At 42.5% G+C, this 143,692-nt stretch overlaps 7 protein-coding genes and 1 long non-coding RNA gene across 11 annotated transcripts in view; 2 read left to right on the plus strand and 6 right to left on the minus strand.

Annotated features, from left to right (window-relative positions):
* LOC139389455 (excision repair cross-complementation group 8) overlaps positions 1–4,536 on the plus strand; it is an 18,020-nt gene extending 13,484 nt beyond the window's left edge. Inside the window, exon 12 of one of the 3 annotated variants that reach the window (XM_071136225.1) lies at positions 1,960–4,536. In XM_071136225.1, coding sequence (XP_070992326.1) covers positions 1,960–2,022 — 63 coding nt within the window. In that variant the 3' untranslated portion in view covers positions 2,023–4,536. The remainder of the gene's footprint in view (positions 1–1,959) is intronic. The other 2 variants (XM_071136224.1, XM_071136223.1) reach the window with 2 other exon arrangements.
* A 16,356-nt stretch (positions 4,537–20,892) lies between these two features.
* On the plus strand, positions 20,893–35,950 carry LOC139389978 (very long chain fatty acid elongase 7-like). Its single transcript, XM_071137042.1, has 8 exons — positions 20,893–20,992; positions 30,409–30,497; positions 31,013–31,203; positions 32,238–32,318; positions 32,787–32,843; positions 33,032–33,137; positions 33,371–33,507; positions 33,673–35,950. The coding sequence occupies exons 2-8, from the start codon at positions 30,434–30,436 to the stop codon at positions 33,946–33,948; spliced, it is 912 nt and encodes a 303-aa protein (XP_070993143.1). The 5' UTR covers positions 20,893–20,992; positions 30,409–30,433; the 3' UTR covers positions 33,949–35,950.
* A 9,606-nt stretch (positions 35,951–45,556) lies between these two features.
* Positions 45,557–61,599, minus strand: LOC139390085 (uncharacterized). The gene is made up of 5 exons (XR_011629462.1): positions 61,527–61,599; positions 61,359–61,443; positions 57,777–57,874; positions 47,902–48,037; positions 45,557–47,184 (listed from the first exon to the last, which is right to left on the minus strand). It is a non-coding gene; the product is annotated as an uncharacterized lncRNA (long non-coding RNA).
* Positions 61,600–62,411: 812 nt separating this feature from the next.
* LOC139390117 (FYN-binding protein 1-like) lies at positions 62,412–74,251 on the minus strand. Its single transcript, XM_071137278.1, has 18 exons — positions 74,209–74,251; positions 72,120–73,002; positions 71,754–71,862; positions 69,860–69,933; positions 69,602–69,624; positions 69,172–69,218; positions 68,447–68,600; positions 68,208–68,367; positions 67,970–68,105; positions 67,828–67,847; positions 67,597–67,645; positions 67,249–67,277; positions 67,000–67,063; positions 66,782–66,881; positions 66,343–66,505; positions 66,229–66,259; positions 66,061–66,095; positions 62,412–62,589 (listed from the first exon to the last, which is right to left on the minus strand). Exons 2-18 carry the CDS (start codon positions 72,973–72,975, stop codon positions 62,567–62,569), a joined length of 2,073 nt encoding a protein of 690 aa, XP_070993379.1. The 5' UTR covers positions 72,976–73,002; positions 74,209–74,251; the 3' UTR covers positions 62,412–62,566.
* A 1,557-nt stretch (positions 74,252–75,808) lies between these two features.
* On the minus strand, positions 75,809–90,160 carry c30h5orf34 (chromosome 30 C5orf34 homolog). Of its 2 annotated transcripts, none has more exons than XM_071136497.1 (11): positions 89,832–90,160; positions 89,663–89,752; positions 89,134–89,430; positions 88,727–89,004; positions 88,491–88,592; positions 88,149–88,269; positions 85,365–85,456; positions 84,982–85,051; positions 84,224–84,306; positions 84,011–84,057; positions 75,809–77,448 (listed from the first exon to the last, which is right to left on the minus strand). In XM_071136497.1, exons 1-11 carry the CDS (start codon positions 90,039–90,041, stop codon positions 77,243–77,245), a joined length of 1,596 nt encoding a protein of 531 aa, XP_070992598.1. In that variant the 5' UTR covers positions 90,042–90,160; the 3' UTR covers positions 75,809–77,242. The 2 variants fall into 2 exon arrangements, with proteins under 2 accessions (XP_070992598.1, XP_070992599.1); XM_071136498.1 differs by having other exon boundaries at positions 76,191–77,448; positions 89,134–89,427; positions 89,832–90,118.
* A 385-nt stretch (positions 90,161–90,545) lies between these two features.
* Positions 90,546–101,352, minus strand: LOC139389611 (polyadenylate-binding protein-interacting protein 1-like). The gene is made up of 11 exons (XM_071136458.1): positions 100,956–101,352; positions 96,092–96,240; positions 95,544–95,741; positions 95,308–95,420; positions 95,093–95,204; positions 94,646–94,771; positions 94,308–94,414; positions 93,989–94,103; positions 93,726–93,780; positions 93,562–93,643; positions 90,546–92,418 (listed from the first exon to the last, which is right to left on the minus strand). The coding sequence occupies exons 1-11, from the start codon at positions 101,143–101,145 to the stop codon at positions 92,331–92,333; spliced, it is 1,335 nt and encodes a 444-aa protein (XP_070992559.1). The 5' UTR covers positions 101,146–101,352; the 3' UTR covers positions 90,546–92,330.
* A 3,817-nt stretch (positions 101,353–105,169) lies between these two features.
* Positions 105,170–119,874, minus strand: LOC139389859 (fibroblast growth factor 10-like). Its single transcript, XM_071136848.1, has 3 exons — positions 118,536–119,874; positions 107,964–108,067; positions 105,170–106,207 (listed from the first exon to the last, which is right to left on the minus strand). Exons 1-3 carry the CDS (start codon positions 119,143–119,145, stop codon positions 106,016–106,018), a joined length of 906 nt encoding a protein of 301 aa, XP_070992949.1. The 5' UTR covers positions 119,146–119,874; the 3' UTR covers positions 105,170–106,015.
* Positions 119,875–128,442: 8,568 nt separating this feature from the next.
* The window catches only part of LOC139389803 (A disintegrin and metalloproteinase with thrombospondin motifs 12-like), a 49,107-nt gene continuing 33,857 nt past the window's right edge, over positions 128,443–143,692 (minus strand). Inside the window, exons 16-25 of the mRNA XM_071136764.1 lie at positions 140,699–140,943; positions 138,760–138,901; positions 138,276–138,402; positions 137,515–137,725; positions 136,038–137,330; positions 135,624–135,776; positions 133,911–134,087; positions 133,678–133,824; positions 133,007–133,157; positions 128,443–130,360 (exon numbers count right to left, since the gene is read on the minus strand). Of these exons, the coding sequence (XP_070992865.1) occupies positions 130,245–130,360; positions 133,007–133,157; positions 133,678–133,824; positions 133,911–134,087; positions 135,624–135,776; positions 136,038–137,330; positions 137,515–137,725; positions 138,276–138,402; positions 138,760–138,901; positions 140,699–140,943 (2,762 nt within the window). The 3' untranslated portion in view covers positions 128,443–130,244. The remainder of the gene's footprint in view (positions 130,361–133,006; positions 133,158–133,677; positions 133,825–133,910; positions 134,088–135,623; positions 135,777–136,037; positions 137,331–137,514; positions 137,726–138,275; positions 138,403–138,759; positions 138,902–140,698; positions 140,944–143,692) is intronic.

The raw sequence follows: 143,692 nt of genomic DNA on the forward strand, positions 1-143,692 counted from the left end.
AGCACAGCCCGCAGACCACTAGAGGGATATCTTCAACCACCAACTTACTACCTTGAGACGAGGCCGAGTATAGCCCACGAAGATCTCCCCCACGGCACGAATCCGAGGGGGTGCCAACCCAGACAGGAAGATCACATCAGAGACTCAACCCACTCAAGTGACGCGCCCCTCCTATGGACGGCATGGAAGAGCACCAGTAAGCCAGTGACTCAGCCCCCATAATAGGGTTAGAGGCAGAGAATCCCAGTGGAGAGAGGGGAACCGGCCAGGCAGAGACGGATGGTTCGTCGCTCCAGTGCCTTTCCATTCACCTTCACACCACTGGGCCAGACTACACTCAATCATAGGACCTACTGAAGAGATGTCTTCAATAAAGACTTAAAGTTCGAGTCCGAGTCTGCGTTTCTCACATGGGTAGGCAGACCATTTCATAAAAATGGAGCTCTATAGGAGAAAGCCCTGCCTCCAGCTGTTTGCTTAAAAATTATAGGGACAATAAGGAGGCCTGCATCTTGTGACCGTAGCGTACGTGTAGGTATGTACGGCAGGACCAAATCGGAAATGTAGATAGGAGCAAGCCCATGTAATGCTTTGTAGGTTAGCAGTAAAACCTTAATCAGCCCTAGCCTTAACAGGAAGCCAGTGTAGAGAGGCTAGTACTGGAGTAATATGATCACAGTTTTGGGTTCTAGTCAAGATTCTAGCAGCCGTGTTTAGCACTAATTGAAGTTTATTTAGTGCTTTATCTGGGTAGTCAGAAAGTAGAGCATTGCAATAGTCTAATCTAGAAGTGACAAAAGCATGGATTAATGTTTCTGCATAATTTTTGGACAGAAAGTTTCTGATTTTTACAATGTTACGTAGATGGAAAAAATCTTGATATGTTCGTCAAAAGAGAGATCAGGGTCCAGAGTAACACAGAGGTCCTTTAGTTTTATTTGAGACGACTGTACAACCATCAAGATTAATTGTCAGATCCAACAGAATATCTCTTTGTTTCTTGGGACCAAGAACAAGCATCTCTGTTTTGTCCAAGTTTAAAAGTAAAACATTTGCCACCATCCACTTCCTAATGTCTGAAACACAGACTTCCAAGGAGGGCAATTTTGGGGCTTCACCACGTTTCGTAAAAATGTACAGCTGTGTATCGTCCGCATAGCAGTGAAAGGTAACATTATGTTTCTGAATGACATCACCAAGAGGTAAAATATATAGTGAAAAGAATAGTGGTCCTAAAACGGAACCTTGAGGAACACCGAAATTTACAGTTGATTTGTCAGAGGACAAACCATCCACAGAGACAAACTAATATATTTCCGACAGATAAGATCTAAACCAGGTCAGAACTTGTCCGTGTGGACCAATTTGGGTTTCCAATATCTCCAAAAGAATGTGGTGATCGATGGCATCAAAAGCAGCACTAAGGTCTAGGAGCACGAGGACAGATACAGAGCCATTGTCTGCCATTAAAGGGTAATTTACCACCTTCACGATTGCAGTCTCAGTGCGATGATGGGGTCTAAAACCTGACTGAAGCATTTTGTATACAATGTTAGTTTTTAGGAAGGCAGTGAGTTGCTGCGCAACAGCTTTTTCTACAGTTTTTTAGAGGAATGGCAGACAGACTTTGCTTTTGTGCACACAAATTAGATCATAGGGGTTGTGGCTTGTGCTGCACTTTGCTAGGGTAACTCGGTACACACACTGTCAGGCTGGCTCAGCTTGGCTACATTCCCTAGGTGCTGATGAAATTATGTCTATAGGCATCTTCAGCCAGCTCCAAAAGCAGCTTCACCAGTTCTATTTAGTTTGGGAAACGGAATAATAATTGCTTGCTTGCACTTGGGAAATGTTTTTAATGCTTTCCTGATTACTCAATCGCTTTAACTCAAAACAACATGACAGCGAGAGAGTAGAGTGAGTTGAGAGTATTTTACTGAATGTATTTCTCCATCCCAGGGTGGGAGCCAGGCTACGGTGAATCCTGCTTTTGAAGACGCATGGAGCAGTGATGAGGACTGATGCATTAGCACAACTGTACAGCCCTACTCCATCGGACATTATGCATCTGTACAGCCCTACTCCTTCGGACATTATGCATCTGTACAGCCCTACTCCTTCGGACATTATGCATCTGTACAGCCCTACTCCTTCGGACATTATGCATCTGTACAGCCCTACTCCTTCGGACATTATGCATCTGTACAGCCCTACTCCTTCGGACATAGCTTTAGGAATCTCATCATGGTGCTTGCTTTAGGAATCTCATCATAGTGCTAGCTTTAGGAATCTCATCATGGTGCTAGCTTTAGGAATCTCATCATGGTGCTAGCTTCATGAGTCTCAACATGGTGCTAGCTTCAGGAATCTCAACATGGTGCTAGCTTCAGGAATCTCATGTTGCATCTGAAGACATAAACTGCATTTGTAGTTTTTTTTTTAACATCTACTGTGGAGTTGGAGAATTAACCTTAATAGACTTTGAATCTCTGTTGTGATATCTGATTTATCTTTTATTTTATATACAAAATGGAAATCTACGCTGAGTGTATGAAACATTAGGGACACCTTCCTAATATTCAGTTGCATCCCCTTTTGCCCTCAGAACAGCCTCAATTTGTCGGGGCACCTCTACAGGTGTCAAAAGTGTTTCACAGGGATGCTGGCTCATGTTGACTCCAACCCACAGTTGTGTTAATTTAGCTGGATGTCCTTTGGGTGTTGGACCATTCTTGATACACACGTGAAAACCCATCTGCGTTGCAGTTATTGACACACTCAAACCGGTGTGCCTGGCACCTACTACCAGCAGCATACTGTCAGCAGCATACTGTCAGCAGCATATTGCCAGCAGCATACCACCCTGCATCCCACTGCTGACTTGCCTCTGAAGCTAAGCAGGGTCGGTCCTGGTCAGTCCCTGGATGGGAGATCAGATGCTGCTGGAAGTGGTGTTGGAGGGCCAGTAGGGGGCACTTCCCTCTGGTCTATCTATCCCAATACCACAGGGGAGATTGGGGACATTGCCCTGTGTAGTGTGCTGTCTTTCGGATGGGACTTTAAATGGGTGTCCTGACTCTTTGTGGTCATTAAAAATCCCATGCACTTATCGTAAGAGTAGGGGTGTTAACCCTGTTGTCCTGACTAAATTCCAAACCTGGCCCCACCTAATCATCCCCCTCATTCCTAATTGGCAGATATCACTCCTCACCTCTCCAGCTGATGTGTGGTGCGCGTTCTGGCACAAAAATAGCCGCCGTGCATCACCCAGGTGGGTTCTACACGTTGGTGGTAAATGAGGTGAGTTTCCCCGTACTATGTGAAGAGCTTTGAGTAACTCTGTTTGTAGAAAAGTGCTATATAATTCCAATCAATTATTCATTACCATACCCCGTTCAAAGGCACTTAAATCATTTGTCTCCCCCATTCACCCTCTGAATGGCAAACATACACAACCTATGTCTCAATTGTCTCAAGGCTTAAAAATCATTCTTTAACCTGTCTCCTCCACTTCATCTACACTGATTGAAGTGGATTTAACAGGTGACATCCATAAGGGCTCTTAGCTTTCAACTGAATTTACCTGGTTAGTCTATGACATGGAAAGAGCAGGTGTCCCTAATGTTTTGTACACTCAGTGTATGGTGTTGATGATTCGTGCATTAAAACCTATGGATGGGTATCTGCACTGTACATTGAGCTGTATAATCTGTTTCTATTGGCTGCCTTTGACGCAACATGTACATTGTACTTTACATGGTGTTAAAATCAGCTTTCCATTATTCCAATGATGACCAGAGTAAAACCAGCTGAACTGGAGCCAAACCTTTCCTCATAGCGTCTTTGAACATGACGTTCAAGAGACCCACCTTTCCGTCATCAATTCACATATAAATATTTGTTAGCCATGTCTCTCTGTTTCTCCCCTACATTTGCATTATTTATTCTGTTGTCATTGCTAAAACCAGCTCTGTATTGTTGTTAGACGTGATACTGAAATCAGACTCACTTTCTCTCCTACTGGCAGCCTCATGTTTACATATGATTGGCTTGAAGGGCATTATTTCCCTATAACTCACGGCATATTTGCATGGTAGAATGTTCATGGTTCAATGGCCATAGTTCATTCTATGGCAAAAGTTGAATTGAAAACATTGATTTTGTTGTATTCCAAATGGCAAGCTAGGACTGATGATTTGGTTAGCTATAGTAAACTTGCCAGCTACTTCAGTGGCTGTTGTACACATTTCTACCTGCAAATTAACACATTTCTAGCGACAAATATGTTAAATTATAGCCTTGGTATAATGGAGATAATCAACTCGGGGCTCTATGCGTTCTCTGGAAAATAACACAACTCTGTGGAAGGTCAGTTCCACTCTGCATGGAACACACCTTCCACGTCATTCATTATTTTCCATAGAACGCATAAAAAATCAACTTTTCATTTATCTGACGTTTTTAAATGAATTGATATGAATGCTGTAAGTACTGAAATTGTTTGCTCACTGATAAATTCATATAAATATCCAACCAGTCAGTGACAACTGTGTGGCGTTTGTGACAGCAATTATGTAAGCTTATTATAGTATTATAAACACTATGTCCAAGGATTTGGTATGCTTTTCTATGTAGAACATTTGACACTTTTTCCTCATGCATGTATAATATAATTTCACTGCTTGAGACACCCAGAGGTGTTGGTTGTACACTATATATACAAAAGTTTGTGGAGCCCTTCAAATGAGTGGATTCAGCTATTTCAGCCCCACACGTTACTGACAGTTGTTTGCATTGCTGTGTGCCCAATTTTAATCTCCATAGACAAACATTTGCAGTAGACTGGCCTTACTGAAGAGCTCAGTAACTTTCAATTTCAAAGTGGCACCATCATAGGATGCCACCTTTCCAACAAGTCAGTTCATAACATTTCTGCCCCGGTCAACTGTAAGTGCTGTTATTGGGAAGTGGAAACATCTAGGAGCAACAACGGCTCAGCCATAAAGTGGAAGGCCACACAACAGGACCGGCGAGTGCTGAAACGTGTCCTCGGTTACAACACTACCCAGGCCCTGTGTGTCCCCAGGCACCCTCATTTGTTGACTTCTGTGATCAAAAAAGCCTTGGTTTCATGCATGTTAACATCAGAAGCCTCCTCCCTAAGTTTGTTTTACTCACTGTTTTAGCACACTCTGCCAACCCTGATGTCCTTGCCGTGTCTGAATCCTGGCTTAGGAATGCCACCAAAAATTCTGAATTTCCATACCCAACTACAACATTTTCCGTCAAGATAGAACTGCCAAAGGGGGAGGAGTTGCAATCTACTGCAGAGATAGAACTTTGCAGGCTGTCATACTTTCCAGGTCTATGCCCAAACAGTTCGAACTTCTAATTGTAAAAATTAATCTCTCCAGAAATAAGTCTCTCACTGTTGCCGCCTGTTATCGACCCCCCCAGCTCCCAGCTGTGCCCTGGACACCATATGTGAATTCCTCGCCCCCCCCATCTAGCTTCAGAGCTCGTTCTGTTGGGTGACCTAAACTGGGACATGCTTAACACCCCGGCAGTCCTACAATCTAAGCTAGATGCCCATAATCTCACACAAATCATCAAGGAACCCACCAGGTACAACCCTAAATCCGTAAACATGGCCACATTATCCTGACCAACTTGCCCTCCAAATATACCTCTGCTGTTTTCAATCAGGATCTGCGATCACTGCCTCATTGCCTGTATCCGCTATGGGTCTGCGGTCAAACGACCACCCCTCATCACTGTCAAACGCTCCCTAAAACACTTCAGCGAGCAGGCCTTTCTAATCGACCTGGCCCGGGTATCCTGGAAGAATATTGACCTCATCCCGGCAGTCGAGGATGCCTGGTCGTTCTTTAAAAGTAATTTCCTCACCATCTTAGATAAGCATGCCCCTTTCAAAAAAAATGCAGAACTAAGAACAGATATAGCCCTTGGTTCACTCCAGACCTGACGGCCCTTGACCAGCACAAAAACATCCTGTGGCGGACTGCAATGGCATCAAATGGTCCCCGCGATATGCAACTGTTCAGGGAAGTCAGGAACCAATACACACAGTCAGTCAGGAAAGCAAAGGCTAGCTTTTTTAAGCAGAAATTTGCATCCTGTAGCCCTAACTCCAAAACATTTTGGGACACTGCAAAGTCCATGGAGAACAAGAGCACCTCCTCCCAGCTGCCCACTGCACAGAGGCTAGGTAACACGGTCACCACCGATAAATCCACGATAATCGAAAACTTCAACAAGCATTTCTCAACGGCTGGCCATGCCTTCCTCCTTGCTACTCCAACCCCGGCCAACAGCTCCACCCTCCCCCCGCAGCTACTCGCCCGAGCCTCTACGCAGACGACACCATTCTGTATACTTCTGGCTTTCCTTGGACACTGTGCTAACTAACCTCCAAACAAGCTTCAATGCCAACCCACACTCCTTCTGTGGTCTCCAACTATAAATACCTAGGTGTCTGGCTAGACTGTAAACTCTCCTTCCAGACTCATATTAAACATCTCCAATCCAAAATCAAATCTAGAATCGGCTTTCTATTTCGCAACAAAGCCTCCTTCACTCATGCTGCCAAACTTACCCTCGTAAAACTGACTATCCTACCGATCCTCGACTTCGGCGATGTCATGTACAAAATAACTTCCAATACTCTACTCCGCAAACTGGATGCAGTCTATCGCCATCCGTTTTGCTACCAAAGCCCCTTATACCACCCACTACTGCGGCCTGTATGCTCTGGAGACTTATATTTCCCTCACTAACTTTAAACATCAGCTATCTGAGCAGCTAACCGATCGCTGCAGCTGTACATAGTCCATCTGTAAATAGCCCACCCAATCTACCTACCTCATCCCCAGACTGTTTTTATTTACTTCTCTGCTCTTTTGCACACCAGTATCTCTACTTGCACATCATCATCTGCTCATTTATCACTCCAGTGTTAATCTGCTAAATTGTAATTCTTCGCTACTATGTTCTATTTATTGCCTACCTCCTCATGCCTTTTGCACACACTGTATTTAGACTTTATTTTTTTCTACTGTGTCATTGACTTGTTTATTGTGTTATTGGCTTGTTTATTGTTTATTCCATGTGTAACTCTGTGTTGTCTGTATCACACTACTCTGCTTTATCTTGGCCAGGTCACAGGTGTAAATGAGAACTTGTTCTCAACTAGCCTACCTGGTTAAATAAAGGTGAAATATATATATTTTTTTTAAAGAATGAAAAAAAAAACTACCGAGTTCCAATCTGCCCCTGGAAGCAACGTCAGCACAATAACTGTTAGTTGGGAGTGCCACGTCTTGACATTAGTTCCTTTTTTATGTCTATTTTAGTGTGGTCAGGGCATGAGTTGGGGTGGGCTTTTGATGTTTTTGTTGTATGTTTTGTATTTGTGCTTTTGGCCTGGTATTGTTCCCAATCAGAGGTACAGTGCCTTGCGAAAGTATTCGGCCCCCTTGAACTTTGCAACCTTTTGCCACATTTCAGGCTTCAAACATAAAGATATAAAACTGTATTTTTTTGTGAAGAATCAACAACAAGTGGGACACAATCATGAAGTGGAACGACATTTATTGGATATTTCAAACTTTTTTAACAAATCAAAAACTGAAAAATTGGGCGTGCAAAATTATTCAGCCCCCTTAAGTTAATACTTTGTAGCGCCACCTTTTGCTGCGATTACAGCTGTAAGTCGCTTGGGGTATGTCTCTATCAGTTTTGCACATCGAGAGACTGAAATTTTTTCCCATTCCTCCTCGCAAAACAGCTCGAGCTCAGTGAGGTTGGATGGAGAGCATTTGTGAACAGCAGTTTTCACTTCTTTCCACAGATTCTCGATTGGATTCGGGTCTGGACTTTGACTTGGCCATTCTAACACCTGGATATGTTTATTTTTGAACCATTCCATTGTAGATTTTGCTTTATGTTTTGGATCATTGTCTTGTTGGAAGACAAATCTCCGTCCAAGCCTCAGGTCTTTTGCAGACTCCATCAGGTTTTCTTCCAGAATGATCCTGTATTTGCCTCCATCCATCTTCCCATCAATTTTAACCATCTTCCCTGTCCCTGCTGAAGAAAAGCAGGCCCAAACCATGATGCTGCCACCACCATGTTTGACAGTGGGGATGGTGTGTTCAGCTGTGTTGCTTTTACACCAAACATAACGTTTTCCATTGTTGCCAAAAAAGTTCAATTTTGGTTTCATCTGACCAGAGCACCTTCTTCCACATGTTTGGTGTGTCTCCCAGGTGGCTTGTGGCAAACTTTAAACTACACTTTTTATGGATATCTTTAAGAAATGGATTTCTTGCCACTCTTCCATAAAGGCCAGATTTGTGCAATATACGACTGATTGTTGTCCTATGGACAGAGTCTCCCACCTCAGCTGTAGATCTCTGCAGTTCATCCAGAGTGATCATGGGCCTCTTGGCTGCATCTCTGATCAGTCTTCTCCTTGTATGAGCTGAAAGTTTAGAGGGACGGCCAGGTCTTGGTAGATTTGCAGTGGTCTGATACTCCTTCCATTTCAATATTATCGCTTGCACAGTGCTCCTTGGGATGTTTAAAGCTTGGGAAATCTTTTTGTATCCAAATCCGGCTTTAAACTTCTTCACAACAGTATCTCGGACCTGCCTGGTGTGTTCCTTGTTCTTCATGACGCTCTCTGCGCTTTTAACAGACCTCTGAGACTATCACAGTGCAGGTGCATTTATACGGAGACTTGATTACACACAGGTGGATTGTATTTATCATCATTAGTCATTTAGGTCAACATTGGATCATTCAGAGATGCTCACTGAACTTCTGGAGAGAGTTTGCTGCACTGAAAGTAAAGGGGCTGAATAATTTTGCACGCCCAATTTTTCAGTTTTTGATTTGTTAAAAAAGTTTGAAATATCCAATAAATGTCGTTCCACTTCATGATTGTGTCCCACTTGTTGTTGATTCTTCACAAAAAAATACAGTTTTATATCTTTATGTTTGAAGCCTGAAATGTGGCAAAAGGTCGCAAAGTTCAAGGGGGCCGAATACTTTCTCAAGGCACTGTAGCTGTCAATCGTTGTCTCTGATTGAGAGCCATACTTAGGTAGTCTGTGTTCCCACTATGATTTGTGGGTAGTTGTTTTCTGTTTTGTGTATTCACCTGACAGAACTGTTTCGTTTCTTCCTTTCACTTTGTTATTTTGTTTCGTGTGTTCAGTTTAATAAATTAACATGGACACTTACCACGCTGCATATTGGTCCGATCCTTCCTACTCCTCCTCAGACGACGAAGAGATTTGTTACAGGGAGCTTCATGAAATGGGTTTTCATGGCCGAGCAGCCTCCCACAAGCCTAAGATCAAAATGCCGAGCATCGGCTGGAGTGGTGTAAAGCTCGCCACCATTGGAAATGCGTTCTAATCTGGGTTTGGCGGATGCCAGGAGAATGCTACCTGCCCGAATGCATAGTGCCAACTGTGAAGTTTGGTGGAAGAGGAATACTGGTCTGGGGCTGTTTTTCATGGTTTGGGCTAGGCCTCTTAGTTGCAGTGAAGGGAAATCTTAACACTACAGCATACAATTACATTCTAGACGATTCTGTGCTTCAAACTTTGTGGCAACAGTTTGGGGAAGGCCCTAATGAGATTTTTGACGAGCAGGTGTCCACATACTTTTGGTCATGGGGGCTATGTATGACTGGGATGTAAGTATGTCTGATTGCAAAATATGATCATCATGCTTCAGCATCAAAACTCACATGATGATACAGTCCATACGCTGACGTTGTGACATATTGGTAAGGTAAAGTGAAGACAAAGTAGTGTAATTGTGTGTGTGTGCGTGCTTACGTACAGTACCAGTCAAAAGTTAAGACACCTACTCATTCCAGGGTTTTTCTTTATTTTCACTATTTTCTACATTGTAGAATAATTGTGACGGCAAAACTATGGAATCATGTAGTAACCAAAAAAGTGTTCAACAAATCAAAATATGTTATTTGAGATTATTTAAAGTAGCCACCCTTTTGTCTTGATGACAGCTTTGCACACTCTTGGCATTCTAAATCAAATCAAATCAAATTTATTTATATAGCCCTTCGTACATCAACTGATATCTCAAAGTGCTGTACAGAAACCCAGCTTAAAACCCCAAACAGCAAGCAATGCAGGTGAAGAAGCACGGTGGCTAGGAAAAACTCCCTAGAAAGGCCAAAACCTAGGAAGAAACCTAGAGAGGAACCAGGCTATGTGGGGTGGCCAGTCCTCTTCTGGCTGTGCCGGGTGGAGATTATAACAGAACATGGCCAAGATGTTCAAATGTTCATAAATGACCAGCATGGTCCAATAATAATAAGGCAGAACAGTTGAAACTGGAGCAGCAGCACGGCCAGGTGGACTGGGGACAGCAAGGAGTCATCATGTCAGGTAGTCCTGAGGCATGGTCCTAAGGCTCAGGTCCTCCGAGAGAGAGAAAGAAAGAGAGAATTAGAGAGAGCACACTTAAATTCACACAGGACACCGAATAGGACAGGAGAAGTACTCCAGATATAACAAACTGACCCTAGCCCCCCGACACATAAATTACTGCAGCATAAATCCTGGAGGCTGAGACAGGAGGGGTCAGGGGACACTGTGGCCCCATCCGAGGACACCCCCGGACAGGGCCAAACAGGAAGGATATAACCCCACCCACTTTGCCAAAGCACAGCCCCCACACCACTAGAGGGATATCTTCAACCACCAACTTACCATCCTGAGACAAGGCTGAGTATAGCCCACAAATATCTCCGCCACGGCACAACCCAAGGGGGGGTGCCAACCCAGACAGGATGATCACATCAGTGACTCAACCCACTCAGGTGACGTACCCCTCCCAGGGACGGTATGAGAGAGCCCCAGTAAGCCAGTGACTCAGCCCCTGTAATAGGGTTAGAGGCAGAGAATCCCAGTGGAAAGAGGGGAACTGGCCAGGCAGAGACAGCAAGGGCGGTTTGTTGCTCCAGAGCCTTTCCATTCACCTTCCCACTCCTGGACCAGACTACACTCAATCATATGACCCACTGAAGAGATGAGTCTTCAGTAAAGACTTAAAGGTTGAGACCGAGTTTGCGTCTCTGACATGGGTAGGCAGACCGTTCCATAAAAATGGAGCTCTATAGGAGAAAGCCCTGCCTCCAGCTGTTTGCTTAGAAATTCTAGGGACAATTAGGAGGCCTGTGTCTTGTGACCGTAGCGTATGTGTAGGTATGTACGGCAGGACCAAATCAGAGAGATAGGTAGTTGCAAGCCCATGTAATGCTTTGTAGGTTAGCAGTAAAACCTTGAAATCAGCCCTTGCTTTGACAGGAAGCCAGTGTAGGGAGGCTAGCACTGGAGTAATATGATCAATTTTTTTTGGTTCTAGTCAGGATTCTAGCAGCCGTATTTAGCACTAACTGAAGTTTATTTAGTGCTTTAACCGGGTAGCCAGAAAGTAGAGCATTGCAGTAGTCTAACCTAGAAGTGACAAAAGCATGGATTCATTTTTCTGCATCATTTTTGGACAGAAAGTTTCTGATTTTTGCAATGTTACGTAGATGGAAAAAAGCTGTCCTTGAAATGGTCTTGATATGTTCTTCAAAAGAGAGATCAGGGTCCAGAGTAACGCCGTGGTCCTTCACAGTTTTATTTGAGACGACTGTACAACCATTAAGATTAATTGTCAGATTCAACAGAAGGTCTCTTTGTTTCTTGGGACCTAGAACAAGCATCTCTGTTTTGTCCGAGTTTAAAATTAGAAAGTTTGCAGCCATCCACTTCCTTATGTCTGAAACACATGCTTCTAGCGAGGGCAATTTTGGGGCTTCACCATGTTTCATTGAAATGTACAGCTGTGTGTCATCCGCATAGCAGTGAAAGTTAACATTATGTTTTCGAATGACATCCCCAAGAGGTAAAATATATAGTGAAAACAATAGTGGTCCTAAAACGGAACCATGAGGAACACAGAAATTTACAGTTGATTTGTCAGAGGACAAACCATTCACAGAGACAAACGTATATCTTTCCGATTCTATCAACCACCTTCACCTGGAATGCTTTTCCAACAATCTTGAAGGAGTTCCATAAATATATGTTCGAATTTTCAAACTAATTTTCATTGCCAAGGCAGATAAAGCGTTTTTATCAAAGGCAATCACTGCATTTGAATACAGAGTCCTATTCTACTAATTACTCCACATCTTTGACCTATGTCAATTTTGTTTTGAGACTATTTTGCCGTCGGCCAGAACGAGACAGCCAGCTCATGCGTAGGACGCAGCCCGGTTCCAAAACAAATGCAATCACTTTTCAACTAATTGCAAACTACTCCTACCCGGGAGGCCAGGACCGATTTAAGAATCTTTGATAACTTCTGGTTTTAATGTATTCTTCCTTTTTCTTGAACCTTCTTGTGATAAATTAGAAAATGGCCAATCTGTTTCGTCGATGTTTCCAGAATAAACCAAAAGTCAGGCACAGTCTCTGCCCTCCTTTCCCATCAATGAAGGGATTTGATTATCTGGCTGAGGTTACCCCGATGAGGGGAGTTTATAACACGTGAAGAGCGATTGCATTTGTTTTGGAACTGGGCTGCCTTCCGGGCATGAGCTGGCTGTCTCCTTCGGGTCAATGTCAAAGTCGGCTCAAAACAAAAGTGATGTAGTCTAGGCTAGATTATTAAACACCTGGAGTAATGAGTAAGATTATGTTTCCAATCAGAGAGAGGCATACTGTTGTGGCACTGGTGGCACAAAATAATCAAATGTCTGACTGCATAGAGATGCTTGGGAAAATGGTCACAACGAGGGACCAGTGTGTGTGTGTTTCAGGAGATTGGGGTGGATCTGATCTCCATCACCTAGGACTTGACAATGGTTAATCAAATCTCACATTTTTGCTCAGTCTTGCATGCTTTCTCAAAAAACATTTTTTTCTGAGGTCTTGGATGATTTATTTTAATTTTCCCATGATGTCAAGCAAAGAGGCACTGAGTTTGAAGGTAGACCTTGAAATACATCCAGAGGTACACATCCAATTGACTCAAATGATGTCAATTGGCCTACCCGAAACACAAGTTAAACAATTTAAAGGCAATGCCACCAAATACTAATTGAGTGTATATAAACTTATGACCCACTGGGTATGTGATGAAGGAAATAAAAGCTGAAAAAAATAATTCTCTACTATTATTCTGACATTTCACATTCTTAAAATAAAGTGGTGATCCTAACTCACCTAAGACAGGGAATGTTTACTAGAATTAAAATTGAGTTTAAATGTATTTGGCTAAGGTGTATGTAAACTTCCGACTTCAACTATAATATATATATATATATATATACTACCGTTCAAAAGTTTGGGGTTACTAAGAAATAAATTGTACCCACAAAACACCAGTCTCAACGTCAACAGTGAAGACGCTACTCCGGGATCCTGGCCTTTTAGGCAGAGTTGCAAAGAAATAGCCATATCTCAGACTGGCCAATAAAAAGAAAAGATTAAGATAGGCAAAAGAACACAGACATTGGACAGAGGAACTCTGACTAGAAGGCCGGCATCCCAGAGTTGCCTCTTCACTGTTGATGTTGAGATTGGTGTTTTTTGCGGATACTGTTTAATGAAGCTGCCAGTTAAGGACTTGTGAGGTGTCTGTTTCTCAAACTAGACACACTAAGGTACTTGTCCTCTTGCTCAGGTGTGCACCGGGGCCTACCACTCCTCTTTCTATTCTGGTTAGAGCCAGTTTGCGCTGTTCTGTGAAGGGAGTAGTACACAGCGTTGTACGAGATCTTCAGTTTCTTGGTAATTTTTTGCATGGAATAGCCTTCATTTCGCAGAACAAGAATAGACTGACGAGTTTCAGAAGAAAGTTATTTGTTTCTGGCCATTTTGAACCTGTAATCGAACCCACAAATGCGGATGTTCCAGATACTCAACTAGTCTAAAGAAGGACAGATTTATTGCCTCTTTAATCAGGACAACAGTTTTCAGCTGTGCTAACATAATTGCTAAAGGGTTTTCTAATGATCAATTAGCCTTTTAAAATTATAAACTTGGATTAGCTAACACAATGTGCTATTAGAACACAGGAGTGATGGTTGCTGATAATGGGCCTCTGTACGTCTATGTAGATAATCCATTAATAATAATCAGTTTCCAGCTACAATAGTCAGTTACAACATTAACAATGTCTACACTGTATTTCTGATCAATGTGATGTTAATGGACAAAAAATTTACTGTTCTTTCAAAAACAAGGACATTTCTAAGTGACCCCGAACTTTTGAACAGTTGTGTATATATTTTTCTAATAGCAATATATAAAGCAAATTGATGTGAGGTCATTGGAAATACTTTTTGCGGTTGATCAGCTTCTGTTCTGTGGGTGACACAGTGTGCTCTTATCGAAGGATGGGTCCTGGCCTTTTGAGGGCCTAGGGATCTGGGGGGACGTGTAGTCTGCTGGTCACTGGGATGACAACCCAACTTGGGAGGGGCTTTGGTGGGTGGAGTAGAGGAGAACATTTGGAGGGTTACTTAGTATCATTGCAAATATCATTGTACAGCTATATGGATACTCAATCACTATGGTACTTTTTAATGATACATTTACAAACATATATTATGATGAATAGATTTGAATCTTATATCTCATTATGGTGAAATAAGTCTAGCCAGTTATAATAGTAATGGCTTAGCAGATAGTAAGAAAATAAAATCAATATTTACCTCAAAGAGAAAGAATATAATATATATTGTTTACAGGAAACTCATTCAACAATTTTAGATGGTGAGTGGAAAATGGACTGGGGGGGTGAAATATACTTCTCCCATGGGCAAAGAAACTCAAAAGGTGTGATGAAAATAATTAACAGTAAATTTGATCTGAATGTGCAAATAGTCCAAACAGATCCGCAAGGTAGATGGATGATTTTAAATATGTTATTGGACCATAAACAGATATGGCTCATTAACCTTTACAGACCAAACAATGATGATCCACACTTATTTGAAAATATATATAATAATATATATAATAAATGATCAACCCTGCAAGCAATACAAGACTATTATTATGGTGGGAGATTATAATACTGTTTTAAATACCTCAATGGACCGTAAAGGAAATCACACTACAAACTATCACCCTCATGCTCTTAAGGAAATCATTAAAATATGGCATGGATATATTGGAACTAGTGGATATTTGGAGGCTTAAATATCCTGACCAAGTGAGATATACAGTACATGGCTGAGGCTCAATCAAGCTAGTCGTCTTGACTTCTTTCTTATGTCATTCTCGTTGGCACCAAAAGTGAAAAAAGTGTTGATAGGGGATAAAATGCGGTCGGACCATCAGATAATTGGCATATACATTACTCTACCTGAATTTCCATGTGGGCAGGGATATTGGAAATATCATCAAAGCCTATTGGATGATTACTTGTTTTTAACTAGGACATAGGAATTTATAACTGAATTTTTCTAACATAGGTACAGCAAATCTGCTTATTGTATGGGACACTTTTAAATGTCCATTTGGAGGTCATGCAATTCAGTACTCATCTCTAAACCAAAAGCAATTTAGGTCAAAGGAGTCCATACCAACAAAGGAAATAGGTCTAATAGAACAGATAGATAGCAATAACAACTGTACCATAGAGGCAAATAATAAGTTAGAGGAAAAACAAAAAAATGGAGGATAATAATAAATCAAACTGGATGGGATATGGGGGAAAATGCACCAAATTATTTAAAAAAATCTTTAACATAGAAATGCTACCAAAAATAATTTACTGAAACTTGTTACAAATGACGGATCACCTATGATTCACCAAATTATATTTTGAAAGTGGAAGCAAAGTACTTTAACCATATGTTTTCATTTCAGTCTCCTCCATCTCCTCTAACTTTCTATTAAATATGTAAAATTAACAGCCGTACAGAAAGACTCATGTGAAGGTGAAATTATAGAGGATGAACTTCTTGATGCAATTAAAGCCTTTAAGTCTGGGAAAACTCCAGGGCTGGATGGCATATCAGTTGAGGTGTGAGAACCGTTTTAACCACTCCTTTGTAAATGGTAGATTATCAGACACCCAAGAAGGTCTGATTTTCATTATTATTGAAACAGGATACAAGTGGGATATATAAAGAATCAGTCCACTTAAAAAATTGGAGTCCCCTTACACTTCAGTGTTGCGATGCAAAATGTACGTTTTTGTTTAACATGGACATACATTGTAGATAATATAAGGCAAGTACTAGAAACAATAGATCACTATGAAAAATCTGGGAAACCAGGCCTGCTATTCATAGCAGACTTTGAAAAGGCTTTTGATAAAGTATGACTGGAGTTAATATATAAATGCCTGGAACATTTCAATTTTGGAGAATCTCTTATTAAATGGGTTAAAATCATATATAGTAACCCTAGGTATAAAATAGTAAATAATGGCTACTTCTCAGAAAGTATTAAACTGTCAAGAGGAGTAAAACAAGGTTGTCCACTATCGGCTTATCTATTTATTATGGCCATTGAAATGTTAGCTATTAAAATCAGATCCAACAATAATATCAAGGGATTAGAAATACAGGGCTTAAAAACAAAGGTGTCATTGAAAACTGATGATTCGTGTTCTTTTAAATCCACAATTTGGATCATTCCACAGCCTCATAGAGGATCGACAGTGAGGGGGGAAAAGTATTTGATCCCCTGCCGATTTTGTACGTTTGCCCACTGACAAAGAAATGGTAGGTTTATTTGAACAGTGAGAGACAGAATAACAAACAATCCAGAAAAAAACACGTCAAAAATGTTATAAATTGATTAGCATTTTAATGAGGGAAATAAGTATTTGACCCCTCTGCAAAACATGACTTAGTACTTGGTGGCAAAACCCTTGTTGGCAATCACAGAGGTCAGATGTTTCTTGTAGTTGGCCACCAGGTTTGCACATCTCAGGAGGGATTTTGTCCCACTCCTCTTTGCAGATCTTCTCCAAGTCATTAAGGTTTTGAGGCTGACGTTTGGCAACTCGAACCTTCAGCTCCCTCCACAGATTCTCTATGGGATTAAGGTCTGGAGACTGGCTAGGCCACTCCAGGACCTTAATGTGCTTCTTCTTGAGCCACTCCTTTGTTGCCTTGGCCCTGTGTTTTGGGTCATTGTCATGCTGGAAAACCCATCCACGACCCATTTTCAATGCCCTGGCTGAGGGAAGGAGGTTCTCACCCAAGATTTGACGGTACATGGCCCCGTCCATCGTCCCTTTGATGCGGTGAAGTTGTCCTGTCCCCTTAGCAGAAAAACACCCCCAAAGCATGTTTCCACCTCCATGTTTGACGGAGGGGATGGTGTTCTTGGGGTCATAGGCAGCATTCCTCCTCCTCCAAACACGGTGAGTTGAATTGATGCCAAAGAGCTCCATTTTGGTCTCATCTGACCACAACACTTTCACTCAGTTGTCCTCTGAATCATTCAGGTGTTCATTGGCAAACTTCAGAAGGGCATGTATATGTGCTGTCTTGAGCAGGGGGACCTTGCGGGCGCTGCAGAATTTCAGTCCTTCACGGCGTAGTGTGTTACCAATTGTTTTCTTGGTGACTATGGTCCCAGCTGCCTTGAGATCATTGACAAGATCCTCCCGTGTAGTTCTGGGCTGATTCCTCACCGTTCTCATGATCATTGCAACTCCACGAGGTGAGATCTTGCATGGAGCCCCAGGCCGAGGGAGATTGACAATTATTTTGTGTTTCCTCCATTCGTGAATAATCGCACCAACTGTTGTCACCTTCTCACCAAGCTGCTTGGCGATGGTCTTGAAGCCCATTCCATCCCTGTGTAGGTCTACAATATTGTCCCTGACATCCTTGGAGAGCTCTTTGGTCTTGGCCATGGTGGAGAGTTTGGAATCTGATTGATTGATTGCTTCTGTGGCCAGGTGTCTTTTAAACAGGTAACAAACTGAGATTAGGAGCACTTCCTTTAAGAGTGTGCTCCTAATCTCAGCTCGTTACCTGTATAAAAGACACCTGGGAGCCAGAAATCTTTCTGATTGAGAGGGGGTCAAATACTTATTTCCCTCATTAAAATGCAAATCAATTTATAACATTTTTGACATGCGTTTTTCTGGATTTTTTTGTTATTCTGTATCTCACTGTTCAAATAAACCTACCATTAAAATTATAGCTTGATCATTTCTTTGTCAGTGGGCAAACGTACAAAATCGGCAGGGGATCAAATACTTTTTTCCCTCACTAGATAATGTTTCTACTACTTTTACTTTACCATGTAGTTTACCAATAAAATTATCTGATGGTGATGTGGATATACTCGGTATACATATCCTGAAATAAATAAATGATCTCACTCCAATACATTTTAATAGAAAGTTAGCAAAAATAGATAAGATCTTGCTACCATGGAAAGGTGAATACCCAGTTTACCTATTTGCTTATGGTCTTGCCTACACCTGTTGTCACGTTCTGACCTTAGTTCCTTTGTTTTGTCTTTGTTTTAGTATGGCCAGGGCGTGAGTTGGGTGGGTTGTCTTTGTTAGTTTTTCTATGATTTTCTATTTCTGTGTTTGGCCTGGTATGGTTCTCAATCAGAGGCAGCTGTCAATCGTTGTCGCTGATTGAGAACCATATTTAGGTAGCCTGTTTTCAATTGTGTTTTGTGGGTGGTTGTTTTCAGTCTTTGTGTGTTTGCACCAGACAGAACTGTTTCGGTTGTTTCTTTGTTTTTGTTATTCAGTGTTCAGTTTTGATTATATTAAAAACCATGAACACTTACCACGCTGCACCTTGGTCCTCACCTTCTTCCACCGACGACAGCCGTTACACCTGTGAACTGTTTTTTTATTCATTATATAAGAAAAAAAGATTACATTTTATTTGGAATGGCAAGCCAGACAAAATTAAATGGGCCTGTTCATAATAAATATGAATTCGGAGGGCAGAAATTATTAAAGCATTAGACCTCTCACTAAAGGGTTCAGTCATACAAAAGTGGTACTTCAATCCGAACAGGTTCTCTAGCAAATTAGTAAGAATGTTTCATCCTATGTTCAAGAAATGCATTTTTCCTTTTATTCAGATTATTTCCTTTTCAAATAACTGAAAGTGAGTAGGTGTAATCTCCCAAATATCGCTATTTTTAAAACAAGCCATAGAAAGTTGATTGCAATTTCAATTTAATCCACTAGAAAAACAAATAATACAAGAAATATTGTGGTTAAACTCAAATATACTAATTGATAAAAATAAAAATAAACTTTTTAAAAATTTTTTTCAAAAAACAATTTTCGTAATTGATGTTATAAATACGACTGGTGTCGTCCATGCAGTTATGTCATCCATGCAGCTAACTTAAACATGGAAATGTCTGCCCTTCTCACTATTACAACCAACTAACTACTAACAACCAAATTACCGCAAAAAATGGAAGAGGAAAGTGGAAGGGGGAACAAGTCTGTCGGCCCTGTATTAAAGGCCATAATTGGTTAAAGAAAATTGTGATAAATAAAAAAGTATACCAGTTTCATTGAAGGACCAAAAAATGGACAGCAGTGCCATATAGATTGCAAAATAGTTGGGAAGAGATTTTTGACGTACCGATTCCATGGTACATGGTTTATGAACTGATAAGCAAAACGACGGCAAATTCCAAACGTGGACTTTTTTCATTTAAATTATTATACAAATCAAATGTACTCATCAAGCCCTTCTTACATCAGCTGATATCTCAAAGAGCTGTACAGAAACCCAGCCTACAATCCCAAACAGCAAGCAATGCAGGTGTAGAAGCACGGTAATATAGAGAATTCTTGCAACCAAAATAATGTTATTTATATGGGGGATACAACCTTCCCAGCTCTGCAGTATTTGCTGCGAAGAGGCAGAATCATTAGATTGTTTGTTTTGGTACTGTCCATATGTAGCTTGTTTTTGGTCACAAGTCCAGGAAGGGCTGAAGAATTGCAATATTTATCTGGTGCTAACCCTTAAGATAGCATTACTGGGCGATCTGAATAGTTATAGTCAATCGATCAATAATAAAATAATACTTTTAGCAAAAATGTTTATTTTCAATTTACAATCTTTAGAAACAATGAGAATGGAAAGGTTCAGAGCTTTTGTGAAACAGCACAGTTGAAAAATATATGGCAAATAGAAATCCAATATGGATGGTGTTAAGAGATAGATGGGAGGGGCTGATGGAGCTGAAGGTTGAGACTAATAACAAGATAACTAATATAAAACATACGGTGCCTGTAAAACGTATATAGGTTAGGAACTTTTTAGAAAGAGTACAGTTTGAAAGATGTGGCAAATGGAACTCAAATCGGATGGACATCATACATACATACATATATACATATGCATATACATCTCCCATACATATATGGGAGAGGTTGAGGGTAGAGGAAGGACAATAGTTAAAATAAAACTCATTTAAAAAACTATTGTAAAATAGACTGTGACCATAAAAATGTATGTATAAACTGGAAATACAGGCCTAAGTGTTGTTGTTCACTAGTTTGTTCCAATTGGGGGAGGCGTTGTAGGGTAATAAAGGAAATATATATATTTTTAAATGTGTATGTGTGTGTGTGTGTTTTCACATACAACAGTGATTGCTTTTGATGAACACGCTTTATCTGCCTCCCAATGAAAACGAATTAGAAAATATATGTTTTATGTTTCTGGACGATATGTACTACGCTGCCATCTTGACAACATGACCGAGCGGCGCTCCTCCCTCGCCGATTTTGCCCGTTCATGTCAAGGGCCAAAGACCGGTGCCCCACGCTTCAAGTTAATATAACTCACTCATTGGACGCCAGTTGCACAGTAGGGAAGCGACTCCCTGGAAATTACATTTGACACACCTGTCGTCAATTGCTTACAGCTGAGCCGGATACTGCTCTCACAATATTGGAGGTTTGTGAATTATGTTCCGGTAGCTTATACCATATTGTGTTTTCTACATTATTCATACACTGAATAATAACTTCTGCCTTGTGTACGCAGTCTCAGCAGGATGAAGGTGTCATATTAACGTAGGCTATATACAGTAGGCTAAACGCCTCACTTATTTTTTTGCCTTTGTCACACATTGTCCGGCATTTTCTCTTAAGTGTAAACTGAGGTTGAAGGGATTTGCTTGAAGTCCGTGTTATGCGGCATCCATCTTTGCACCTGTTTCGATGCCTGGTCTGTGCTGCTGCAGCCCTGATCGATTCCTGTTTTTATCAGGTATCGTGCCTTTGAATCGGCTGTTGAATCTAACCTGGTCTTCAGGGGTGGCGATAAGGGAGGAAACATTTATTTTACTAAATTAAATACTTTGGTAATCTTGCTTCCCTAATTTATTTGAGATGTAATGTCGAGAGTGTGGCGCATAATTCATCACAACCCATTGCTGTGGTAAATTAGGAGTTTGGTAAACGTTGAGCAATATTCCAAATGATCAGCGGTGGTTTTATTGGTATTTTCTCCTCAAGCCTTCAGGTACATTTTATAATTCAGGTGTTGCGCATGCTGTTAGTTTTACCTTGCTGTCTAGCTGCGAATTTCTTGTCTAGAAAGACTAGGCCTATGATACAAATACTGATCTATATTGTTTTCTCCAAACAATGATAATCATTATTTTAGACTTACTAATACAATTGTTCAGAAATATATTTACGTAATACTTTTCTCCCAAAAAGATGAGGGTCAATTCTTTGTGCACCCTCTCCTTGCAAGGAAAATGGCACTATATAAATATTGGATAACACATTTGGGTGGGTCATAATGCCATTCCTCCATACAGAATCTTCCCAGATTATTGACATCCTTCAGTCAATGTTTATGGATTAGATTACCCCCAAAGACCTCTATTTTAGTTTCATAAAATTATGTCCATAGCGCCTGGTTCCAGTCTAAGTGCCAATACTGTTTAACAAGCTACAGGTGTTTACCTTTGTTGGTTCCTCTCAATAATGTTTTTCTTTCTGGCAACTGTTCCAAAGAGCCTATTGGCAGGTGGCATCTAATTATGGCTTAGCAAACTTGGTGACCCCAAGATGTGACCAAGTACTGTGATTCCCTAACTAGTCAATATACCGCGGAGTGTCTGGATACAGCATGGCCAAAAGTATGTGGGCACCCTTTCAAATTAGTGGATTTGGCTAATTCAACCACACCCATGCTGACATGTATATTAAATCTAGCACACAGCCATGCAATCACCACAGACAGACATTGGCAGTAGAATGGCCTGTACTGAAGAGCTCAGTGACTCAACGTGGTACCGTCATAGCATGCCACCTTTCCAACAAGTCAGTTGGTCAAATGTCTGCCCTGCTAGAGCTGCCCCACTCAACTGTTAGTGCTGTTATTGTGAAGGGGAAATGTCTAGAAGCAACAACGGCTCGGCTATGAAGTGGTAGGCCACACAAGCTCACAGAACGGGACCGCCAAGTACTGAATCGCTTGGTTGTAACACTAACTAGTTCCAAACTGCCTCCGGATGTAACGTCAGCACAATAAATGTTGGCCGGGAGCTTTGTGAAATGGGTTTCCATGGCCGAGCAGCCACACAAGCCTAAGATCACCATGCACAATGCCAAGCGTCGGCTAGAGGTGTAAAGCTCGCCGCCATTAGACTTAGGAGCAGTGGAAACGCTTTCTCTGAAGTGATAAATCACACTTCACCATCTGACAGACAAGTCTGGGGTTAGCGGATGCCAGGAGAATGCTACCTGTCCCAATGTGTAGTGCCAACTGTAAAGATTGGTGGAGGAGGAATAATGGTCTGGGGCTGTTCTTCATGGTTTGGGCTAGAACCCCTAGCTCCAGTAAAGGAAAACCTTAATGCTACAGCATACATTCTAGACGATTCCGTGCTTCCAACTTTGTGGCAACAGTTTGGGAAGGCATGACAATACCCCTGTGCACAAAGCGAGGTACAGAAATTGTTTGTAGAGATCGGTGTGGAAGAACTTGACTGGCCTGCACAGAGCCCTGACCTCAACCCCATCAAACACCTTTGGGATGAATTGGAACGCAGACTGCGAGACAGCCTTAATCAACACTAATGCTCTTGTGGCTGAAAAGAAGCAAGTCCCCACATAAATGTTCCAACAGCTAACGTAAACTCACCCCATTCCGTACAAATGTGCTCAACCACGACATTCAAACGAGGCTGCAAAGAAAACTAATTGGACTGTAGCGACTGTGTTGACTTCAAAATCTGGGGTGTGAACTACGTTTCTATTCAAGCGTTGATCGACATGGTAATGGCTCTATAGTATTGGAGAAAGGTTGAAAAAACGGACAAGTTGGACAGATCGAGTGGGGAAAAAAAGTTTTCCCACACACCTCTCCTCACTATCACTCATTAGTTTCGCTTCCCCACCCACCATTTTTAAAAAGACCCAACGGAGCTCATTGCCTTCTTGAATCATACAGAAATGGGCAGCGTAGAGGTCATGTAATTGATTATGTTGGAAAGGGGAGAAACTGCTTTACAATGGTATTGACATTACAGTTGATCTGGAAGTATTACGTTTTTAGGGCGCTAAAATAAGGTAAATTGTACGGACCAAGGCGATGTCCAAAAGTGAGTGAGTTTACGTTAGTAGAAAGCCTTCCCAGAATAGTGGAGGCAAACAGCAAAGGAGTGGACCAACTCCATATTAATTCTCATGATGTTGGAATGAGATGTTCGACGAGCAGGTATCTACATACTTTTGTTCGTGTAGTTTGAGTGGTATTTTCCTATAAGCTGAGAAGAACAAGTGTGGGGGGGGGGGGGGGGTGATGAGATTTGACTGATGAGTTACTTCCGGGATGACTGACTGAAATCCTCTCTGTGTAGCCTGATTGATGGGGTCTTCAAGGCCCATTGGAATACTTTTAAAAATGCATTCCCCCTTGAGGTAATCACTTATTTTACATGTCTGGAGAGTTGAACGTAAGGCTTCCTCCTTTCACCAACCCAGTCCTGTATTTAAACTGTAGTCAGAGCTCTCACTCATGGTCAATCTGTTCTGAGTAGTCTTCAACTTCTTCCCTCAGTAGAACTCAAGGTGTTTCCTCTGGTGTTCTTCGGCCATGACGTAGTCATTTGTGTATTTGGAGTACTGTAGTTTAATTGGGTATGTTTGATGTCTTCATCAGTGTGGGAGCTGTCAGACAGGAAAGGTGTGTCAGAGTTGCATAAACTGAAACAAACATGTCAAAGCGTGCGTAAGTGCGTCTAATGGGGTCACCATGTCACCCACATTTATGAATGACTCCGACTAGAGTGCTATCCTCTTGTGTGTAGTCAAGACACAGTGCCTTATTGGTCAAAAGAGAAACTTGCATGATCTGACCTTTTAAAGTGCCATGTGTAGATCCATGTAGTGTATTATCTCAAGTAATCACCTACTACACTATACACTGCATCCGGAAAGTATTCAGACCCCTTGACTTTTCCACATTTTGTTACGTTACAGCCTTATTCTAAAACTGATTGAATAAAACATTTTCAATCCACACACAAACCATAATGACTAAGTCAAAACTGTTGTTTACAAAAAAAAGAAGTTGTAACTGTATAAAAATAAGTATTCAGACCCTTTGCTTTGAGACCTGAAGTTGCGCCTGTTTCCATTGATCATCCTTGATGTTTCTACAATTTGGTTGGACATGATTTGGAAAGGCACACACGTCCTATATAAGTTCACACAGTTGACAGTGCATGTCAGAGCAAAAACCAAGCCATGAGGTCAAAGGAATTGGCCGTAGAGCTCTGAGACAGGATTGTGTTGAGACACAGATCTGAGGAAGGGTACCAAAACATTTCTGCAGCATTGAAGGTCCCCAAGAACACAGTGGCCTCCATCATTCTTAAATGGATCAAGTTTGGAACCAGCAAGACTCTTCCTAGAGCTGGCCTCCTGGCCAAACTGAGCAATCGGTGGAGAAAGGGCCCTGGTCAGGGAGGTGACCAAGAACTCAATGGTAAATCTGACAGCGCTCCTCAGTGGAGATGGGAGAACTTTCCAGAAGGACAACCATCTCTGCAGTACTCCACCAATCAGGCCTTTATGGTAGAGTGGCCAGACAGAAGCCACTCCTCAGTAAAAGGCACATGACAATCCACTTGGTGTTTGCCAAAAGTCACCTAAAGCACTCAGACCCTGAGAAACAAGATTCTCTGGTCTAATGAAACCAAGATTGAACTCTTTAGCCTGAATGCCAAGCGTCACATCTGGAGGAAACCAGGCACCATCCCTACGGTGAAGCATGGTGGTAGCAGCATCATGCCGTGGAGATGTTATTCAGTGGCAGGGACTGGGAGACTAGTCAGGATTGAGGGAAAGATGAATGGAGTCAAGTACAGAGTGATCCTTGCTCCAGAGTGTTCAGGACCTCTGACTGGGGGCAAACGTTCACCTTCCAACAGGACAACAACCCTAACCACACAGCCAAGACAACGCTAGGGTTGCATTTCTGAATGTCCTTGAGTGGCCCAGCCTGAGCCCAGACTTGAACCCTATCGAACATCTCAGGAGAGACCTGACAATAGCTGTGTAGTGACGCTCCCCATCCAACCTGACAGAGCTTGAGAGGATCTGCAGAGAAGAATGGGAGAAACTCCCCCTCAAGAAGACTTGAGGCTGTAATCGCAGCCAAAGGTTCTTCTGCAAAGTATTGAGTAAAGCGTCTGAATACTTTAGCAAATGTGATTTGATTTTATTGTCATGGGGCTATTGTGTGTTATGGCAGCAAAGGGGGGACCAATTCCATATTAATGCCCATGATTTTGAAATTAGATGTTCGACAAGGAGGTGTCCACATGTCTATTTGATTATGTTATGATCTTTTGCCATTAGGTAATGATGATGTGTTCAGCGTTTGGATCTATTGCTTGCGGTAGTTTAAATAAAATAAAATGTATTTTTTCTTTTTAATCCCAGCCCCCGTCCCCTTAGGAGGCCTTTTGGTAGGCCGGTATTGTAAATAAGAATTTGTTATTAACTGACTTGCCTAGTTAAATAAAAAATAAACATTATTTGCCCTCGGCTCAACTCATATGATTTGAGTTTTATACAGGGCAACTCTGTGCTTGTACACTTAATGCCAGTTCAGGCATATCCTGTAGACTTACTAGTACTCTGATCTATGTTTTATATAGGGAAATATAGTTTTGAATGTTCCATGCATCCCCTTGCTTGGGTGAGAAGGCCCTGGATAGGGTTGAGGTTTGTGCTGAAATGGGAGCTGCTCCCTTTCTCCTCTTACTGTATACTGTTCCCTTAAACCAGTCAGACAGCATTTGATTGTTAAAGCTTACGTTCTTATCTTAAGGTAGTTTCACGCGGTAGGCTTTGTCAGATAACACTGTGTATCCAATACTCTGGAACTTTACACGGGTCTGTTAGATTTCATAACCACCTTGTATACTGTGATGTTGATTTACACGTTTGAGTCTCTTCTGTACACAATACTGTATTCAGTAAATGTATTGGGTGTTTTTTTGTGTGTTTTGGAATACTTTAAAGTCAAATACTTCCAAAGGACAATGTGTAGTTTTCAGGCAGATTTGATCTGTGTGGATCTTTAGAATTGTTAAGTTTCTTGGTGTCCTCAGTGATGGGTTCCGTTTGTCTTCTCTTATTGATGCCCCTCACAAATCAGACCTTTAACTCAATTATTCAGTTAATTTGAATGGCCTGGGAGGAATTTTGCGTACTTGTGAATATCAAGAAAACTGAAGTTCCTATTCAAAAAGCCCTACCCCTCTAGGAATTTTAAAGCGACTGCTTCACGTGGTTTGTCTAAATGCAGGCTTGTTGTACTAGCCATTACTTGGGCTACATGTTATGCTGAATCTTGAAGAGCATTTATAAAATTAACCATCCTCTCCTGCTTGAGATGTATGGCATGATGGCTTAGATATCTACTGGTTTAGTATGCAGGAAACAGTTTGAAAGGAAATATGACTTGGACATGGTGAACATGTCAGACAGCAATCCAGTTGTGTTGAGTGTTGGCCTAATTGTTATACAATGCAGCTTTCTTCCATGGCTTGGCATTCTGTGTCTTCGGGCTGTGGTATTATTGAATAGAGAGATGATGACAGGATAGTAATGCTCGCCGCATGTAGCTGTTCTCTCTGTAAATGCATGGCATTTATCCTTACCCATTAACAGGGAGGGAGCTATCCTTGATTTACCCACTTCATATGTATATACTGTATTCTAGTCTAGGCTCATCCTATATAACTACTGCTGTATACACATTTTACTATTACAATACTGTCTATACAGACCATTTGTGTGTATTATTGCACTGTTGGAGCTAGGAACATAAGCATTTTTCGTTACACCCGCGTAGGGCTAGGCGATATGGCCAAAATATCATGTATGGTATTTTTCAAGTTTGACAGTATTTTATGTTTTTGATTTAATAAAAGTTCTACGTGTGACCCTAGGGTGGCAACACATATATTCTAAATTATTTCCATGGGTCTTTCTCCATTTTGATTGTTTTATACTGTTCAATTCAATTTCAACCTAAAATAATTTCCTGCACTCATTTGAGATCATTAACACACAGCCACGATATGGGCAAAACAACGAGGCATTATTTTTAACCAAATGTTGCAATTGCGATGTAGATCAAAACACTTGGGTGAACTTTTGGAAGCATGGAAATAGAACGTTTATTACAATTCTATAGTTAGAATATAAATAATAGTGGGCACGTTGAATACAGTGTTTGACATGACAATTAATGAAAATGCCATGAATGCGTTACTGTGACAGGGTAGGAACCAAATTGATGTTCAGTGTTTCCTAGGGAACCCTATAATCTTTGGCTACATTAAATATTTATTCATATAGCCAACATATGCATGCTTCGCCTATTTCTCTTTGACTTAGAAGATACTGTTGCAAAAACAACATGCTGATTTAAGCCTCCACCACTACTGGTATCAGGCTGTATTAGCTAGCTACGTTTGCTCTGACTCAGTACTTTTATTAGCCAGTTAGCTTGTCAGCGATTAGCAGTAGTGGCTAACACGATTTAGCGTAACTTGCTAAGAAAATACAAATTAGCGGTTTGCAGATGTAAGAAACACAAACTAATATTTGTAATTATACAACGCTGGGGATTTATATTAAAATCAAAGTGGAAACATCGGTGTCATCAAGATGGTTGCATGTGCTGCATTTACCTTGCAGACTGAACGAAAGTGTATCGTGGTCAAGCAACAACAACATGCGCTCCTTGAGTGACGGGTGGGACTGGGTCTGTGTGGAAAGCCGCATGGAGAGAGCGGAGAGGGATGACTCAAGTAGCGGAGTAAACTATAAAAATTGACGTTACACACGGCGTATCACATTTACCCAACGTTCAAATACCGTTATAGAAGCTAAAGTAAAAACAAACCTGTCCGTGCATAAATACCGGTGTGTATAGCCCTACACCCGCAATAATATCTGCAAAATATTTTTACGCAACCAATACAATTTTCTTTGACCGATTCAGTTGTGGTCTTTATCGTCTGTAGCCTAGTGGTTAAGAGCAAGGAGCCAGTAGCCAAAAATAATCCCCTAGCCGACTGCGTGAAAAATCGGTCTGTACCCAAGAGCAAGGCAATTAACCCTAATTGCTTCTGTAAATCGCTCTGGATGAGAGCAACTGCTAAATTACTCAAATGAAATGTGTGTAACCTTCCCCCCTGCCTAGCAACAGGTATGTTGTCTTGGGAATGGTATACTTGAGCAATAAGGCCAGAGGAGGTGAAGGGAGATGGCCAATATACCACAGCTAAGGGCTGTTCTTAGGCACAACGCATAGTGGTATATTGGCCATATACTACAAACCCCCAAGGAGCCTTATTGCTATTATAAATTGGTTACCAATGTAATTAGAGCAGTATAACTAAATGTTTTGTCATACCCGTGGTATACGGTCTGATATACCATGGCCTTCAGCCAATAAGAATTCATGGCTCAAACATGGCTCAAAGTTTTATAATGATATTTAGAAAACAGGCCATCTTAAATAAGAGAAAAATGTTGCGTAGAATACATGGGTGATACTGATACTCAACTGAGTATAAAATAATTATTATATTGTCTTAATTGAGTGACGCTTGCGTGTGTGAAACTGACTTTGTCCCAATGTGAACGTGTGCCACACACTCCAGTCAATGAGTGTTTTGCTGCTCCCTGCATGCTGACCATGTCTGCGTTTCTAAAATGGCACCCTATTTAGTGCACTACTTTTGACCAGAGCCCTATGTGTGCGGAACCCTGACTGATGGCCATTGTACTATCAACACTCCTTCCCTAGTCTCCCTCTGAGCTACTGACAGAAGCAGAGAAATGCTGATCCGATTCTTTTCACTTCAACAATAGTCTTTCGCGCATGGCTGGTATATTGTGTTATATGACCCGTCCACTTTGGGTCACCATATTTGAATATGTATATTTATAAGAGGCAAATGGGTTATCTAGGACACGATGGCAGTTTTCAAGGGATCCTTCGGTATTTTGGCAATCGGGCCCTTTATCTACTTCCCCAGAGTCAGATGAACTCGTGGATACCATTTTTATGTATACATGTGGTTTGAAGGAAGTTACTGATTAGCATTAGCACAATGACTGGAGGTCTATGGACTTATAGTCATTGTGCTAACGCTAGTTAGCCTTGGCTCTCAAAACTACCTCCAAGTGATATCCACAAGTTAATCTGACTCAGGGGAAGTAGATAAAAGCCTCGGTGTCAAAATCCCGAAGTATCCCTTTAAGAAAAGGGTGTAAGATTGAGATTAAGGGATGTTACTTAATGTGGATCATCCCTGTAGGACTGCCTAAAATGTGTAGCTCTGTATTACCTCTGTCGAAAATGTGATTTCCCCCCCCCCCAGTGTTTTATATCTATTTCCACAATTGTGTTGGAATAATACTGTGAAATGGTGAAAATTCTGGTCTTTTTAGTGTAAGAATGGTTTGAAAAGACTGCCTGAAACTTCAGCCTGTTTGGTGTGATGGAGTTTTGGCCTGCCTGCTTGACACCAGGCAGTAAATAGACCAATAAGAACTCTCTGCCAATAACAGCTAATTTTTGGTTTTCCCCTCCCCGCTCAAACCACTCCCAGACAATCCAAGCAAAACAATTCTTGCTTGAGAAATTGCCCTTTGCTAAGAAGCCATTTTTGTTTATTTTTGACAATTTTAATTGAAAACACAGTAAGGTAACGGTTTACCTTAATGTATTTTCTGTTAGCCATAAATTATTTGATTATTGAGATATAAAAAAAACAGCTGTATTGGGCCTTTAACCTATGACCCCAGTGTTTCCTCCAGGACAGCTAAAGGAGCTCCGGGAGACATGGAGTTCAGGGATCTAACGACCAGGGTCGGACTCTGGTATGGGAACTTCATGAATAATGCAGGTGAGGATCCATCACTAACTGCTGTCCAACAACAATGAATAGATTGAGTTTTGGTATTAAAAAGGCAAATGGGTTTTAGGCTACACGTTTCAGGCAATGGGTCTCCTGAGTGCCGCTGCGGTCCAAGGCACTGCATCTCAGTGCAAGAGGTGTCACTACAGTCCCTGGTTGGAATCCAGGCTGTATCACATCCGGCCATGATTGGGAGTCCCATAGGGCTCTTTGTATGTTTTCAGTAGAAGCCAGAGTATAACGAATGAAAGCATTATGCAACATTCTCTTCCTATGTTTTCCTTGGTGGAAGTAGACAGATATTGGCTGTGTATCTAGCCGAGGTTGGTCTTCTGGGGTTGATGAAATAGCGCTGATCATCATCATTACAAGCCATGAGAATCAACTGTAACCTACCCTCTTAAACATATTGTTGGTGCATCACAGTTGAATGCTTGGCTAGATGGCATGATGTACTGATTTATTTTATTGAATCATATACTCAACCCTTCTCTGCTGTCAAGACCCCAGGACAGAAGGCTGGTTTCTCATGTCATCGCCGCTCCCCCAGACCGTAGTAATCGTGGCGTACATCTACTTTGTGACGCGGCTGGGGCCCAGGCTCATGGAGAAACGCAAGGCCTTCCACCTCAAAGAAGTTCTCATCATCTACAACTTCAGCGTCGTTGCCTTGTCCCTCTACATGTGCTATGAGGTGGGTCTCTTTCTCAATGGACTTCTGACAGGCTGTAGTGTTTTATACTGCCTCGTCAAGCAGGACAGTCTGAGGCGAGCGGCAAAAAAATGAAGCAGTTGAGATTTCTCAAGTTTAATATGAAGAAGGCTATGCTTCAGGATCACAATGATGCATCATTTCATACTTAATTACTTTCTTCTGATCGTTACATTGTCAGCGGCAAGACAAACTTAATCTCAAAATAGTTGGAGCCTTTTTTATTTGCAAGGTGTTTTTATACCAATGGTTCAAAATCAAATCACATACGGTACACATATTTAGCAGTCGTTATTGCGGGTGTAGCGAAATGCTTTTGTTCAAATATAATGTTATTTGTCACATACACATGGTTAGCAGATGTTAATACGAGTGTAGCGAAATGCTTGTGCTTCTAGTTCCGACAATGCAGTAATAACCAACGAGTGATCTAACCTAACATTTTCACAACAGCTACCTTATACACACAAGTGTAAAGGGATGAAGAATATGTACATAAAGATATGTGTCCTGGAGGGCAGGTAGTTTGCCCCCGGTGATGCGTTGGGCAGACTGCACCACCCTCTGGGTTCATATAACACATGCGTGAAACGGAAGTAGATTGAGGGTTTTCCATTGACACTAGTTCATTGTAGGGGCACAGATCAGTGATTTACCTCAAGGAAACAGGAAAGGATGCCTTTTGGGGACAAATTCCTCCCTGTTGACTGGTGTGCAGAACCTGTCTTGAGCAGGAAATGCAGGTCATGATCCATAGGCCATATAGTGAAATTTATTTTTTGTTCCACTCTTTTGTCAGACTGTCAAGGTTTAATGGTTGTCACCAAACACCAACTTGTACTTGGTATTAAGAAACGTGTGTGGGGGAGGGGGGTGTCGTCATACTTTCTTTAGTTTCAGTGTGAAGACGATACATTTTTATTGATGTCTAATCTTTGCATAAAGGAGAGCCATGCAACAACTAGTGTGTTGTGATTTGGAGTATGTTTTTAATTCATTGCTTCTTCTTCCTGTAGTATGTGATGTCGGGCTGGGGGACGGGCTACACGTTCCACTGTGACCTAGTGGACTACTCGGACTCGCCGCAGGCAGTGAGGGTAAGAGCTGTGGAATGTGACTCTACCTGCAACAGACAGGCAGAGAACTACTACTGGTCGTTCCTCTCTTCTTATGAGCACCCATTCACCTGTGGAATCCCCCACTGACTCTAGCATGCCAACAAGCTGTTGGAACAAAGAAGCATTGAGAGCAGGTCATTCCATAGGAGTGATTCACACCACGTTTCCTGTGTTGCATAATATCATTAGTTGTGTGGTGAGGCCTGTTAGGCCACCACCATCCTACCAAAGCAGGCTGACTATTCCGGCAGTCTTTTCAAACAGCTCTTACACTGAAAGGGCATTGTCATTTTCACAGTATTATTCTAACCTCATATTGTGTAAATGCATATAAAACAGGAAACTCATATTATTTACTTTAAAAGTTCAGTGCTGTGAGAGGTACACGCTTTGCTTATCTGTAAGTAACGTAGTTATACTTGTCACTAATAACCTCTCTCTTCTTAGATGGCAAGGACATGTTGGCTCTACTACTTCTCAAAGTTCATAGAGATGTTGGATACGGTAAGTTGGTTCTTTTTAGTACAGCTTTCTGACTATCTGTGTCTCGCTTGTTCAGATGGGTTTGGGTTAAATGCGGAAGACATATTTTGGTTGACTGCATTGTTGTACAACTGATTAGGTTTCCCCTTTCCCTTCTGTCATTTTCACTCTTGTTCTGTTCTAAATGGCTGAATTCTCCCTCCTGTCAGATCTTTTTTGTTCTGAGGAAGAAGAACAGCCAGATTACGTTCCTCCATGTCTACCATCACTCCATAATGCCCTTTACCTGGTGGTTTGGTGTCCGCTTCGCTGCAGGTACAGTAGACAAGAACTTGAGTTACTCCCATGACTGTATTAAACTACTACAAATGGGCATACTACCAGATGTATATAGTGATGGACTGTCCCAGAAAAATGTCAGTATTCAGCAGGTCAACTTCCTTAGGAGCTGTTGTAGGAAGTGGAACCTGGAAACCTGTCCATCTAGGGTTAGCATTGCCCAATAGAACAGCAAACCATGACTGATAATTGCTTGTGTCGTCCTCCAGGTGGCCAGGGGACGTTCCATGCCCTGTTGAACTGTGTGGTCCATGTCATCATGTACTCTTACTACGGCCTGTCTGCCCTGGGCCCCGCCTACCAGAAGTACCTCTGGTGGAAGAAGTATCTCACCACCATTCAGCTGGTTCGTACTGCACTTCACTACTACACTAGTGGGGAGTTGAATTTGAACCAATACGAGAGAGCCACCCATAAGTTTTTATGGACAAGGATATTCTGTTGGGCCTCTTGGGATGGTCTTCTTATATGTTCAAAACAAGTAATATATAACCTTCCTGTCTGTCCTCAGATCCAGTTTGTGATCGTGACCACCCACATCTGGCAGTATTTCTTCATGAAGGACTGTCCCTACCAGTTCCCCATCTTCATCTACATAATAGGCCTCTACGGCCTGGTCTTTCTCCTCCTCTTCCTCAACTTCTGGTACCACGCCTACACCAAGGGCAAGAGGCTGCCCAAAGTCCTTCAAGCCAAAACTTGGGCCCACCCCTACAATAAAACTAATGGCCAATACAATAGTGAAATAACCAACGGGAATGGTTTCCATCACGACAAGAATGAGTGACACGGTGTCCAGCAAATCAGGCTAAGGATTTGGGGTTGAATGCATTTGAATATCAGCCTATTCAGCAACTGAAATTAGACATGGATTTCCAATATAAAAGTCAGCGCACCTTTGAATTCAAAGATAATTGACACCAACCCTCTGGACCTTCTGATCTCTTCTGTTCTCTCTGCCAAGGCAATCTCTTCTGTTCTCTCTGCCAAGGCAATCTCTTCTGTTCTCTCTGCCAAGGCAATCTCTTCTGTTCTCTCTGCCAAGGCAATCTCTTCTGTTCTCTCTGCCAAGGCAATCTCTTCTGTTCTCTCTGCCAAGGCAATCTCTTCTGTTCTCTCTGCCAAGGCAATCTCTTCTGTTCTCTCTGCTAAGGCAATCTCTTCTGTTCTCTCTGCCAAGGCAATCTCTTCTGTTCTCTCTGCCAAGGCAATCTCTTCTGTTCTCTCTGCTAAGGCAATCTCTTCTGTTCTCTCTGCCAAGGCAATCTCTTCTGTTCTCTCTGCCAAGGCAATCTCTTCTGTTCTCTCTGCCAAGGCAATATCTTCTGTTCTCTCTGCCAAGGCAATATCTTCTGTTCTCTCTGCCAAGGCAATCTCTTCTGTTCTCTCTGCCAAGGCAATCTCTTCTGTTCTCTCTGCTAAGGCAATCTCTTCTGTTCTCTCTGCTAAGGCAATCTCTTCTGTTCTCTCTGCTAAGGCAATCTCTTCTGTTCTCTCTGCCAAGGTAATCTCTCAAAGCTTTGACCCAAAGCTGTACTGTACTTTTGTATTACATATTTTCCATTTTTATACCTGTGTTTTCCTTTCCTGTTCAGGGTGAGTCTGTGTTTTTAATAAACAGATTTTGAATGTTAGATAAGTGTTCGGTTAGCCAATGGTGAGACCGTTCAGTAGCTTTGTCTAGTTCTGTCAAACCAGCCTGAATAACCCACACTTCCTATGACCTGCTGTTTAGAATTGGTGCTGAAGCTCTCTAGTTTTGGCTGCAGGATTCAGCTTTGTGACCTTGCTTTCAGCTGTTTTTTATTTTTCAATACCTGTAGTTTTTATACATTTGTTTGTACATTTAATTATAAACATTTCTGTATTATGTTATTGAGTCTAGCCTTGAGGATGATTTTGTCTATCGGCCATCTCCCAGTAAGGGCCTGAATTATTTCCTGGGCCTGTTCTCATGGCTGGGAAAAACTCTGGGCCCTACCCATAGTACACCTGTAATGGTGGAGGGGTACAGGAAAACCATTGTGCCAGTAAGAACTGATGTTTACATGTATACTGAGTGGAGCATATTCGTGGTGACCCCCTCTTTTGTAAATTCCTCACCCACCTCTCTGGTTTGAGCCACAGCCTCTACTGGTGCTGAGAAATGTTCAACGCCAACCTGCTCCTGATGACAGTTGTTGGCCTACTTTAAAAACGGTATTTATGTCCAACAGAAATGATGGTGTGAATTTGAAGCCAGATAGGAAGGAGGTGGTGCAGTACTGTTCTTGCAGGATCCGGAGTAGAGCACAAGTTTAGCTTTAGCTCTGTCACAAGCATGGCACAATATTTGAAAAACAGTAGCCGTTGTTTACCACTACATGCATATTCGTTAAATCTTCTGTTCCAAATTGAGTTCAGTTCAGTTATGACTTGCTATGCCATGCTTATGACAGTTTAAAGTGGACTTTCTCATTGAGTGTGTTCATATTTGGTGCTCCCCTGGTGATTGAGGACACAGCCTTAGCTGAGTGTAGGATGGGCCTCCACAGGTGTAGTGAAACCCCAGTGCCTTGGGTGCAGGCTGAATCCAATAAGCAACAGCGATCTAGCTGATCTGCAAATGATTTGCTGATGTTACCCATGTGGGTTACGTACCATTCAGTGCCTTTGTCAGAGCCCCTCCAGCTCCTTGATGTAGTTATGAGTGTCCTCCAGACATGATGCCACAATAATTCTGTATAAAAAGTCATTTGTAAATGTAATATTTGTATTTATGATAAAAATAAATGCTCTTTATACTGTTATTTTACATCACCTGTGTGATTTTTCTATTCCTGGGGCTTAATTCCTAGGAAGGATAGAAATTCCCTTCAAGGCTTTGCTTGAGCATATTTAACTGTCTATTAAGCGGGACAGATATTAGTGGTAGTAAGAACTCTTTAAAATGGGTGAATCTTGACCTTTTACAAGGCAGCATTGAGCATTAAACCTTGGCGATCCTTGAGTTTGGACGCTGTCATTGGACGTGACGCAATGCGGGCAGTATTGCAGCTTTTCACTGATTTCAAAAGGAGTGTTCCCTCAATGGCTGAAGCACAGAACAATGAGACCGATAATTCACCGGATGTATAAAGTTGGCGTTTCCACTCACTACCAAAGATGGTGGTGAGAGGAAGCTGGTGGCCTGCAGTGGGAGAATGAATGACATTCTGCTAATCTTCTCATCGATGAAACATTTGATCTCAATACAGTTTTGTTTCTAAAATGAAAATCTGTTACGAACAGAGTGGACACATTTTTGTAGACTTTACCCTTTGCACTTCCCAGAGTAGGTGTTCCCTAATGCAAATACATGCTAGAATGCTCCAATAGGCTCGTGTTTGTCTCTGCCCACAACAGGAGGTTGGTGGCAACTTAATTGGAGAGGTCTGGTTGTAATGGCTGTTACGGAATGGTATCAAATACACCAAACACATGGTTTCATGCCATTCCATTACCTCCCTTGCAGCATGAACTAACATGTTGTCCACCCAATCAAAGGACCAGAGAATTAATATAGTACTGAAAGCATTAAGGTACTGCATGAAAAGTGGTGAGTAGTTGACATGGCGAGAGAAGACAATATTTGAACAGTTTTGAACAAAAAATGAAGAGCGAGAGCTATATTTAGTTGTATTTTTTTTTAAACTTTCAATTACCTAGCTTCGCCTACTCAAACAAAATCAAATCAAATTGTATTCGTCACATGCACCGAATACAACCGGTGTAGTAGACCTTACAGTGAAATGCTTACTTACAACCGGTGTAGACCTTACAGTGAAATGCTTACTTACAACCGGTGTAGACCTTACAGTGAAATGCTTACTTACAACCGGTGTAGACCTTACAGTGAAATGCTTACTTACAACCGGTGTAGACCTTACAGTGAAATGCTTACTTACAACCGGTGTAGACCTTACAGTGAAATGCTTACTTACAAGCCCCTAACCAACACTCCAGTTTAAAAAAATACAGATAAGAATAAGAAATAAAAGCAACAAGTAATTAAAGAGCAGCAGTAAAATAACAATAGCAAGACTATATACAGGGGGTACCGGTACAGAGTCAATGTGCTTCCGGTTAGTTGAGGTAATATGTACATGTAGGTAGAGTTATTAAAGTGACTATTGCATAGATGATAACAGAGTAGCAGCGGCGTAAAAGGGGGGAGGGCAATGCAAATAGTCTGGGTAGTCATTTGAGTAGGTGTTCAGCCTCTTGGACCTAGACTTGGAGCTCCGGTACCACTTGCCATGCGATAGCAGAGAGAACAGTCTATGACTAGAGTCTTTGACAATTATTAGGGCCTTCTTCTGACACTGCTAAGTATAGAGGTCCTGGATGGCAGGAATATTGGTCCCAGTGATGTACTGGGCCATATGCACTACCCTCTGTAGTGCCTTGCGGTCGGAGGCCGAGCAGTTGCCATACCAGGCAGTGATGCAACCAGTTAGGATGCTCTTGATGGTGCAGCTGTAGAACCTTTTGATGATCTGAGGACCCATGTCAAATCTTTTCAGTCTCCTGAGGGGGAATAGGTTTTGTCGTGCCCTCTTCACGACTGTCTTGGCTACAACTGTAGCCTTTTGTTATGACTTTTATTTTGGCGTAATGTATTGAAACACTTATTTTGTACCTTGCAGGCTTTTATTTTGAAAGCAATAGTATTCCCAGGGCCACCTGCACCTGTCGGGTGAGGGTGGGAAAAAAGAAAGAAACAAAAGGCGCAGAGTGAGGGATGGTATGTTACCTAGCTGGCTATAGCTATCCAACACTGGAACTCTTGCTGACTGTACTGCATGATTGTAGCGGGTTTACTAACGTGTCAGTTCTAGCAGCTATTTTAACCCTTATTTCTTGTTGTAGGTATTTAACACTATCTCCACCGGAGGACTTGTGGGTTCGACAGAAACAAATAAAACGCGTTTAAAAAAAATGTGTCCACAGGGAAAACTATTACTTGTGGTTGAATTTCTCCTGGACCAAGAGATACAGCCAAGCAGTTATGAAGATTCACTCTGCGCCTTTTGTTTGTTTCTTTCTTTTTTCCCACCCTCACCCGACAGGTGCAGGTGGCCCTGGGAATAATATTGCTTTCAAAATAAAAGTCTGGAAGGTACAAAATAAGTGCCTCAATACATTACACCAAAATAAAAGTCATAACAAAAGGCTACAGTTGTCCCCCCTAGAAAAGGACATGTCCCCATTTCAAGGACAACTTGAGAACACCCTGTCAACCTAATCATTTGAAGTAGCAAAGTCCTAAAAACTGGACTTGGATTCAGCGTCATATGCACGGTTAGGGTGACCCTTGGAGGGTGGAGGTATTGCCTGATACCCAGAGGGCAAGTGAGGGGGGGCAGGTGGAGGGACAGGGGCTGGAGCATACACTAGCACACGGAAAGGGATAGAGTCTGGCGCCCGGGCTGGAGGGCAGTAAGGCCAGAGTCCCAGACAATGAGGTGGGAGTGGGTGTATGTCTAACTTGAGCACTATCCTTATCAGCGGCCTGAGGTAACGCTGGGGTGGGGTTCAGGCAGGTCAGACAAATCACTGTTGCATGGTTTAGGCGATTGTGAAGAACCACCAATCTCTTGGGCTCTGTGATTTCATATGTCACCCCTGTGCTCCCATCCTTATCCATCCTCTTCAGCACCTGGCATGGACCCTTCCATCTTTGTGCAAGTTTGTTCATGTGCTCCTTCCTTGTACAAGCAAGAACACCAACTTTCCATCGTAATGATGTTTCTGTTGCAGTTTTGCCATTGTAGACTGCTGGTCCGCCTCCATATGAGGGCCTGTGTGAGTCGTGTGGTCAGGTCCTGGGCATAAGCAGCAGGTGTGGTGAGGGCTGTTGGTTATGAAAGAGGAGTTACAGTTTTAAAAAAAAGACACTGGCAGACGAGGATCTCTGCCACGAGCTAGAAAGTAAGGGGTGAAGCATGTACTTGAGTGCACACTTGAATTGTAGGCCAGCTCCACCTGAGGGATATACTTGTCCCATTCCCCACCGTATTGACTAATGTACTTGCAAGGTGGTCCTTCAGAGTCCTGTTCTGCCTCTCTACATGCCATCACATGTAGAGATACGTGATACGGGGATGTGCATGTTTTGTCAATGCCCAGTTGTTTGCATAATAGTTTTACGAGATCAGTATGAATGGACGCAAAAATTCCATGCTGGCGTATATGTAGTCTTGAAATATGCAATAAGCTACACTAGTGGCATGCTTTAAGGGGGTAAAGATTAACAAAGCGTGTGAAAGTCTGTTACAACTAACACATACCTATTGCCTTGGGAGGTGATGGGCAGGTCAGTGATGTCAGCTGCGACCTTCTGGAATGTCCGCCCAGCATTGATGGACTGCAGCGGGGCCCTCGAAGTGGGAGTTGGGGAGCTGCGGGTCTGACATGGGAGACAGTTCGCACAATATTTGTGAATGTCACGAGACATGTAGGGCCGCCAATAACACAGTGTACGAGCTCTCGGCAAAGTACGCTCCACTGAACACGTTGCCATGCAGGAAAGTCCGAGCTTTTGGGATGAGTGCCTCTGGAAGCAGAACCTGGTAGATGACTGTTTTCTGAGTGAGAGCTGTGACTTTCCTACATAAAAGACTCCACTCTGTATTGTTAAGCATGAGTTTCCTCATTGCTGCAGAGGAATGTTTGAGGTACCCCAGTGATGGTCTATGTCCCCCTGCGTCTTTCAATTACATTACTGTGCTGAGGCACGCATTTGTTTGCTGTTGTCGCTGTAGCTCCTCCAAGTCAATGGCTAGTGTCTCAGAAGTGTCTGAAATAGGAGCAGGGTGTGCAGCGTTGTATAGGGCCTCAGATGGAGGGAAGAGGAGGCTCAGTCCCAGGGCTGAGGTGAGTGATTTAACACTGTACCTCTTTGCTGATTTGTGTGTGTTCAGGTCTCCGTGACTTGGTGTCTGCGCGTCATTTTCCTTCCCTGTGTACCATGACATAGTGATACACATCCATTTCCAAGATCCAATGTCCTGTCCTTCCTGTGGGGTCACTATCCACTGGACATTTCTTGAGGCTGAGTAAAGGCTTGTGGTCTGTTATAACTGAATGAACTGCCGGACAGGAAATGCATAACATTTCAGACAGTCCACACAACAGCCCATAACTCACGGTCATAGGTGGCCAAATTTCTGATGATGAGAGGGTGTGACTGGCGTATGCTATGACACACTCCCGGTTGTCTTGGCAATGTGCAAGCACTGCCCCAACGGCAGCCTGTGATGTGTCAGCGTAGAGTAGGAATGGCTCTGTAAACACTGGGTGTGCCACAATGGGGGGGTTAGTGAGAGTGTTTTTAAGTGTGTGAAATGCTTCCTCACACTCAGAGCTACAGTGGAATCTAACCCCTTTCTGTGTCAGAGCATTCGATGGAGGCACAACAGAAAGCAAAGTTCTTAACAAACCTTGTGTAGTAGGCTGTGAAGGCTTGCACTTCAGAAGACATTCTGGGTGTGGGCCAGTCTTTGAACTTGTCCAGGTTCTTTCAGTCAGGCTTCAAGCCATGTCCAAGGAATGTGACTTAGGTGTAAGCAAGATGACACTTGCTTGTCTTGAGCTTCAAGCCAGCCTTTTGGAACCGGATCAACACGGATCAACACTTCTTCCAGAGTCCTGTAGGTGTGCCATGAAGGTCCTGTTGAAAACAAACATATATTTTTTTTTTACCTTTATTTAACTAGGCAAGTCAGTTAAGGACAAATTCTTATTTTCAATGATGGCCTAGGAACAGTGGGTTAACTGCCTGTTCAGAATGACAGATTTGTACCTTGTCAGCTCGGGGATATGAACTTGCAAGCTTTCGGTTACTAGTCCAACGCTCTAACCACTAGGCTACCCTGCTGCCCGCACATCAAGGTAGATGAGACACATGTTCCAATGTAGGCCACGGAGTACAAGCTCCATTAATCTCTGAAAAGTGGGAGGAGCAACCGTGAAGCCCACCGGCATGACCTTAAAATGGTACAAGGAGATGCCAGTCGTAAAGGCAGTCTTCTGTCTTCCTTAGCTAGTTCAACTTGCCAGTTACCACTAGATAAGTCCATTATACTGAACCAGCATGCACCTGATAAGCTGTCCAAAGCATCTGATGTCCGTGGCAGGGGATGATGTCCGTGGCAGCTTCCTGAAATCAAGGCATTTGCACAACCCAAGAAGCCCAGAGGCTGTTGCTCTCCTAAATAAGGTCTGGAACTAACAGCTTTCAGTTTGCCTGTCCAGTTCTTTTCTCACTTTGGGCGACGTCCTGTATGCACAGTGAAGGATGGGCGGGGAGTCTCCTGTGTTGATAGTGTGTTTGATGAGATCTTTGTGTCCATGGTCTTGATCATGAGCACTGAAGACAGAGTATTTGTGCACCAAGCTGTCCAGCTGCTCGCGCTGCTAACTGTCCACTGGTGAGTGCTGGAGGTCAAGTTTAAGAAGAACCTGTGGCTTTGCCTGCACATTGTTAAAGGCGGTCTCAACTACAATGTATTCCTAGCAAGGTGTCACTTGGGATATGACGTTCCTCATTGGTGGGGTTTATTACACAGATGAATGTGACACCTTTTTTGACTTGGGACAAAGTATGTGCCACATACAGATCTGGGAAGCTGCTAAGTTCAGGTTCAAGTAGACCAACGTAGTTGGAGGACATTGACTGATGCTCAGTTGGGGGTCGTACTTTAGCTAAAATGTTCATCTGGAACATGGTGGGGATGCACAGGGGAGCTAAAGTATGCATTGCATCTGAGTGGGGCATTGTGTCTAGAACACAGCAAGGGACCAGTCCAATTCCACAGCCGTAACTGTTTCTCTCCCAGATCTATTACAGTGTGATGTGAGCAAAAAGTCCCATCCCAGGATGAATGACTGACTAGTTTCTGACTACTTGTACATTATGGGTGAACATTTCTTCTCCTATTCTGACAGCAATGGAGAGGGTACCTAGGGTATCAAGACACTCGCCAGTCACTGACTGTGCTAACACATGGGATTTTTGGAGTGGATTCTTCCCAAGTGAGGGGATTGACATGCGGAGGCTCTCACTAATAAGGGAGATTTCTGAGCCTGTATCAAGGAATGCTCGTACTGCAGCGTCCTCAATAACAGCAAAAACATAGGATGTAAGCTTGTCAGGCCCATTTTCTTCAACAGCAGACTCGATGCTCCTGCTCCCTGGTGGGTCGTCACTGGTGTGAAGTCTCCTCTGCGTTGAAGCAGACTCGATGCTCCTGCTCCCTGGTGGGTCGTCACTGGTGTGAAGTCTCCTCTGCGTTGAAGCAGACTCGATGCTCCTGCTCCCTGGTGGGTCGTCACTGGTGTGAAGTCTCCTCTGCGTTGAAGCAGACTCGATGCTCCTGCTCCCTGGTGGGTCGTCACTGGTGTGAAGTCTCCTCTGCGTTGAAGCAGACTCGATGCTCCTGCTCCCTGGTGGGTCGTCACTGGTGTGAAGTCTCCTCTGCGTTGAAGCAGACTCGATGCTCCTGCTCCCTGGTGGGTCGTCACTGGTGTGAAGTCTCCTCTGCGTTGAAGCAGACTCGATGCTCCTGCTCCCTGGTGGGTCGTCACTGGTGTGAAGTCTCCTCTGCGTTGAAGCAGACTCGATGCTCCTGCTCCCTGGTGGGTCGTCACTGGTGTGAAGTCTCCTCTGCGTTGAAGCAGACTCGATGCTCCTGCTCCCTGGTGGGTCGTCACTGGTGTGAAGTCTCCTCTGCGTTGAAGCAGACTCGATGCTCCTGCTCCCTGGTGGGTCGTCACTGGTGTGAAGTCTCCTCTGCGTTGAAGCAGACTCGATGCTCCTGCTCCCTGGTGGGTCGTCACTGGTGTGAAGTCTCCTCTGCGTTGAAGAAGACTCGATGCTCCTGCTCCCTGGTGGGTCGTCACTGGTGTGAAGTCTCCTCTGCGTTGAAGCAGACTCGATGCTCCTGCTCCCTGGTGGGTCGTCACTGGTGTGAAGTCTCCTCTGCGTTGAAGCAGACTCGATGCTCCTGCTCTTGTGGGTCGTCACTGCCTGGAGGAGGGGCTGGATGATCGGTGAGTGTACTCAGCTGATTGAGAGTATCCGGCACATTCACATACAGTGGTCAGGACTGTAATGTCTACAGTCATTATAGTTGGAAGAACTTCTCCCCTCCCTCGGTCTCTTGAAGTGTAGCGGCTGTGAGGAGAGCCGTCCTGGCGAGGGGACCAGTACTGGGTCCTGGAGGCCCGACTCTGCCCCTCTCTGAACGGAACCAGTCAGGAGAGTGACGTCTGTCTCTGTCTCTGACGTCTGACTCGTTCTGGTGACTGGGTGCAAAGGGCAGTCGTTACTGTGTTTGTTTCAGATGACTCACATCAAGTCAGTGCTTTAACGTCAGCTGTGAGATCCTGAATGGCCTGCATTGTTCCAGGGGATTGGTCAGTGTGAGCTGTGGAGGACACCAGGGTAAACAGCGGTTGTGAATAGTCAGGCAATGTCTCTAGTGTGAGTAGTGTTGTGGGGCTGGCTTGATTGACTGGGGCCATTTTCAGTGGCTCTTGAGCACGTTCACACTTACATGCCACAGCCAAGGCCAGCTCTAAGGTAGCAGCTCTAAGGTAGCAGCTCCACGTTCATAACATTTTGATTGCGGTCAATTCACGGTTGTTGTATTCCGCACATGTAACAAATATAATTTGATTTGATTACCCGTGTGGTATTATCAAGTGGAGCCAGAGGCACATGTCCCTCCACATGCAGATCGCCATCCCCACCTTGTGGTTGATTGTCATTGTCGGCTTCTTCCATGGTTAAAATAGTGCTGGTGTTCACTAGACAACTAAATTCTTGTCTCGAAACAAACACTCTGGGTGATTTATTTCCAATGTCCACTCACCACTAGCTAACGGAGTCGGTCAGATAATGCAATCAGTGTTGATGCTGCCTTGGTTGGAGAGAATGCTAACTTAGCCTAGCCAAGTACCGCTGTCACCAATCTGTAAACCTTATTTCTTGTTGAAGGTATTTAACACGATCTCCACCCGAGGAATTGTGGCTTCGAAGGAAACAAATAAAACACGAGTTACAACGGAAAACTATTACTTGTGGTTGTATTTCTCCTGGACAAAAGTTACAGCCAAGCAGTCTCGGTGATAGTCTTTTGTTTTGTTCCCACCCTCTCTGGACAGGCGCAGGTGGCCCTGTGAATAGCCCCCAGGTACAAAAGAAGTGCCTCAATACATTACGCCAAAATAAGTCATAACAAAAGGCTACACAATGATGTAGGCTGTATGCAGCGGTTAGCGTTTATGATATGAACTTTTGACTTGGAAAGATTTTTTTCGACTGGTCACAAAAAGCTGATCCACAAGCGAAGGGAAAATGTGCGTGGAGGAGAGCCTGTAAATGTGTGAAGGAATACAACGATCAAAGGGGTCATGCTTTTATGTGGCTGCTGTGAAAGTGAACTTTTGGCATGTGATCAGGGGTGGATTCATTCCGACTTTTCTGTTAACGGAAGAAAAAACGGAAGCAAACAGAACGAAACGGGGTTAAACATACCTGCATTTTTCCAATAGAAACTCTAGTTTGCAACTGTGGGACTAATGATTACACCCTAGATCAGCTAGATGCAGGCAAAGCAGAATTGAATGTGTCAATGTCTCTTACCTTGATTACTCTAATTTCTCTCGACCTGTGCACCTACTTTGTAGCAACCTCATGATGGGTACAGGGAAAATTCAAGTGTCATGTTGTAGCATAAAGCTATCGACGTTACATTGAACTGGGTGAATGGAATATGAGTCATCCAATATGTTGCCAATATGCTGTAATAGACATACGGCCATGTTCATAAAAATAACGATCATCCTCCCTCATCACCTACCGCCACTGATTTATATCTGCAACGTTCAGCGTGCTACGGATTTGAAGTGTGTGACGTTAACTCATATAGGGTCTACTCAAACAACAAAATCATTCCTGAAAATAAGTAGACCTAGGACATCAACTTTGAATATATTCTCAATTTTCCTTAGTAGTCTATCAGCTAGGCTACTTTAAGTGTGCATTGAGGATATATTTATAACCCATCATAAGTGAGTATCAGTAAGATCTCTAGAATTGGCTGAATGTTGGAGCTGTCCTTCAGCACCAATAAGTTCACCATGACAACTGCCAAACATGTCGTTTAGCGGCGCTGTCCTTTCAGCACCCCACATACTCATACTGAGGATACACACGATATGAACAAAACTGTTTGAGAAAAATGTGTATGTAAAAGCTGATTCAAATGTATAATATCTTTCAACATTTACAACGTGTTCCTCACATCTTAAATGACAGTCCAAACCAAGACTGTTACAGACAACAAATAAAACACACCACCACTCCATTTGGATTGTTCATGATTTTAGTTTTTATGAACAATGCATCCCTTTGATAGAGTGTATGCTTCTATAGAAATACCCCAAAACACACAACCCACATTACACAAGGGAAACCACGATTCAGGCAACAAAAACATTTGAAATTATTAATACAGTATCAAGGAAAAAATACATTTTTTCTTCTCTCATCTCTCTCCGCTACTGTACAAATATATAATAAATTATTCTCACATCACTCAGCCAATCTATAAATCATCCATATGAGTCCACATGTGTAGCAGCATAATAGCAAAACAAACTAATAGAAAATGAAACTTTTCCCCATGAAAATCTTATGCCAATCCATAAATGATCACATCTACCTGTCCCTCTCATCTCAGCCAATGATAGACAGCAATGTTGCATTGTGAAAATAACTTAGGGACCGTTACTTTCCCCAGTTTGTAAAGCAGTGATGACAACCTATTATGATTGAAGACAATCAAAGTATTAGAAGCATTTGGAAGAAATACATTTATAATTTCCAGAAGAAAAGTAACAATGATGATGTAATATTTCAATATGCTGTTTGCACATGCAGTGAGAACAAAGCACAGAGGTAGGGTTTGGGAAGGGCAACTAGGTACTGTAGCTTCTCTCTCTTTGAATATGTACAATCAATGAAACAATAAACTACACATCACGTACCAGCATATTTCATGGCAGTTTAACATAAAAAATAGCCAAGGAAAGGTGAGAGAAAACAGCTGTTGGCATTGTCAACAACAGTGTGTTTCCAGACCAGGGTCAGAGACAGAGGAAGGCTTGACAGACAGCAAGGCACAGAAGTGATGTTTTATGTGTCCGGATGCGAAGAGAGTGACGGTTAAATAATTTTAAAAAACACTACTGATGTTTGATTGTCTGTAGAAATGAATAGAAAAACAGTTGTTTGAACTAGAATGAGTCTTGAGTAGAGTTGAAATTGATAAACTCATGGTGACACAGCAGAAACAGGCTGAGGGTATGACTATGAGGGAGGCTCCTGGAACCTTCTGTAGTGTTTCCATATGGAGGGAGAAGAGGATGGGACCAGCACTGACTGGGATGGACTAAACATCCCCTTTTCATTTCATATCAGCATGCACCAGAGCAAAGGTACACTGAAAACACAGAAAGACTTCGTCATGATTCATCCAATGTGTGTTTAAGTCAATGGGATGTGATAAGTAGTCTGTTGCTCAGGGTTGTGTGTCACCGGGTTGAGCGTCGTCAGGTTGAGCTTCTGAAAATACTATTTTGGGAAAACTGCTCCCCCTGTTGGAGATGGGCAGGAACAGGACTAGGTGTGTCAGGTTTCATTTGTTCTCAGACAGTCCATCTCCTCTTTGTCAAGCGATGGGAGGGAGACAACCCTTTTCTTCTTTCTCGTTCTTTAACATCCATGATCCTCTCATCCGTGCTCCCTCCATCCTAAACATCAGCAACATACTCTGGGTATCCCATCCTGTTTTAGCCCCGTCCCCCAAACTCTTCATCCCTTTTTTCTGGGGAAAGAGGATGGGGACAATGATCAGGATACTGTGGGACGGTCTATATCCACTCCGACAGGCTTTGATGGCATCGACAGGATCGCTTCTGCTTCCTCGTACATCTAAGGGGGCAGGATGTGACATCAATCAGCATGAGGTCGGTCAGAGGTGATATGAGATACATATTTCTGATGTAATCACAAGTGTGGCAGAGGGGAGACAGTTGCTCCTCGACCCTTACGCTTCGAACACACCGACAGCGTCATTGCATTTCGGTACACCAGAATTACATTCATTTCCAATGAAACACTGCGTTTGCCTTGCAGCATTGTGTTGCAGAGGCAGTTGCAGTACGTTCTGTGTGGTTCATACGTTGGATTTATCAAACTTATGCATCAAACTGTATGCGTAGACGGCTTGACAAATGGTAGCAGAACGTAAATGTTGAACTTCTGTTGCATACATATCCAGATGATGCTGCGTACTATTTTGCTCAATGACGCTTTAGGTGTGTTCAAAGCGTTAATCGACGTATACACTATGAAAGTCCCGCCTACTTCCTGGTTCAAGTCCTGTACTGTTTTAGAATGGCTTCAAGCTTATATCAAATTCATGAAAACATAGCCATTTGAGATATACGTAAAATTATATTTGTATTTGTGAATTAATTTACTTTTACCTGATGCCTTTGATTGCATAATGTTTTTTTCATAATTGAAAACCTTGGATAAAGATAAATTAATCCACACATACAAATATAGTTTAACATATCTTAAATCACCCAATTTTCATTCATTTGATGATATAAGTGTAGAGAGAGCGAGTATAGAGGACCTTACTGGTATGAAGTGTACATCCTGAAAGAGTTCCTGTATGAAGCGTCGAGATGGCAGGCGGAACATACAGTGGGCCAGCAAGTGAGACACCTCAGAGTACAAACACATATCAAACGCATAGGGAAACTTCTCCTTTATCCTAGAGAGAAAGGGAGAGAGAGAGAGAGAAGGCAGAATGAGTAAAGACAGACACCATAAAACACAGAGTAAGGCCGGGTGTTGCCAGGGACATTACGATACAATCACGACACTTACAGTAGGTGCCGATAATACAGTGCCTTCTGAAAGTATTCAGACCCCTTTAATTTTCCACATTTTTTTATGTTACAGCCTTAGTCTAAAATTGATTCGTTTTTTCCCCTTCATCAATACACACACAATACCTCATAATCACAAAGCAAAAACAGTTTAGATTTTTGCAAAATAAAAAAATACAAAACGGAAATATGACATTTACATAAGTATTCAGACCCTTTAATCAGTGCCTTGTTGAAGAACCTTCAGCAGCGATTACAGCCTTGAGTCTTCTTGGATATGACGCTACAAGCTTGGCACACCTATATTTGGGGAGTTCCTCTCATTCTTTTCAGCAGATCCTCTCAAGCTCTGTCAGATTGGATGGGGCGCGTCGCTGCACAGCTATTTTCAGGTCTCTCCAGAGATTTTAGATCGGGTTCAAGTCTGGGTTATGGCTGGGCATTCAATCAATCAAATGTATTTATAAAGCCTTTTTACAGCAGCATAGACTTGACATTCAGAGACTTGTCCCGAAGCCACTCCTGGGTTGCCTGGCTGTTTGCTTAGGGTCGTTAATCCTGTTGGAAGGTGAACCTTTGCCCCAGTCTGAGGTTCTGAGCGCTCTGGATCAAGGAACTCTGTACTTTGCGCCGTTCATCTTTCCCTCGATCCTGACTAGTCTCCCAGTCCCTGCCACTGAAAAACATTCCCACCGCATGCTGCTGCCACCACGCTTCACCGTAGGGATGGTGCCAGGTTTCCTCCAGACGCCTGACGTTCAGGCCGAAGAGTTCCATCTTGGTTTCATCAGACCAGAGAATCTTGTTTCTCATGGTCTGAGAGTCCTTTAGGTGCCTTTTGGCAAACTCCAAGCGGGCCGTCATGTGCCTTTTACTGAAGAGTGGCTTCAGTTTGGCTACTCTACCATAAAGGCTTGATCGGTGGAGTACTGCAGAGATGGTTGTCCTTCTGGAAGGTTCTCCCATCACCACAGAGTTACTCTGGAGCTCTGTCAGAGTGACCATTGGGTTCTTGGTCACCTCCCTGACCAAGGCCCTTCTCCCCGGTTGCTCAGTTTGGCCGGGCGGCCAGTTCTAGGAAGAGTCTTGGTGGTTCCAAACTTCTTCCATTTAAGAATGATGGAAGCCAGTGTGTTCTTTGGGACCTTCAATGCTGCAGACATTTTTTGGTACCCTTCCCCAAATCTGTGCCTTGACACAATCCTGTCTCTGAGCTTTTATCAATGGAAATCAAATTTATCAACCCATGGAGGTCTGGATTTGGAGTCACTCAAAATTAAAGTGGAAAACCACACTACAGGCTGATCCAACTTTGATGTAATGTCCTTAAAACAAGTCAAAATGAGGCTCAGTAGTGTGTGTGGCCTCCACGTGCCTGTATGACATCCCTACAACGCCTGGGCATGCTCCTGATGAGGTGGCGGATGGTCTCCTGAGGGATCTCCTCCCAGACCTGGACTAAAGCATCCGCCAACTCCTGGACAGTCTGTGGTGCAACATGGCGTTGGTGGATGGAGCGAGACATGATGTTCCAGTTGTGCTCAATTGGATTCAGGTCTGGGGAACGGGTGGGCCAGTCCATAGCATCAATGCCTTCCTCTTGCAGGAACTACTGACACACTCCAGCCACATGAGGTCTAGCATTGTCTTGCATTAGGAGGAACCCAGGGCCAACCGCACCAGCATATGGTCTCACAAGGGGTCTGAGGATCTCATCTCGGGTACCTAATGGCAGTCAGGCTATCTCTGGCGAGCACATGGAGGGCTGTGCGGCCCCCCAAAGAAATGCCACCCCACACCATGACTGACCCACCGCCAAACCGGTCATGCTGGAGGATGTTGCAGGCAGCAGAACGTTCTCCACGGCGTCTCCAGACTGTCACGTCTGTCACATGTGCTCAGTGTGAACCTGCTTTCATCTGTGAAGAGCACAGGGCACCAGTGGCGAATTTGCTAATCTTGGTGTTCTCTGGCAAATGCCAAACGTCCTGCACGGTGTTGGGCTGCAAGCACAACCCCCACCTGTGGACGTCGGGCCCTCATACCACCCTCATGGAGTCTGTTTCTAACCGTTTGAGCAGACACATGCACATTTGTGGCCTGCTGGAGGTCATTTTGCAGGGCTTTGGCAGTGCTCCTCCTGCTCCTCCTTGCACAAAGGCGGAGGTAGCAGTCCCTGCTGCTGGGTTGTTGCCCTCCTACGGCCTCCTCCACGTCTCCTGATGTACTGGCCTGTCTCCTGGTAGCGCCTCCATGCTCTGGACACTACGCTGACAGACACAGCAAACTTGTTCCATCCTGGATGAGCTGCATTACCTGAGCCACTTGTGTGGGTTGTAGACTTCGTCTCATGCTACCACTAGAGTGAAAGCACCGCCAGCATTCAAAAGTGACCAAAACATCAGCCAGGAAGCATAGGAACTGAGAAGTGGTCTATGGTCCCCACCTGCAGAACCACTCCTTTATTGGGGGTGTCTTGCTAATTGCCTATAATTTCCACCTGTTGTCTATTCCATTTGCACAACAGCATGTGAAATGTATTGTCAATCAGTGTTGCTTCCTAAGTGGACAGTTTGATTTCACAGAAGTGTGATTGACTTGGAGTTACATTGTGTTGTTTAAGTGCTCCCTTAAGTGATATTCAATTGATAGTTAGTCTTGTCCCATCGCTGCAACTCTGATGGACTCAGGAGAGGCGAAGGTTGAGAGCCATGCGTCCTCTAAAATACGACCCTGCCAAGCCGTACTGCTTCTTGACACACTGCTTGCTTAACCTGGAAGCCAGCCGCACCAACGTGTCGGAGGAAACACCGTCCAGCTGGCTACCGAAGTAGGCGCCCGGCCCCCCACAAGGAGTCGCCAGAGCGCAATGGGACAAGGAATTCCCAGCCAGCCAAACCCTCCCCTAACCCGGATGATGCTGGGCCAATTGTGTGCCGCCTCATGGGTCTCCCGGTTACGGCCGCCTGTAACACAGCCTGGGATCGAACCCTGAGCTGTAGTTACGCCTCAAGCACTGAGATGCATTGTGCCTTAGACCGCTGCCTGTTAGGACTGATATGTTACTGGAGTGGCCCTGCTACAGGTATGAAGGAAGGGGGAGGAGTATCAGTTTGCACAGACAGGATGTGTTGGAGAGAGAGGCTTTAGAGAGCTGATGAAACTGATCACTGTAATCTGCCTGGGAAAGAGAAAGACAACCCAAGGGTGAATCTTGACTGGCATGGCTCACAGCCTATTGGCTGTCTCTCAATGGTCTACACCGACCTCCTCTCCTTTCCTCAGCCTGCACTCTTGGGAAAAAAATGGACAGGTGAAAGCCAATTCCCCAAGAGGTATCACGGTAACTAGGCTTCTCCAAAACTGTGCTCTCATGCCAAATGGTCATCAGTAACCTACCAAACATTCTAACTGCCTGATGCTCAGCACTCCATTGTCCCTCTAATCACTCTGACATCAATGCAAATGTAATCAAAAATCATATCCAACACTTCATGAGAACCCATGAGCTCATGTTGCGTAACCTTTCTATGGGCTATGCAATTGCATGAAAAAGAGTATTGATGGCCTCTATTAAAAATAGTAGGATCCCATCAGCTTTCTATAGGCTAGGCATAGTATATTTATTTTTCAACTTTCCTAAATATTAAGCACATTGCTTTGCTTTACAACAGGAGTATAGCCTACCTGGCTGGCATTAAAATGAACCACGGAAAAAGCGTCCTCCATTCGCTATTTAAGTGCATAGATCACATGTATTTTCCCCAGCCCCTGATCCGAGACAGGTGCATGATAATGGTCCATTCTAAATCAAAACTAATTTCACAAATTTATTATTTAGAATATGTAAAGACAAAATAAAATTAAGACTGAAAATTATAATTCACAAGTGATAATGAAGACATCATTCACAAGTGATAATGAAGACATCATTCACAAGTGATAATGAAGACATCCTTCACACTTGTGAATGATGTCTTCATTATCACTTGTGAATGATGTCTTCATTATCACTTGTGAATGATGTCTTCATTATCACTTGTGAATGATGTCTTCATTATCACTTGTGAATGATGTCTTCATTATCACTTGTGAATGATGCCCAGGGTGTGCATGAAGTCAAGAAACAGCGCATGCCTTTTTTTAAGCAACTTATCAAAACATGTGCGACTATGATTTGAAAAGGTTTGCATCACAACTGAAGTGGTCAAATAACTTCTTAAAAATAAACAAATTAATCTTCTTTACAACAGGTGTAGCGCCTAACTGGCATTCATAGGCTGCAAGTGTGTTTTAAGTTTGGGGAAGAAGTTTGGGGAATGCACCTTTATAATAAAACATGACATGCATGACTGCATTTCTGATCACTTTTGAGAACTGTGTTTTTTCCGCTAATTGATTTCATTTTGCAAAATTAGTGTTTATAGCCTACTGCGATGTGCGGTTTGCTGCACTTATGTGAATAGCCTAATATTTTATCAACATTTTAAGCTAAATGTTCTGATCTGTTGCATCAGCTTCATTGCTTTTAAATAATGTGAGTTGTATTCATTTGAGATCTTTCACATCCCACAACTGTCCCAGACTATGTTTGGAATATTTCTCTCACACAGAAGGACAAGTTGACCAATAGAATGTCAACTTTTGTACTATGGGGGATAGTAGGTTGACATAGGCTAGTGGTTTTGCTGTTTGTTAGGCCTACTCATCTTGTTGGCTGACGAAAACTAAAATATGGACAGTTCTTCTAACATCTTCAATATATCGTCCCTGTTGTGTCAGTCTTCACTTGTAGCCTACTTTGGAGCCGAGATGCCGGTGATAAGGACCCGATCACGTGACGGGCATTGGCTAATAAGAATTGAGATATCTGAGAGAGCCATGTGAGTGAGAGGTGCTTCAGAGCATGACGAGTGGCAGCTGGGAGAAGGGCATTATAATTATTATATTCAGCCCAAGGGCACAACGCAAAGCATGGATTTGTTTAGGGGGCATTACGGCCACACAAGGCGGATGCCACCGGGTAATTTGAGGACTGGTGAGAATATTATCAAGTGCTTGTCAAATTGTGAAAGAGATACCGATGAAGTGTGTGCAGCCTGCGCAAGAAACAAAGCATAGCTCATGCCTTTAATGACTTTTTTCAAATCATTATTAGAGTCCCATCACGCTGCCTCAGAATGTATTAAAAATCAAAACAGTCAAACGTTTGTATCACAACCAAAGTTGCAGAAATAACTCTAAGTTAAGCATATAGGAGGACCTGTTTCTTTGTTAACCATTTTACACAGAATAGCCTAATTTGCGCAGTCCCTCGAAAATTGTTTGGAGAAAATATCCTTTCTATTTTCTTCAGAATTTTAAGCAAATCTTGTCGGCTAAACTAGTGTAGCCCACAGCCATAGCTAGATCAGGGCCTAACATCAAATCAAATGTTATTTGTCACATATGCTGAATACAATAGGTGTAGACCTCACTGTGAAATGCTTACTTACAAGCCCTTAACCAACAATGCAGTTCAATAAATGGAGTTAAGAAAATATTTACAAAATAAAAGTTAAAAAAAATAATAAAAAGTAACAGGTAGTGTTACTATGCATAGATTATAGGTAGTCTGGGTGGCCATTTGATTAGATGTTCAGGAGTCTTATGGTTTGGAGGTAGATGCTGTTTAGAAGCCTTTTGGACCTAGACTTACAGCTTGCTGTGTGGTAGCAGAGAGAACAGTCTGACTCGGGTGGCTGGAGTCGTTGTCAGAGGAAGGCCCAAAAAATTGTCAATGCCTGGATGGCAGGAAGCTTGGTCCCAGTGATGTACTGGGTTGATCGCACTACCCTCTGTAGTGCCTTGCAGTCGGAGGCCGAGCAGTTGCCGTACCAGGCAGAAATGTGCTCTCGATGGCGCAGCTGTAGAAACTTTTGAGGATCTGAGGACCCCATGCCAAATCTTTTCAGTCTCCTGAGGGGGATTAGATTTTGTTGTGCCCTCTTCACGACTGTCTTGGTGTGCTTGGATTTATAGTTCATAAAAAGAAGTCAGTCAATTGAAATAAATTAATTTGGCCCTAATCTATGGATTTCACATGACTGGGCAGGGGTGCAGCCATGGGTGGGCATTGGAGGACATAGGCACACCCACTAGGGAGCCAGGCCCAGTCAATGATAATTAGTTTATCCCCACAAAATGGCTTTATTACAAACAGAAATACTCCTCAACAGCCCACCCCCCCTCAAACGATCCCACTGGTGAAGAAGCCGGTCCTGGGTTGGCGTGGTTACACGTTGTTTGCGTTTGTGAGGTCGGTTGGACATACTATCTAAAACGATGTTGGAGGCAGATAACGGTAGAGAAATTAACCTTAAATTATCTGGCAACAGCTCTAGTGGACACTCTTGCAGTCAGCAAGACAATTGCAAGTCCCCTCAAAACCTGAGACATCTGTGGCATTGTCACAAAACTGCACATTTTAGAGCGTCCTTTTATTGTCCCAGCACAAGGTGCACCGGTGTAATAATCATGCTGTTTAAATCAGCTTCTTGATATGCTACACCTGTCAGGTGGATGGATTATCTTGGCAAAGGAGAAATGCAAACAATTTGTGCAAAACATTTGAGAGAAATAAGCTTTTTGTGCATATGCCAAGACTGTGCAAAGCTGTCATCGAGGCCTACTTGCCTACTTTGAAGAATCTCAAATATAAATATATTTTGATTTGTTAAACACTTTTTTTGGTTACTATATGATTCCATGGAGTTCACCTGTGGTAAATTCAATTGATTGTACATTATTTGGAAAGGCACACACCTGTCTATATAAGGTCCCAAAGTTGAAAGTGCATGTCAGAGCAAAAACCAAGTCATGAGGTCAAAGGAATTGTCCGTAGAGCTCCGAGACAGGGTTGTGTCGAGGCACAGATCTGGTGAAGGGTACCAAAATAATTCTGCAGCACTGAAGGTCCAGGGTAGCCTAGTGGTTAGAGCGTTGGACTAGTTGCAAGTTCAAATCCCTGAGCTGACCACAAATCTGTCGTTCTGCCCCTGAACAGGCAGTTAACCCACTGTTCCTAGGCCGTCATTAAAAATAAGAATTTGTTCTTGACTGACTTGCCTAGTTAAATAAAGGTACAATAAAAAAAATGTAAAAAATAGATTTAAAGCAATAAAACAAAGCTTTTGTCAGATTGACAATGCACTTCACAAAATAGATGGCATAATGAGGAAGGGAAATTATGTGGATATATTGAAGCAACATTTCAAGACATCAGTCAGCAAATTAAAGCTTGGTCACAAATGGGTCTTCCAAATGGACAATGACCCCAAGCATACTTCCAAAGTTGTGGCAAAATGGCTTAAGGGCAACAAAGTCAAGGTATTGGAGTGGCCATCACAAAGCCCTGACCTCGATCCTATAGAAGATTTGTGGGCAGAACTGAAAAAGCGTGTGCGAGCAAGGATGCTTACAAACCTGACTCAGTTTCACCAGCTCTGTCTGGAGGAATGGGCCAAAATTCCCCCAACTTATTGTGGGAAGCTTGTGGAAGGCTACCCGAAATGTTTGACCCAAGTTAAACAATTTAAAGGCAATGCTACCAAATACTAATTGAGTGTATGTAAACATCTGACCCACTGGGAATGTGATGAAAGAAATAAAAGCTGAAATAAATCACTCTACTATTATTTCACATTCTTAAAATAAAGTGGTGACCGTAATTGACCTAAGACAGGGAATTTTTACTTGGATTCAATGTCAGGAATTATGAAAAATTGAGTTTAATTGAATTTGGCTAAGGTGTATGTAAACTTCCGACTTCAACTGTAATGTCCCAGATAACAACTGATCTGACATCATATTCTTTATTTACCAACAGACAATTTCACCTGGTTGAAAAAGGGAAATATTGTTCCATTCCACAAAACGTTTGATGTTACCATACTCTCTCTATGTTATCAAAGGGCTTTCCAAGACTCCATTCTGTAGAGTGGAGAGAAAAGGGGAAAGGTATTTATAGGGGGGTTATTAACCTCACCCAACAGGGCAACGTCATGACACTATGAACAAAGCAGGTCCTACAGGCTCTAGTTTTGTCACACGTGTGGTCAGGTGCCACAAAAAGGGACTTAAGAAAATTACTACAGGGCAGCACAGCTGGACCTTAAATGTACACAGAGAGCTAACATTAATAATATGCATGTCAATCTGTCATGGCTCAAAGTAGAGGAGAGTTTGACTTCATCAATACTTTATTTTGTAAGAAGTGTTGACAAGCTGAATGCACCGAGGTGTCTGTTTAAACTATTAGCACACAGCTCAGACACCCATGCATACCTCACAAGAGAGCCACCAGAGGTCTCTTCACAATCTCCAAGTCCAGAACAGACCATGGGAGGCGCACAGTACTACATAGAGCCATGATTACATGGAAGTCTATTTCACATCAGGTAACTGATTTAAGCAGTAGAATCAGATTGAAAAAAGCAGCTAGTGGGGATCCCTAATAAATACAAAAGGAGACGCAGGCCTCAATGCCACACACACATAGCAATGGGTTGTGTTAACGTAGGATTCTTCATTTTTCTTGCAGAAAGGTAAAGATAAAACACAGAAAATAATACCCATGGCATGGTGTGGATGACAACTAAACCTGCAGATGTACTTGCTGCAACCTTGGAAAACAGAGATCACATGCAGTATCTCCAGTTTCAAAATAACAACTTTTAACAACTGCTGGAAATCTCTGGTTTCAAAGTCATGTGTTGATGCACATGAGGTCACAGCTCTGCCTAATGGCCTGAGCTCCTGTTACCATCACTGCCTGTCAGCATCACAATGACAAGTTCAGCTAGGCCTGCCAGCAGCAGCTCAGGACCAGCGGGCCAAGGCACAGTCAATGACAACACACAGGACCATAGGGCCAAGGAGAGGTCAATGGTTATATTCAGGAGAATATGTTCAGTGGGTGCATCTCAATACTGTTAAGTGGCTTCCTAAAGCTAAAGTAACCTTCCTAAATGAAAGGTGTATGCCATTTAATGTGACTAGCCATGGGTGGATTTCAGTAGTGTTCATCAGCACTGATCTGAACAGCTAGATGAAAACAATAAACGTGCAAACAGTATCATGCCTGCCAGTAATTCACTGTCACCTGACGAGTGAAGAAAGGTGAAAGTGTCATTTAAACCAACTAACAGCTTGAACGCACAAAGCAGCACCAGACACCTAAACCAAACACTGTCTACTAAAGATGCAAGCAACTACATATCTGCCATACAATTTACAATAGACCACCTCCAGTCCATACTGCCCAATAATGGGTCTTCACGACCGCCTTCTGCAGACAGAATGATTGCTCTGATTCTCCACACACAAACATGAATAGTGATCTAACTAGTCCCCTTTCTTATTTTCTTTAGTTTGATCTCATACTACCTTCCAATTAATTGTGTTTTTCGCCTAAAGGGTCAACGACATTTCTAAGATGTGACATTTACAGTTACCTTTGACCGCCAAACTACTAAAGACAGTCCAACAATGTTAAGTTGGGTCACAATACTGCAGAGCTACACTATATATTTAAAAAATGAGGGCAGTCGCCATTATCGGCATAACATAAATCAGTACTACCTTTATGAAATTGTTCAGGGGGCCCAGTTTCTGCATGTTGGTGATGCCGTGTGGCTTGACGACATTTTGAAGGATTTCACGCAAGTTGTCAGAAGGTTCTGTGAAAGAAAAGGGAGGTGAAATACAATCAAAACATTACAAAGCCTTTTAATATTCCAGTAATACTGAGCCCGGTTCCCATGCCACCCATACATAAATAATGTATGCACGCATGACTAAGTCGCTTTGGATAAAAGCATCTACTAAATGGAGTGTATTGTATATTATATGTAGTACCAGTCAAAAATTTGGACACACCGACTCATTTAAGGGTTTTACATTTTTACTATTTTCTACATTGTATAGTGAAGACATCAAACTATGAAATAACACATATGGAATCATGTAGTAATTCAAAAATATATTTTAGATTCTTCAAAGTAGCCACCCTTTGCCTTGATAACAGCTTTGCACACTCTTGGCATTCTCTCAACCAGCTTCACCTGGAACACTTTTTCAACAGTAATGGAGGAGTTCCCTCATATGCTGAGTACTTGTTGGCTGCTTTTCCTTCACTCTGCAGTCCAACTCATCCCAAACCATCTAAATTACGTTGAGGTCGGGTGATTGTGGAGGCCGGGTCATCTGATTCCAGCACTCCATCACTCTCCTTTTTAGTCAAATAGCCCTTACACCACCTGGAGGTGTGTTGGGTCATTGTCCTGTTTAAAAACAAATGATAGTGGGACTAAGAACAAACCAGATGGGATGGTGTATCGCTGCATAATGCTGTGGTAATAATGCTGGTTAACTATTCATTGAACTAAATAAATCACTGACAGTGTCACCAGCAAAGCACCCCCACACCATCACATCTCCTCCTCCATGCTTCACGGTGGGAACCACACATGCAAAGATTATCCGTTCACCTACTCTGCCTCTCACAAAGACACGGCAGTTGGAACCAAAAGTCTCAAATGTGGTCTCATCAGACCAACGGACAGATTTCCACCTGTCTAATGTTCATTGCTCGTGTTTCTTGGCCCAAGCAAGTCTCCTCTTATTATTGGTGTCCTTTGGTAGTGGTTTCTTTGCAGCAATTCTAACATGAAGACCTGATTCACGAAGTCTCCTCTGAACAGTTGAGATGTGTCTGTTACTTGAACTCTGAAGCATTTATTTGGGCTGCAGTATCTGAGGCTGGTAACTCTAATGAACGTATCCTCTGCAGAAGAGGTAACTCTGGGTCTGCCTTTCCTGTGACAGTCCTCATGAGAGCCAGTTTCATCATAGTGCTTGATGGTTTTTGCGACTGCACTTGAAGTAACTTTCAAAGTTCTTGAAAACGTGTCTTATAGTAATGATAGACTGTCATTTATGTTTGCTTATTTGAGCTGTTCTTGCCATAATATAGACTAGGTCTTTTACCAAATAGGGTTATCTTCTGTAAACTGTGTCTTGCGAAAGTATTCCCCCCTTAGCATTTTTCCTACTTACAACCTGGAATTAAAATGTATTTTCTGGGGGTTAGTATCATTTGATTTACACAACATGCCTACCACTTTGAAGATGCAAAATATTTTCTCTTGTGAAACAAACAAGAAATAATACAAAAAACTGAAAACTTGAGCGTGCATAACTATTGACCCCCCCAGAGTCAATACTTTATAGAGCTACCTTTTGCAGCAATTATAGCTGCAAGTCTCTTGGGGTATGTCTCTATAAGATTGGCACACCTAGCCACTGGGATTTTTGCCCATTCTTTAATGAAAAACTGTTCCCTCTCCTTCAAGTTCGACCTGTTTGGAGAGCTCCTTGGTCTTGATGGTGCCGCTTGCTTGGTGGTGCCCCATGCTTAGTGGTGTTGCAGACTCTGGGGCCTTTCAGAACAGGCGTATATATATACACTGAGATCATGTGACAGATCATGTGACACTTAAAACAAATTGTGACTTCTGAAGGTAATTGGTTGTACCAGATCTTATTTAAGGGCTTCATAGCAAAGGGGGTGAATACATATGCACGCACCACTTTTCCATTTTTTATTTTGTGTAATTTTTTGAAACATGTTATTTTTTTCATTTCACTTCACCAATTTGGACTATTTCGTGTATGTCCATTACATGAAATCCCCCAAAATATCTATTTAAATTACAGGTTGTAATGCAATAAAATAGGAAAAACACTAAGGGGGATGAATACTTTTGCAAGGCAGTGTACCACCCCTACCTTGTCACAACACCACTGATTGGCACAAACGCATTAAGGAAGTAAGGAAATTCCACAAATTAACAAGGCACACCTGTTAATTTAAATGCATTCCATGTGACTACCTCATGAAGCTGGTTGAGAGAATGCCAAGAGTGTGCAAAGCTGTCATCAAGCCTACTTGGCAACTTTGAAGAAACTCAAATATAAAATATATTTTCATTTGTTTAACACTTTTTTGGTTACTACATGATTCCATGTGTTATTTCATAGTGTTGATGTCTTCACTATTATTCTACGATGTAGAGAATAGTAAAAAAATAAATAGAAACCCTTGAATGAGTAGGTGTGTCCTTACTTTTGACTGGTACTGTATATATATATATATATATATATATATATATATATATATATATATATATATATATATATATATATATATATGATGATGATGTAGCTAACAGAGAAAAATGGTGCTCAGCCAGCCACTAAGCTGCTTAGGTTGGAATCCATTATATTGCACAGTGAAAATGTGATCCAATTTTACATCCCGCTACTGCTGTGCTACAAGTAACACTGAGGGATACATTGGTGTTGGTGAAGGTATAGACCTTGCACGCGACGCTTGAAGGCTGTTGTTTACAATGCCATGCACCAGCCTTATTGAAAATATAATTGATGAACGGCTATTGATCAGTTTACAATCTGTCACAGACAGTCTGGTGCCTTCAGAGTGGGAGAGGAAGTGGCATCAGGAACAATATGAGGGTATGTATGTAGGATGCTAGTAAATACTCATACTCACTGTCAGCTATATCCAACCATAACCTCTTGAGTTAACCTCAAATTGGGCAGACCCACTGTGACGCCCACAGCAAACAGGGAAATCCTCCAGTTGGAAGTCATCTAGTAATAGCAACTGCAACTGTCGTGACCCGACTTCAAATAAACCTATTGGCTAACGTTAACTAGCTAGCTAGTTATAATAATTGAATAACATTAGTTAGTTACCACAATGCAAATATGTGCCGTTAGCTAGTTAGCCAGCTATAACTACATGCCCAAATCATTAGCCAGGCAACGTTAGCTAGCTAAATGCGTAACTACCTTGCGAAGCTAGATAGATAATGCTAGCCCACTAATCAAAACAACACTCGATAGAGGAGCGTCATCTTGACTCGGATGGCAGATAATGTTAGGTTAGCTGCGCCTCTTTGGTGCTTGCGACTCGGAAAGCTGGTTATCAAAGAATTCAGCAACCAATAATCAGTAGAATGCATTTTAATAGATTTTCCAACCTCATCATCACCATAAGTTGCTGCAAACAATATCCATTATTACAATAATAGCGTTCACTCCGTATGAACCCCTAACGTTAAAACGACTTAACGTTACCTCTTGTCAGATCGAGCGGTACGTTCTCTTCCCCGCTGTCATTCCGACCTGTCCAAGACAACGGGGACATCGTATGGCTACCCACCTGGGTCATCAGAAAGAAAAGCAAATAGTGGCATAGAATTTCAAGTTCATAAATCTTATGTCGGGGTGATATTTCAGGCTTACCTCGCATCCGAAGACTTCGGATAGAGCGGCCACGGATGCGTGCCGCCATGTTTCCAGAAATATACACAACAGCGGAAACTTGGTGAATTCTCGTGAGAGAATAGGGGATTGAGTTTATCGCGCGGACACTACTTTAGTGCCGCATATCTCTTGTGCCTCCGGTCTGGTCAGTGGTGGAAAAAGTACCCAATTGTCATACTTGATTAAAAGTAAAGATACCTTAATAGAAAGTGACTAAAGTAAAAGTCACCCAGTAAAATACCACTTGAGTAAAAGTTTAAAAGTATTTGGTTTTAAATATACTTAAGATCCAAAGTAAATGAGATTGCTAAAATATACTGAAGTATCAAAAGTAAAATTATAAATCATTTCATATTCCTTATATTTATCAAACAAGACGGTCCAATTGTATTTTTTTATGGATAGCCAGGGGCACACTCCAACACTCAGACATAATTTACAAAGAACCATTTATGTTTAGTGAGTCCTGAGTCCGCCAGATCAGAGGCAGTAGGGATGACCAGGGATGTTCTCTATATAAGTGCATGAATTGGACCATTTTCCTGTCCAACTAAGCATTCGAAATGTACTTTTGGGTGTCAGGGAAAATGTATTGAGTACAAAGTACATTATTTTCTTTAGGAATTTAGTGGAGTAAAAGATGTCAAAAATATAAAGAGTAAAGTCCAGATATCGCCAAAAACTACTTAAATAGTACTTTAAAGTATTTTTACTTCAGTACTTTAGACTACTAGGTCTGGTGAATGGTCTGAGAGCTTATTTGAATTGAAATACCAACTAAAATACATAGTGAATGTTTCACATTCAAAGAGACATCCATTCATTCACATTGCAATCCAGGTTAAATAAACAAAACAACCATAGTATTGTCAAGGCACATTTATCTATAGTTATTTCAAGACAATCAATTAAACAGTTTAAGTAATCTGTTTTTTCACCAGATAAAATAAAGATGACCAGTTGCAGTGTGCATTGCAGATTCAGTGCTGGTTGTCTCAGTACATTCTGACACAGAAGTCTCAGTCATTGTCATAAATGCAGTCTGTAAGAAAATAAACAAGTAGAACCATGTTTGAACAATGCATTGCATTCCAAACAAATACAATTAAAAATAAATGTATGTAGGCCTACAGTTGAAGTCAGAAGATTACATACACCTTAGCCAAATACATTTAAACTCAGTTTTTCACAATTCCTGACATTGAATCCTAGTAAAAATTCCCTGTTTTCGGTCAGTCAGGATCACCACTTTATTTTAAGAATGTGAAATGTCAGAATAATAGGAGAGAGAATTATTTATTTCAGCTTTTATTTATTTCATCACATTCCCAGTGGGTCAGAAGTTTACATACACTCAATTAGTATTTGGTAGCATTGCCTTTAAATTGTTTAACTTGGGTCAAACATTTTGGGTAGCCTTCCACAAGCTTCCCACAATAAGTTGGGTGAATTTTGGCCCATTCCTCCTGACAGAGCTGGTGTAACTGAGTCAGGTTTGTAGGCCTCCTTGCTCGCACACACTTTCAGTTCTGCCCACAAACTTTCTATAGGATTGAGGTCAGGGCTTTGGGATGGCCACTCCAATATCTTGACTTTGTTGTCCTTAAGCCATTTTGCCACAACTTTGGAAGTATGCTTGGGGTCATTGTCCATTTGGGAGACCCATTTGCGACCAAGCTTTAACTTCCTGATTGATGTCTTGAAATGTTGCTTCAATATATCCACATAATTTCCCTTCCTCATGATGCCATCTATTTTGTGAAGTGCACCAGTCCCTCCTGCAGCAAAGCAGCCCCACAACTTGATGCTGCCACCCCCATGCTTCACGGTTGGGATGGTGTTCTTCGGCTTGCAAGCCTCCCCCTTTTCCCTCCAAACATAACAATGGTCATTATGGCCAAACAGTTCTATTTTTGTTTCATCAGACCAGAGGACATTTCTACAAAAAGTACCATCTTTGTCCCCGTGTGCAGTTGCAAACCGTAGTCTGGCTTTTTTATGGCGGTTTTGGAGCAGTGGCTTCTTCCTTGCTGAGCGGACTTGCAGGTTATGTCGATACAGGACTCGTTTTACTGTGGAAATAGATACTTATGTACCTGTTTCCTCCAGCCTCTTCACAAGATCCTTTGCCGTTGTTCTGGGATTGATTTGCACTTTTCGCACCAAAGTACATTCATCTCTAGGAGACAGAACGCGTCTCCTTCCTGAGCGGTATGACGGCTGCGTGGTCCAATGGTGTTTATACTTGCGTACTATTGTTTGTACAGATGAACGTGGTACCTTCAGGCATTTGGAAATTGCCCCCAATGATGAACCAGACTTGTGGAGGTCTACAAGAGGCACTGAGTTTGAAGGTTGGCCTTGAAATACATCCACAGGTACACCTACAATTGACTCAAATTATGTCAATTAGTCTTTCAGAAGCTTTTAAAGCCATGTCACAATTTTCTGGAAGTTTTAAAGGCACAGTCAACTTAGTGTACGTAAACTTCTGACCCACTGGAATTGTGCTACAGTGAATTATTTGTTAAATAATCTGTCTGTAAACAATTGTTGGAAAATTATTTGTGTTATGCACAAAGTAGATGTCCTAACAAACTTGCCAAAACTATAGTTTGTTAACAAGACATTTGTGGTTGAAAAACAAGTTTTAATGACTCCAACCTAAGTGTCTGTAAACTTCCGACTTCAACTGTATATTATTTCACCTGTCTTGTCTGCAAACTAATATCTTCAAAGCAGTCCGTACAGCTGGCAATGTCATTGTTTAAACAAAGTGTTGTACAGTTAGTCACAAATAATAGTCAAACTTCATTTGGATAGTCTGTAGAGCATCTGCAGATGGACCATCTACAGATTATCAGTAACATTTAAACTAACTATCTACTAACCCTAGCTCTAACCTTTATCCTAACCCTAACCCTTATTCTAACCCTAACCTTAACGCTTACCCTAACCTTAACCCTTATCCTAATCCTAAATTTAACCCTAACCCTTATTCTAACCCTACATTTAACCCTAACCCTTATCCTAACCCTACATTTAACCCTAACCCTTATTCTAACCCTAACCTTAACGCTTACCCTAACCTTAACCCTTATCCTAATCCTAAATTTAACCCTAACCCTTATTCTAACCCTAGCCTTAACCCTTACCCTAACCTTAACCCTTATCCTAATCCTAAATTTAACACTAACCCTTATTCTAACCCTAACCTTAACCCTTACCCTAACCTTAACCCTTATCCTAATCCTAAATTTAACACTAACCCTTATCCTAACCCTAAATTTAACTCTAACCCTTATTCTAACCCTAACCTTAACCCTTACCCTAACCTTAACCCTTATCCTAATCCTAAATTTAACACTAACCCTTATCCTAACCCTAAATTTAACTCTAACCCTTATTCTAACCCTAGCCTTAACCCTTACCCTAACCTTAACCCTTATCCTAATCCTAAATTTAACACTAACCCTTATCCTAACCCTACATTTAACTCTAACCCTTATTCTAACCCTAACCTTAACGCTTACCCTAACCCTTATCCTAATCCTAAATTTAACCCTAACCCTTATTCTAACCCTAACCTTAACGCTTACCCTAACCCTTATCCTAATCCTAAATTTAACCCTAACCCTTATCCTAACCCTACATTTAACCCTAACCCTTATTCTAACCCTAACCTTAACGCTTACCCTAACCTTAACCCTTATCCTAATCCTAAATTTAACCCTAACCCTTATTCTAACCCTAACCTTAACGCTTACCCTAACCTTAACCCTTATCCTAATCCTAAATTTAACCCTAACCCTTATTCTAACCCTAACCTTAACCCTTACCCTAACCTTAACCCTTATCCTAATCCTAAATTTAACTCTAACCCTTATTCTAACCCTAACCTTAACGCTTACCCTAACCTTAACCCTTATCCTAATCCTACATTTAACTCTAACCCTTATTCTAACCCTAACCTTAACCCTTACCCTAACCTTAACCCTTATCCTAATCCTAAATTTAACCCTAACCCTTATCCTAACCCTACATTTAACCCTAACCCTTATTCTAACCCTAACCTTAACGCTTACCCTAACCCTTATCCTAATCCTAAATTTAACCCTAACCCTTATTCTAACCCTAACCTTAACGCTTACCCTAACCTTAACCCTTATCCTAATCCTAAATTTAACCCTAACCCTTATTCTAACCCTACATTTAACCCTAACCCTTATCCTAACCCTACATTTAACCCTAACCCTTATTCTAACCCTACATTTAACCCTAACCCTTATTCTAACCCTAACCCTTACCCTAACCTTAACCCTTATCCTAACCCTACACTTAACCATTACCCCAACCCTCATTTTTAACCTAACCCTAACCGTAACCTTAGCACGCAGTTTCTTATCAAGTTTGTTGATAGTATGATAATCTGTAGATCATATACAGATGGAAAATCTGGACTATCCAAATAAAGTATGACCCAGATCATTTCTAGAATGGTTTTAAAACATACTTTCTCCTATGTCGTCATAAACATCTCCACCATCCCTGTTGAAGTAAAATCATATGTCAAAATATTAGTTTTGTGTATGTGTTTGTGTGCACACATGTGCATGAACGTGTGAATATTTTGAGTGAGCGCATGCGTATTTCATCAAACAGAAATAACTCTTGAACTTACTGTGCAACATTGACCATGGACACATAACCAACTAGAAAAGAGGAATACAGATTGCAATTAATTGTTCATGTTTGATTGTGAATAATTCATCCATAACAACTGATGCCAACTTACACTTCCCGTCTCTATTCCTGCCAATCAGTTTGCCGTATGTTGGCTTCACAATGACATCGATCACCTCTCCTGGCTTCAACTGTAGGTCTTTATTCCCCCATTTCTTACTGTCCAAGGTAGGATCTATGGTAACATCATATAACACCTGGATCTCCCCTTCAAACTGACAGTGGAAGATTTCAACACAGTTACCACTACTCAAATCATGTAAGTAAGTACAATATAAATCTGACCATATAAAAAAGATACATTCATTGATTATCAATATTTTAGAATGTTATCTGGGATTAACTGTGATTTTAAAATGTTTTTTAATTGTATTTAGGTTTTCTACTTTATTCAGATATGGATAGTTTGAAACGAGACAGGAGACAGTAATGTGCCCGGCTCAACTAAATTATGTCATTGTGCTTTCTCCTGTCACAATTAGACATTTTACCTTGAATTTTTTCCTGAATTCCTTTTCCTCTTTCTCAAACTTTTTCTTCTTCTTGGGGTCCATCACCTCTTGCTTTCCCTTAGGTGTCAGCTGAGGGAGACTGAATGGAGAAGCACAAAATGATTTCACTTAGGTATTGATTTCAAGCTCATTTGTGCCTGAACTGACTATTCAAGAGTATAGCTGACCCAACTCTGGCTCTGTGACCCTCTTCTCACCTGTTGAGAGGAGGAGGAGGAGGGGCAGTGAAGCTCTGGGACTCCACGTCATCATAAATCTCGTCTATGGACATAAAGACAGACAAATGAAGCAACACACTTCTTTAACTTGATTACACAGTACACACCATTCAGTACAATAAATAGAATGGTGATTTTATTTAAAGAATACACGGAAATAATTTGACTGCGAAATAACTGGTAAGACTGTTGTTCCCTTTCCCAGTGAACAAGTGACCATATCATTACCTCCCTCTTTAGGTAGTGGAGGGGGAAATCTGAGAATGAAGATCAAACAGTTATTGAACAAAAAGATCAAGCTGGTGTATTCACTGTATTGGCAGTATACATGCAAAATGTTTCAGGGGTCATTCATAAAGGTAAAGCAAAGAAGGGATAAAAACGATCGAACTATGTGTCAATGTAGCTCTGTTCCAGCATCACTTTTGCAATAATACTTCTGACCACTAGATGTTGTCAGTCAAATACTAAGCAAGGATGAGGAACACCTCGTGAGTGAGAAACTGTATTACAAGATTCCTACTCGATGCATAGAATACTCACAAAATCACCACATAGTTACATAATTGCATATACCTGTTTTGATTTGATCCATCCACATCATCATAGATATCACCATCTTCAGCTGTCATAAGAAGAAAACAATGACATGGCAAAAGGCTTGTTATTGCTATGCGACTGGCTGAGTAACAATCCATGCTTTGAACGCTGCATATGCTGCAGTCTAGTTGTTTTTTTGTAATTTTCTATATTACTGGTCTGTTATAAGTTCTGATGAATTATATATAATATCAATGTGAGACTTACCTTGTTGGACCTTGACCCCACTGAAAAACAAAAATCTAGACTATTGAAGCATAGACACCAATGGGTCACAATGACACATCACATAGACAACAAAGTAAACAACATTTCAAAGCTCTAACATTTAGTTTCTTTTTTATTTTACCTGCAGGCATTGTCCAGGATGCCTACATCATCATAAACATCAGGCTTTCCCTCAGACTGGTTAGGTAGGGGTCCTTTCTTCTGCTCCTTTATAAGGTCATAGTCAATGCCCACTGCCTCAGTCCTTACATAGCCATCTACAACACAGCAAGGAGGAGGAGGCAGTGAGAACAGGAAGAGAGAGGGTGGTGTGTGTGTGTGTATTTATGCGTGTATTTACTGTATGTGTATACACCCACAGTTTCCCTCATTGTTCCTGGCCAGCCAACGTCCCTCTGGGTTGTCAGTGATGCGTATGATATCTATAGTCTCTCCCTGTGTTAGTGGCAGGTCAGTCTTTCCTCCTTTACATTCCACCTGAGCCTTGGCTTTGTGAATCACCTGAATCGGCCCTGAGAGCTACAAACAGGGATAGGTGTTACTCCACTACACATGGCTGTAATAGATATAACTCCAGATATATGCATATCCTGCTTACCTTGTACTTTTTCTTTGCCTCTTGCTCTTTCTTCTCTCTGGCTTTCTGCATTTTCTTCTCCTGCTCTAGTCGTTTCTTCTCCTCTTTGTCGCTCTTCTTCTCTTGTCCTTTCACTTCGTTGGTTTCTTTCGATCCTTTAGCCTCCTGTTCAATCCTGTCGTGAGAGAGAAAGAGAGTAAATGTTGGATAAATAATTATACTGGGGTTAAGAATCAAACATAAACTCAGCAAAAAAAGAAACGTCCCTTTTTCAGGACCCTGTCTTTCAAAGATAATTCGTAAAAATCCAAAGATCGAAAATAGTCTGGGAACTTGCAGGTGCCTTGGTGGAAGACTGGGGTAACATCTCACAGCAAAAACGGGCAAATCTGGTGCAGTCCATGAGGAGGAGATGCACTGTAGCACTTAATGCAGCTGGTGGCCACACCAGACACTGACTATTACTTTTGATTTTGACCCCCCTTTTGTTCAGGGACACATTATTCAATTTCTGTTAGTCACATGTCTGTGGAACTTGTTCAGTTTATGTCTCAGTTGTTGAATCTTGTTATGTTCATACAAATATTTACACATGTTAAGTTTGCTGAAAATAAACGCAGTTGACAGTGAGAGGGCGTTTCTTTTATTGCTGAGTTTAGATGATAATACTACAGAGGTGTCACTATTATATATAACATCGTTTTACATTCTATTCATTATTTTTCTGTGATAAAGATTCCTCTCACCATCTCTCCTCTAAGTCTTCATACATCTCTTCATCACTCAACTCTGCCTGTTAGAGGATGGGACATACAATATTACAATCAAGCATTAAAGTGAAGCTGCAAACTAACAGAAATTATTGTTATCAAGGACGGATTAAACTTGTTGTAGAGATTTGGACTGTAAACATACTGTATCTAAATATGTAAATGACATTCAAACAAATTTTCAGTCAGAAGTGGCTTACTGAAGCTACATACTGCAAGGGTCTAGATATCGCTCTTAACCACTTCCTCTTTTCTCCCAGCATGTTATTTCTACAGCTATATGTGTCACACTTACTTTAACACCAATCATGTGCCCTGTCTAAATGCATGCTATGTACAGTGCAGTAACTAGTTGTACAGTTTCGAGGCTCCATATTACCGTTATCAGGCAAATCAGATATTATACCTCAATTTTTAGGTTGGGATGTCCTGTAATGAAAACCAAACAAACATATAAATCATTTTCAGTTATATGTTGATTATTGACACAATTTTTTATGTCTTAGCTTATATCCACAACATTGAGTTTTAAACAAATTTGTATTTCTTAATTTGAAACAATCATCTTTGTTCCACCAAATGATTTAGGGCCTAGCTACACATATTATTCACAATGCCCCGTAGCGCTCGTATAGGTGAGGTTGTGTAAGAACGGAAGTGGCACCTCCAGGGGGAAGGGGTGAAGGGAGATTCATGACCCCAATGTCGTCATAGCTATCCTCCTGGTTGGGCTGGATTCTGATCATCATTCGTGGTTAGAAAGACACACACACACACACACATACACACACGGTCATTCATGTTATTATCACAACACCAAAGACTTTAGAACAGGGATGGGCTACTTTGATGAGGGTGGGGGCCACAGAAAAACTGAATTTAAGAATAACCAGTGTTGTGTTCGAGACCACCTATAGCAAGACCGATTCAAGACCAACACCGGAGCGAATCGAGTCCAAGTCAAGACCAAGACCGGAGGGGGAGCGAGACCGAGTGAAGACTGGGAGGGGGACAAGAGGTCTGAGATCGAGTCAAGACCGAAACCAGAAAAATTTGAGATCCATTCAAGACCATGACTGTAATATTGTCGAATCGTCACTATAATAAGAGTTCAACATTTCCAGTATTTCTGTAATAATATTTCAGAAGAACATATGGATTCTTTATACATTCAGAATGGTAAAAATAAATGCATGCAGAGGGCAAATAGTGACGCTCTACAAATGTTTACTAACACAAACACAGCAGGGAACAATGAGGACCTTCTATGCTTTCAGAGAAAGGCTAAGGATTCATAGCATAATACAAATAATAATTATTATATTATTATTTTAAATGATGTTCTGATTTAGTCTCTTCAATTTTTGTTAGAAAGGAAAAGGTTAAAACTCAAAAGAAAAAAATATCCAATCAATATTTTTCTAGCTAGCTAAGTTAGCCACTGGCTAGGCCATCCGAAACTTGATAGAATGCATCTGCCATTCAACTATATTAGGGCAACATTTTAGAGTGACAGTGGAATCAACCAATCACATTGACTTGTAATTGACCCAACAGGTCAAAGGTTTTCCCACGGTTTAACTAGCTAGCTTAAGCTATAAGCTAGTTTGCAGCGGCTGCAGTGGGTGTTATCGAAGTGGATGTTGTTGCTCATTTTTTAGCTTCTCCCCTTCTCCCCAAGAATAACTTTCAACAAGTAGTTAAGTTTCAAATGATCCTCATCTGGTGGAACTGTGTTTTTTTTATTGCAGCTCACATACGGTTGATAACCATCTCTTTGAAAATAACATATGTGTGTTTAACACATTGTTGCATTTAAACTTTAGATCAGGGGTTACTTTGTGTGCTAAACAGGATTTTTTTGTTTGCAATGGGAAGTAATAGTTGTACATTTCGATTGGGAAATGCTTACCCAATGGTTGTGTTTTTGTATTCTTATGATTGGGACCTACTGGCTTATTATGTCTCAGTGAATGGACTGCTGTCTTTCCATCAAGCCTATGCAGTGGTGTAGTTGTGCCTGGAGAAGTGGGTCCTGTGTGAAGCAAAGACGCCCTTGGGAAAAATCCTATGTTTTACTATTGGATTTTTCAGGGTTTCACTCTCAAAATCACACTTTTTTTAAATAACGCCAAAAATGTGATGTTGTAAGTCAACAACAATGCTTAAACCACACCAGGAGACCACTGTTGATGTCTGGGAAAAATCAATCATTTTTAGGGGGGAGGATATAGTTGCCCTTTAATTCAATTGAGCAAAACAAATGCTGTCCCCATAGATACAAATCAGCATTATATCATTCTGTCAGGTAGGCCTACATTGCAGTCAACATTTAATTGGGAAGGTTTTTTGGGGAAAGCCTTTAGAAATGTTCATGCAAACAGCACATGATGACTGGATTACACATCGCAAATAGCCAACTGACCAAGACAGGACCAAACGGGGGGGCTATAGCGGTGTGTGGTATGCTAGTGAGTTAGCCTACGGTGGTTAACGTTTGTATGCTAAGGAGTTTCTTCTTGAATCAATGCTTTTCATAAGCAAAGTATTGTACTTACATAGCTGCAGGGGAGTTAGAGAGGAGGCAGGGTGTCAGAGGTGCAGGGAAACTGCTGGTGTGGGGAGCAAGAGGAGGAGGAGGAGGCCCCGCTGCGCTCAACTCAGGACCTGTCACACAACAACAAAGCAATAGAACCATGCTTGTTGTGCATGTTTTCTCCTAATGGTTAAGGTTAGAATTTGAGGAGGGTAAGCTGATTCTAGATCTGTGCCTTAGCTTCTACCTCTGGGTCTGTCATTCTCTTTATGAGACATGATGACATATTTAAGGAAGAGGAATGGGTCTTGTGACATGTCAACTAGACCCAATAATTAGGTTTTAATGTATTTTGGGTGTACATAGAGGAAAGGAGAATATATCTCACCTTCAGTCCTAAACATCTGTAAGGTAACATGGGGAGGCCTGTTGGGTTTCAGAGGAGGGTCCCCCAGAGAAAACACATTAGGCAGGGGTTTCTTCTTAGGGGCAGAGGGATCATCATTCTCTTCATGAGGGACCAGTTCATCCCTCGCTACAGCTTGCGCTGTCAGGAAGTTGGGTTTCAGAGTGAGAGGAGGTTCGGGAGGCATACATTTGCTAGAGTTCAAAGTTGGGAGGCTTGCTTCACTTTCCTGTCTAGAGAGGGAGTTCTGCTGGGTGTGGAGTGGAAGGAATTTGGACATGGAGATCGGGCGCAATTTGGGGGTGGATGGTGTTGGATGTTCCTTCGGGGTCTCTTGGTCAAGGTTGGACTGCAGTGATGAGATGGAGATCTTTGGTTTGAGGGCTAAGGGCAGTTTAGGGAGTGTAGGGGTGTTTTCTGACTCACTGTCCTTTACCCACGGAGGTTTGGCTGAGCCTGAGGCCGGAGCCAGTTTGACCTTGTTGTCCGGAAAGGCTGTGTTGACAGGAGGTCTTTTCAGAGGAGGTACAGTGAAAGAGGACTCAGGCCCTGAAGACTCTGTGTCCCCGATGGTCTCCACAGGCCTGGGTTTGAAGGACTGGGGTTTGGGGAACAAGGTTCCTACATCTTCTCTGGCTGCGGTCTCAAATTTCTTCTGAAACACAGGCTTAGTTGCAGGGGAGTTAGTGGTGGTCAGGGCTCCTCCTGACTGGCTCTTCTCCAGGGCAGCTAGCTTGGCTAAGAGAGGGGAACTAGTGGAGAGGCTGGAGTGGGATGCCAGTTTAGGGTGAACCCCTCCCTCCATGGGGCTGCCTCCTCCTGTGTTGAAGCGAGCCATAAGAGCCCTGACGTCTGATCTTTCCTCCTGGGTAGAAATATCGTGAGAGAATTACATACATTGTGTCATTTGGGCATAACTTTGATTGTAAATAAGAATAGATGTTTCTGAACAATTCTACATTAATGTGGATGCTACCATGATTACGGACAATCATGAATTCATCATAAACAAATAAATCATGAATAAAGATCGTACCTCCCAAAAAAGCTAACCTCTCACCATTACCAATAACTGCGGAGGTTAGCATCTTTTCAGGGGTATGATCTTTGTGCCTCTGTACCTTTCTCACTCATCATTATTTACCATTCATTCATGATTATCCATAATCATGGTAGCATCCACATTAATTTAGAATTGTTCAGAAACATATATTCTTATTTACAATAGAAGTGAATCCAAAATTAGACAATACATTATTCACCATTCCATTCTTTTTGGGTACAAAATCATCTGAAACACAACCAAAACAAACAGTAAATGATTCCAACAAGTGTGCAGTCACAAGCTTGATGTAGTCATTGTATGCTAGGAATATCGGACCAAATACTCAACTTTTGACTACTTTAATACACTATGAGTGAATTTATCAGAGTACTCATGATGACTTCTTCAAATGGGGGGTGCAGAAACATAAAGTCCTTTCACTTCTCAACGATAAATTAGATATGTATGAATTCATGAAAATACCCTCAATTAAAAGGTAACATTCTGTACTGTCGCCTCCTATGAGACATTTTAGCTTCACTGTCCAAATAAATACGGAAGTGCATACTGTATTACATTTATCTCAATGGCTTCCTCTCCTTTAATTGCACTGATCTGAAAACCAAGGACAGGACAGATGAAACCACGAAGGTGATGTTGATTTTGCCTGTCCAGTACTTTCCAATCAGTGAGGAGACTTGATGATTCCTCTTTAGACCATTGGGATACAGATGCAACCATATTTTACCCATACCTTTAATTCACGGCAAAATACATGAATACATGTGACTCAATGACAGGTTCTAACAGACCTTAAAAAGGTTTCCTTTCAGCTTTAGTTGGCAGGCAAATGTCTGTAAGAGACGTCCACAACCATGGTACACATCAGAAATAAGATAATTAACTAAAAGGTAACTTCAAATAAACCAGAACGTTCTTTGGGAAAGTAATTCTGAAGACTTTGTAGATATACACTCTCACAAATCAATATCCTCCCATGGCATCCACCCTGACACAAGCACTCACCTAATCTGTCCAAGTCTCATACACTGTATAGCCCTGGCCTTGTGTGGGTCTGGAGACAATGTAATACTATCCTGTACAAAGACCCATGGTTTTATACATACACAGGAAGTGTACGGGCTATTACTATTCTGATCAAGGGAGGTGAGAAATGAGAAGTGCTATCAGCAGTCTGTACAGTTTATATGAACACAACCACTGTCATACCAGTGCTAAGCAACTGACATAAATTGCCATTTTAGCTACCAAACCGTAGCTGCTTTGAGTAGGAATTAAAATAGATTTTTTGGGGGGTTGTATCATTTGATTTTCACAAGCCTACCACTTTGAAAATGCAATTTGTATTATTGATTGTGAAACAAGAAATAAGACAAAAAAACATGCATACCTATTCACCCCCCAAAGTCAATACTTTGTAGAGCCACCTTTTGCAGCAATTACAGCTACAAGTCTCTTGGGGTACAGTATGTCTCTATAAGATTGGCATATCTAGCCACTAGGATTTTTGCCCATTCTTCAAGGCAAAACTTCTCCAGCTCCTTCAAGATGAATGGGTTCCACTGGTGTACAGCAATCTAAGTCACACCACAGATTCTCAATTGGATTGAGGTCTGGGCTTTGACTAGGCCATTCCAAGACATTTAAATGTTTCCCCTTAAACCACTCGAGTGTTGCTTTAGCAGTATGCTTAGAGTCATTGTCCTGCTGAAAGGTGAACCTCCATCCCTGTCTCAAATCTCTGGAAGACAAACAGGTTTCCCTCAAGAATTTCTGTGTATTTAGCACCATTCCTTAAATTCTGACCAGTTTCCCAGTCTCTGCCGATGAAAACATGCTGCACAATGCTGCCACCAACATGCTTTACTGTGGGGATGGTATTCTCGGGGTGAAAGAGGTGTTGGGTTTGCGCCAGACATAGCGTTTTCATTGATGGCCAAAAAGCTAAATTTTAGTCTCATCTTACCAGAGTACCTTCTTCCATGTTTGGGGAGTCTCCCACATGCTTTTTGGCGAATACCAAACGTGTTTACTTATTTTTTTCTTTAAGCAATGGCTATTTTCTGGCCACTCTCCGTAAAGCCCAGCTCTGTGGAGTGTATGGCTTAAAGTGGTCCTATGGACAGACTCCAATCTCCGCTGAGCTTTGCAGCTCCTTCAGGGTTATCTTTGGTCTCTTTATTGCTTCTCTGACTAATGCCCTCCTTGCCTGGTCCGTGAGTTTTGGTGGGCGGCCCTCTATTGGCAGGTTTGTTGTGGTGCCATATTCTTTCCATTTTTTAATAATGGATTTAAATGGTGCTCTGTGGAATGTTCACCGTTTCGGATCATTTTTTATAATGCAACCTGATCTGTACTTCTCCACGCCTTGGTCCCTGATCTGTTTGGCGAGCGCCTTGGTCTTCATATGACAGATCAGAACAGGCATAAATATACAGAGGACATGTGACAGATCATGTGACACTTAGATTGCACACAGGTGGACTTTATTTAACTAATTATGTGACTTCTGAAGGTAATTGGTTGCACCAGATCTTATTTAGGGGTTTCATAGTAAAGGGGGTGAATACATATGCACCACTTTTCTGTTTTTTCACTTCACTAATTTGTACTATTTTGTGTATGTCCTTTACATAAAGTCCAAATAAAAATCTATTTAAATTACAGGTTGTAATGCAACAAAATAGGAAAAACACCAAGGGGGATGAATACTTTTTCCTTTTCTATGTATAAGCAATCCATAGGCTTGTAGGAAAATAATTGCGTTGATGTGGTCTGGCCATCATATTTGTCACTTAATAATTTAAGTGACATGAGAAAGTGTGACCACCATGATTCTCTGAGGAGAAAGCAGTAATACAAGTTTTTCATCACAGCTCTCTAGTTTCTACAGTCCCTCCCATTGCTGGTGGTAGACATTCAATAGCATTTTCCTCAGTGCTAAACACTCACATCATCAGCAGTACAAAAACACAACTAGCCTATTCTACTGTAAGACATTCTGAACAGTTTGGCTTTATTCATGAACATACACTAAGAATACAAAACATCCTTCCATGACATAGACTGGCCAGGTGAACCAGATGAAAGCTATGATCACTTATTGATGACACTTGTTAAACCCACTTCAATCAGTGTAGATGAAGGGGAGGGTTAAAGAAGGATTTTTAATCCTTGAGACAATTGAGACATGGACTGTGTGTGTGTGCCATTCAGAGGGTGAATGGACAAGACAAAATATTTAAGTCCCTTTGAATAGGGTATGGTAGTAGGTGCCAGGTGCACCGTTTGTGTCAAGAACTGCAACGCTGCTGGGGTTTTCAAGAATGTCCACCCCCCAAAGGACATCCAGCCAACTTAACTGTGGATTGGAGTCAATATGTACCAGAATCCCTGTGGAACGCTTTCAACACCTTGTAGAGTATAAATGACACACATCCTGTATAGCACAACACAAAACATTAGTCATTTCCAGCCACTTCCTTCAGAGTTCTTCTTTCCAGTCCTACTGAAGTGAGACCACCATGAACTGATGAGTGATTCAAAATGGGGAATCATGGCACTTATTAAACTGTCCACTTCGAAAAGCACTGACAACAAGGTGAAATGGACACGACAGATGACTTAAAATCGTTCTTACTTGTGATTGTCACTGTACAATACGCCTCATGATATCAGATGAAGACAGTACAGGAATTGCAATAAGATGGACAACAAGTATTTTTCAACAAACTGTTGCCTAGCTTCAACACACCACAACCATCGTCTTTCAGAGTCTGGTCTAACCACTATGTCTAACCACACATGGGTTGAGGCTGTTGCTGAGCTGGAGGACAGTGTTAGACACCTTGACCTATATCTGAGCCTCACAATAATGGAAAACGATTTTCTTTTTCCTGCAGTCTGTACTTCAACTGTAAGTAAAGCAATGAAACTGCCACTAGACAATGCTTACTTAGTGATACTGAAACCAATGAATAACTGACTGCTTCACATGTTCCTCATTTGCAATAAGTATTTTCTGACAGCAAACCCGACATCACATGTATGATCCGCTGCCCTGCATGACGGTGTCTCTAGAAAGTAGGAGGTTGTCGATATCCTGGATGGTTTTGGAGGTTCTCTGGAGGGCCTCCGCGATGCTCTCGTTGATCGGCTCACAGTGGGCCACGTGCTCTTTAGAACCACAGCCCACCACTGTAGAACCCCTCTGGGCTTTAAGAAGATGACTGTTATCCAACAGAACTGGGTAGAGCTGGTTAAAGAACACACATCATCCACTGATTAGCCTATTGTTAATCAAGGACAGGTGCAGTGCCTTAAAATATTCATACCCCTTGACTTATTTTACATTGTTTAACAACCTGTATTTAAAATTGATTAAAATTGTTATTTCCCCCCCCTTCACCCATCAACACACACAACCTCTCAATGACAAAGTGAAAACATTCTCATAGAAATCTTCACTAATGTATTGAAAATTAAAAACATAAATATCTAATTTACATAAGTATTCAAACCCCGAAGTCAATACTTTGTAGAAGCACCTTTGGCAGTGATTTCTGGTTAAATCTCTAAGTGCTTTCCACACCTGGATTGTGCAACATTTACCCATTATTCTTTTATAAATTATTCAAGCTCTGTCATATTGGTTGTTGATCATTGCTAGACAACCATTTTCAGGTCTTGCCATAGTTTTTACTTATATCTACAAATCTAAGGAACATTCACTGTCTTCTTGATAAGCAACTCCAGTGTATATTTGGCCTTGTGATTTAGGTTATTCTCCTGGTGAAAAGTAAATTAATCTCCCAGTGTCTGTTGGAAAGCAGACAACCAGATTTTCCTCTGGATTTAGCTCCATTCTGTTTATTTTTTTATCCTGAAAATCTCCCCAGTGCTTAAGTATTACAAGCATACCCATAACATAATGCAGCCACCACTATGCTTGAAAATATGGAGAGTGGTACTTAGTTGTATTGGATTTGCCCTAAACATAACACGTTGTATTCAGGAAAAATAGTTAATTGCTTTGCCACATTTTCTGCAGTATTACTTTAGTGCCATGTTGCAAACAGATGTACAATGCATTCGGAAAGTATTCAGACCCCTTCCATTTTTCCACATTTTGTTACATTACAGCCTTATTCTAAAATTGATTAAATACACCTTATTTACATAAGTATTCAGACCCTTTGTTTTGAGACTTGAAATTGAGCTCAGGACAATCCTGTTTCCATTGATCATCCTTGAGATGTTTCTACAACTTGATTGGAGTCCACCTGTAGTAAATTCAATTGATTTGAAAAAGGCACACACACCTGTTTATGTCCCACAGTTGACAGTGCATGTCAGAGCAAACACCAAGCCATGAGGTCAAAGGAATTGTCCGTAGTTTTCCAAGACAGAATTGTGTCAAGGCACAGAAAAATGTCTGCAGCATTGAAGGTCCCCAAGAACACAGTGGCCTCCATCATTCTTAAAATGGAAGAAGTTTGGAACCACCAAGACTCTTCCTAGAGCTGGCCGCCCGGCCAAACTCAGGGGAGAAGGGCCTTGGTCAGGGAGGTGACCAAGAAACCGAGGGTCACTCTGACAGAGCTCCAGAGTTCCTCTGTGGTGATGGGAGAACCTTCCAGAAGGACAACCATCTCTGCAGCACTTCACCAATCATGCCTGTATGGTAGAGTGGCCAGTCGGAAGTCACTCCTCAGTAAAAGACACGACAGCCCACTTGGAGTTTGCCAAAAGGCACCTATGAGAAACAAGATTCTCTGGTCTGATAAAACCAAGATTGAACTCTTTGGCCTGAATGCCAAGCATCACATCTGGAGGAAACCTGGCACCATCCCTAAGGTGAAGCATGGAGGTGGCAGCGTCATGCCGTGGGCATGTTTTTCAGTGGCAGTGACTGGGAGACTAGTCAGGATCGAAGGAAATATGAACGGAGCAAAGTACAGAGAGATCCTTGATGAAAACCTGCTCCAGAGCGCTCAGGACCTCAGACTGGGGCAAAGGTTCACCTTCCAACAGGACAACAACCCTAACCACACAGCCAAGACAACGCAGGAGTGGCTTCGGGACACGTCAGAGCCCGGACTTGAACCTGATAGACGTCCATGTGTGTGTGTTTAACTATTTAACTGTACTAGAATGCTGAAAAGGCCGTAAAATGTTAAATATCGGTTATCGGCCTGTCACGACTTGCCTTTCCCTATTCATGCCTTAGATAGTCGACCATTAGGGTCAGGGTTTATCAGGGAGGTAACCGCACCTTTGTGTATGATAACGCAGGAGGGTCACAAGGAGAAGATTAGTCTTTTCCTTATTGATTCTCCTGCGTATTCTGTGGTGCTAGGCCTACCCTGGTTAGTTTGTCATAACCCCACTGTTTCTTGGCCACAGAGGGCTCTCACAGGGTGGTCGCGAGAATGCTCAGGTAGGTGTTTAGGGGTTTCCGTTGGTGCTACTACGGTGGAAAGTCCAGACCAGGTCTCCACCGTGCGCATTCCCCCCGAATATGCCGATTTGGCTCTCGCCTTCTGTAAAAAGAAGGCGACTCAATTACCACCCCATCGACTGGGGGATTGTGCGATAGATCTCCTGGTAGACGCTGCATATCCCAAGAGTCACGTGTATCCCCTGTCGCAAGCGGAGACGGAGGCTATGGAGACATATATCTCTGAATCCCTGCATCAGGGGTTCATTCAGCCATCCATTTCACCAGTCTCTTCGAGTTTCTTTTTTGTGAAAAAAAAGGATGGCGGTTTACGCCCGTGCGTTGATTATCGAGGTCTTAATAAAATCACAGTGAAATATAGTTACCCGCTACCTCTGATCAATACGATTATTGAGTTAATGCACGGGGCACGTTTTTTCACAAAATTGGATCTCAGGAGTGCGTACAATCTGGTGCGTATTAAGAAGGGTGATGAGTGGAAGACGGCATTTAGCACCACCTCAGGTCATTATGAGTACCTGGTCATGCCATATGGGTTGATGAATGCTCCATCAGTTTTCCAATCATTTGTAGATGAGATCTTCAGAGACCTGCACGGGCAGGGTGTAGTGGTGTATATCGATGATATTCTGATATACTCTGCTCCACGCGCCGAGCATGTGTCCCTGGTGCGCAGGGTGCTTGGTCGCCTGTTGGAGCATGATCTATATGTCAAGTCTGACAAGTCTGTTTTTCCAACAATCCATCTCCTTCCTAGGGCATCGGATTTCCACTTCAGGAGTGGAGATGGAGAGCGACCGCATTACAGCCGTGCGTAATTGGCCGACTCCAACCACGGTAAAGGAGTTCCAGCGTTTTTTGGGGTTTTCCAATTACTACCGGAGGTTTATCCGGGGTTTTGGTCAGGTGGCAGCTCCCATTACCTCACTGCTAAAGGGGGGCCCGGTGCGCTTGCAGTGGTCGGCTGAGGCGAACAGGGCTTTTGAGCACCTGAAGACTCTGTTTACTTCGGCGCCTGTGCTGGCTCATCCGGATTCCTCTTTGCCATTCATAGTGGAGGTGGACGCATCCGAAGCTGGGATAGGAGCAGTGCTCTCTCAGCGTTCGGGTACGCCACTGAAGCTTCGCCCCTGTGCTTTCTTTTCTAAGAAGCTCAGCCCGGCGGAGCGAAACTATGATGTGGGGAACCGGGAGCTGTTAGCTGTCGTAGAAGCTTTGAAGGTGTGGAGGCATTGGCTTGAGGGGGCTAAACACCCTTTTCTCATCTGGACTGACCACCGCAATCTGGAGTATATCCGGCAGGCAAAGAGATTGAATCCTCGCCAGGCAAGGTGGGCCATGTTTTTCACTCGTTTTGTGTTTACTCTTTCTTACAGACCAGGCTCCCAGAACGTTAAGGCAGACGCATTGTCTCGGCTGTATGACACAGAGGAGCGGTCCATGGATCCCACTCCCATACTCCCAGCTTCGTGTTTGGTGGCGCCAGTAGTGTGGGAGCTGGACGCGGACATTGAGCGGGCGTCACGTGCAGAGCCTTCTCCCCCTGAGTGTCCAGCTGGTCGTCTGTACGTTCCGTCTGCTGTCCGCGACCGATTGATATATTGGGCTCACACGTCACCCTCCTCTGGTCATCCTGGGATAGGTCGGACGATGCGCTGTCTTGACGGGAGATACTGGTGGCCCACTTTAGCTAAGGACGTGAGGATTTATGTTTCTTCCTGCTCGGTGTGCGCCCAGTGCAAGGCTCCTAGACACCTGCCCAGAGGTAAGCTACAACCTCTACCCGTTCCTCAACGGCCGTGGTCACACCTGTCGGTGGATTTTTTGACCGATCTTCCACCTTCACAGGGTTACACCACGATCCTGGTCGTTGTGGATCGGTTTTCTAAGTCCTGTCGTCTCCTCCCTTTGCCCGGTCTCCCTACGGCCTTACAAACTGCAGAGGCCCTGTTTACACACGTTTTCCGGCACTATGGGGTGCCTGAGGATATAGTGTCTGATCGGGGTCCCCAGTTCACATCAAGGGTCTGGAAGGCGTTCATGGAGCGTCTGGGGATCTCGGTTAGTCTTACCTCAGGTTTTCACCCCGAGAGTAATGGGCAGGTGGAGAGAGTTAACCCGGATGTGGGTAGGTTTCTGCGGTCTTATTGCCAGGATCGGCCGGGGGAGTGGGCGAAGTTCGTGCCCTGGGCAGAGATGGCTCAGAACTCGCTACGTCACTCCTCCACTAACCTTACTCCCTTTCAATGTGTGTTAGGGTATCAGCCGGTTCTGGCTCCTTGGCATCAGAGCCAGACCGAGGCCCCTGCGGTGGACAATTGGTTTCGGCACGCTGAGGAGACCTGGGAGGCAGCCCACGTCCACCTTCAGCGTGCCATAAGGCGCCAGAAAATTGGCGCAGACCGTCGCCGCAGTGAGGCCCCAGTGTTCGCACCAGGGGACAGGGTCTGGCTCTCGACCCGAAACCTGCCCCTTCGCCTTCTCTGCCGGAAGCTGGGTCCGCGGTTTGTGGGGCCGTTTAAAGTCCTGAGGAGAGTGAACGAGGTATGTTATAGGTTACAACTACCCACTCATTACCGTATTAACCCCTCGTTCCATGTGTCTCTCCTCAGGCCGATGGTGGCTGGCCCGCTCCAGGAGGCTGAAGTGCGTAATGTTCCTCCGCCTCCTCTAGACATCGAGGGGGTTCCGGCGTACTCTGTTCGATCCATTTTGGATTCGAGACGTCGGGCGAGGGGCCTTCAGTACCTCGTGGACTGGGAGGGGTACGGGCCGGAGGAGAGATGCTGGGTTCCGGTGGAGGACGTGTTAGATCCTTCCATGTTATCAGAATTCCACCGTCTCCATCCGGATCGCCCTGCACCTCGCCTTCCGGGTCGTCCCCGAGGCCGGTGTCGACGCGCAGCTGGAGCCGCGCGTCAGGGGGGGGGGGGTACTGTCACGACTTCTGCCGAAGTCGTTGCCTCTCCTTGTTCGGGCGGTGCTCGGCGTTCGACGTCACCGGTCTTCTAGCCATCATTGATCCTTTTTTTCATTTTCCATTGGTTTTGTCTTGTCTTCCCATACACCTGTTTTCAATCCCATTCATTACCTGTTGTGTATTTAACCCTCTGTTTCCCCTCATGTCTTTGTCAGAGATTGTTTTATTTGTCAGTGTAGTGTGATTGTTGTATAGGTGTGCGTCGGGTCCTCGTACCCATGTTTATGTACATTTAGTGTTATGGAGCATACTCCGTGGACTTTATTAAAAGACTCCATTTTACACTCCATTTGACTCTCCTGCGTCTGACTTCCCTGCCACCTATTACACCTACGCATGACACGGCCAAAAATGTCATTTCGGTGCATCCCTAGCTGTGACGTAACAACATTTTGAAAAAGTCTGAATAATTTCCAGAATGTTTTGGAATATTTTATTTATGTTCAGGCTTCCTTCTTTTCACCTTGTCAATTAGGTTTGTATTGTGGAGTAACTATAATGTTGTTGAACCATCCTCAGTCTTCTACTATCACAGCCATTAAACTCTGTAACTGTTTTAAAGTCCCCATTGAACTCATGGTGAAATCCCTGAGCGGTTTCCTTCCTCTCCGGCAACTGAGTTAGGAAGGATGCCTGTAGGCCGTCACTGTAAATAAGAATTTGTTCTTAACTGACTTGCCCAGTTAAATAAAGGTTAAATGTATCTTTGTAGTGACTGGGTGTATTGATACACCATCCAAAGTGTAATGAATAACCATGCTCAAACGGATATTAAATGTCTCCCACCATCTACAGTACCAATAGGTCCCCTTCTTTGTGAGGCATTGGAAAACCTCCCTGGTCTTTGTGATTGAATTTGTGTTTGAAATTCACTGCTCGACTGAGGGAACTTACAGATAATTGTATGTGTGGGGTACAGAGCTGAGGTAGTCATTCAAAAATCATGTTAAACACTATTATTGCACAGAGTGAATCCATGCAACTTATTATGTAACTTGTTAAGCACAATTTTACTCCTGAACTTATTTAGGCTTGTGATAACAAAGGGGTCGAATACTTGTTTCGAAAAACCTGATTCCACTTTGAGATTATGAGGTATTGTGTGTAGGCCAATGACACTAAATCTAAATGTAATCCATTTTAAATTCAGGCTGTAACACACAAAGTGTGGGGTCTGAATACTTTCTGAAGGCACTGTAGCTGTTAGCCTGGATGCATTAGCCTGGTCTGTTTCTTCCTAAGCCAACGTGGTGTTGTCTTGCTAAAGACAACGATGTAGATAGTGTTGTAGAATTCAGAAACAGTTATGTACCCTACCCTGGCTTATTACCCACAAAAACCACCCAGAATAGTGACACTAAGGATACAGTTGAAGCGTTTGATCTTCTCCAGCTCTTCAGCAACACAGTTAGGCCTGAAACAGAAAACAAATAATATTTTACTAAGCAAAAAATTGCTATGCTAGCAAGCGCAACACTTACAGTTCTACCATTTAAAAATACATTTCACTCAATACAACATAGCTGAGCATTAATGTCTAAACTTTGATGGTTTTGGTACATAGACCTCCTTTATCTTACCTGCTTTGTCTGGTTTCAGTGGTATTAATGTAACCAGACTCAGAAATGTGTACTTCCTGTATAAAGGGCTCTGAACTGGTCTCCTGCACAGAGAGAGAAATACAATGCATCTCAATGCAGCAATACACAAACGACTAACAAACACAACTGTATGGATGGATGAAACATGTGCATGGTCTAACCTGGTTGTAGCAGCTCTGTGTAGCAGGGAGCTTTAGAGAGTATCTAACCTGGTTGTAGCAGCTCTGTGTAGCAGGGAGCTTTAGAGAGTGTCTAACCTGGTTGTAGCAGCTCTGTGTAGCAGGGAGCTTTAGAGAGTGTCTAACCTGGTTGTAGCAGCTCTGTGTAGCAGGGAGCTTTAGAGAGTGTCTAACCTGGTTGTAGCAGCTCTGTGTAGCAGGGAGCTTTAGAGAGTGTCTAACCTGGTTGTAGCAGCTCTGTGTAGCAGGGAGCTTTAGAGAGTGTCTAACCTGGTTGTAGCAGCTCTGTGTAGCAGGGAGCTTTAGAGAGTGTCTAACCTGGTTGTAGCAGCTCTGTGTAGCAGGGAGCTTTAGAGAGTGTCTAACCTGGTTGTAGCAGCTCTGTGTAGCAGGGAGCTTTAGAGAGTGTCTAACCTGGTTGTAGCAGCTCTGTGTAGCAGGGAGCTTTAGAGAGTGTCTAACCTGGTTGTAGCAGCTCTGTGTAGCAGGGAGCTTTAGAGAGTGTCTAACCTGGTTGTAGCAGCTCTGTGTAGCAGGGAGCTTTAGAGAGTGTCTAACCTGGTTGTAGCAGCTCTGTGTAGCAGGGAGCTTTAGAGAGTGTCTAACCTGGTTGTAGCAGTTCAGGATCCTGTCAAAACAATGTTTCACTTTCAACTTTGAATGTTACATGCACAATTACAGTCAAATGCCTTTCTTGCAAACTCAAAAAAACTCAAAGGCAATAATATTGGAGGGTACTCATGAATAAAATTTGAAGTTAAAATAGAATTGGCCACAACTATGAACAGTTTTGTTGATTTACAGTAATTAATCATTAAAATGTTTCTGATGATTAATAACAAGGTAGCACTGCCTGAAGTCTAGAGGTGTGCAACACTATCTACATCGTTGTCTTTAGCAAGACAACACCACATTGGCCGTAGTCTACGGCAGTACCTCACCTGCTGGCTCGAGTCACCATAGAGCACACAGAGTAGACCTGCCCAGGTGTGTCAGGGGGGAGGCTGCTTAGGTGGTACGTCACATCCTTTACCTGAGGGAAACACCAGAACATAAGCAATGCCATCACTCGGTCCTAAAACATAACTACACACATACTATTAGATGTGTGTCAGCATCCCAAAACTGTTTAAGATTCCACAATTAATCATGGAAGCATCTGTAAAAGTCTGTATTGCCATACAATCAGTATGATATGGTAATAACAAAACATGTCTTTCTACTGCATGTAAGCACATGACAGGATATAGCCAGCATAAATGACATGACAGACTGCTACTCTGTGCAGGGTTCAAATTACAGGGTGAACACTGGGTAGCACAAGTAAGAAAATATCAACAGCTATTGTACCGGCACGCTCAAGAGTAAATATGTCATTTTAAAAATGTGATTAGGTCAGGGTTTCTGGAGCAGGACATTTGACCGAAAGGATTTTAATTTACAGGACATTTACCGGCCCCATATGCATTGAGTGGGTAACTTGATTAGAATGTCCATTCACGGTGCTCAGAATGACAGAAATCACATTTAGATAAGAACACGTAAGTCTAGGATGTCTTTAACGAATTCCGATTTGCACTTTGAAGATGTGAGAATAACTGTCCACATTTACTTTACCTTAGGAAACAAGACAAGCACCGAACCGCAAAAATCACTAGCCTGTCAATCTACTATCCCCATTGTAGAAAAGTTAACCTGTTCTATTGGTCAGCTTGTCGAGAAAGAAGTAGCCTATTTCAAAACAGACTCTGGGACAGTTGTAGGACGATAGATCCTAAATTCATACAACCAATAGGACTAGGCTACATCATGCAACAGATTAGAACCTTTAACTTAAAATTCTGATATAATGTTGAGAAATAATAGTTTAAGAGATAGCAATGCGCACAAGGCAGTAGACTATGTGCAAATGTTCGTTCCATAATGCAGTTAGTGGGAAAACACTTGTCAAAAGGGCACCGCACAGGAGCGCTTATATGTGACTGAGATGAAAATAGCCGTTGGAACATGTAGAAAGAGGGTAGGTCTAACATGGATCAACTAGCATGGTTTGCTAATATGACTAGGATTGTGCTTTTGGCTACTGGACAATAAACAAAAGTTTATATATATATATATATATATATATATATATATATATATATATATAAAAATTGCCTCCACGGATATGGTCTGATTTTGGCGAGGCTACTTTGAAGCAGGGTAAGACATGCCTCATACTACATATTAAAACATTCAGTTTTCAAAATGCAAACAGCTCATTGCAAAGTGATGTGTGACACACTGATGAAGCCTGCCTTCCGTTGCCTATGTTTGAGATGCTGCAGCATCTGACAGATTTTCCACTCAAAGGCTCTGTATCTGTATGCGTGTGATAAATAACATACATAATGAAAATGCTGAAAACACACGCCAATTATATTCCACTAAATTAGGCAAATTAACTTAAAGACCGATAAGCATGACAAGTCAAATGTATTGACATCAACTGGTACAGTTGAAGTTGGAAGTTTACATACACTTAGGTTGGAGTCATTAAAACTCGTTTTTCAGCCACTCCACAATTTTTTTGTGAACAAACTATAGTTTTGGCAAGTCGGTTAGGACATCTACTTTGTGCTTGACAAGTATTTTTCCAACAATTGTTTACAGACAGATTATTTCACTTATAATTCAATGCATCACAATTCCAGTGGGTCAGAAGTTTACATACACTAAGTTGACTGTACCTTTAAACAGTTTAGAAAATTCCAGAAAATTACGTCATGGCTTTAGAAATTTCTGATAGGCTAAATGACATGATTTGAGTCAATTGGAGGTGTACCTGTGGATGTATTTCAAGGTCTACCTTAAAACTCAGTGCCTCTTTGCTTGACATCATGGGAAAATCAAAAGAAAATCAGCCAAGACCTCAGAAAAAACTATTGTAGACCTCCACAAGTCTGGTTCATCCTTGGGAGCAATTTCCAAACGCATGAAGGTACCGCGTTCATCTGTACAAACAATAGTATGCAAGTGTAAACACCATGGGACCACGCAGCCGTCATCCCGCTCAGGAAAGAGAAGCGTTCTGTATCCTAGAGATGAATGTACTGTGGTGCGAAAAGTGCCAATCAATCCCAGAACAACAGCAAAGGACCTTGTGAAGATGCTGGAGGAAACAGGTACAAAAGTATCTATATCCACAGTAAAACGATTCCTATATCGACATAACCCGAAAGGCACCCAGCAAGGAAGAAGCCACCGCTCCAAAACCACCATAAAAAAGCCAGACTACGGTTTGCAACTGCACATGGGGACAAAGATGGTACTTTTTGGAGAAATGTCCGCTGGTCTGATGAAACAAAAATAGAACTGTTTGGCCATAATTACCATCGTTCTGTTTGGAGGAAAAAGGGGGAGGCTGACATTTCATATTCTTAAAATAAAGTTGTGATCCTAACTGACCTAAGACAGGGAATTTTTACTATAATTAAATGTCAGGAATTGTGAAAAACATAGTTTAAATGTATTTGGCTATGTATGCAGACTTCTGACTTCAAATGTATTTCCATCAATTAATAGGCTAAAAAGCATTTTTCACAATGTGATTTTTTCTTCTCCCGGACAATTGGCCGGTGCCAACTTTATTAAATCGTTTTTTCTATTATAATTGTTTTTTTTTATTGGCCAAAAGCCGGCTATTACCGGCTAACAGAAACCCTGGATTAGGTGACGTATTGTACCTCCCCAGGGCCAGGGCCAGCTCTGTGGTGGGTGAAGTAGCTGGCCAGCACTCCGTTAGACCTGATGACTGAACCATCCCCTGGAGAAACCTCCACAACTGGGATGGCTCCATCCACTATCCTGGACAAGAGAAACACAGACAGACAGGATGTAATGGTTAGACAGAAGAAAATAACTGGACACAAGGTTGGTCAACCACCCTTTTTTAAACAGTGAGATGTCACATGCTTTCTATGATTTATGAATATAGTATCTCATTTACTAATCATATATATATAACAAGAAACAGTAGCCTGTTCAAATAAAGTCATGTGAATACGTATCATCCTGCAGAAAGGTACCTGTACAGCACCCCTTGGCACCACACCACTTTAACCAACTCTGTAGGGAGGTCTTGGTCTGCCTCCTGTTCATCTTGGACCAGAGAGTACATGGACTTCCACCTACAGTAAAAATACATGCATCTCTACAGTTTACTGCTAGATGTTTACATGCAGATAATTATACACTACCAGATTTGGCAGTAATATCTTTGTCTATTTTCATATCATAAAATAAAATGAATCAATCAATCAACCTGTGCTGATGAGGGGAAGGGCATCTGAGAGGCAGGGCTTGGGGTAGATGAGACCTCCTCTCTCCTCTAGATGTGTTTGTCATTGTCACTGCTCTCTCAGTCTGGTCTCTCCCCCTGGCTGTCTCTTCTTCTGTCTCCCCCCTGTTCCTCTCTCCAGAGGGCTGGGACTGGGCGCGCCAGAGGTGAAGGGCCAGAGACAGAGGGTAGCGCCACACCAGAGGAACACAGGAGACAGAGTGGTGCTGGACCACTCTGGTGGACAGGTATACCTCTCCTTGCTTTGAATATACAAGTTTGTCAGAATAATAAAGAAACGTACCATTGGCTTCACACAACCACATTGACATTGTAATTAAAAATAAACAACATTCAAGAATCCGGAGCACTTTGAGCATTGCAAGCCTTACCTGTTGCTCAGCACAGGCGTCACTCTGTTGAGATGGAGTCTTTGGCCTACAGGTTTGGTTGTCTTGCTGTATGTGTTCAGTGACAGACCTATTTGGGTCTCGGCTCCGAGGCCTGTGGTGTTGGTTGTGACTAAGTCTGCAGGTGAAGTTTACAGAGAACTCCTCTCCAGAGGAAGAAAGCAGCAGACTGGCACTCCGCTCCACTGAACTGACGACGATCTCTCGGTTCAATCCCACCTCGGCAGTACAGGAATAACATGCAGGCCACTCCACCTCAGGGTCAATGCTGAAGACCTGCTGTAGACGAGGTGAAAAGCACAATCTCAATGGTGAAAGGTAACTAGGTAGTTTCCTGTGGTAAGTGGACAACTGTGGGCAAAATAATGTCCTGTTAGACAGGGGAAATTGTGTGATGTGTATTAAAAATGTCCCAATTACACAAAAATTAAGTGTAGGCATAATGTGGTAATTCATTTCTTTCTTCTGCAAAAAAAACGAATAGTTAGCAAAACTTTGTTTAGCTAGCTACCTTTCTGTGGTCGTCCGAGATGAGTTCTTCAGGCAGGTAAGGTCGTGTTGCATACTCGTTCCTGAACTCCAAAGCACCAAGCATCAGGTCCTGGAATATTGACAAATCAGGATTGGCAAACATATGGGTTGTTTTTATTATGAGATTGGGTTCTGTTGAGGTTAGCTACCTTGTAGCTGCTGGTGGCGAACCTGGTCCTCTGTCGAACCTTCTCATTAGACTGAAGAGGATGTGCAGATCGTGTAGGGGCTTTCTCCAACATGAACTCCGAGCCACAGGGCGACAAGTGCAAACGGGAATCATCTACGTAACGGACGTCCACCGACTCATCCTTGTACATGATCATCAAACCGATATTAGTTTTGCTGCTGGTCATCATAAATGTTATTTTATATATTCCAGCTAGCTAGATAGTAAACCAAATCGCGTTGTTGTCAACAACAAAATTTGCGCTACATGAAAGGTGTGCTCCTATTGGCTGCTGCTGCTTCTTCTACTGCACATACTTTGACCAAAATGAGTATAGCGCCACCTACTGAGCTTTTCAGGTAACGCGTATATTGAAAGAAGCCACACACTAAAAGTCCATCTGTAAGTTATGCATTTCACAGGATGGTGAAAGTGCACGGCGATCTTGATGCTCCTTTCCAATAAATATCGAGTCTTATTCTGGTGACATGATGATCGATGCTTGACTGCCATTTGACAAATATTCTTGCTCTAATCCATAATAATGTCATCATGTAGACTAGCCTACCAGCACTGTATCAGCGAGCTGTTGGCTAGAGCGCACATAACAAGGCCAGAGTAGGCACAACTGCTATTTAACACAACAGTATGTGTGACAAAACTATCGGTAGAGTTGAAAATGTGAAGAAACACATTAAACTTGAGATTTTATTTGGTACTTGAAATTTTCAGCAAAAAAGTACATTTTGTGTACACCATGTCATCACGCACTGACTTTTATCAGCAACAAGTCTGTTTGCGGCAAACACTAGTGGGAAAATGTGCATATTGTTTCAATGCAGATTTTAGAATATTCACATGAACATCTGTCGCCAATATGATCGATGTCTAGCTAGACTAGTGTGTGAAATATTCATATTATGAAGAATTTATTGCAGACAAACAATACTATTAATATTATTTACAAACTTATAAAAAACATTCCTTTGTATGGGGTTCATCAATTGATGATGATAAAAAAATAAGAATATATTGTGGAATCCGTCCTGAGAGATTTCTGTTGCAGCGGTCTCTTAATCAGTTCCAAACTGCCGACTGCAAAGGTGTTAAAGCCTTGTTCAACAGACAAATTGGATTCAAAATGACCCCGTTCCCACTTCCCAGCAAGAGACAGAACTGTACTACTCAACAATTCTGTGAAATAACTTCACATTCTAAAAACGCTACTTTGAGCCTGTAAAAGGGAGAACAAAAACACCCCTAAAGTTGAAGTAACTTTTGTGTTCTCTTTTATGGCCAGTTTGCTGCCACTTGCCTGTATTCAGTACTTTAAACTCCTTTGTTAGTTGCACAAATCCACCACCTTAAAATGCATAGACTGATAATGGGTGGTTGACCATCAAACTGAAATAGATGGCCAACTCCTCACAGATGTATAATTAACAAAATGGCCCTGGAGTTCAGTAGTGCAACATTCTATACACTGAAAGCTGATGTACTATAGAGAACATACAATTCTCTTGAATACTGTATTTATTTACCCTGTTGTACCCTGTAGCAACATCCGATGCAGTGCAGTGTCCATTCTATACATCACATTTGTATCTGCAAGTCTGAGTGTCGCCTCCAACTGAATAAGCCCTTGCAGTATTCCTGGAGCTGAACCCTGTTCTGTCATTTATTATACAGTTAGTTTGCTACTCTGCTGTTGAGATATGTTTACATAGGAAGCCCATTCAGATTGTCAATTACTTGCACATCTGATACCCATCTGCTATTTTCCCTAATGTGTAAACACCACAAAACCCCATGGAATCTGGTCTTTCGACTTCAGATTAATAACACATCCATATGTGGACCTCAATTCCTGATACCATCTGGATTATCTATGTGCCCTCATTCTGGATGCTCATATCAGATTTTTTGCTCTATAGTGTTTGTTTTTTTGCCAATTGCCTGCAGTTATCAGGACAACCACCCCAAAATGGAAAGTAACAGGAAATGAGCATTGCATCTGTGTGCTACTTCAGAGGCTACATCAATGTGAATGCGCAAATATGATATGGGTCACTGAGTGTGGACAGGAAGAAAAATATATTTTCTTTCTATATCTAGAGTTGGGTTTTTATGGTGGCTGTGTAAACAGTGTTTCAAATCCACAGCACACATTTTCCCTGTGGCGTTAAGACGAAGACCAAGGGAAATAAGTGTTTCTGAAAGAAGCAAAAGCAGAGAAGGAACTCCACCCACCCCCCAAAAAATACAAACTCAGAACAGTCCGTATAACTCAGTGGATTATTGATGCAGTTGATTGTCCCCATCTTCCAACCAACATAAATCCAGAAGAAAATCTGTGAACTGCCAGGAAGAGCAAACTGTATTAAAAAAAAAGGCTAGTTCTTAGATCTTTTTCCAGTCGCAAACATTCCAGCATGTCGAACACAAAAGGTATGTGCCAGCTCAGTCTGTCGCAGCGCTCTCATCGTCGTCTCCTCTCTGACTCTAGGCAGAACTTCTCAAAAGCTTCCTCGATCTCAGGGTCCATCTCATCCTCGTCATTGAATGACCTGGAACACAACATTTTTATATTCATTAAGAATTAACTGAATAAAGTGCAGGCAAATTCATGAAGGTTATATACAGGTTTGTTTCAGTGTACAACTAAATATCAAAGTCACAGTCCTTCAAAGGAAAAGACAAACACAAACAGTGGAAAGGCCAAATAATTGTCAAAGACTTGAGTAACCCAAGTCATAGACTGTTCTCTCTGCTACCGCACGGCAAGCAGTAACAGATTGCCAAGTCTAGGACCAAAAGGCTCCTTAGCTTCTATCCTCAATCCATAAGACTGCTGAATAATTAATCAAATGGTCACCCGGACTATTTACATTGACCCCCCTTTCTTTTTACACTGCTGCCACTCACTGTTTATTATCTATGCATAGTCACTTTACCCCTACCTACATGTACAAATGACCTGGACTAACCTGTACCCTTGCACATTGACTCAGTACCGGTACCCCTGTATATAGCCTCGTTATTGTTTTGTGTTACTTTTTACTTTAGTTATTTAGTAAATATTTTCTTAACTATTTCTTGAACTGCATTGGTGGTTAAGGGCTTGAAAGTAAGAATTTCACAGTAAGGTCTACACTACACCTGTTGTATTCAGCGCATGTGACAAATAACATTTGAGTTGAGTGAGGGGTAGACAGGGGTCAGCTAAGCCCCCTTTCTGGTCCATCTGCTGACTAGTCTGAATCAGAGGCTCTGGCTTCCCCTGTTGCATTGTGGGCAAGACAATCACACTGACCCATACTGGCCCCACAAGTGAACGACCTCACGCTGCTCTCAGGTCATGTGACCTTGGCATATGGACACATGATATGGGCGAGGGAAAAAGGTCACAAGACCAATCCTACAGTGTATTAGTAACTACGACACTGGATTGTCTGACCTATTTGGTGTGTTTGACTGGATCCCACAAAAAATTATAGGACTGCAGAGAGATATTCAAGAACTACACAATAGCATTCTAGAACTACAGAGGAATATTCTAGATCCACAGATACATATATTTTACGGATTCAGTATCACAATGACTCACACGAGAAACCAACCAAGTCCACTGAAAAAGCAAAGATCATGACCACAACTAATCACGGTATAGACAATTAACACATGTACATTTGTCATTTAGCTATACTCACGATTCATTTCCATTCTCTTCACAGTCCTCTGGGAAACAGTCGTCTTCCCGATCCAGGATCTCCTGGTATTTTTCTGAATATTCTGTAACACAAAAACATACCTTTAGGGACAATGCAAAGCTTTTGCAGGGTTTTACCTTGATGAATAATGTCGATATACTCACCAGGGTCGGCTGCTGTGAAGGGAGTACCGTCTGCAGTGTAGAACGTAGGCTCATTCTGAGAGGAGAAACACACAAAGAACAGCGGTGAAAAGGTTAGTAGGCATGAAATTAAAATGTGAACATCTAAACCAGTTTCCCAAAATGGTAGATCGGTGCCAATTCCTTTTGGATCACGGGTTAAAGCTGGGAGCTGGCTTGAAACTTGAGAAGTATAGAAGATTAGATGGAGGGAGTAGTGTTGTTTTCTAGCCCCAACTCCTCACCATAAAGTAGTTGGGGTCATTGTCAGGTGTAGCATCAGAAGCAGCAGCAGCATGGACTCTGCCCCAGTTACTAGACCTCAGCTCCACCAGCCGCAATAACATCTGCTTCACATCTCTGATGGACACACAGACAGTCCTATATTCATTGGACCAATCACTCACTCAGCACCAATAACATCTCCTTCACACAGACAGTCAGTCATTCATTCATTCATACAACCAGCTTTTATCTAATCCAATCTAAGAAGCATTCATTTGGCAGAGGTAGTTTTGACAAGAGTGTTTCTACTAAACAGTCTCTTTATTCTCACATGCACACCTGCTGCACTGGGTGTCCAGTACAATGTTCTCAATCCTCTGGACTAGCTGGTCCATGTCAGACTTCCCTTTCTCTTTCCACGCATCCTCCAGAACCGAGCCGGTCAACTACAGAAGACATCACAGATAAACTTCAATGCAACAAAGGGGAATTTGTCTTTCACATTATAACAAACTTAACAATAAACATTATTACATTGTAATACAATACAATATTTTCAATTCACTTGAGATGATGGCCTGCAGATTTCTCTTGAAACACAGTAAATAACTGTACCACAGATGACGTGGAACCCTGAGTCAGCTTGAATTTAGAGATCAGAAAACTTGTAAAATCACCTTAAGCAGTTTGACAGCACAGATGAGGTTTCCATCCACTGGGTTAGAGAAGAGGGCATTCATCAGCTCCCTCAGGGCGATTAGCAGGATCTCAGCTCGGGACGGAGGCCCCTTTGCACTCTTTACCTGAGACAACCAAGAGGTCAGGTTCTGTCATTCTCTAGGGTTTATTATCAACTCAAAATGGATCTAGGGGAGGGGTTATGGAAAGAGGTTGGGTTATGGGAGGCAAGTGTCAAAGTTGTGAGGGGCTGAAATGGAAATAGTTTTTAAAATCGAGTGTCACTTGGGAAATAAGTGTTTTAATGGATACTTTTAAGTGCTTTTGTTCTGGAATACAATGTACATTTTGCTGTATATGTTTTTACCAAATTAAATTCAGCTCAATTCAACAGATGCATAAATACCCCCAAAATCCTGGGACAGGACAAAGGTGCTCCTGCTCACCTCCAGTCTGAGATAGAGCTCCCCCAGAAAGAGCACATAGGCCTGGAACTTCTTCTGTGTCTCCTGGTCTCCTCGCACCGCTACGTCCCTCTGTTCATACTCTGTCCGACACCTACAGCACCCAGACACAGAGCAAGAGAGGGGGTTTCTGTATAAATGGCTACAAGGGTTTCTTGTGGTGAAGACGGTGATGAAATTATACTAACAAAGCTCACCGTTTTAGTAAAAGCTGACGAAAGTTTCCACTTGCTGGGCTGAGTACGAGGTTATGAGACAGGAAGTTACAGAGCCTTGCCCCCGTGTACGAGAAATTGGGGATAGCAGTAGACTGCAAAAATAAACAAAATGAACAGAACACATTTTTTTAAATGACACTAAAACAAAATACAGTAAACTACAGTATAGACGTCGCTCGTAGATGACCGAACCGTGTGTGTGTTGATACACATACTTGTGTGTAGATGAGTTCCACCAGTTCTTGCAACGTCTCCTCAGTAGTAACCCAGCTGTTCAGCATGTTTACCATGTGCTCAATGTCCGTCTCAAAGGACCCCGGCGAGGAGTTTAGGTAGCTGAGAAACTCCTCAACCAATTCAGCCAATGTCATCTCAGTATAATAGCCATCACTGCCATCCTCCGAAACTGATTCCTTTAAAATGGAGAACACTGGTAATAGAAGATAAGTGAAAAACATAGAAACTAGCTAGTAGCTACAGCCAGTACCTCCAGCTGAGAGCTACTCATTAGTTGTGGATGAGGTGATTGATTAGTTTGGTCCTTATAATGTAAAGTGCAGTCACCAAGACACTAGGCAACCCAATCCGTCATTATCCATTATTACAGGGTGTGCAGACTTTGTTCCAACCCAGCACCACCACACCAGATGTAATTTAATAAGGGGCTTAGTGATTACCCTAGTTGAACCAGGTGTGTTAGGAGTACTGGACTGGAACAAAAGCCTGCACCCTGGGTGGGTTTCCTGGACCACTGCTTTCATACCTCATAGGGGGAGAAGCTAGCAGGGTAGAACTCCGGTGCATTCGCTGACAGAATGGAGGTATTCACCAGAGAGTCCACACTTTTCACTTTGGAGGCAGGAGTGCTGTGGTTGTGAATGAATTGGTGGGGTTTGCTTGGGCTTCTGCTTTCTGAGGAAGCAAATTAAAATGTATTTTAAGAACATGTAACTAGCAATAAAGGTCTGGGTGGCACGTGAAGTAATGTGCTTGCCCTGTAACAGGGACACTCAGTGGCAGGGACCAGGCTTGTCATGTGACGTGATTTGGCCGCCGTCCTTGAGCTTCATTTAGCAGCTAAGTCACTGACTTTTAAATTTAGTGACAGGTGCAACTAGTTAGTTAGCTATTTAGGTAAGTGTTCTAGGGGTGTTTTAAACAACAACAGTTTGGGCGCTCTAGCACCAAGGTAAAGACAGTTTCAAGTTGGATATTCAACGGATATTAGTGCTTTCAAACCTCAATAGCTTTCAAACCACTTGAGCTACAGACTCCAAATAAGTGTCGTAATGTTGGACATTAATACACTTTCCAAAGCCAATAAACATGTGGAAATTTGAGCAGCAGTTTGTACTCCTAGTTGAATTAGTTAGGGAGTGTAAACAAAGTAAATTTCTCTACATTTAAGATGTCAATAGCTCCTTGGTCATGTGACCTAATGACTTCAAACAAGGTTCAGAATGTCCACTGACTATACCTTCATAGTCACACACTCTGATGTTAGTCTACTTTCATCTCATGCTATTAGACTTAAATCTGTAAGCTTTGCAGGCCTTCATTTACATGGTTGTCAAAAAAAAAAAGAGTTAAAGTTAACAGCCTCGCAATAACCATCTTTCACATGGACACTGAAAAGAGCCGCAACTGGCTGCATGTGCTATGCATCAAGGACAGGAGAGGTGTTCAAATAGAGGTGCTTAAAGGAAGGCACACAGGTAGGCCTCATGAAAAACAATGTTTCATATGCTCTTTTTAATCACAGTAAAAGGCAGGGATTTGTCAGAGTGAGCTTGATAACGTGAAAAAGTCATTTTCATAGCATCACTTTTATATACTGCACATTAAGACAAATCCTTCTATGTTGAGTATTAGAACACAGTTTACATAACCTGATAATGACTTGATATTTGAGTGCATTCACAACAAGCCACCTGCAGACAACTTACAAAATGCAATAGTGCATTTGACAGTTCACTTTTCTGATGAAAATAGTTATTTGATGCATGGCCTATTTCTAACTGGGAAAATAAATTCCTACATCTTTTGTGAGTAAAATCCTTTTTCCAAAATTGATTTAGGTACATGTTTGTGAAGAGGTATGAGGGTTGTGATATGGGTCATTTAATAGTGAAATCATTTAAGGGATCAATACATTTCTATATTGCTTCCCCAGTATCTGCATGAACCATCAGGCCAAGTGTTTTTGGTTGACCCTGCTGGACAGAAAGAGGAGGAGGAATCGGAACACGCTGCATTGGGATACGCTTAACACCCCAGCCATCCTACAATCTAAGCCCTCAATCTCACACAAATTATCATGGAATTTACCAGGTACAATCCGAAATCCGTAAACTTGGGCACCCTCATAGATATCATCCTGACCAACCTGTTCTCTAAATACACCTCTGCTGTCTTCAACCAGGATCTCAGTGATCACTGCCTCATTGTCTGCGTCCGTAATGGGTCAGCGGTCAAATGACCACCCCTCATCACTGTCAAATGCTCCCTAAAACACTTCAGCGAGCAGGCCTTTCTAATCGACCTGGCCAGGGTATCCTGGAAGGATATTGACCTCATCCCGTCAGTAGAGGATGCCTGGTTATTCTTTAAAAGTGTTTTCCTCACCATCTTAAATAAGCATGCCCCATTCAAAAAATGTAGAACCAGGAACAGATATAGCCCTTGGTTCTCTCCAGACCTGACTGCCCTTGACCAGCACAAATACATCCTTTGTCGTACTGCATAAACACTGAATAGCCCCCGCGATATGCAACTTTTCAAGGAAGTTAGGAACCAATATACACATGCAGTTAGGAAAGCAAAGGCTAGCTTTTTCAAACAGGAATTTGCATCCTGTAGCACAAACTCCAAAAAGTTCAGGAACAACTAAAGTCCATGGAGAATAAGAGCATCCCCTCCCAGCTGCCCACTGCACTGAGTCTAGGAAACACCGTCAACACCGATAAATCTACAAATATCAAGAATTTCAATAAGCATTTTTCTACAGCTGACCTTGCTTTCCACCTGGCTACCCTGGTCAACAGCTCTGCACCCCCACAGCAACTTACCCAAGCCTCCCCCATTTCTCCTTCACCCAAATCCAGACAGCTGATGTTCTGTCAGAGCTGCAAAATCTGGACCCCTACAAATCAGCTGGGCTAGACAATCTAGACCCTCTCTTTCTACAATTATCCGCCGCAATTGTTGCAACCCCGATTACTAGCCTGTTCAACCTCTTTTTCGTATCGTCTGAGATCCCCAAAGATTGGAAAGCTGCCACGGTCATCCCCCTCTTCAAAAGGGGAGACACTCTAGACCCAAACTGTTACAGACCTATATCTATCCTACCCTGGCTTTCTAAAATGTATTCGAGAGCCAAGTTAATAAATAGATCACCGACCATTTCGAATCCCACCATAACTTCTCCGCTATGCATTTTGATTTCCAAGCTGGTCATGGGTGCACCTCAGCCACGCTCAAGGTCCTAAACGATATCATAACCGCCATCGACAAAAGACAATACTGTGCAGCGAATTCATTGACCTGGCCAAGGCTTTCGACTCTGTCAATCACTGCATTCTTATCGGCAGAGTCAGCAGCATTGGTTTCTCAAATGACTGCCTCGCCTGGTTCACTAACTATTTCTCAGACAGAGTTCAGTGTGTCAAATCGGAGGGCCTGTTGTCCGGACCTCTGGCAGTCTCTATGGGGGTGCCACATGGATCAATTCTCGGGCCGAAGCTAGGATATGTATATAATTGGTAGATTAAAGTTTCTAAAACTGTTAAAATGATGTCTGTGAGGAAAAGTTTATTAGTAACGTTTGGGATTCATTTTGTATGCATTTTGATGGAGGGAAACTGGGTGGATTATTGACTGAAGCGCACCAGCTAAACTGAATTTTTATGGATATAAAGAAGGACATTATCGAACAAAAGGACCATTTGTGATGTATCTGGGACCTTTTGGAGTGCCAACTGAAGAAGATCAAATGTAAGGCATTTATTATATCGCCATTTCTGACTTTCGTGGCGCACCTGCCTGGTTGAAATGTGTTTTTCATGCTTTTGTACGCACGGCGCGGTCCTCAAATAATCGCATGGTGTGCTTTCACCGTAAAACCTTTTTGAAATCTGACACAGCAGCTGGATTAACAAGAAGTTAATACATCAAAATTAAGCTTAATTTGTGATTTTATTTAAGGTAAATATTTATAATTCTGTAGTTTGTATTTCGCACTCTGCAATTTCACCGGATGTTGGCCAGGTGGGATGCTACCTGCCCATAAGAGGTTAACTAACCTCCAGGCGAGCTTCAATTGCCATACAACTCTCCTTCCGTGGCCTCCAACTGCTCTTAAATGCAAGTAAAACTAAATGCATGCTCTTCATCCGATCGCTGCCCACACCTGCCTGCCTGCCTAGCATCACTACTCTGGACGGTTCTGACTTAGAATATGTGGACAACTACAAATACCTAGGTGTCTGGTTAGACTGTAAACTCTCCTTACAGACTCATATTAAGCATCTCCAATCCAAAATCGGCTTCCTACTTCACAACAAAGCATCCTTCACTCATGATAACAAAAATACCCTCGTAAAACTGACCATCCTACCGATCTTTGACTTCGGCGATGTCATTTCCAAAATAGCCTCCAACACTCTACTCAGCAAATTGGATGCAGTCTATCACAGTGCCATCCATTTCATCACCAACACCCCCAAAATACCCACCACTGCAACCTATATGCTCTCGTTGGCTGGCCCTTGCTTCATATTCGTCGTCAAACCCCCTGGCTCCAGGTCATCTATAAGTCCTTGCTAGGTAAAGCCCTGCCTTATCTCAGCTCACTGGTCACCATTGCAGCACCCACCCGTAGCACGCGCTCCAGCAGGTATATTTCACTGGTCACCCCCAAAGCCAATTATTCATTTGGCCGCCTTTCCTTCCAGTTCTCTGCTGCCAATGAGTGGAATGAATGGCAAAAATCACCGAAGCTGAAAATTCATATCTCCCTCACTATCTTTAAGCATCAGCTATCAGAGCAGCTTACATATCATTGCACCATATTGTTATTTCTTTTTTTTGCTCCTTTGCACCCCAGTATCTCTACTTGCACATTCATCTTCTGCACATCTATCACTCCAGTGTTTAATTGCGAAATTGTAATTATTTTGCCACTACGGCCTATTTATTGCCTTACCTCCCTAATCTTACTTCATTTGCACACACTGTATATAGACTTTTCTATTGTGTTATTGACTGTATGTTTGTTTATCCCATGTGTAACTCTTGTTTGTGTCGCACTGCTTTGCTTTATCTTGGCCAGATCGCAGTTGTAAATGAGAACGTGTTCTCAACTGGCTTACCTTGTTGAATAAAGGTGAAATAAAAAATAAAAAAAATACTGTATGTGGGAATGTCTAGTACATGTAGTGTTGGTACATTGAATATTCCTCAACTGCATATATCAAACTGTCTTTACCTCGGTCGCTCTAGCACCGGGAGCGACAATGTTAGCCTAGTACAATTAGTTGTTCGGGCTAGTTACCTATCTAACTTGTTAACACACATAGCCAGGTAATGCGAATGGGTAAATGCAAAGTTGATCCGGCAGAAAATCTTACCTCCGCCGATAGCTTCACTATGGTTTGGGTTGTTCTCAGTCAAAGGTGGAGAAGTCCGAGGTTGCCGAAGAGGCTCACGCTGGTTGAAAACATATGTGGCGTCCCCGTCTCCTACATCTGCAAGGCCGGGGCTTCTTGGCTTTATATGGGCTCTACCAGCGCCTGGAGCTCGGTCGAAATTCTCAGTCATCTCTGTTGCTTTTTTTGTGTTATGACCTTTTCGGTGAGGCGCAAAATAAAAAACGTAGATGGTTTGGCAATTCCAATCACTTGTTACGGAATTATTTAGTTTGGCCTCACTCACCCTCCCTCATTTCCATATTTACTAGCAAGCCAGCTACTTTATGTTCTCGAACGGATATTACAACATATTTCTGTAAGGGCTACTTCCTTCAACAAATCCGATATCGGCTGAGATGATCTATAACCGTGTGAACGTGTTGTCGCCCTCTACGGGAGAGGAGCGGTAGAGCACCAACAGTGCAGAGCCTATACCTCATTGAGCGTACTGAATAGCCTGGAAAAAAGTCAAAGGAAGCCTACTTTGATCTGTCTGAAGCATGAAAGTATGTTTAACTAGCTAATACACATACTGTATGTGTTATCTAACATCATGTTAGATGTGACGCAGTTTCTTCAGCAATGAAAGCGAGTGGGGTGTTCAAGTAATAAACACATACCTCCCATTCTACAATAAAACTACAGATGCATCAGAGAGTGGAATCAGAATCCTGTGGATCAAACCAACCCTCACATATGCCGCTCTCCCCCTGCTTTCTCAGTAGCTGCCCACTATAGCCATGTGTGTTACACCAGAACTCAGAAGAGGCATTCATTAATTGTTTAGCCTCCAGTCATTTTCCACTTGTTTCCCAAAGCTGGATCACATTATGTCAAAGATCATACACCTTGCAGAAATGTGGAGACCCACTTTGATAAAAGATTACGGCCCCTATTTTCTGTTATTGCAAAATGGGTGTCTTGGAGGGAGTTCAAACATTTACAAGTCCTGGGAATGCGTACAAGATGAAAGATGACAATACCTTTAGGAATCCACAAAGGAGTAATAGACTAGCTAGAGTTGGTATAGCCAACAGCAGCACTGTGTGTGTTCAGTGCAATTAGTTTAAAGGAAAAGCCGCACACACTAGTAGCTCCGATAGGGGTTAATTTTGGACTGGGCAGGAATACATTTGTTAGTATTCTTGCAAATGGTGGGGCAGGTAAGCAAACCCCGAGGAGCAGGGAAGCAAACCACAAGGAGCAGGGAAGCAAACCATGAGGGGCAGGAAAGCAAACACCCTATGCATTGCACCAATACCATGATAGTTGGGAATTGTAATATGACTCATATAGCGAGCGATGCTACAGTACCCTATGTTGGATTGCATTGCAAAATTCAAAAGCGTTGATAATTCGTTGTGAGTCCATAAACCATAATTACAGGGACAATATGAGCAGTTCAAGCTCAAAGCAAATACCATCATGATCCCTGGCCTCCTGCAGTAGCTCCAAGCATCTTCACAGTAGCTCCAGACCAGGAATCACGGTCTCTAGTTAAATGGGATAAATCTGGGAATTTTGGAAACGTTCTGTCTTTCATGTTAGTTTTGCACGCACTTTGTGCTCTTTTCCCAATTGCACACCCTTACATAGATACAATTAGATGTTCAAAAACAGGATGAGAGAGGCACGGGACTTTCGTGGTGTTAACATTCTCCCCTTAGTCTTTTGATCTGACATCTGACAGCTGTCATTGATTAGACTATTTGATGACAATTAAAGGAGGAAGTGGGTGGGGAGAAACAGTTCATAAATAATAATAATACAGGTGAAATCGGAAGTTTACATACACTTAGGTTGGAGTCATTGAAACTTGTTTTTCAGCCACTCCACACATTTCTTGTTAACAAACTATAGTTTTGGCAAGTCGGTTAGGACATCTACTTTGTGCAATCTTTCCAACAATTGTTTACAGACAGATTATTTAACATATAATTCACAATTCCAGTGGATCAGAAGTTTACACTAAGTTGACTGTGCCTTTAAACAGCTTGGAAAATTCCAGAAAATGATGTCATGGCTTTAGAAACTTCTGATAGGCTAATTGACATAATTTGAGTCAATTGGAGGTATACCTGTGGATGTATTTCAAGGCCAACCTTCAAACTCAGTGCATCTTTGCTTGACATCACAGGAAAATCAAAAGAAGCCAAGACCTCAGAAAAAAAAATGTAGACCTCCACAAGTCTGGTTCACCCTTGGGAGCAATTTCCAAACGCCTGAAGGTACCACGTTCATCTGTAAAAACAATAGTACGCAAGTATAAACACCATGGGACCACGCAGCCATCATACCGCTCAGGAAGGAGAAGCGTTCTGTCTCCTAGATATTTATTAACTTACTTTGGTGTGAAAAGTGCAAAACAACAGCAAATGACCTTGTGAAGATGCTGGAGCAAGGAAGCAAGGAAGAAAGGAAGGAAGAAGCCAGCAAGGAAGAAGCCACTGCTCCTAAACCGCCATAAAAAAGCAGCCAGACTATGGTTTGCAACTGGACATGGGGACAAAGATCATACTTTTTGGAGAAATGTCCTCTGGTCTGATGAAACAAAAATATGTTCGAAGGAAAAAGGGGGAGGCTTGCAAGCCGGAGAACACGCCATCATGATGTTTGGGTGCTTTTCTGCAGGAGGGACTGGTGCACTTCACAAAATAGATGGCATAATGACGAAGGGAAATTATGTGGATATATTGAAGCAACATCTAAAGACATCAATCAGGAAGTTAAAGCTTGGTCGCAAATGGGTCTTCCAAGTGAACAATGACCCCAAGCATAATTCCAAAGTTGTGGCAAAATGTCTTAAGGACAACAAAGTTAAAGTACTGGAGTGGCCATCACAAAGCTCTGACCTCAATCCTGTAGAAAATGTGTGGGCAGAACTGAAAAATCATGTGCAAGCAAGGAGGCCTACAAACCTGACTCAGTTACACCAGCTCTGTCAGGAGGAACGGGCCAAAATTCACCCAACTTATTGTGGGAAGCTTGTGGAAGGCTACCCGAAACGTTTGAGCCAAGTTAAACAGTTTAAAGGCAATGCTACCAAATTCTAACTGAGTGTATGTAAACTTCTGACCCACTGGGAATGTGATGAAAGAAATAAAAGCTGAAATAAATAACTACTATTATTCTGACATTTCATATTCTTAAAATAAAGTTGTGATCCTAACTGACCTAAGACAGGGAATTTTTACTGGAATTAAATGTCAGGAATTGTGAAAAACATAGTTTAAATGTATTTGGCTATGTATGCAGACTTCTGACTTCAAATGTATTTCCATCAATTAATAGGCTAAAAAGCGTTTTTCACAATGCGATTTTTTCTTCTCCCGGACAATTGGCCGGTGCCAACTTTATTAAATCGTCTTTTCTATTATAATTCTTTTTTTTTTATTGGCCAAAAGCCGGCTTTTTTTTAGTTTTTTAAGTTTAAATGTCAAGAATTGTGAAAATCTGAGTTTAAATGTATTTGGCTAAGGTGTATGTTAACTTCTGACTTGAACTGTATGTTTTATTGTCAAATACGCCAAATGGATGCAGTGAAATGTGGTCTTTTACAGGGTCAGCCATAATAGTACGGCGCCCATGGAGCATATTAAGGTTAAGTGCCTTTGCTCAAGGGCACATCGGCAGATTTTTCACCTTGTCTGCTCTGGTATTCAAACACACACACTTCTTACCCCACATACCCTGCAACAGATGTTGTTAAATAGTGCTTGATGTTGGATATTACAATGTGAGCTCTACAGGCTATTACATTTTTTTCACGTTACTTACTATCTGAAACAAGTGATTCTTGCTTGTTCAGTATCCATGTGACCCAAGGTCTCCTGCCATTTGGGAAATTTGCATGTAATCCCATACCAGTGTAGCGATCTCCCTTCCATTTTCCTGTGGTTTCCAGTTTGTTTGGGAACTCTAATCATTAGTGCAACGGTTGCCACATGGAATATGTGGTGGGCCTGTAATGGTTGCCTTTTGTCATTACCTACCTCAGTCAGCCTGATAAGAATTGTTCCTCAGCGCGACCTGAAAAACACACTGGGTCTCTGTGCTGTGGGTTTTCATCCTTTTACCATAACCTGTCACCTTAGAATATATCTACTTTAACTGTAGTTGAGACACCAAGCATTCTGATTGTTCTTTCAGTGGTATTGTATTAACAGGATCTCATTTATTGGGTCACATTCTCAGTCATATGTGTATTTGTCAGATTTGTCAACCAGTTTAAGTTGCAAAGTTTATTGATGAACATGAGAACATTTGGATACCGAGGAGGAAATAGCAAATCTATGTTATTTACTTCACAGACAAAAGGTGTAAAGAATGCAATGAAATGTTCACCTTCTTTCCACCTCCAGTTAAATATTACACAAAATAAATACTTTACTTCAACACAGTCAAAAGTCAGTGGTTAAATATCATACATTAGTGTTTCCTTTCACTGTATTCACTTTTGATATGGTTCCAAGATCTCATGACCACGAGGATCTTTCTCAATTAATTATATACATTTTTCCTGCATTTACCGATCTGTTAGGCCTTCTTCTTCATTTAAGAATGTTCAGATCATGGAAATGAGAATGAGGACCATGAACAACAGTTCAATCGTTTTTTTGTATCCACAGAGCCAGTGCTTCCTCACTTCATCCACGCGGTGTGTGAAACAGCGTCCTACTTTGTTCCCACATGTCACGCCCTCCTTCAGTCCACATCTTTCCAATGTTTTGGCACAGAATATGATTCAAATTTCACCCTGTGCCACAGAAAGCACTGCACATCCTCAAACCAATAAACCATCTCAACGAAAGTCAAAAGCAGGGAGTATATGCACAGTTAATTACCTTCATTAGAGAAAATATGTATTTTAGAAATGGTATAGTTCAGATGCTCTCTGTCTAGATTAGAGTACATTTTTTAAAATCTTTATCTGAAAGATTGTTCAGTGCTGAATAGCTCTCCCACAGGGTATGTTTAGTCCAGTGAAATGCTCTTCTTCATCACACCATGATGGGGAGGAAGTGGGTGGCCATTTTCCTCCTCCTTGTTTTCTTCCCTCTCAGTGGCCTCCCGTGGACACTCAGCCCCACAAACATCTGTCTCTTCTTGTTCCTCCACTCGGCTGAGGCATAGGTGTTATAGCCGTTCTCCTCAATACGCTCCTTCAGTGTGCAGTCAATGCCAAACTCTCTCTGGAAGAACAAAGGACATTACTGGGATACATTCTCATATGTATTTGGATACTGACTCAATACATTTCATACGGAGTCAACTATTTTCATTTGTGAAGTGCATACACTAGCAAAGGATGTGAGAATACTATATTTATAGTTAATGTACTGTTCATACAAGAGTCAAAATAGATATAAAATATATCAATGTTGAAATATTTCCAGGTATTTATTCAACCTTTCTACAGTGCATGCAGACCCCTTGACTTTTTTCACATTTTGTTACATTACAGCCTTCTTCTTAAATTGTTTTTTTTTAAATCCCACTCATCAATCTAACTGAAATCAATCAAAATCAAATCACATTTACTTATGTAAATATCACATTTACATAAGTATTCAGACTATTTACTCGTACTTTGTTGAAGCACCTTTGGCAGTGATTACAGCCTTGAGTCTTCTAGGGTATGACGCTACGAGCTTGGCACACCTGTATTTGGGGAGTTTCTCCCATTCTTCTCTGCAGATCCTCGCAAGCTCTGTCAGGTTGGATGGGAAACGTCGATGCACATTTCTGTCTGGCCACTGTCCCATAAAGACCTGATTGGTGGAGTGCTGCAGAGATGGTTGTCCTTCTGAAAGGTTCCTCCATCACCACAGAGGAACTCTGGAGCTCTGTCAGAGTGACCATCGGGTTCTTGGCCACCTCCCTGACCCGGGCCCTTCTCTCCCGATTGCTGAGTTGGGCCGGGCGGCCAGCTCTAGGAAGAGTGTTGGTGGTTCCAAACGTCTTCCATTTAAGAATGATTCAGGCCACTATGTTCTTGGGGACCTTCAGTGCTGCAGAAAAGTTTTGGTTCCCTTCCCCAGATCTTTGCATCGACACAATCCTGTCTCTGAGCTCTACGGAGAATTCCTTTGACCTCATGGCTTGTTTTTTGCTCTGACATGCACGGTGAACTGAGGGACCTTACATAGACAATCGTGTGCCTTTCCAAATCATGTCTAATCAATAGAATTTACCACAGGTGGACTCAAACCAAGTTGTAGAAACATCTCAAGGATGATCAATGGAAATAGGATGCACCTGAGGATGCACCTGAGCTCAATTTCAAGTCTCATAGCAAAGGGTCTGAAGACTTTTTATTTTTAATACATTTTCAACCATTTCTAAAAACCTTTTTTTGCTTTGTGTAGATTGATGAGGGGAAAAAGTCATTTTAGAATAAGGCTGTAACGTAATAAAATGTGTAAAAAGTCAAGGGGTCTCAATACTTTTCGAATGCTCTGTACACTGTATTTATTTATCTGCAATTTGCAGGATTAAATCTCTTGACATGCACCATCGCATTCAAGTGTCCAAATGTAAAAACAAACAAACAAACAATACTTAGTGACAAGAATAATATGGCAACTACTGTCTAACAACAACCCAATTCAACTTAGTCAAGATGTACCATGTACTGGTACCATGTACTAGAGGGGTACATTCAATAGAAATAGTTAGTTATGTAAATCGGTTACAGTGATAGATGTGATGTATTCTAATGTCTGTGTCACTTAGCACTATAGTCATTACTTGCTGACCTCCAATTTCCTCTTTGAATCATATGCACCTGGTTTGGATGGTGTGCTCTTTGAACTTCTGATGGTTTCCACTGCACCATTAGTTAAAAGTGAACCCAGCTCCAAAGATAAGAACTCTTGTGATAAAGTTGAAGGAATCTAAGTGTATGTCTTTGAGGCTGGTTAAATGACCTCTGACTCGGATACTGACCGCTCCGTACAGCTCACCCTTCCTGCTGATAGCCAGGTAATAGTTACTGCCCAGGCCTTTGATAGCCACCACTCCCACATCCACTGACGTGATCTCCAGAATACCTGAGAACACACAAAATGACATGTATAATCATTTAGAAACAAGTGATAAACCTTTTATAAATCATTTATATTCATCATAGGGGAGGATTTAGGGGAAATGTGTAACCGTTCAGGCAGGGAATTTTAAGGCAGACCGCAGACATAACGTTGGCCCAGATCAGAACACAGAGGCAGAGTACATAGAAGCTATTTTTTCTGGATCTGCTGTAGTCATATAGATAAGAGCTTGTCGAACTATCAGGAGTGTCTGCCTGTCCCTCCTTACATGAAATATTAGTTTGTATTTGTGTTGTTTATTAGGTTTAACCAAATGGGAAAAGTAAGTTAAATGTGTTGAAAAGAAGTATTGCAACTTAAAATATAGGTTTGTTAATAATCAAATATAACAGTTGGCATTGAATCATGTATTTGATCTCATCAAATATATATACTTTTTTTTAAATTGAGAAAACCTAACTGATTTACTTGTAACCAGCTGAAGTAAAAAATAATGACGTTGATCCGAAGAGTAATTGTGTTTATAGTGTAGAGCCTTTCTCAAGACAAAATAATCTAGATGTGTTTTAGAAAGCCTCTAGCTGAAATCCTGTGGGTTCATAGCCAACTGTCATGCTGTCAGTCATATTTCTGTTACTCTAATACTCTAGTTCATAGCCAACTGTCATGCTGTCAGTCATATTTCTGTTACTCTAATACTCTAGTTCATAGCCAACTGTCATGCTGTCAGTCATATTTCTGTTACTCTAATACTCTAGTTCATAGCCAACTGTCATGCTGTCAGTCATATTTCTGTTACTCTAATACTCTAGTTCATAGCCAACTGTCATGTTGTCAGTCATATTTATGTCCCTCTAATACTTTAGTTGATTTTCAGAGAAAAGCCTGAAGAATCTCTTAAAACTGTAGGGTAGAGTTTTCATCCATCCATCCAGCCATCCTTCATATCACCCATATAAGCGTGCTTCATCTATGTAGGGCCACAGTCTACACAGAAGAACAGACTTCAGTTTAATAACTAATTTGGCATGAGGATTATAATGAGAGCAGGTTGGATTTATTTGTGAATAGTTTGGCTCATTTGGAATATAAGCCACCAATTCCCAGTGTAAATATACGTACACACTCTCACACGCACACATGCACGTACACACACATGTATCTAATCTGGCGCTGGTGTGTGTTAATGGCCCCTCTCTGGTTCCTATGGTACATTTGACTTCCTGACACCCTCCTTCACTTCCTCTCCACACTTCCCACGTGGTGTTGTTATCCTATCCTGACACACACACACACACACACACACACACACACACACACACACACACACACACACACACACACACACACACACACACACACGCGCTGCAGGGAGTTGTTGTGACGATGGCCTTTGATCAGACTGCCACAGCAGTTCCCCTCCTTCGTCCCTGATGAGTATGTGAAGCCGCCTGTGTCACTGTCAAGCTCCCTTGCTTGTGGTCAGACCGTCCAAAGGTGCCGTGTGAACTTGAAGGGGCAGGTGTCCTAGAAAAAGTGCCCTTCGAAATATACTGTGACCTACATCCCTGTCTCCACATCAGTGAGGTAGCCTCTGCATTAGTTTCCAGTTCAAACAGGTTCACACCGGTAGGTGAAGTGGTGGTAGAGACCATGACACAACGGCCATTGAAGATCTGAGAGTTGCTTCTGTAAGGGATTAGGTGTCAGGTATCGAGTGAGGATGTAAGACTATCTAAGGCTGTTTCTGGGCCCTCTGTAAACATGCCGGGATGAAAGGAGAGAGAACAGAGGAGGACAGATGAGCCATGACAGAGAGACAGGGAGGGGAGGATTAGAAAGACCTTAATGACCACTGATCAAACACACACACCGGAGGCTGGGGCGAGATGGCTTATATGGGCGGCAGGTAGCCTAGTGGTCAGAGCGTTGGGCCAGTAACTGAAAGGTTGCTAGATTGAATCCCTGAGCTGACAAGGTAAAAATATGTTGTTCTGCCTCTGAATAAGGCAGTTAACCCACTATTCCCTGGGAGGCCGTCATTTTAAATAAGAACTTGTCCTTAACTGACTTGCCTAGTTAAATAAAGGTTAAATAAAAAATACAAATACAATTTAAAAAATCAAGAGACACACACACATAGGTGTGCATATTGTTGCGAGCTAGCATTGTGCACACATATACAAAGTCTCTACAGCATTTCTCTATAGAGAAAAGCCACCCGTATCCACTCAGTCTTTGATGATTAATGTTCAGCACTACTGTCTACTTGCTCACTCAGGAATGATATCTACAACGGAAAAAAACTAACCGAAGCCATTAGGACAAATGTGTTTTTTGTTCAACATATTACGTCTCACAACACTCAACACCAAATGTATGTGACACTATGTGTGTTATGTAGTGGTGATTCTGATACACCACACATTAAATCATGGCCGTGGGTCAACCACACATTTCCAACTGTTTATTTAGTGGAAAATGAGTTGCATGCTGGACACTTTCTCCTAATGTGTGGCTCATTTGATACGCTCTGTTTTGTAGTTACTGCAGTAAATGGTGTGTTAGGGTGGAGTAGGTGCAGACAATGCCAATGTGAATTGAAGGTGGATTTTCCACAGTGGGTTGCCAGTTAAAGGTAGATTTTTCACAGTGGGTTGCCAGTTAAAAGTGAATTTTCCACAGTGGGTTGCCAGTTAAAGATAGATTTTCCACAGTTTGTTGCCAGTTAAAAGCGAATTTTCCACAGTGGGTTGCCAGGTAAAGGTAGATTTTGCCGTTTTACATGGCTATTTAGGGTAACTGGAAGTTACCTCTTCTAAAAAATGGGACAGAGCTTACAGTACAGATACACTGTAGCCAACTTGATTTAAGAATAAGGAAAACATTTACTATTCCAACTGTATCGTCATGTTGAAATATGGGAATGACGGAAACAAATCATCTGTAATGTAGATGAGGACCACATTGAACGTAATTAGTTTGTTCATACCCTGCCCCTCTTCACGTCCATAAACATCTTCACATCTCTTATCTCAGTGTCCCTTAGAGTACTGGCTGTGGTTTCCCTTCTGAGGTACACACACACACACATACGCACACACACACACACACACACACACACACACACGAATGAGGAACATGCCAGTCCCAGTCAGGAGGCACCTCAGCACACATGACTTCCCACAGAGAGAAAGACACAAACACATTTGGTGGCCTCCTATATTTCCCTCCTGCGCTCTTGGCAGGCTGAGCTCACACTCACACCATCCCAGCTTGGGGTAATTAGACTAATTCGTCCGCCGCCACACATCTGTTAGAGCCTCAGAACTGTTAGAGCCTCAGAACTGTTAGAGCCTCAGAACTGTTAGAGCCTCAGATCTGTTAGAGCCTCAGATCTGTTAGAGCCTCGGATCTGTTAGAGCCTCGGAACTGTTAGAGCCTCGGAACTGTTAGAGCCTCGGAACTGTTAGAGCCTCAGATCTGTTAGAGCCTCAGAACTGTTAGAGCCTCAGAACTGTTAGAGCCTCAGAACTGTTAGAGCCTCAGAACTGTTAGAGCCTCAGATCTGTTTGAGCCTCAGAACTGTTAGAGCCTCAGATCTGTTAGAGCCTCAGAACTGTTAGCCTCAGAACTGTTAGAGCCTCAGAACTGTTAGAGCCTCAGATCTGTTAGAGCCTCAGAACTGTTAGAGCCTCAGAACTGTTAGAGCCTCAGAACTGTTAGAGCCTCAGAACTGTTAGAGCCTCAGAACTGTTAGAGCCTCAGAACTGTTAGAGCCTCAGAACTGTTAGAGCCTCAGAACTGTTAGAGCCTCAGAACTGTTAGAGTATCAGAACTGTTAGAGCCTCAGAACTGGTCGAGTCCACCATTACTGTTCTCAGTAAATGTGTATTAGAAATATTTTTGGCTTTTCAAATGTGATGAGATTCAACAATATAGCAAACCAGGTTATCGATAAACACAGTTTTGTCTAGTTGTTTTTTTAAGCTGATGCCGTTTAAATGTGTAGCTTTAGTTAAATGCGCTTATTTTCGCAAAGCTCCATATTGCCCAGGAATCACTTCCAGCCCTCTCTCTCTGTAAGCTCCCAGCAGAATCCCAGCACGAGAGCGACATGTGGGAAAGTTTTTCACAGGCATCCCCATAAATCTGTGGGAGGTTGGATACATGCTCTTAAACAGCCCCCAAAACCACCACCTCTACATCTGTTGAGATCTTTGCTAGCAAGATTGGTAGTTCAAGCACAATACCAGTTGTTCCCCCTCACTCGTTACTATGCTGTAACCAGGTTTCAAAGCTCGGGTCTCTGCCTTGGACAAAAACAAACTGAACCTAAACCATATCTCCAAAAAGGAGGAGTAATAAGAATGACTAGTGAAAGACTGAAGCTGTTTTTAATCAAAACTGCTAACTTGGTCTCCAGATATGCTTCAGCGCAAAAAATCAGTGCATGATTTTACATTATCTATGAAAAGATTGCCACATGCTTGCTGATAGCAAGAACAAACAAACATATATTTTTAGGAAATGTCCTTTTCTAGTTTTATTCATACAGTATATCCATTATTATGTTATTATTTTCTATCAACCCAGCGTTTTTAACTTGGCATTGCCACAGAATCAATGCCATAAACCTGATGCTGTGTCATTTTCAGGGGCTACAAAAGACATCATCCCAGGGATGATGTCTAGGCCCTGGGCCAGAGCAGAGACTGGAGCTGCTCTCCTGTAGTATCTCTTGCCCTGTGAACCTGATAGTGTGCCAGATAATCCACACTGTCCCCAGTCCCCCCCAGGAAATGACTTTGTGGCAGCACCATTGATACTGAACACTAGCAGCTTTGATGTGACCACAATGATGTTCAACCATGTCATTCATGAATTAGTACCCCTCCCCTGCTACTGCAGTCAAACCTAACCCAAAGATAAACTTGGTCACCTTATGCAAAAGCTTAGTATTATATACAGCAGTATATTACTATTACAGTGGGGAGAACAAGTATTTGATACACTGCCGATTTTGCAGGTTTTCCTACTTACAAAGCATGTAGAGGTCTGTAATTTTTTTTAATCATAGGTACACTTCAACTGTGAGAGCAGGAATCTAAAACAACAATCCAGAAAATCACATTGTATGATTTTTAAGTAATTCATTTGCATTTTATTGCATGACATAAGTATTTGATCACCTACAAACCAGTAAGAATTCCAGCTCTCACAGACCTGTTAGATTTTCTTTAAGAAGCCCTCCTGTTCCCCACTCCTTACCTGTATTAACTGCACCTGTTTGAACTCGTTACCTGTATAAAAGACACCTGTCCACACACTCAATCAAACAGACTCCAACCTCTCCACAATGGCCAAGACCAGAGAGCTGTGTAAGGACATCAGGGATAATATAGTAGACCTGCACAAGGCTGGGATGGGCTACAGGACAATAGGCAAGCAGCTTGGTGGGAAGGCAACAACTGTTGGTGCAATTATTTGAAAATGGAAGAAGTTCAAGATGACGGTCAATCACCCTCGGTCTGGGGCTACAGTCAAGATCTCACCTCGTGGGGCATCAATGATCATGAGGAAGGTGAGGTATCAGCCCAGAACTACACGGCAGGACCTGGTCAATGACCTGAAGGGAGCTGGGACCACAGTCTCAAAGAAAACCATTAGTAACACACTACGCCGTCATGAATTAAAATCCTGCAGCGTACACAAGGTCCCCCTGCTCAAGCCAGCGCATGTACAGGCCTGTCTGAAGTTTGCCAATAACCATCTGGATGACCCAGAGGAGGAATGGGAGAAGGTCATGTGGTCTGATGAGACAAAAATAGAGCTTTTTGGTCTAAACTCCACTCGCTGTGTTTGGAGGAAGAAGGATGAGTACAACCCCAAGAACACCATCCCAACCGTGAGGCATGGAGGTGGAAACATCATTCTTTGGGGATGCTTTTCTGCAAAGGGGACATGACGACTGCACCGTATTGAGGGGAGGATGGATGGGGCCATGTATCGCGAGATCTTGGCCAACAACCTCCTTCCCTCAGTAAGAGCATTGAAGATGGGTCGTGGCTGGGTCTTCCAGCATGACAACGACCCGAAACACACAGCCAGGGCAACTAAGGAGTGGCTCCGTAAGAAGCATCTTAAAGTCCTGGAGTGGCCTAGCCAGTCTCCAGACCTGAACCCAATAGAAAATCTTTGGAGGGAGCTGAAAGTCCGTATTGCCCAGTGACACCCCCGAAACCTGAAGGATCTGGAGAAGGTCTGTATGGAGGAGTGGGCCAAAATCCCTGCTGCAGTGTGTGCAAACCTGGTCAAGAACTACAGGAAACGTATGATCTCTGTAATTGCAAACAAAGGTTTGTGTACCAAATATTAAGTTCTGCTTTTCTGATGTATCAAATACTTATGTCATGCAATAAAATGCAAATTAATTACTTAAAAATAATACAATGTGATTTTCTGGATTTTTGTTTTAGATTCCGTCTCTCACAGTTGAAGTGTACCTACAGATAAAAATGACATGCTTTGTAAGTAGGAACACTGCCAATTTTGCAGGTTTATCAAATACTTGTTCTCCCCACTGTATGTGCTAGTATAACTGTAGAATTATTGCCTGTAGTATAAAGAATTGTGAGGAGTAATGATGAGAGACAATAGAAGGGTTCAATAAGTTAACACCTACTAGCTTCAAGTTGAACCCTCCGATCATTTTAGAACAACAGTCGGTCTAGCAATGTCTTCTATGTCACAAACACCCAACAGAGGCATTTTGAAATTCATTGCATTTTTTTGCCTCAGTGTCAAATAAAGACAGTGTAAAATCTATAAAGACATGTATATAAGTGTAAAATCTATAAAGACATGTATATAAGTGTAGGTCTATAAAGACATGTATATAAGTGTAGGTCTATAAAGACATGTATATAAGTGTAGGTCTATAAAGACATGTATATAAGTATAGGGTCTATAAAGACATGTATATAAGTGTAGGTCTATAAAGAAATTTACAGTTGAAGTCGTAAGTTTACATACACCTTAGCCAAATACATTCAAACTAAATTTTTTACAATTCCTGACATTTAATCCTAGTAAAAATTCCCTGTTTTAGGTCAGTTAGGATCACAACTTTTATTTTAAGAATATGAAATGTCAGAATAATAGTAGTGAGAATGATTTATTTCAGCTTTTATTTCTTTCATCACACTCCCAGTTGGTCAGAAGTTTGGTAGCATTGCCTTAATTGTTTAACTTGGGTCAAACGTTTTGGGTAGCCTTCCACAAGCTTCCCACAATAAGTTGAGTAAATTTTGGTCCATTCCTCCAGACAGAGCGGGTGTAACTGAGTCATTTGTAGGCCTCTGTCACGTTCGTTTGTATAAACAGACCAAGGTGCAGCGTATATTGAGTTCCACATAATATTTAATAGTGAAACTTAGCAAAACAAACAATAAACAAATGAAATAACAACCGTGACAAGAGGTGCTACTTCCTCAAAACAATATCCCATAACAAAGGTGGAGAAATGCTACTTAAATATGATCCCCAATTAGAGACAACGATAGCCAGCTGCCTCTAATTGGGAATCATACCAAAACACCAACATAGAAAAAAAAACTAGAACTCCACATAGAAAATATAAACTAGACTAAATCCCAAGTCACACCCTGACCTACTCTACCATAGAAAATAAAGGCTTCCTATGGTCAGGACAGCCTCCTTGCTCACACAGGCTTTTTCAGTTCTTCCCACCAATCTTCTATAGGATTGAGGTCAGGGCTTTGTGATAGCCACTCCAATACCTTGACTTTGTTGTCCTTAAGCCATTTTGCCACAACTTTGGAAGTATGCTTGGGGTCATTGTTGATTTGGAAGACCCATTTGCAACCAAGCTTTAACTCCCTGACTGATTGATGTCTTAAGATGTTTCTTCAATATATCCACATAATTTCGCTTCCTCATGATGCCATTTATTTTGTGAAGTGCACCAGTCCCTCCTGCAGCAAAGCCATGTGCAGTTGTAAACCGTAGTCTGGCTTTTTTTATGGCGGTTTTGGAGCGGTGGCTTCTTCCTTGCTGAGCGGCCTTTCAGGTTATGTCGATATAGGACTCGTTTTACTGTGGATATAGATACAAGGTCCTTTGCTGTTGTTATGGGATTGATTTGTACTTTTCACACCAAAGTACGTTCATCTCTAGGAGACAGAACGCATCTCCTTCATGAGCGGTATGATGGCTGTGTGGTCCAATGGTGTTTATACTTCGGTACTGTTGTTTGTACAGATGAACGTGGTACCTTCAGGCCTTTGGAAATTGCTCCCAATGACGAACCAGACTTGTGGAGGTCAACAATTGTTTTTCCTGAGGTCTTGGCTGATTTCTTTTGATTTTCCCATGATGTCAAGCAAAGAGGCACTGAATTTGAAGGTAGGCCTTGAAATACATTCACAGGTACACCGCCAATTGACTCAAATTATGTCAATTAGCCAATCAGAAGCTTCTAAAGCCATGACTTAATTTTCTGGAATTTTCCAAGCTGTTTAAAGGCACAGTCAACTTAATGTATGTAAACTTCTGAGCCACTGGAATTGTGATACAGTGAATTGTAAGTTAAATAATCTGTCTGTAAACAATTGTTGGGAAAATTACTTGTCATGCACAAAGTAGATGTCCTAACCGACTTGCCAAAAATATAGTTTGTTAACAAGAAATGTGTGGAGTGGTTGAAAAACAAGTTTTAATGACTCCAACCTAAGTGTATGAAAATTTCCGACTTAAAATGTATATAGAAATGAAGGGTCTATAAAGACATGTATATACAAGTGTAGGGTCTATAAATACATTTATATACAAGTGTCGGTCTCTAAAGACATGTATATACAAGTGTAGGGTCTATAAATACATTTATATACAAGTGTCGGTCTCTAAAGACATGTATATAGAAGTGTAGGGTCTATAAATACATTTATATACAAGTGTCAGTCTCTAAAGACATTTATATACAAGTGTCGGTCTCTAAAGACATGCATATACAAGTGTCGGTCTCTAAAGACATTTATATACAAGTGTCGGTCTCTAAAGACATGTATATACAAGTGTCGGTCTCTAAAGACATTTATATACAAGTGTCGGTCACTAAAGACATTTATATACAAGTGTCGGTCTCTAAAGACATGTATATAGAAGTGTAGGGTCTATAAATACATTTATATACAAGTGTCGGTCTCTAAAGACATGTATATAGAAGTGTCGGTCTCTAAAGACATGTATATGCAAGTGTCGGTCTCTAAAGACATGTATATAGAAGTGTCGGTCTCTAAAGACATGTATATAGAAGTGTCGGTCTCTAAAGACATGTATATAGAAGTGTCGGTCTCTAAAGACATGTATATAGAAGTGTAGGTCTCTAAAGACATGTATATAGAAGTGTCGGTCTCTAAAGACATGTATATAGAAGTGTCGGTCTCTAAAGACATTTCTGTCTTATTCTTGTCAAAACAAACACCAATGGTGCCAATCCTTACTCTTTCCCATAAGCCTCTTTGATTCATTTTGTGGTTTAGAACGCCTAGGAGAAACGTTAAAGACTTCCATATACACGGGATGGGGGGTGGTGTGTGTAGGTGGGGGGGGGTTGTAGTTTAAGTGAACACATGTGTCTCTTGTGGTGGTTGCTTGGTTTGCTACATCCGAACACACACACACACACACACTTGAGCATGTGAGTGCCCGCACACAGATAGGCTCACACACGTATCTCACTGGAATAACTGTACTGTGAGAATAGGGCATGAGTACTAAACATATCCATTCATGTTTCTGTACCTCTGTAAATGAATCACATTTACATTATACTGTATTAATCATAAACCACACGGCATCAGCATTATGTACAACATGTGTGGACTTAAACGAAGCGGACTGGTTGCGTGTGGGAGCATGTTAGTGATTGACGTATCCTCTCCTATCCCCTGTCCTGCTCCTGTCTAGCTGTTATCAGTACTGTTGACCCTGGGCTGTGAATACGGACAGATAACAGGTTGGTAATCTACCCCTCCTGTTTTAATCATCTTAGAGCTACCATCATTGTACGGAATGTTACGACAGGACAGATATCACAGGGACGTCTGGTAGATACAGAAAGAAGCTTCTTGTCAGGAATGTGTCGCCTAGCTCTAAGAATGTCCATGTACTGCTGGGAGACAGATCTTGCCACAATTTAGATTGATGATCAATGCTAAAAAATTCTGCTGGAAACCTGTCTTTCCAAAAATAACAGTAAAGTTATTAAACACAAGTCAATCATTTGAAATTGTTTCCCTTTTTCTGTAATTTGTATGATATTCTGTAGTGAAGAGTGAGGAAAGCCCTGACAACTGAGCCCTTTATTTTCAATACACTATGGTGGAACATCTGTTTCCCCTGTTTTACTCTCCTACTAATTGAAAAACACACTCTTGTGGTTACTTACTGAGGGGGTCCTCTTTGCTCTTGGTCCCATTAACTCTGCCATTTGTATCGATCCGCAGGAAGAACTTCTGGAAGGAGAAGAGCTTCCTCCGCCGCACATCTCCCTGCAGGTGGTTGTAGCTGCGTACGTGCCTCCCCAGCGGAACCCTAATACCTTCCAAGGGACCTCCAGTTTCCCCAGTCTCTCCAACCCTGGATGCAGCCAGGGAACTGTTAACTGGCGCCCTAAAAGGGCTGCTGGGGCTGGGGGGCTGGAGACTGGGGAACTGGAGCCTGGGGCTGGTTGGCTGGAGCCTGCCTCTGTAGAGAGGTTGATGGCAGACAACCACAGGGAGGGAAAGGGCGAGCAGCAGTGCTAGCAGCAGAGACAGAGACAGGCTGGAAAAGAAGGACCTAGAGATAAACCTGGACCCAGAGCCAGACCTAAACCTGGACCCAGAGCCAGACCTAAACCTGGACCCAGAGCCAGACCTAAACCTGGACCCAGAGCCAGACCTAAACCTGGACCCAGAGCCAGACCTAAACTTGGACCCAGAGCCAGACCTAAACAAAGACCCAGAGGTGGCCCAGGCAGTGACAGCCGTACTCCCTCCAGCAGCCCATGTGGTCATGGTAGAATGGTGTGGGGAGGACTGGAAGCAACCTCACAGCCTGGGACATGCTGCTGGGGACAACGGGAGGCTGGGAGGTCAGGGAGGGGAGCCCTCCTGGAAAATGGGCCTCTCTGGTACCTAGTCTACCAGGTCTATATGCAAAAGAGATTTCCTCCTCAATTATACCTATCTGGGTTGAAAATCAATGTCTCCTTGCCTTTCTTTTGGTAGCTAGAGCAATTATTGTACTGAAAGTCAATGTATTCCAATGTTCTCTTTCACTTTTGTTCGTATACTGATGTCCTGGTAGATCAATTAAGACAAATACAAATCGATAAATAAAACAGCCTATTGTCCCACTCGTCTTATTGTTGCCAGTGTAATTGCCGTCAGTGTATTCCAATGACAAACCAGGCAGGCTTCATATGTTCCACTTTTGAAACTGTTCTTCTGTCCTTAGCTGTTCCTGGTGCTGAATTTAATTCCAATCCAGAAATCCTTAGATGGCTACTCCCACAATGAAAGGTCCACTGGCATAGGGACATTCTACTATAACACTTTCTCCAGGTTCATCCCTCTGTCCCCTAAGGCCCAAACATTCAACAGCTCACTGCTGCCAGATACCCTCCACACGTTTCCAGATTTCACTAAAAAGAGAGAGATGGTCAAACAAAATGTAGTGCTAAATCCTGGTTGGCCAGTGGGTGCCTGTGAGACATGTCCTCCTCTCTTTCTCTCTCCATGAATGAGTGTGGAGTGGACTCCTCTCCCTCTCAATTACAGTGGCTCCACCTTCACTGAGGTAACAGGCTGAGGAGGGGTGTGTGTGTTTGTGTGTGTGTGAATATGAGACTGTCAGCTGATCTGCCCCCTCTCTTTAACTCCCACCCTCTCCTTCTCTCATTCTCTCTCTCCACCACCCACCTCTCTCTTTCTCTCCCTTTCTCTTTACACCACCCTCCTCTCTCCTTGTCTTCCCCTCTCTCACCACCCACCTCTCTCTTTCTCTCTCCCTCCCCCTAAAGCGCCCCCTCCACCTCTCTCTCTCCCCCTCCACCTCTCTCTCACCCCCTTCTACAATCTCTCTATACCCTCCACCTCTCTTTCTCCACCTCTACCTCTCTCCTCTCCACCTCTCTCTCCCCCTCCACCTCTCTCTCTTTCCACTTCTCTCTATCCCCCCCATTCCCCCTCCACTCTATATCCCCCCCTTCCCCCTCCACTCTCTCTCCCCCTCCACCTCTCTCCATTCTTTCTCATTCTCTCTCTCCTTCCACCTCTCTCCCCCAACTCCACCTCTCTCTCTCTCTTTTTCATTCCCAAACCAATGCCTCCCAATACACTTACCCTGCTCTCATTTCCCATCAACCCTCTCACATATGGGAGTGAGTCGGGTGTGTGTACGCGTGCATGAGTGAGAATATGGGGCAGGGGTGGAGGTGTGAATGAAGACCAGGGTGGGATAGGATTTATCTGGGTTGATAGTACAGGCGTGGAGGTGTGCATGGAGACCAGGGTACGATAGGATTTATCTGGGTTGATAGTACAGGGGTGGAGTTGTGAATGGAGAGGATGTAGTGGGAGTGTTTTTTTTATAGCGCTGTGTGTGTGTGTGTGTGTGTGTGTGTGTGTGTGTGTGTGTGTGTGTGTGTGTGTGTGTGTGTGACGCCCTGACCTTAGAGAGCCTTGTTTATTCTCTATTTGGTTAGGTCAGGGTGTGACTCGGGTGGGCAAATCTATGTTTCTATTTCTTTGTTGGCTTAGTATGGTTCCCAATCAGAGGCAGCTGTCTATCGTTGTCTCTGATTGGGGATCATACTTAGGCAGCCTTTTTTCCCACCTTTAGATTGTGGGATCTTGTTTGCGTGTAGTTGCTTTCTGCACTGCATGTAGCGTTACGTTCGTTTTTGTATTTTGTTGTTTTTTGGTGTCATTTAAAATAAAATAAAATGTACTCCTACCACGCTGCACCTTGGTCCAACCCATCTTTAAACGATCGTGTGTGTGTGTGTGTGTGTGTGTGTAATTTGAAGTGCAACTACTTGGTACTGGTACCATCAAGATATGAGAAATCAGACCTGGTGCCATTTCCCATCCAACTACTGCTAGTTCCAATCCAATGGCAACTCTAAGAGGATCTCAGTCAGGCCTCTCATCTCGCCACCTTCCTCTGAGACTCAAGTGTCACATGGCCAATTAGAAGATCTTATACTACTCTACTCGAGTTGTGACACGTCCTCACATTTTCAGTAATCAGATTCAGTTGGAGAATTTAAAAACGTAATCAATATAACTTAATTAAACTACATTTCCAATCTGGGAATTGGTGGTATCTAACATGCTGACTAAACCAGGCGCGCGCTTGTGTCCGTGTGCACTATCGCGCGCATGTTGATTTTGTCCACCCACACTAGACGCGATCAGGACACACAGGTTGAAATATCAAAACAAACTCTGAACCAACTATATTAATTTTGGGACAGGTCGAAAAGTATTAAACAATCATGGTAATTTAGCAAGCTAGCTTGCTGTTGCTAGCTAATTTAAACATTGGGATGTTATTTTACCTGAAATGCACAAGGTCCTCTACTCCGACAATTAATCCACAGATAAATGGGTAAACCGGGTTAGTTTCTAGTAATCTCTTCTCCTTCTTCCAGCTTCTTCTTCTTTGGACTTTATATGGTGGTTGGCAACCAACTTTAAGGTGCATGTCCACCACCAACTGGACTGGAGTGTGGACCTCAGTTCATCGTTTAATCACCCACGTGGGTATATGCTCCTAAAAACCAATGAGGAGATGGGAGAGGCGGGACTTGCACTGCGTCAAGTGTCAAAAATAGAACCAAGTTCTAGTTTAGAGCCTGGCTACACAGAAGCTTGTTGACGTGCGCAAGCAGTTTGGATGCAATGATTGAATAACATGTATGTGTACATTTATTTTGCAATGCTTGCACACGTAACGCGAGCAGTGTGGTCAGCATGTACTGTAAGAACTGAAAGGTACAAGCAAGAAGGATAACATCATCATACACTGGCAATCTTTGCAGATATTCGTTTTTTTAAATTCTGTAAGTAGGAAGTTGCTCCCTACTTACAGAATTAAAAAAAAAACTCATATCTGCAAAGATTGCCAGTATTAGATCTTAACAATGAGGGCGTCATCAAGGAGGAATTTGTGTAACTGGGTCATTCCACGAAAAGAGGGCCTTTTGCTTCCCTTTGATATTTTAAGTAGAAATTGTGCACCAATATTGAATTTGAAAAGCCTGTTATATTAACTGAAGTGAACTTTAAAGTTTAGACCACATGGAGAAATCAATAAATCCGATTAGTTTTATATGAAGAAAGGCTTGCCAAAGGGCCAAAATTCAGCATTTTGACATGTCAACCCTGTGTCACCTCTAGGAACATTTTAACCCACTTAAATTGACAATTTCTCGAAGTTTCACCATCATTGTAAAGCCCTAGTTATTTTGTTGCTTTGACAAAGACATTTCTGAAGATAATTATTTACTTTATGTGATTAATGATTAATTTACAGCTGTTCCTCATTTTAAGGTCAACCCTGTTAAGTGAACTGAATTTTGTTTTAATATGGTGAATCTATTACTTTAAAAAAAGAAAAAATTCCAAAGAAACATTGAACTTCTAATATTCAAATCATAGTGTAAAAGTAGGTGAGCTGGTTCTACTCTTTATGGACATTTTCTAGTGTTTTGTGATGGAAAACTGAGTGGGTCAAGCATTACATGACAAACCAGATTACCTGTAGATAGACAGGCTAGAAATGGTTAAAACAAAGTATGAATTGTATTGAATTGCCACTCCCTCTTGCATACAAGCTGAGATTCTCCCTGTCACAAGGGGATTTATGGCTGATTGAAGATGAAATCATCAACCCTGTTACAGTCAACCCTGTTACAGTCAACCCTGTTACTTTAATTGGCACTTAATAGGCACTTATTATAGACATTTTTTAAATTTAATCTCTTGAGATAGGAAAACTCGTTTTTTTAGGAAGATGGAACATGCTCTTTATGACAGAATGTAAAATTTAGGTGAAATCCAACAAAGTTACACTTCTCAAAAGGCATGGAATTAGTGGAATGACCCAACTGTAAATGATGGTTCAGAAACGGCCCTTTTCATATCTCCTCTCACCCCTTGATGCCATATCTTGCCTTCTGCTTCTCTCCTAAGGCCCCTGCCAGTTTCTTAGTGTCTGCTTTAATGTCTGTCAACGACCTGCGGACAGAGGATGGGTCTGGTCCTAATAAATCTGGTCTTAATCTGTCTGCTTTTATCAGGTACCCCACAGACAAAGTAATCTTATCAGTAGGCTACTTCCTTTGTTCTGTCCCTTCCCACTGTGGTAGACTTAATCAGCACCGAAGGAAACAGAACTGGAGGAGCAGGGACAAGTTGAATTGATTATTGACCCAATCATAATGGACATCTATAGGATTCCCATGGAACTTATACACTGAGTGTACAAAACATTAGGAATACCTTCCTAATATGAGCTGCACCCCCCTTTGCCCTCAAAACAGACTCAATTTGTCAGGGCATGGACTCTACAAGGTGCCGAAAGCATTCCACAGGGATGCTGGCCCATGTTGACTCCAATACTTCCCACAGTTGTGTTAAGTTGGCTGGATGTCCTTTGGGTGGTGGACCATTCTTGATACACACAGGAAACTGTTGCGTGTGAAAAACCCAGCATCGTTGCAGTTCTTGACACACGAACAGGTGCACACAAACCCTTTCAAAGGCACTTCAATATTTTGTCTTGCCCATTCACCCTCTGAATGGCACACGTAAACAATCCATGTCTCAACTGAATCAAGGCTTAAAAATCATTCTTTAACCTGTCTCCTCCCTTTTATCTACAGTGATTGAAGTGGATTTAACAAGTGACATCAACAAGGGTTCATAGCTTTCACCTGGATTCACCTGGTCAGTCTGTCATGGAAAGAGCAGGTGTTTCTAATATTTTGCAAACTCAGTTTATTACTGGACGTTTCTTTTAACCCCGACCCATTTGAGGCCTTTCCTTACCCCATATGTTTTTAATGATAGTTACTGTGTATTTTTCACTTTTTGATTATCACTATCAATTGCTAAACTGCAGCCTGTGTTCCTCTCGTGGAAAATGTGAGAGCCAATATCACATTTTCTCGCTGACAGACTGAATGCCCCATCTATAGTTACCACCCCATTAGACACAGCAGGAATGTCTTTGAAAACCTTTATCCAGCTAGCATAAATCCATATCTCCTTATATAACTCTCTCTCTGAGGGGCAAATCTCTTCTTCTGGGTAAAAGTTTACTCTAACCACTTTCTGTTGAGTTGTTTTGCTTTCCCTTCAAACAGAGGATATTGTTCTTTGCAGGTTCCGCCTAGAAAGATGGATTTGTTTTAGAGTTGAGATGTGGTAAAGATTTGCAGGATTTCTTTAGAAGCCGAAGAGAAAATGATTTGTAAATGCAACCATGCCTGTGTTTTTTTCCTCCTAAACGTAATATAAGTGAGCTTTGGAGGTACAACAGGGTGGCCTGGGTCTCATCTTCCTCTGCCCTCCCTGGGTTTAGTGTTTACCACATCTTTATTGATCTATCTTAGAGCTTTGTCATCAAAGTTCAAAAAGCAAAGACAATTACCACAGGCCAATGTTTTTCTGATCTCTAGCTGCAAGCTGCAAATCAAATCAAATGTTAATCGCCACATGCTTTGCAAGCAACTGGTGTGGACTAACAGTGAAACGCTTACTTTACGGGCCCTTCCCATCAACACAGGAGCTGGCTTTGTACCGTGCACATCATTACATGTCAGTCATTTGACAGGTGGGATTTATATTCTCTCTACCTCTATTTCTCTATGAGAAAATAGGGTTTCTTTAAGAATCAATATAAATCAGACATCATGTTATATGTAGTATTTCAAATATGCCTGTAATTCAGCTTGTGTTCATTAGGTTACAATGTAGCAAAATGAATAGAAATGGAAAACTAAATGTGACTACAAAACATTTCCCTGGTAAGGGCAAATAAAGTGTTCAACAAAACAAAACTACTATTTCAACTTGGATATATAGCAACAGTTAAGTAGCATACTCTATGGAATGCTCACTCTTTAAAGCAATGAGTGATACTGACATTTAATTAATTGTTACACTACTTAGATGAAGCTAAGGCAAATCTCATTCTCCTGGAAAGTTGCATTCTAGAATATTCCATCAGTGAGAGCCAACCGTAGATTTGATGTCTGGGCCCCAGGCCTTCTGTACTCTGTGTGTGCTGCCTGGGTCAGAGAAGGCTGTGGTGGAGACTTTAATAAAGGAACAGGCCTGGTACAGTACAGTACAGACAGGGATGCCTGTGTTACTGCCTGGGGACACACAGTCTGATGGGGCCCAGATAGGTGGGACTGGGCCCCGCCTCGGCCGACCAACGCATCCATTCCTATTCTCACTTCACCTTGATAGGTGATGAAACGGCCACTGAAATTGGTTACTAATTGTTTTCCATTCATTTGTTAACAGAAAGCATGGTATTTTCTTCACATTCATCATGTTGTTGAACTAGTCACGTTCAACAGTACGCAGAGACACCTTCCTTGGCAACTGTTGTTCTAGTCTTATAGGTGACCTGAGCCCTTTTTAGCCAGCCAGCCATCAAATGTCAATATTTGATGAGTGTCCCAGGCCGGTGTGTGGTGGTGGAGTGTCTGGTAACCCAGATGAGGTTGCTGTTTCCTGTTTTACGTTGAGCGATAGATGTTTGCCATGTTATCTCCCATTAGGGATGGGCGGTCACATCACCAGCCTGGCTGCAGCCCGCGGGTCGGTTACAGCAGGCTAGAGGAGTTTATTTACAGGTCATAGAATGGAGTCACTCACCTGTATCGAGCAGTGGTTGTCATTACTTTGATAACAAAGCAGTAACATTAACACAGACCCCAAACATTCATTTCATCATCAGAACTAAAATGGACAGACCAAGATAGAATAATATTATTGGCTTCTAATTCGGTATGATGTCAAGTGAAAATGTCCTAAAGATTATTTGTATTTTTTTAATCTATGAACTAAAGACATCTAAACATAAAGGGCTGCTTCCCGGACCCAGATTAAGCTTAGTCCTGACTTGAGCCTAGTTCTGTGTAGCTCTGTTGGTAGAGGATGGTGCTTGCTCTGCCAGGGTTATGGGTTTGATTCCAGGGGCCAACCATACATGAAATGTATGCATGCATGACAGGAAGTTGCTTTGGATCAAAGCATCTGCTAAATGGCACATTTTATTGTTTTAAATGACTGAATATTTTTGCAGGTCAGGACGAGTCTTTAGAAAGGGAAAGGGGGATACCTAGTCAGTTACTGAATTCATTCAACTGAAATGTGTTTTCCGTATTTAACCCAACCCCTCTGAATCAGAGAGGTGCGGGGCCTGCCTAATGAAGAACTATTCAGCATGGAGTGCAGCGTGGAGTGCAGTCACTAGGAAAGAAGGAAACCGAGATTCTTTCCATTGTGCAGTTACCACAGACTCAACCCAATACACTATGACATCACAGCAGTAAGAGAGAAGGGGTTTGGTAATAGGTCTACAGTTGGATGGAGACAGCTCCGTTATAAACACACTCACACACATACACACACACACGCGTACACACTGACTGTATCTATGACACTGTGCTCCACATTGGGCCGCTGTACCGTTACTGCTGACTAGCTTTTGGCATAGTCTCAGGTTATCTGGGACAGAGGAGTTCAACATGATTCCTGAAACTGGTGCTATGGTTCTAGGTGTTACACAGCTACAGATATAGCCTGTTAATTTGGTAGCAAGAGAACATCTGGTTGCAAGAGAACTTTCCTGTATTGCAGGATATGTAAAAGTTGTAGTGTATTTGAGGTTTAAAAAGGCTTCTTAATATTGTAATTTCCACTTTGAAATTTCAGACTTGATTTTACCAAAAATGGATTAGCCCCTACAAAAATGTACATTAAATATAATCCACATAATAATTCTAATGTCTTGTTGCTGCAGGATTTTTTACCCGCTGTAGCAAACTGGCTCAAATTAAGATCCTACATCTGTAGCTAATCACTGACTGTTTTCAACTGAGAATATTCCCCCTCACCTTTCCACTGTGATAGCCCATGTCTGTTGTGGGCTGAGCTGGGTATGTGCTCTACATTGGTGGTGTATGTGTTTCTTTTCCCTAAAGACATACGCGGTGAACAGTCCAATTTCATATTAAAGGATGTGGACCAAGCAGAAGGTACTTACATAGTGCACATATTATTACAGTGGAGGCTGCTGAGGGGAGGATGACTCATAATAATGTCTGGAACGGAACAAATGGCATAGCATCAAACACATGGAAACCATGCGTTTGATGTATTTGATACCATTCCACTGATTCCGCTCCAGCCATTGCCACGAGCCTTTCCTCCCCAATTAGGGTGACACCAACCACCTGTGATACTATATACAGTACCCTTCAAACTCAACTCTGGACCTTGAAGTTAAAGCTTCGCTATTTGAAGAGTATTACCACCGATAACTGTGTTTTTCATTGTTCCTCTCTGAACACGGACTGATTAAGACCTGGAACACCAGGTGGGTGCCATTAAATATGACAATAAAACACAAAAGCACCAGGCTCCGGACTTCGCAGCGTAAGAGTTGATTAGACCAGATCCTAACAAGTGCACTTATTCAGATGAATGCTAACTCCAGTCCAAATTCCATTACATGAATTACTCCCATTTAGCATGAGCAATCATGACAGTAAATTGTACAAGAAAGTGTACAATGCCATGAAACACCTTGAGGAGCATAATGTTATAGAATGCATCCTGTTTACCTTGCCAACTATAAAACCAGTTGTGGTTGATGAGAGAAGCTGGGATCCCCTGACGTCATGAGCCTGAGGCCAGTGTTAAAGCTTTGCTGTTTGAAGAGTATTACCACCAATAACATCCTCCTCTTCATTTCCTCCTAGATCGACCACATGGCTCGTATCTCACCGATACTGTCAGGACAACATAGACAACCAGGGGCACCATGGGCCAGGCTGGACTCGGACTACATAACATCATCCCGTCAAAAAACACACACACACACACACACACACACACACACACACACACACACACACACACATTTTTTGGACACCACAATCACAAGAAGGCTGCAAACTCCAAACTAATACCTGATGGTGGGGTACTGCAGGGAAATAACAGTGAAAAGGAATGATATAATCTTGATGGACATTCAAAGCAAAAAGCAGTCACATCAAACACTTATTTCATCATTGCATTTATTGCTGAAGGTTTGTATAAAGATAATAGCACCTGTACAATATCATATAAACACATCGGCAATCTTAACTGAGGCCTGAGAGGGATGACCTGCAACAACTCATTCTCATTGGCCAGCCTAATAAAGGGGAGGGGCACCACAGGATAGATATACAGCACTAGAGTAGGATGACGTTACCCAGAGACACTAATCTAGGGTCAGTTTTATGTTTTCCCCTCATGGTTAAAGTTAGGATTTGGGGAGCGTAAGCTGATCCCAGATCTATGCCTCCGGTAAATCACTTTTCAGAGCCACAGTACGCCGGAGAGCTCTTAGAACGAGAGAAATAACACTAGACAAAAACATTCATCTTTATTGTATAGTCTACTATTTACCCAGTATTTTCTTAGAAGCAGAGATGTGAAGTGTTTAAAATACTTCTGAGTATTGTGTAATTTGTATTACACTGGACTGAAAAACACTCCAATCTGTTTTTAACAAGATCCTTTTGAAAGCTGTAATTTTTGTTTTCAAAATATTTTGTTGTTGTTGTTATAGCGGTTCACCATTGTGGCCCCGTATCACTCTGTATTGGAATCAGAAGTCTGATGGCACTACGGGGTGATAAGAGCATCTGCTAAATTAGCTAAATATAAATGTGTATGTAAAAATGGACAATTGCAAAGCAAGCTGAGTGTTATGTGAATAAGCTCCGCCCCAAAACAAGGTTTGTCTAGAAGAGATACAGCTTTAGTCAAAATTGACATTTGTAGAAGGTTTAGGAGAATTTACGCAAGCAGGTTAGGAGAATTAACGTAGCAGGTTAGGAGAATTAGGCTAAACTGTATGCCATCTAGACGTGACCCTGAAACAAGGCCAATAATAATACCCAGTGTGCTTTGCAGTTCATTTTGGTATGTTCATTTTCACATATACATTTACATTTTGGTTATGTAGCAGACACTCTTATCCAGAGTGACATACAGTCAGTGCAAATGAACAACAACATATCACACTTATAGCAAGCAAAACATTTCTGAGAATGCTGTTGCTGTTCGGGCCAGCTAAGTGCTTCTGTATTATAAAATACAAAATACATGTATTTGAATTAAATACATTTAAAAATTCAAGTATTTTGTGGTTTATTTTGATACATTGATCTTTATGGTATTTTGTTATTGTATTTGGTCATTTTTGACAATCCCTGCTCAGAAGTGACATGGAAAATGTTGATGACATAATAGTTATCTTATCATTACTAATTTGTTTGGGGGATTAATTAAGTATCAGAAAATACCCATTTTCACATCCTAATGTCTTTGTAAATACGAGGCAAAAACCAGCTGAAAGGGGATTGTAAACACAGTGTTATCGGATGTCATCATCATTTCTGTGGTGGGGGAACGTTGAATAGAAAACAACATGGCAGCCGATTACACAGGTATACATTCTGAGTGACATTCATCAGTATTGGAAAGCAGGTGGGATATTGGAGAGAAGTTGACATAACTAACTCTTTAGAGGCAGCTGGAGGCCTGATACCCTGGAAGAGTTGGGAAGGTGCAAGACTGGCTAAGACAAACTGCACACAGCAGCAGTACACAGTACCATAGCTCCATGAATTTCTGCCCAATGAAGATAACGACAGTTTGTGGGGGTTATTATGATGATGATGGTGAAAAGGCTGCTGTCGGCTGATTGCACTAGAGATGAAATCCACCAATAGGATCGCAGTGTGGAAGCCCTGTACGTGTGCATTTTGTATGAGAGGGGTCCATGTGGTGGGTGTAGTGCGGGTCAAAGTTTACCCTCTACAGGTGACACAGCACTGTTTCTGGATGGACCTGAGGGAGCAGCGGCCCAGCAGCTTCAACTTGTCACAGAACCGAGACGACATGCTGTTCCTCCTACACAGCAGACCTATACAACCAACACCAAGGACAGAACAGAACACGGATTTAGGTCAACCACAATAAATAAAAGCATCCAGTGTAACTACAGTTTAGTACCTTGCTTAAGGCACATCGACACATGTTTCACCTAGCTGGCTTGGGGGTTTAAACGAGCAACCTTTCAGTTACCGGCCTAGCGCTCTTAACGGCTAGGCTACCTGCTGTACTGTGTGTCCATCAACAGTATATACAGCTCTGGAAAAAATGAAGAGACCACTGCACAATTATCCGTTTCTCTGGTTTTACTATTTATAGGTACAGTGCCTTGCGAAAGTATTCGGCCCCCTTGAACTTTGCGACCTTTTGCCGCATTTCAGGCTTCAAACATAAAGATATAAAACTGTATTTTTTTGTGAAGAATCAACAACAAGTGGGACACAATCATGAAGTGGAACGACATTTATTGGATATTTAAAACTTTTTTAACAAATCAAAAACTGAAAAATTGGGCGTGCAAAATTATTCAGCCCCCTTAAGTTAATACTTTGTAGCGCCACCTTTTGCTGCGATTACAGCTGTAAGTCGCTTGGGGTATGTCTCTATCAGTTTTGCACATCGAGAGACTGAAATGTTTTCCCATTCCTCCTTGCAAAACAGCTCGAGCTCAGTGAGGTTGGATGGAGAGCATTTGTGAACAGCAGTTTTCAGTTCTTTCCACAGATTCTCGATTGGATTCAGGTCTGGACTTTGACTTGGCCATTCTAACACCTGGATATGTTTATTTTTGAACCATTCCATTGTAGATTTTGCTTTATGTTTTGGATCATTGTCTTGTTGGAAGACAAATCTCCGTCCCAGTCTCAGGTCTTTTGCAGACTCCATCAGGTTTTCTTCCAGAATGGTTCTGTATTTGGCTCCATCCAGCTTCCCATCAATTTTAACCATCTTCCCTGTCCCTGCTGAAGAAAAGCAGGCCCAAACCATGATGCTGCCACCACCATGTTTGACAGTGGGGATGGTGTGTTCAGCTGTGTTGCTTTTACGCCAAACATAACGTTTTGCATTGTTGCCAAAAAGTTCAATTTTGGTTTCATCTGACCAGAGCACCTTCTTCCACATGTTTGGTGTGTCTCCCAGGTGGCTTGTGGCAAACTTTAAACAACACTTTTTATGGATATCTTTAAGAAATGGCTTTCTTCTTGCCACTCTTCCATAAAGGCCAGATTTGTGCAATATACGACTGATTGTTGTCCTATGGACAGAGTCTCCCACCTCAGCTGTAGATCTCTGCAGTTCATCCAGAGTGATCATGGGCCTCTTGGCTGCATCTCTGATCAGTCTTCTCCTTGTATGAGCTGAAAGTTTAGAGGGACGGCCAGGTCTTGGTAGATTTGCAGTGGTCTGATACTCCTTCCATTTCAATATTATCGCTTGCACAGTGCTCCTTGGGATGTTTAAAGCTTGGGAAATCTTTTTGTATCCAAATCCGGCTTTAAACTTCTTCACAGCAGTATCTCGGACCTGCCTGGTGTGTTCCTTGTTCTTCATGATGCTCTCTGCGCTTTTAACGGACCTCTGAGACTATCACAGTGCAGGTGCATTTATACGGAGACTTGATTACACACAGGTGGATTGTATTTATCATCATTAGTCATTTAGGTCAACATTGAATCATTCAGAGATCCTCACTGAACTTCTGGAGAGAGTTTGCTGCACTGAAAGTAAAGGGGCTGAATAATTTTGCACGCCCAATTTTTCAGTTTTTGATTTGTTAAAAAAGTTTGAAATATCCAATAAATGTCGTTCCACTTCATGATTGTGTCCCACTTGTTGTTGATTCTTCACAAAAAAATACAGTTTTATATCTTTATGTTTGAAGTCTGAAATGTGGCAAAAGGTCGCAAAGTTCAAAGGGGCCGAATACTTTTGCAAGGCACTGTATGTGTTTGGGTAAAATGAACATTTTGTTTTATTCTATAAGCTACTGACAGCATTTCTCCCAAATTCCAAATCAAATATTGTAATTTAGAGCTTTTATTCGCAGAAAATGACAACTGGTCATAATAACAAAAAATATGCAGTATTTTTAAACAACACAATACTAATGTTTTAACTTAGGAAGAGTTCAGAAATCAATATTTGGTGGAATAAACCTGATTTTCAATCACAGCTTTCATGCGTCTTGGCCTGCTCTAAACCCTGAGTGTTTGACAGTAATGAAGTTGTCTGTGGTTTTTCGTTCTCACTGATACTTTGTCACTATTATACTTTGTATGAGTTATGTTACTCGTTACCATCCCCCCTAGACTGTCGGGCCAAAGGGATTCCTAACAGTTAGTCTTACCTGTGTTAGTGGTACCTGTGTTAGTGGTATCTGTGTTAGTGGTACCTGTGTTAGTGGTACCTGTGTTAGTGGTATCTGTGTTAGTGGTACCTGTGTTAGTGGTACCTGTGTTAGTGGTACCTGTGTTAGTGGTATCTGTGTTAGTGGTACCTGTGTTAGTGGTACCTGTGTTAGTGGTATCTGTGTTAGTGGTACCTGTGTTAGTGGTACCTGTGTTAGTGGTATCTGTGTTAGTGGTATCTGTGTTAGTGGTACCTGTGTTAGTGGTATCTGTGTTAGTGGTACCTGTGTTTGTCTTACCTGTGTTAGTGGTACCTGTGTTTGTCTTACCTGTGTTAGTCTTACACTCCTGCAAGTTGCATGTCCTGATTGTGTCAGGCCTGTTGCTCTGGTCACAGAGACTGTTCTCCACAGAGCTAGAGTCCTCAATGACACACGGCACCACGCGATGCTGCATCCCCCCACCACAACTCACAGAGCACTGACACACACAGAAGAAAACAGATATTACTCACACACACTAGTCCCCACTGACACACACAGAAGAAAACAGATATTACTCACACACACTAGTCCCCACTGACACACACAGAAGAAAACAGATATTACTCACACACACTAGTCCCCACTGACACACACAGAAGAAAACAGATATTACTCACACACACTAGTCCCCACTGACACACACAGAAGAAAACAGATATTACTCACACACACTAGTCCCCACTGACACACACAGAAGAAAACAGATATTACTCACACACACTAGTCCCCACTGACACACACAGAAGAAAACAGATATTACTCACACACACTAGTCCCCACTGACACACACAGAAGAAAACAGATATTACTCACACACACTAGTCCCCACTGACACACACAGAAGAAAACAGATATTACTCACACACACTAGTCCCCACTGACACACCGTACCATACAATGCACACTCTGAACATGTAACAGGTGCAAACTGTAAGTATGTTCCTCTGTGCCATTACCTTCTCCCAGTCCTGCGGGTCCCAGTAGCTGCAGCGCTGCAGGTTGCAGGTCTCTGTGTCGTTTGGTCTCTGGGTGGCGCTACAGCGCTGCGGCTCAGGGCAGTACACCAGCCGCTCCCACAATCCACCACCACAGCTACGAGAACACTGGGGATGAAAGGAGTTTATATTAACAATCATATTGTAATTCATATGAACCAAGCCAGTCAACATGTGATAACGTGTGTGTGTACCTGTCCCCAGGGGGAAGTTCTCCAGGGCTGGCAGGGTTGGGGATGACAGGACAGGGTGCTGGGGGGTCTGGAGGAAAGAGCTTGGCAGTGGAACGGTCTCAGTGGATGTCCCTTCTGCCCATCCACACACTGCACCTCACGCTGCCTCCTTCCCACCACCTCACATCGCTCTGGACACTACGGAGAGAGAGGGGGGAGAGAATGAGAGAGAGGGTGGGAGGAGAGAGAGAATGAGAGAGGGTGGGAGGAGAGAGAGAATGAGAGAGAGAGGGTGGGAGAGAGAGAATGAGAGAGATTGTGTGGGAGAGAGCGAATGAGAGAGAGAGGGTGGGAGAGAGAGAATGAGAGAGAGGGTGGGAGAGAGAGAATGAGAGAGAGAGGGTGGGAGGAGAGAGAGAATGAGAGAGATTGGGTGGGAGAGAGCAAATGAGAGAGAGAGGGTGGGAGAGAGAGAATGAGAGAGAGGGTGGGAGAGAGAGAATGAGAGAGAGAGGGTGGGAGGAGAGAGAGAATGAGAGAGGGTGGGAGGAGAGAGAGAATGAGAGAGAGAGGGTGGGAGAGAGAGAGTGAGAGAGAGAGGGTGGGAGAGCGAGAATGAGAGAGAGAGGGTGGGAGAGAGAGAATGAGAGAGAGAGGGTGGGAGAGAGAGAATGAGAGAGAGAGAGGGTGGGAGGAGAGAGAGAATGAGAGAGGGTGGGAGGAGAGAGAGAATGAGAGAGGGTGGGAGGGAGGAGAGAGAGAATGAGAGAGATTGGGTGGGAGAGAGAGAATGAGAGAGAGAGGGTGGGAGAGAGAGAATGAGAGAGAGAGAGGGTGGGAGAGAGAGAATGAGAGAGGGTGGGAGGAGAGAGAGAGGGTGGGAGAGAGAGAATGAGAGAGAGAGGGTGGGAGGAGAGAGAATGAGAGAGGTGGGAGGAGAGAGAGAATGAGAGAGAGAGGGTGGGAGAGAGAGAATGAGAGAGAGAGGGTGGGAGAGAGAGAGGGTGGGAGGAGAGAGAATGAGAGAGGTGGGAGGAGAGAGAGAATGAGAGAGAGAGGGTGGGAGAGAGAGAATGAGAGAGAGAGGGTGGGAGAGAGAGAATGAGAGAGAGAGGGTGGGAGAGAGCGGAGCAAAGAAAAGAGTCCCCTCATCCAGCAGGTCCTGGGGCTGAGTTCACAGACCTGGTCCACTAACACACTGAAGCCTCAGGACCAGAACATCCAATCAATCAGAATAAACCAAATTACAACAATGTCAAAACAAAACATAAGCACAAGCACAAACTAAAATACAGTGCTATCTGGCCCTAAATCGACAGTAACCATGGCAAACTATTTGAGTTGGCAGATGTGGGTTGGCAGCGCACTACATTGCTGCCTGCCATAAGATGAGGGACAGTGTCTGACAGACCAACCAACCTGTACTATGCTTACTGTTATGGTTCAATGTTGAATAAAGGTTAAATAAATCAATTAAAAATAAATGTATGGTTATTTTGACCCTTGATTATTGTTGATACTGTTGTCCCATTGATAATATGGATTATTATTATTTCAATTATGTTAATATTGTAAATCTCCAAAGTAAGCTTTGGCAATATGTACATTGTAACGTTATGCTAATAAAGCAAATTGAATTGAATTGAGAGAGAGAGAGAGAGAGAAAGGTATAGTATAATCAGCTCACCATAAGAGACGTGTTGCTGTCTTGTGTAGTTTACCCAGGATACTGACCTTGCTCCAGTTGCCACTCAGCCAGGTGGCACAGGGGCGCAGGTGGCAGGTGCGAGCTGGTTCCGGTCTCTCCAGGTTGGCACAGTCCGATTCCTGCTGGGAGCTACACAGCACTGGCCTCCACACTGCCCCCAGGCCACATGACGTAGAACACTGACACAGACAACAGGTGAGAAGAGAGAGAGAGGAAGACGGAGATTTGGTTTATTTGATTTAATTCTGATGTAAAACCCTCGTTCATCAAAAGGAAGTATGTTGTAAGTAAGTATAGACGTGTGTCTTCTCCATGACTATACACCGCTATAAGAGGGTTCATTCTTACATTTGGGATTCTAATAAACTAAAGGCATTGTATCTTTATAGGGTCATTACCACTAAGCTCATCAACAGAGGGTTACAGTTTCCTGTACTCACCTCGCTCCAGTTGCCCACCACCCAGAACACATCCATGCTGATTGGCTCCTGGGCGTTCAGGGACCCATAGTCATTGGTGAAAGTCACTACGGGACTTTCTGGTTTCTGCTTCTGACCTTTGCCTTTTGAACAAAGGGAGGGGCCTTTAAAACGTGAGGCAGGCTTCTTAGCCAGTGGGCCTGGCTTTTTAGAACAGGGGGCAGAGCTGCCATTCTCTGGGATCTCATTGGGCTTCTTCAGCTTAATGATCCTCGCAGTGGGGTGGGGGGCATCTGTTGATGGGCTAGTAGAGTAGGGGGCATCTCTAGTGTGGAAAGTGCCTTCTGTTGTGGGGTACAGTACTTGTTTACTGTGGTAAGGGACTTTGGGTGTACTCCTCACCCCTGCTGTGTGTGCCAGGGGTGTAGGGGTGGTGTGGGGCACTGTGGTTGCCCGTTGGGTGGAAGGGGTGGTTTTGGGGCGAGTGAGGGGGTAGTGGCGGGGGGTCACGGGCTGGCGTCCAGTGCCGGTTTGTGGGGCTGAGGGGGAGGTAGTGCGAAGTACTCTGGTTGCGTGTGGGGTTGTATGTGATGTTGTTTGGACACTTGTGTGCGGTGTAATTGTAGGGTGTAACCTGGTGGTGGTCACGGTGGCTGGTGATTGTTTGGGAGTCCTGAGAGAGGTTGCTGTGGTAAAAATGTCAAAATCTATATGCCCCTCCTTCCCTGTTGTCATGACGTCCTCCACTACATAGTCATACCCCGGGGTGTACCTCACCCCCGAGTCTGGAAACACAAAACCAGATGTACTCCCCTCCTCCTTTATCTCTTCTTCCTCTTTGTCTCTCATGTCCCTCTCTCTGTTCTCCTCTTCAGTAGGACTGGTCGTAATAAAAAAAACTTTATTTTCCTCTACACTCCCATTCTTCTCCACTATCAGGTTCAACTCATAGCCATCTACGTCGATGATGTCAGAAGCTGTGGAGGATGGTGGAAGGGGCCTGGTGGTAGAGGTGGTGATGGGGGTTGTAGTTCTCTCAGTCACAGTGATGGTTCTGGGTGTAGCGGTGGGGCTGGTGCTTCTGGGACCCCAGGCGTGTGTAACCGGCTGCCTGGTGGGGTGTCTCTTGGGCGGGTAGACACGGCGGTATTTAGGGGTTTGTCCCGGACGTCGTCGGAGGCCTGCGCTTGGACAGCTCAGCAGGGCACATAGAGACTTGGAGCGAGGCATGGTTTCTATGTCACACTTTCGTTTGGGTGCAGTCAGGCAGGTGACTGTCCGGGAGCGCACGCTACCACCACATGACACTGGGCACTGAGAGGGAGAAAGATTAAATAGGTTATTAACACAACAAGGAGAGAGAGAGAGAGAGACAGAGCAAGAGAGAGAGGTTTACAAAACAGGCAGGATAGGGAAGCTAGAGAGGAGAATGGATAGAGGCATGGGCAGAAACACAGGAAGAGACAGGGTGTGAGAGAGGGAGAGAATAGAACTGTACCGGGCTCCAGCTGCCCACGGCCCAGTCGGGTCCACAGGACAGGTCTCTGTTGCAGGGCACCACAGGTTTGGGTTTGAGCAGCTGTTTACAGTCCCCAGGGTGGAGGACTCTCTCCTCCCCTGCCACAGTGCGAACACACATCACCGTGCGCTTCCTCACCCCTTCTGAACCACAGGTGGCAGAGCACAGCTGCCAGCCCCCCACCCACCACCTACCCAGGGGGAGAGGGAACAGAGTGGGAGAGGGAACAGAGTGGGAGAGGGAACAGAGTGGGAGAGGGAACAGAGTGGGAGAGGGAACAGAGTGTGAGAGGGAACAGAGTGTGAGAGGGAACAGAGTGTGAGAGGTAACAGAGTGGGAGAGGGAACAGAGTGGGAGAGGGAACAGAGTGGGAGAGGGAACAGAGTGGGAGAGGGAACAGAGTGTGAGAGGGAACAGAGTGTGAGAGGGAAGAGAGTGGGAGAGGGAACAGAGTGGGAGAGGGAACAGAGTGGGAGAGGGAACAGAGTGGGAGAGGGAACAGAGTGTGAGAGGGAACAGAGTGTGAGAGGGAACAGAGTGTGAGAGGGAACAGAGGAGTCCTGAACAAATATGTCTTCTGCACATATTATTTTCAGAAGCAAATCAGACTAAAAACAACCGTACTAAAAGTTAGAACAGACAGTAATAACACCAGATACAGCAGTAATAACGTAGTACTACAGTAGAAATAAGACAGGTGTTATAGAGTGGTTGTCTTAGTAATGGGGACACTATGAAACCTGACGGGACAGTCCATGTTCTTGCACTTGCGGTGTCTGTCCTCCGGGCGGCTCTCTGGGTCACACAGAGACTCATCTACCACACCCACCTCCAGCTCAAAACACCTGGCAGGCTGCTGCTGCTCACCTGGATGGCACAGAACACAGGGAATGTTTCTGCTTGAATAATTACACTGTAGGCTATAACTCTCAATACTGCTTAACTCTCTGAATTGAAATGCAATCATCATCCATATCATCAGAATCCAAAATCCACAACTCTTAATATCTGACAAGTTAACACAATCCACAACTCTTAATATCTGACAAGTTAACACAATCCACAACTCTTAATATCTGACAAGTTAACACAATCCACAACTCTTAATATCTGACAAGTTAACACACGGAGTACAAATATTCTACACACGGAGTATGGCCGTCCGACCAAAGCTGAATATGAATTTAAAGCATATCATTAGTTGTTTAAAAGACAACCACTCACCTAGCCCACATGTGGTGCTGCAGTCTGTCCAGGCCCCATGCCTCCACCTGTACTCCGACTTGATTACCTCATTTCCTGTCTGGCGGGTCTTCTTGATGGTGTACTCGTACTTTATACCTGGGTTCTTCTCCTGGTACAGCAACTGAACAACAGGAAACACACCCAGCTGTTAGTGTGTGTGTATGGTGTACTCGTACTTTATACCTGGGTTCTTCTCCTGGTACAGCAACTGAACAACAGGAAACACACCCAGCTGTTAGTGTGTGTGTATGGTGTACTCGTACTTTATACCTGGGTTCTTCTCCTGGTACAGCAACTGAACAACAGGAAACACACCCAGCTGTTAGTGTGTGTGTATGGTGTACTCGTACTTTATACCTGGGTTCTTCTCCTGGTACAGCAACTGAACAACAGGAAACACACCCAGCTGTTAGTGTGTGTGTATGGTGTACTCGTACTTTATACCTGGGTTCTTCTCCTGGTACAGCAACTGAACAACAGGAAACACACCCAGCTGTTAGTGTGTGTGTATGCCATCTGCATCGTCATCTGGCTGGTCAATATCTAGCTGGGTGGTTTCCTGTGTTGGGTGTGTATAGTGTATATGGATTATGTGTATAATTAGATTATGACTGGTTATTTGGTGTGTATAGTTTATATGGTGTGTGTAGTTTATATGGTGTGTATAGTTTATATGGTGTGTGTATAATTAGATTATGACTGGTTATTTGGTGTGTATAGTTTATATGGTGTGTGTAGTTTATATGGTGTGTGTAGTTTATATGGTGTGTGTAGTTAGATTATGACTGGTTATTTGGTGTGTATAGTTTATATGGTGTGTGTAGTTTATATGGTGTGTATAGTTTATATGGTGTGTATAGTTTATATGGTGTGTGTATAATTAGATTATGACTGGTTATTTGGTGTGTATAGTTTATATGGTGTGTGTAGTTTATATGGTGTGTGTAGTTTATATGGTGTGTGTAGTTTATATGATGTGTGTATAATTAGATTATGACTGGTTATTTGGTGTGTATAGTTTATATGGTGTGTGTAGTTTATATGGTGTGTGTAGTTAGATTATGACTGGTTATTTGGTGTGTGTAGTTTATATGGTGTGTGTAATTAGATTTGACTGGTTATTTGGTGGGTATAGTTTAAATGGTGTGTGTAATTCGATTTTGACTGGTTGTTTGGTGTGTATAGTTTAAATGGTGTGTGTAATTCGATTTTGACTGGTTATTTGGTGTGTATAGTTTAAATGGTGTGTGTAATTCGATTTTGACTGGTTATTTGGTGTGTATAGTTTAAATGGTGTGTGTAATTAGATTTTGACTGGTTGTTTGGTGTGTATAGTTTATATGGTGTGTGTAGTTTATATGGTGTGTATAGTTTATATGGTGTGTGTATAATTAGATTATGACTGGTTATTTGGTGTGTATAGTTTATATGGTGTGTGTAGTTTATATGGTGTGTGTAGTTTATATGGTGTGTGTAGTTTATATGGTGTGTATAGTTTATATGGTGTGTGTAGTTTATATGGTGTGTGTAGTTTATATGGTGTGTGTATAATTAGATTATGACTGGTTATTTGGTGTGTATAGTTTATATGGTGTGTGTAGTTTATATGGTGTGTGTAGTTAGATTATGACTGGTTATTTGGTGTGTGTAGTTTATATGGTGTGTGTAATTAGATTTGACTGGTTGTTTGGTGTGTATAGTTTAAATGGTGTGTGTAATTCGATTTTGACTGGTTATTTGGTGTGTATAGTTTAAATGGTGTGTGTAATTCGATTTTGACTGGTTGTTTGGTGTGTATAGTTTAAATGGTGTGTGTAATTCGATTTTGACTGGTTATTTGGTGTGTATAGTTTAAATGGTGTGTGTAATTAGATTTTGACTGGTTGTTTGGTGTGTATAGTTTAAATGGTGTGTGTACCTGGATCATGACTGGTTGTTTGGTGGGTCCAGAGGAGGTAAGGTTCTCCAGGTTCCCACTGCGTTCATAGTAGAAGGTGGCTCCGCCTGCCTTGTACTCCCCGTTCCATTGGATGATGTACTGGCCATTCAGGAAGTACTCCTCTGACATCTGACCCCGCAGAGCCAGGAAGTTCCCCGCCTCCTCCACTTCCTGGACAACAATGTCACGAGCCCCCTCTGGGATCACTCCCACGTCCACGTAGCCTGGGACAGGAGGATGGAGGAAAAGGGGAATCGGCTGTGTTAGTGCTGGGCTGGAACAAAAGCCTGCAAACCCATGGGTCCCTGGGACCGAAAAACAGAAAGTATTCTTACTCCTTGACTTATTCCACATTTTTTTGTGTACAGCCTGAATTCAAAATGTATTAAATTTATTATTTTTCACACCCATCTACACACAATACCCCATAATGACAAAGTGAAAACATGTCTTAGAAATGTTTGTACATTTATTGAAAATGAAATACAGAAATATCTCATTTCCATACAGTAAGTATTTACAATAGATGTTAAAATCACATTTGGTAGCAATTACAGCTGGAAGTATTTCTGGGTGAAAGTGTCATGTATTGTCATATTATGTCTTGTTCCTGTTCTTTCTCTTCACTCCGTCTCCCTCTGCTGGTCGTATTAGGTTACCTTCTCTTCCTCTCCTTCCCCCAGCTGCTCCTCATCTTCTCTAACTACCTCGTTCCCCCTTTTCCCACCTGTTCCCTTTTTTCCCTCTGATTAGGTCTCTATTTCTCTCTCTGTTCCTGCTTCTGTCTTTGTCAGATTCTCGTTTGAGTTTCTCATGCCAGAACCAAACTATCGTCTCGTTTGCTTCACCCTTGTCCTGTCCTGTCGGAATCTGCCTGTTCATCTGATGATACGTGTGATCAGGTACCTCTGTCCTCTACGACCCGCGCCTACCCAGAGAGACCAGCAGTCTGTCGCCGCTAACCCAGCTATTCTCCTCTGCTGCTAAGAAGGGGACTCTACCCAGCTATTCTCCTCTGCTGCTAGAAGGGGAACTCTTCTGTGAATATCAGAAGGACTTTATGATTCATTTGTCGCCCTCTCTGCGGGTTGTTTATTTTTCCATTATATACATTTGAAGAGGATCTATGTCTTACCTGTGTTTTGACATTAAAGGACTCTGTTTTTGTTAAACCGCTTTTGGGTCCTCACTCACGTGCATAACAGAAAGTCTCTAAAAGCTTTGCACACCTGGATTGCACACTATTTGCAAATATATAATTTTTTTACATTCTTCAAGACCTGTCAAGTTGGTTGTTGATAATTTGCAGATAGCCATTTGCAAGTCTTGCCATAGACTATCAAGCTGATTTAAGTTAAAACTGTAACTAGGCCACTCAGGAACATTCAATATCGTCATGGTAAGCAACTTCTGTTTTAGGTTATTGTCCTGCTGAAAGGGGAATTTGTCTCCCAGTGTCTTTTGGAAAGCAGACCGAACCAGGTTTTACTCTAGGATTTTTCCTGTGCTTAGCTCTATTCCGACCCTGTCAAGCCGCACCAATGTGTCGGAGGACACACTGTACAGCTGGCGTCAGAGGTCAGCGTGCAGGCACCCAGACCGCCACAAGGAGTCGCTAGAGCGCAATGGGACAAGGAAATCCAGGCCGGCCAAACCCTCCCCTAACCCGGACAATGCTGGGCCAATTGTGCGCCGCCCCATGAGTCTCCCGGTCACGGCCGGCTGTGACACAGCCTGGGATCAAACCCAGGTCTGTAGTGGCGCCTCAAGCACTGTGATGCAGGGCCTTAGACCGCTGCCCCACTCGGGAGGCCCAACTTTACCATGCTTAAAGGGATGTTCAATGTCTGCTTTTTTTCTCTCACCCATCTACCAATAGGTGCCATTATTTGTGAGGCATTTGAAAACCTCACTGGTCTTTGTGGTTGAATCTGTGTTTGAAATGACGGATCTTACAGATAATTGTATGTGTGGGATACAGAGATGAGGTAGTCATTCAAAAATCATGTTAAACACTATTATTGCACACAGAGTGAGTCCATGCAACTTGTAATGTAACTTGTTAAGCAAATTTTCACTCCTGAACTTGTTTAGACTTCAAATAACAAATGGTATGAAATCTTATTGACTGAAGACATTTTAGATTGTCATTGTTAATTAAACAATTTGCAAAATCTTGAAAAACGTAATTCCACTTAGAAATGATTGGATATTAGGTGTAGGCCGATGACAAAAAATCTACATTTAATCAATATAAAATTCAGGCTGTAACACAATGAAATGTGGAAAAAGTCAAGGGGTGGTAATACATTCTGAAGGCATCTAATCATAAACCTACTCCTGAAATTGTAGCAAAGCTAGAAGCAATGAAATGCAAGCAAATGCATGATGAAGACACTGTTAAACAATCAAAACATAATTCATGGTTGCAGGCCGCAACGTGGGAGAGGCCAGAGCACACAGAGAGGCCACCATGGCAGCCAGACTCTCTGTGATGTTTAATAGAGGGTGTGTGTCTGTTAGGTGACGGGGGGTGGGCTAACCCTGTCTCTGTGTGCTCTGGCTGTGCCTCAGTTTTTTAATAGTGTGTGGATGGGTTGGGGAGGTGTTGTTGTGTGTCTGTTTGTGAGGGTAAGAGAAGGGGCAGCATCGCTTTGGATCTCAGCTCTGCCCTTTGAAGATTCATATAGCTGAGCCGGCCGGTGTCTGGAAATGGGCGGACACACGCACGCACGCACGCACGCACGCACGCACGCACGCACACACACACACACACACACACACACACACACACACACACACACACACACACACACACACACACACACACACACACACACACACACACACACACACACAGTGGGTGTCTGGGTGGTAAGGTTGAGATCTGGGTCTGGATAGCTAGCAGTGGTAACTTACCCCCTGATTGGCTAGGTGGTATTGTGTGCCATACTGCTTATATCTGATGCCTGA

This window comes from Oncorhynchus clarkii, chromosome 30 (assembly GCF_045791955.1).
Source record: "Oncorhynchus clarkii lewisi isolate Uvic-CL-2024 chromosome 30, UVic_Ocla_1.0, whole genome shotgun sequence".
Classification (NCBI taxonomy): Eukaryota; Metazoa; Chordata; class Actinopteri; order Salmoniformes; family Salmonidae; genus Oncorhynchus; species Oncorhynchus clarkii.

What these genes read in the sequence shown, in the direction of transcription:
- LOC139390117 (XM_071137278.1), bottom strand. Translation starts at nt 72,975, where the DNA reads ATGGCTCGCTTCAACACAGGAGGAGGCAGCCCCATGGAGGGAGGGGTT. An exon ending in ATCCTGGACAATGCCTGCAG is followed by an intron (nt 67,848 to 67,969) that starts GTAAAATAAAAA and finishes TTTGTTTTTCAG; the next exon opens with TGGGGTCAAGGTCCAACAAG. An exon ending in TTATGACGACATAGGAGAAA is followed by an intron (nt 62,590 to 66,060) that starts GTATGTTTTAAA and finishes ATTTTCTTACAG; the next exon opens with ACTGCATTTATGACAATGAC.
- c30h5orf34 (XM_071136497.1), bottom strand. Translation starts at nt 90,041, where the DNA reads ATGATGACCAGCAGCAAAACTAATATCGGTTTGATGATCATGTACAAG. An exon ending in ACGCCTGTGCTGAGCAACAG is followed by an intron (nt 89,005 to 89,133) that starts GTAAGGCTTGCA and finishes GTATATTCAAAG; the next exon opens with CAAGGAGAGGTATACCTGTC. An exon ending in GAAGATCAAACGCTTCAACT is followed by an intron (nt 77,449 to 84,010) that starts GTATCCTTAGTG and finishes AGCTCTACCCAG; the next exon opens with TTCTGTTGGATAACAGTCAT.
- LOC139389978 (XM_071137042.1), top strand. Translation starts at nt 30,434, where the DNA reads ATGGAGTTCAGGGATCTAACGACCAGGGTCGGACTCTGGTATGGGAAC. An exon ending in ACTCGCCGCAGGCAGTGAGG is followed by an intron (nt 32,319 to 32,786) that starts GTAAGAGCTGTG and finishes CTCTCTTCTTAG; the next exon opens with ATGGCAAGGACATGTTGGCT. An exon ending in TGGTGTCCGCTTCGCTGCAG is followed by an intron (nt 33,138 to 33,370) that starts GTACAGTAGACA and finishes GTCGTCCTCCAG; the next exon opens with GTGGCCAGGGGACGTTCCAT.
- LOC139389859 (XM_071136848.1), bottom strand. Translation starts at nt 119,145, where the DNA reads ATGACCACATGGGCTGCTGGAGGGAGTACGGCTGTCACTGCCTGGGCC. An exon ending in GAGCAAAGAGGACCCCCTCA is followed by an intron (nt 108,068 to 118,535) that starts GTAAGTAACCAC and finishes GTGTGTTCTCAG; the next exon opens with GTATTCTGGAGATCACGTCA. An exon ending in AGGGTGAGCTGTACGGAGCG is followed by an intron (nt 106,208 to 107,963) that starts GTCAGTATCCGA and finishes TTGTTCTTCCAG; the next exon opens with AGAGAGTTTGGCATTGACTG.
- LOC139389611 (XM_071136458.1), bottom strand. Translation starts at nt 101,145, where the DNA reads ATGACTGAGAATTTCGACCGAGCTCCAGGCGCTGGTAGAGCCCATATA. An exon ending in TGGAACTCATCTACACACAA is followed by an intron (nt 95,421 to 95,543) that starts GTATGTGTATCA and finishes TTATTTTTGCAG; the next exon opens with TCTACTGCTATCCCCAATTT. An exon ending in GAAGAGAATGGAAATGAATC is followed by an intron (nt 92,419 to 93,561) that starts GTGAGTATAGCT and finishes GTTGTGTTCCAG; the next exon opens with GTCATTCAATGACGAGGATG.